This window comes from Mesoplodon bidens (assembly GCF_964165515.1).
Source record: "Mesoplodon bidens genome assembly, chromosome: 13".
Taxonomy (NCBI): domain Eukaryota; kingdom Metazoa; phylum Chordata; class Mammalia; order Artiodactyla; family Ziphiidae; genus Mesoplodon; species Mesoplodon bidens.
Window position 1 is genome coordinate 64,212,430 of NC_138169.1, and position 121,896 is coordinate 64,334,325.

The following is a 121,896-nucleotide window of genomic DNA, read 5'->3' on the forward strand; positions in this document are numbered from 1 at the left end:
CTGCAGTAGATACACTGCAGTATCTACAGCTTCAACTGAGACCAGTCTAACTCATAGCCCCCAGCCCCTAATGGAGGGTAAGGACTAAGTCAAGTCCACTTGGCTTCCAGGGACAGGATGAGAACCACAAGGCTCATGGCCTCCAGTGTTTTGAAAAAAGCTACCCCTGAAACTCAGAGAAGTGCTTTAGCACCTCCAGTTACCATTTACTTCTATGAGTTGGATTGGGTTGGTCCCCAATCCCAACTCTCCCCCTGCTCCCACCCCAAGCTCACACTCATTTCAGGGCTTGCCAAAACCTGTGATCACAAAAGAGAAAATGAGAGCAGCTGATCAAGATGGGACCCCGTGGAAGGCAAAAAAAAAAAAAAAAAGGCGGAGGGAGGAAAGAAGCATACCAAGCATTTCAAGGAAAACAACTTAAAAATTAATGAGCTGTCAGAAAAGGAAGACATCACAAGAGGATCAATCAGGGAAGTTCTTCTGAGCACCTGTCAGTTGATCAAGAAACATTTACTGCATGCCCACTATGCATAAGGCACTGCTGGAAATGTCGAAGTGGATACAAAGATGTAGCATATATAAAAAAGAAATGTTTGGGAAAAACTGATTTTAGCCTCTGACGTCAAGGAGCTTATAATCTAAGTGGCGTTCATTAAATCTAAACCACTCTTCCTGAAGGCCCCGATACTTACAAACTGGCTGTCGAGGTTTCTTTCATGAGTGCCCGTGTCACTCTCTCCCGGGGCTTCCATATGAGATTCTGTGTATATACCTCTCACGAGCTTCCAAGTGCTGCTGCCAGTTATTGCTATGGGGGGAGGGAATTTTCAATAGTGGTGGTTAGGGAAGACTTTGCAGAGGAGATCAAATTTAAACTGGGTCAAGAAGAATGGATAAATTTGGAAGTGCAGGGTGAAAGCTGGAGAGCTTTCCAAGGCAGAAAGGAGCTCAGGATTTAGCAAGGAAGTTAAGTGTACATAGGCCTAATTATAACATGATAAATGCCCTCCCACCAGTATAAACAAAGGACAAAGGAAATGCTCAGAAGGGACAAAGAAGTTTGGAGAGAATAAAGAGAGGTCCTCGGTGGGGGTGATATCTGAACTGGGCTTTGAGGGATGACTAATGTTATATCAGGCTGAAGAGACAAGGACATTCAAGGTACTAGGACCAAAACAGGCAAACACTGAAGCCAGAAAGAGCAAGTCTGGGGTAAGAATGTCTATGTAGAGCCAATACTTTGATAATATTAAAGATTCCATCTTCCTCATCAGTTTTCCTCCTGCAGTCTTTCCAATAAAGCAAGGCCATGATGCTTAATAATGGCAGGACAGAAAAGGCTATGTACTAGAGTAGTAGCATTGTAACTACTCAGCTGTGACATTTAGAGTCTTTATTTTATTATTTTATTATTCTTTGACATCTCTAGGATGAAGATAAGGAGTCTTGAAAGTCGGGTTTTATTGAGAATGAAAAGGGAGTTCTAAATTCTAAGAACTCCATTCACATACCAAAAGCGAACTTGGACAACTGAACGTGGAGATTTACTCTAAGCCATAGATACAGGGAACTTGGGGCATGAGGTAAGGAGAGTCGTTTCATTAGGGAGAAAGTAGAAAGACTCCTAGCGTAGGGAGAAGGATTCAGAAAGGAAGAGTAGGTTGTAAAGAAGTAGGAACATCTGTGACTTCACTTTCCTTCCTCTCAGGGTCAATACCCGGGTCTGTGTGTGTGTGTGTGTGTGTGTGTGTGTGTGTGTGTGTGTGTGTAGGGGGAAGGATGGGGATGGAGGGTGAGACAGAAATTGCATGATGGGTAAATGGACCACTTTCCTAGGCATAGCCTGGGGAAGATTGCGAGCCACTCAGGGAAGTCCTTCTTGTGACTCAGAGGCATATGCAATACGGCTTAGGGGCACTAGCTCATGATTGGTAGAGGGAGCTGACCAGCTAGTCTGAGAAGACTCTGTTGGCTTCCCAAAGCTTGAGCAAGATGCTCAGGACATCCCAACGTTCCAACCTCCTCCTTTTCCAAGAGTCAGCAGATAAAGAGTCCTAAAGCTGGAAAATGAAGGCTGTTGAAAGGGGAGACCTTGAAACCACGGGCAATGGCAGAGTTGTGGTCAGCAGCGGGACATGCCAACATGTGAACAAAAGCCAAGGAGTCACTCACATGCACCAGCAGATTCAGTAAAGACAGCAGCCACTGAACAGAGACAGCAGGATGGAACAGCAGAAGCAAGACTGCCCAAGGACCTGAGCACAGTCACTGGAGAACCGCTTCCCCCGTCACCCAGAGGTGACTTCTACTCCGCCATCCACTAGAGCCATCTCGGGGAGGAAGATTGGAAGACAGTTTGAAAAGCTGAGCATTTATTCCAAAGAGGCGATTTGAAGCCCAAGATAAACTGTTGGAATAAGAGAATGAGTTATCTCTGACTGGCAAATTTAAGGTCACCTACCTCTTCCCACACCCTCCTAAATAACGCCAGATGGGGCTGCCGAGGAATTTTAAATTAATCAGATGAAATAAAGAAAGTGCAACTTTCTTTTGCATGGTCTAAGTTGCAATGTGTGGGAGGTGGGAAAATGGAATAGCATTGACAGGGCAAGGTCTGAAAGCTCACAGGGAAATGCGGTCTAAAGCAGGGGTTTGCTGGCTGACAGTCACTTTGGGCTTTCTAAAAATGCAGCTCTCACTGCTCCTTTCCAGACCTGCTAAATCAGAATCCCCCAGGGGAGGCCAGGGAAGCTGCATTTTAAAAGCTCTCCCTGTGACTCCATTTTGGAAAACAGTTATCTAAGCACTGGTACAAGAATTAGCCTTGGACGGGACGTCACTTCCTCCCAGTCTGAGGGAAAAGACAAGTGCAGCACCCAACGGCAAGTGCAGTAATTGGAGAAGTGACTTCAGCCAGTAACGTGATAGGATAGAAAATCGAGATGGCTGGTACAAACTGGTCTCAACATGCTTGGCTGTGAACAGCAGGACAGCAAATTGTTACGGGGTTGCAAGGAAGTTTGTCTTCATTTTCCTGTTGTCTTTTTACTGAGGATGTATAGGCTGTAGGAAGGGGCAAGTGGCCACTGAGAACTGAAAATCTGAGAAGGAATAACTGATTGGAAACCTTCTAGAGGAGCCACGCAGAACCAGCTGGGCTCAGAGTCCATGGCTTAGTCCTGACACAACTTTTTCTCTGCCACTGGGCTGAGGAGGGGAGAAAGAGGCACTGGTGGTGAGGAGAATGAAAGTTCTGGAGAGTCACCCTGGGACTAGCGGGGGGGGGGGTCACCTAAGGGTCGATAAAGATACATCTCACTGTGGGGCCTCTTAGAACCTGGAGATAAGATCAACTTTCCTTGCAAATTTTAGCTCCCGGTCCACATTTAGCAAAGACAAAAATACCCAAAGGCTTTCTTCAGGGAGAGCTGTGGAAGTGGATTGGAATGGAAGGAAATTCTTTTTTTTTTTTTTTTTTTTTTTTAACTATATCTATGTATTGTTCAGAAGTTTTGGTTTTCATGCAAAAATGTTCTTATATAACCATGTAGCTTTTAAAAAAAATACCAAAGCGCACTATGACATTTTTGGATTGTATGTAAAATGCATAATACTTTTGGATAATATATTTATAATTTGGAAAATAAGAAAAGATAGAACTTCATCTAATAACTGCCTAAACAATTTACCAAAACATGAACAAGGAAGTAATCACGAATAGTTTAATGTAATATTACTAATTGATTAACTTGGCATGTTTAATACTATGTATGTCCCATACAGTTTCTATGCTCATTATATCCAAACACAATGCTAGCTGATCAATAAAACTCTTTGGTTCCACTGCACACTTTTATTTTAGGACACTTGCAACAGACATGACAAAGAAACGTTTAGTTTCAAATACACTAATGAAAGTATATAGTCAATTTAAGGCACATAAAAAAATCATGCATGAAAAGAATGTCTAAAATGTTTATATTTAATTTCAAACACCAAATTTGTGTGTTGCTCAAAGCAAGTTAAAAAAAATTGTCCATTATGGCTTGCTGAATGGCTTAATTTTAGAGATTTTTCTTATGATTTGTAATAGCTTTCTCTAACTTAATGTGCTGCTGGAGATGCTTCAAACATTTCCCGTTAAAAATACATATACCTCCAAAGCAAGGAGGAGAAGAAAAAAATTACACCACCTAACAGTGGTTTTCTCTGGTTGTTGTAATCTGGATAATTTTTTTGCTGGTGCTTTAGTATTTTAGAAAAATAATGGGTATATTATAAAGTTAAATATAAAGAGTTTCATCCACTGTGCCGCCCGTAAAAGACCACAGAATATTTTTGTGTATTTACATGAATGTGATAAATAAAAGGAGTTGTGTGACCATTAAAGAGGAACATGGGGAAGGGGAGCTCATTTAAACATATATTCGAGGAGAAATATACTCAGTTCTCTGAAAAATGTGGTAAGGAAACATTGGGCACCTAAAAGTTGAAGGTTGAAGTCAATTCCACTTTCCAGGGCTACCAAGCCTAGCCATATCACCAAAGAAACACTCGCTTCCCAACTTCAACAGCAGAGACTCAGACCCTCCAGACAATTTTTTTTTTTTCTTCTTCTTCGGTACGCGGGCCTCTCACTGTTGTGGCCTCTCCCGTTGCGGAGCACAGGCTCCGGACGCGCAAGCTCAGTGGCCATGGCTCACGGACGGGCCCAGCCGCTCCGCGGCACGTGGGATCTTCCCGGACCGGGGCACGAACCCGTGTCCCCTGCATCGGCAGGCGGACTCTCAACCACTGTGCCACCAGGGAAGCCCGCTCCAGACAATTTTGATACTTGTAATAAACAGGACACAGATAATTGTGGTGTTTCCTTTTTTAAAATGTGTGTCAGAGTTACTACATACCGTGATCCATCATTATTATTGGTGAATCTTTCCTAAAGCACTTCAGTCCTCCAGAAAGGTCCAGCGTAAGGTACAGCAGGCATACAGCTTCCTTGCACGTAAGAAGTCCCAGAAAGGTTTTGGAAGTGGCATTAATGAATGTAAAGTTCATCATTAAGAGAAAAGGTTTCTCTGAATCAAAGGCTTCTTTTTACCTCATTTGTGAGGTGGACTCTCCTAGTTCTGTACAAGCCAGGCTCAAAGTTTAGAGGGTGCTAATTCCGGTCATATGATAACGGCCAGGGGCAACCGCAAGAAAGAACCTAGAGTAGACAGAAAATACACTGCTTTGGTCTTAACTCACTTTCATGGCGTATGTTAGAAGAGGCTTCTACTTAATGCTCCATGGAATGAAAACACTTGAACCAAATATATCCCACCCTGGGATGTCCTCAGCTTCCCCACATTCCCCACTCTTCACTGGCAAACAAGTACAACGGTAAGACAGCACGAAGCGTGGGCACGGTGGATTGGTTGCTGTTAGGGCCCCAATTCTTCACCCTCTTGGTACCCTCCTCCTCTGCCATTTCACTGTGTGGTGCCTTTCCACTCTGAGCTTTGCTTGGGGCTTGCTTCTGGGGAATGCCGATCGGTCAGCAGGGAGGGTGCAGACTTGAAAGGGGCTTCTGGGACTGGGCTCGGTTGCTGTTCCCTCCTGCCACCTCATGGAAACATGCCTGGGGTAGCTGCAGGAGGATGAGACACAGAAAAGGGCCGAGTCAAGGCCACCTCCCCAGCGGGCCAGGCAAAACTAGAACTACCCAGAGACGCCCCATCTAAATCACTGACCTAACTCGTAAACTAAATGGATGTTTACAATTGCATGCCACTGGGCTTTTATGGTGGTTATGCATGACTTCTGTGGCAACGGATGACTGCTCCCGTAGGTTTTCATTTACTTGACATCTCTCAGTGTGGCGTCTCTTGCCGCTTTTCTGAGGCAGGTTTGGTAGCAAAGACCTTCTTTGCTGCCACCACCTCCTGACACTCCCTCGACTGTGGATTCAGTCCTCCAGCGCTGAGCTTCTGCTCTGTAAAGTGTTCTCATATAATCCTCATAACCGCCCTGAAAAGCAACTTCCTCATTTTGGGGAATTGGAGGAAATGAGGAACTTGAAGCAGCAGACTGTTGAAATTATCTATCTAAAGTCACCATAAATTGGCAGAATCAGGGCCCAAACGGAAGACCTCTGAGTTCAGCTGTATTTTCCATTACATCAGAAAGGATAACCAAGGCTTAAAACTAGCAGAATGTGATTCTGTCCAAAGTCATTAAAGACAGAAAAAGTTTGTTTTAAAAAGGCAACTGAGTTTTATTCCATTATCCAAGATCACTGAAGTAGTTGACCATTACAGGGCTCTTTTCTTCAAGCATTCCACTCTTAGCATTTTTGTTGCTTCAATGTCCTTTAAGACATGGCTATTCCCAGTTGAGAAACAGCCAGACAACCAACAGACTAAATTATATGAATCTTCCCCCATTTCTCAGTTTTATCTAAGATTTTATGTTCAATACCCCTTTTCAGCCAATCACTAATTATGTAAATTGTAAATGTGAAGATTAGTTGTTCCTTGGTGGCAATACTCAATAGAATAAAAGTACACCCACAAAACTAGAAATTAAGAGAGGATACACAAAATATGCACCCATTTTAAAGGTGATTTTCTGAAGGATGTAATAACAAGCCAGATTCTTATCCCTTTTGTGATTTTGGCTCTTAAAAAACATAGAAACAAATCAATTAAATATTCTAAGATAAGGCAGTTTTCTAAGGGTTAATTTAATTGCAGGAGGTTATAGGGGTAGGATGGAAATAGGGGGAAGCAGAACACAGAGAATTAAGTAACATTTTGCTGAATGAAAATCACACCATATGAGACGTCATATAGACACTGCTAGAAACTTTACTCCAAATTTAGTTTACCAAGTCTAGCTTGATTTTATTAACATATTTGATTTTATACTTATGTTAATTTAAGCACCTAGATACTGGAATGATAAAAGACAGGAAAACAACTGTTTAGTTAAAAAGTAGTTAAACTTTTAGAGGATAACATTTTGTCAGTGGTTGTTGCTTTAGAATTTAAAAACTGAGTTTTACTTTGCATCTTCCTTTATGCATGTAACTTGGAGCAGAAAATTCCCCCTTTAACAACTTCAGAGCAAAGCAAGAAACCACAGTGGTTTGCAGGCCACTAATTCTGTTACAGATGAAAGCATTCAATTATCTCTATAAAATTCAGTTCTTTAGAAAATGTGTTTATGATTGACTAAGTACATTTTTAAAATGTGGTGATACCACATGCTATTATTCAAGATTTTGATTTAAAAGTTGGAACGAAGTAACTTGTGGTTCTTGAGTAAAACAAAGACACTAATCTGTTTTTTCAATATAAAAATATTTTCATTATAAAAAGGCAACCTAGAATACTTTTATTCCAGATGTTAGGCTAGGCTTGTGTAAATCTTCATTTTTTCCCACTACAGCCCAAACATACTTAAAAACTGCAACCATTTAAAAGTGGGTCATCAGTTATATTAAAATCTTATTTATATGGCATTTATATTTAAAAGTGTGACCAAATACTGCCAATAACAAGTTAAAATAGCTTAGAGATAAGATCTCTCATGGAAAAAACCTTAACAATATCTAAAATCAGAGTTAATTCTAGCTTAAGTTCAAGATGGGTGGTCTTAATGGAATCACTGTTGGGCAGTGGCTAAGGCCTCTCTGATGATTGCTACTTCTCACCACAAAAGTCTACAAATACACAAAATTCTGCATAAAATTTCAGAGGGTTCTCTCCTCATCTCCAGCTGTGAGCAGAAAGTTAAATTTCACTTAACACACACACACACATATGTACATGTTTAAACTCCCCCCGCCCCAACAAGCAGTCCATCCTCGGCTGGGGTTATGGCTGGTGTCCTCATGTCCTCTGCCCCAGCCAGCCAGCTCAGTAGCACAATCTCTGTGTAGATTACAAGACCCAAGGTGCAGAGTTATGTATAGCTTTTACCTCCTGGCTATCTAGGTGCTATTATTAGATGTGGGCTTGAGTAGCACCTACCTAGCTTGTGGTTGTCAGTTTTCTGCTCACCATACATAGCAGCTCAGTAAAGTTGTCCAGCTTTCATGCACGTTCAGATCCACAAGTTCTGTTCCAAGACCTCATTTTGACTGGCCCCAAAAGTCCTCTCCATCTATCCAAATTCAGTGCATCCTTGAACACTGTGCTTAAATCGTATCTTGTCCTTCCTCGTCCTGCACCACTGTTCAGAAGCAACTTCTCCTTCCTCTGGGATCTTATCTTTCCTGAACTACTTTCTGAACTTTTTAAACAAACTTATTGCTGCACAGCATTAAAGTAGGTACAAAAAATTGAAGATTATAAAAACTATGGCAAATCCCTCTCTCAAATAAGGTCATGTAGCTTGGACTGGAGCACAGTAACACACTCTATTCTCTCATAGCTTCCTGAAGATCGTGTTGGCTCATCACAGAACTTGCTACCCATGAGTCTGATTCAATGTTCTTGCCCTCAGTTAACGTGGTCCGCTTTAAGAATGTAATTAAGTCTATGTGCAAACTAGCATCAGATCAATTCTACAAGTATTTTCGTATCTATTCATTGCAGCAGCAAACAGCTTTTATGTATGCCTTTCGCTTTTTCTTTTGGATTCCTACATGTGCAAACTTTTTTTAGGTTGGGCTCGTCTTGTATTATTTTGATGAAAAGGATGAGTCTGTTAAAAAGAAGCTGGATAACTGCATGGTGCAAATATATTCTTGAGCAGCAGATGAAGATGATCTTCACCCTAGTTCTTGGGCACACCTCATGCTGAGAATGAGGGCACTGGAGTACATCTGTTTGATATTAATAGTCATGCTTCCCACACTAGGACTTTCTATTTATTTTGAAGCAAGTGGGGAAAAAAGGATTTGCCAACTGGAGAGAAAGCCCAAACATACAAATAATACTTCTCTCCTACCCTTCAGCCCCTTGAATATGCACAATTATGCACACTGGGGTTGCTATAAAAATCTTCCGGCGCAGATAACCAGTGTCACTAACAGCAGGGTAACAAGCAGGAAAGTTCCCAGGGTGAAGTGACGATGGAAAAGGATCTCTTCTAGTCGTCTGTCAACTCAAGTGATGTTGCAGTTCAATGCTGGAAGGCTCCTTTTAGATTGTTAATAGAGTTGTATGGTGTAGCAATTTAAGTAGGATTTGTTTAAGTAGGTTTCCTACCAACACAAAATTGTTAACGAAATCAAGCTAGTCCCTGGGCTGTTCAATGCCAAGTAGCATAGTGTATTTTAGATTTTGAGGTCCCTTTTGTTGCACCCTAACGTAGGTGTTTTAAATAGTCTAATGAAAGCAGTCTGCTAACGAGAGAAGTACTGATTCATCCTAGGAACTGAGTTCCTGCAAGGCACAAAGAAAGTCTGGTTGATCTAAAAAGTTTGTTTTTCAATTATTTCATGATGATATTAATTACGAGTACACCTTATGTATTATTTTTCAATGAAATCTTTAAAAGAATACCATTTGCTGTTTTTGCTAAGAGTACATTTTGAGGGTAAATGTGAATTTCACTTTCTAGTCCGTTTACAGCACATATCATGTGTATTAGATCATTATTTGGTACAGGCAAGCTCTGAAGTAAACTAAAATGCCTAACCTACTAGCACTATGAGGTGTGTTTTGTGAGTGTATACTAAGCAGTGCATTATCTGTCTGCCAGGGGAGTGGGATAATCTTTTTATATAACACCAAACTTAATAAAAAGATGCGCTCAATAGCATAATTCCATTATGTGAAAATACACACAACAAATTTTTTTTGTTTCTGTACAATTTAGAGTGTGGTCAGCAAAATATAATCCCTTCTAAAAAAGGATCAGTTTAAATCAAAATCAATGAAAACGATTAAAAATTAGTCCCATAATAACATGGTAAACTCAAATCGCTTTTTTTTTTTAATGCTAGGAAAAATGTTCACCTTTCAATGGTGACAGTACTATTAACACAGGTAGAGAGCCAACAAGGTAAAAAGTGAAAGCACATACACAGACACACACAAATATATATAAAATTTGACCAGAAATCACAGGACACTTAAGCAACGTTTTCTTAACTTTTTTTTCCTTTTGTACTTTAAATAGACTAAAATATTTGGTGTGGGTGGTGGGAAGGAAATCAGTATTTCACAATTTTAACTTGAAAACCAGCTGAAATAAAGCCTCAGCTCACTGTTTAATTTTAAAAAAAAGGAAACACATCATATTTTGACAATCATAGGATTAAAGCTTACAAAGAACACATCTACCATCTACATCACAGTGCACAGAGGATGCAGTCTGAGGACTACCACAGGGAAACAACAACAGACTCTGCATCCATCATATTGCATTACAAAATTAATGCCGTCTTAGAAAAATCTCACCTCCCGTGGTCGGTGTTGTAGCTGGTAAGCACCTGAGGGGTAGGAGGCTATCAGAACTTAGGGCGCTGCCCAGTCTGGACCAGGACACCCAATTCCTTCACCTGCCATTGGCTGATGCATTTAATAATCTCGATACAACATTCACTGAGAAAAAACATAATAATGCCACATTCTGGCTTCTTGAGCAGGATAGTCTGGGGAATGTAGTAGAGGACAGAGCATCAAAGGCCATATTTTCCCTCAAGAGAGAAGAAATCCACAGCATTACTCAGTTTTCTTTTACTGTGAAAATTTAAATTTCAGATTAAATTGAACCCCATAAAGACATGATCTGTACTTACATAGACACACAGGTTCTGAAGAACTTTGCTATCTAGTTGCCTCTTCTGTTTCATTAAACCACCAGTTATCTTCCCTGGATTACTGTGTTAGTCTCACTACCACGTTGGTGCCATTAGCTATTATTGGTATAAATCTCACATTCCATACACAATAGTAAGTGATTGGAGGACACCTATGCTGTAGGGCAGCTGAATTTAATCGCAGCTATTACAATGTTTAAGGTGAGGGTAGGTCCCAAGAACACTTAAGGCTAACAGCTCCTCCTTGGTGCGCCTGGGGCTTTCCCGGGTTTAGCACTCAGAGTCCTGCATCCAGGGGGCTGCCTCAGTCCCAGGCGCACCAGGGCGGTTGGTCACCCTAAGAACACTCCTCACTCCTCCCTTAGTATCGCTAGAGAAAGGGTAAGAATTTCCAAGAGTAAATAGGGCTACTTACAAGGGAATTGGCTCAAAAATATTTTTAGGACATTTGCTAATCATTAGTTCCTAGAATTATCTTATTTAACAGTGTCACTTTTAAGAAGAGTTGGTAGAACGTAAGCAAATTGGTGAGCAGTGGATAGAAGTTCATCCTTGAAACCTGTTTTCCCACAAATCCTCTATAGGTTCTTCTGGTTTTGTCCAGTTATATAGCATTTTACCGTATCTTTTTGAGATTTTGAGAGCTAAATGAATAATAGTTTTATATCTTTTCATATTCTTTTCTTTTTAGGTGAAAACACGCTTTGCCAACTATTCCCTACATTCTTGTTTCATATATTAACATGAAGACTGCCAACTGGGGTTATTTCCCTCAGATTACAAAGGCCCAGAATTATGTTACTTTTAACTGTGCTCTACCAGAAGGTCTGGCCTTGGGAAAAGATGGCCCCCCCAAAAAAATTCTCAGATATGAATGTTTTTATTTTGCCTACAAATGCTGTGATCTAGCTCAACAACCACACAACTGCTTTCATCTTAATCTTTATAGTTTTTCTTGTTTTGCTGTCTTGTATAGAAATGGTTAGTGTCACAGTTTCACTATCACTAATAAAAAGATATAAATATTTATGCCTTAAAGGCCAGGGTCAAAACAGCAAAAATGAAGCCTGAGGTAAAGTTGGTCTAAGAAATGACCATTTTGGGTTCTACATTTTGCCAAAAAATAGGGTGTTTTTTAAAAATGTAAAAGCCATGCATGTTACCTACTTGCTATGTATGTGATAATTCTTTCTCCTGATTAAAATTAATCTGTGTGTATATTAGTTACATAAAACCAACAAATGACTACATTCTTAATGCAGGTACATACATTCATCAGAAAAGGACCCTAATAGTTTTCACCAACATTTTTTTTTGCTGTTTGAACAATCCAAGAACGTGAATAAAGAGAGTGACAAACAAGTATTTTCTTAGGAACTTACTGAGAAAGGAAAATCTCTTTGGAAGAAAAAGACTTGAGTAAGACTTCTATTCCTACAGACAAATGCTGAGAACTAACTTTATGCCACAGCATTGTAATCGGTAGGACTAACAGAACCAGAAACATGGCAAGTTACCTAGTGACTAACGCTGTAAAACAGCCAAAAGCTTTAAAGCCACAGGGAGAAAGAACAGTCAAGTGTGAAATGAAAAATATGTAATAGTTAAGTACTTTTACAATTCTAAAACTTCACTTTTGTCCTTAAATCAATATATTATGGATTTCATGGTTCAATAAATTAGCATCTTTAATTAGAAAGAGAAAGTAAATCCCTACCCCCCACCCAAAAGAGCAAACTGGAAATTCCATAGAAAGTAAGAGCTTTTTTTTTTTTTTAAAGAGGGTAGAAGAATATAATTTGGGGGCAAATTCGTTGGAGAAACATCTAAAAGTCCTTTGTGTGGAGTTAATGAATCCTCACTTCACTCCTAACATCAGTGGTACTATTCTTTCAAAGGGCCCTTACATCTCAATCAATGGTGAAATTTTGGGTCTATTATGGATCTCATGGCAGCAAACCAATTGACACTGAAGTTAACTCAGGCTAATATACTCTGGTCAGATCCTCTGTGAATCAGAAATGGCCCAAAGAACTTTGGAAAATCCATTTCTGTTGAGCACAGCTAAGAAAGTCATCTTGAGGCTACCCTTCAATACAGGAAAACTTGACTTGGTAGTGGTGCTTCCCAGGGTATCTTAAGCAGCAGTCTTATGCCGGGGGAAAGAGCAGGTGTGGCGGACACACAATCTAACATTATTTTTTTTAAAAAAGGTAACCTTAAGCAAGTACCTTCCAGAGACCACTCAGAGCTTTTTTTTTTTTGATGTTCCAGTTATGATTCTTAATTGTCAAGCTGCCTAAAAATGGCATTCTAACTGAACCACAAAATTAGGACCCTGGCAGAATAAAAAATTTACCCTGATGGTCTGTCCATGAAAGGAAAATGTCTGCAAGAAACTTAAGAATTTTTTACTGATATGAGATTTAAACAATAGATCATTGAACACTGTTAAAATGTATGCAAATGACCCCTACTGTTAAGATTTTTCTGTGAGTGTATATGTATATATAAATCCATACATACACATAATTTATTTCCTACTAAAAAGGTTTAAGGCAGTTATGCTATATATAAAGTTAGCTATAATATCCAAGATAAAACAGCTCCTACTCAAGAAATTATATGAACACATTAGACAAGTTCTCATCATAAAAGCTATCATGAGGCTATCTATATCTAGTATAGCTCACATTTCCTGGTTGAGGCTTCAAACATAGGAATTCCACTCCAAGAGATAATTTGTCCCTCAATCCCCACATACAAAAGGTAGTCTGAACAGACAAAATATTTATGAAAACTTGAAAAGATATAAAAGGAATTCAATAGGACTCTGACAACCTCTAGACACCACACACTATCATTATTACTCTTGACTGTACTAAATACATCAACCCAATATGCCCCAAGGTGGAAACAGGGCTAGTACTATGAGGAAATCATTGGCTGCAACTACCGGAAAAGTTCATAATCCTGAACACAATTTACAACAGAATCTGACAATGTACACTATCGTCACAAAAACATTTAACCAGATAGAATTTCTGAGCCATTTGTAAGATTTAAGTGACTGACCAATCTGAACAATGTCAACCTTCGTGGTGAAGAAATTAGGACCCTGGGATTGAACAGCACCGTCCTTTTTGGTCTTTAGTAAAGTTCAAAGGAGAGAAACATTCCGATGTATGCAGATACAACACGGTTGGCAAGGAAGAGGGCAACTAGCAAAACCACTAGGGATACATGTTGTCAAGAGAAGGGAAGGAAGAATAAAATTCAGTTGATGAATATAAAGGACTTAGCAAAATAAAGTTCACGAAGGAAAGAAAATGGGCAATAATGTGTTATGTCTAAATCTCAATGTGTTGCACCAGAGTAAGAGACAAGATCACGGGTTGCTTATGTCCAGTCTACTTAGTTATCTAAAGAGATACTGGGGAATGGTGGAGGGGTGGCACACTGTGAAGCTGGAATGTTTAGCTATGAAAGTAAAGACGGTACATAAAGACAGACGCTAAGTACAGTGAGGATTGTCTTGCGTTACATCACATCCCACCATCAACCGGACCAGGAGGGCACTGATTATTGAGTAAATGCTCAAAAGTATTTAGTTATTTAAAAAAAAGAAAGATGTTAAAGGTATATTTGGACAATTTTTGGAAGAGGTAGAGAAACCAGCTGGGTATATATACTCTTTTGATTTCAACTAGCAAGAGACTAGACTGATTGTTTTTCAAGTTCAAAATCTTAGTCTTGATGAAACTGACAATAAAGGCACAAATAAAGTGAAATTATCAATAAAATAATTTTAACAAAGGAGAATATCTGGCAATGTTTAAAGGACAGATGAACCAAGCAAAACTAGATATGATGTGAGGTTTAAAAAAACCCCAGATATTAAAAATTTGCAAATATATACTTAGAATACAGAATAAGAATAAGAATACAGAGTAAGAATATATAGCTTTCAAGAAAAATTAGGCAGATTTTCTTCTGGCAAAGTGACAGGTCCTGAGAGAGAAAGTAACCCCACACGACTAAGATGGCTTGAGAGTCAGTACCAAATCCCAGTTATCTTTTTATTACTCAACATCTATCACACTGGGTAGGTAAAGAACAGGCATCAATAAATGTTTATTGAATGAATGTATATCATAATGTACAATTAGCACACTAACTGGTATAGTTCAAACCTAGTCAGGAAAATCAAACTTTTTTTTTAAGCAGTAAAACTTTTTTAAGAAAGAAATCATTCTATTGGAGTTCCTACGTGGAACTCCAACACAGAATAAAAACGAAGCTGCCACTGGCCAGGCCAAAGTCAATGGGAATGTCACCAGCGTCCAATTCCCTAAACCAGCCCTAAGGTGTATGTAATCCACTGTGAAAACCACCATTCATCTTAGAAATGTGATAGAAAGCATGATCATTCAGTTCTCATGTTGTTAAACTGAGGAAATTACCAGCACTGTGTAGAAGAAATTCTAAATGATGTTGCTAATCTAAATAAAGACAAAATTCTACAGAGAGGAGATCTTATCACTTAGAAGAATGAAAACAAACCCTATAAAGGGAAAAAACAATCAGCAAAAATTAGGCCACAGTGGCCAAAACAGAATGCAAACCCAGCATCGCATTAAAAAGCAAGGAAGACCATTGAACATACTCATACAAATGTAACCACCACCACCACAAAGTCAACTGCTTGACAGGTCTAACCGCTGAATACATGGGTGCTTCCAAATGAGTCCCAGTTTCATACTGTACAGAAGAATGCCACCAGAACTGTAGAGATGTGATCCACTACTGAAATGCTACAGATGGCACTGCTTTGCTTAACATATCAATGCAAGAGCAACTGCCAGGATGTTCTACCACTTTCAAAGTTGTTCTTTACCCCCAGACAAAGAACAGTGTTCCCTAACATCACTACAAGTCCTCTAGTAAGTAAACACTTCCAAAGGGCAGAGCCTCCACATTTCCAACATGTCTGACGGTGGTAATACCTGGGACATTTACTCTATCCACAGGATGGACTGTAGAAGTAATAATTATCGGGCAGCAGGACATCTGGAAGCAAGCAGCCAGTCACTACAATGGTGAAAATTTGCCCAAGGCAGAACTGAAAAAAGGGTTGTTCAATTAAATGGTACTGACCTGTTGTAAACTTTTTACAGTAAGGATTTGAGGAAGAGGAAATATTAGTGAGAATGACACATGAAGCAATCTATCACAAAGTAAGGCCACCTTCAACTATTATGAACTGTAGAACCAATCTGATCCTCAAGTTTGGACCTGTGTAGAGGTTTTTGTATAAAGCATGAACACCTAGTAAATTATGAGTTTCCTTTAAAATAAGCCTTTGCATTTGATGCCATTTTCTTTGCCAGGAATGCCTATTTTTCTCTCCACATGGCTTGCCCCTTTCTCACCGAAGTGTTAGCTCAAGCATCACTACCTTTCAGAAGCATTCCCCCTGCTATGCTTTATCACAGTACCCTGTTTTATCTCCTTCATAGACAAATAAGCTAATTAAGGATTATAGAAACTGCTATCTCAGCAAAGGCAAGGGCCTTATCTGTCTTGTTCACCTTTACCCAAAGGCTAAGAAAGTTCCTGGCACACGTAACAGGTGAACAATAAATATTTCTTGAATGAATAAAAAATTACTATACCAAGTATACATAAACACATACATGCATACACAAATATAGAAAAATGGGGAATGTCTAATAGAAAACAACCAATGCTGAAAGTATTGAAAATAACACCTGTAGATAAAGGTGAATATGGTTTCAAAAAACAAGTACCAAAGATACTCTGTCTTTAAAAATATGAAAACTTACTAGAAGGGGACCAGGAGTGGTTACTTTCCATTTCTACTGAGATGCAAACAAGAAATGTTTAAACTGCAATGAGTTAACAATAAACATAAGGATTATCTGCTGCAGGGTGGACTTCCAACAGAGTTTCTGACATCTCCTGTCACTGTAGAGCATAATGCATGGTCGGTTCTAACAGTCACCACATATTCAAGATTAGTTAAGAACAGCTCAGAGTGTAGGTAATTATAAGCTAAAAAACTTGCTAAACTGCTTCTCCCCCAAATTTTAAAATTTAGAATTCATAATTATGTAAAATAACATAGATTGTATAAATTTAATACAACATACCTTAAAAACAGATGGCCTTTACCTGATGATCATACCTCAGCATTACTTTTCTAGGTATTTTGCTGAAGCAATTACATTTACAAAAGGTCCATTTCAGAATACAATCTGGTAACTAAATCAAATGAAACTCAACTCAAAGAGCACTAGGTTTGCTATTGAAATATTTTAAAATACCCTTTTAAAGAGTGTTTATAGATTGAATTTTTAAAAAGGATAAATATATTGAAATAATTGTAGCATATCCCTGAAAATAATTATACTGTCACCTGTGCATTTTTTATGAGGTGTAAAGATAAATCAAAAGACTGCTAGGTTACACAAGTCTATTATCATCTGCTGAAACTGAAATTTGGTGTAAGACAAAGGGACTTACTCCATATGATTTGTTACCGTACCCCAGAATTAACTGGTGCTGGCGGTATCAGTACAACCATTATTGGTGATGGATGTCACGCTACACTGTTTTGGTATCAGGACAAAAGTGGAAACGGAGGAGAGGTTTGGAAAGATTTCCGTAAGGTTTTAGCAGTAAGTAAACAAACACAAAAAGAATGAATATTTAAGACCCACTGAACACATTAAGGTCAAGGATTTCAAAAGTTAATCCACTTTTCTTCCCCCAAGAGTTTATTTTTGGTAAAAGGCAGAAAAATTAGTTTTTCTACAAGGGAAATCTGCTTCTAAATGATAATTTGAAAATCTTGATATATATTATATATTAAAAAAGACACACAAAAATAACAAAGAAGTGGGAATAACAGATTAGGTACTGTAACTTTATAAAGGCTTGCCTAAATCAAGAAGCAGCACACACACACCTAATTTATGCAAACTAAAAATGTATATAAACAGCACAATACTGTGATACTGGATCATGATACATTACCTGTACACATAACTACTACTGTTATTAATAAACCTTTGGGACACTCAGTTTTATGCCCAACAAGACATCAGTAAGTCTTTAAAATCTTCTCTTCCTCCTTTATGGGAGGGTATTTCTAGACACTAATTTTCCCATCTAATATTCAAACATAGGAAACCGATTCCACAAGGTGCTTTAATTGATGAGACCTCAAGTGCTGTTTTCTCTTGAATTTTTGGATAGTAAACAGTCCACGGGGACCACACACAAATACTAGGACAGAAGAGTTGGTACATTAAGTCTTTTGATGGGACTTGACTGGTGACAAAGCTTTATGACATGCTTGAGCAACGCACTGAAGGGGATCCCATCTGAGTTAATACTTTGTCCAACCACTGTAGAGGTCCATTCAGATGAAGTTCAATCCAGCAAGGAGTGCTTGTTACTGTCTGCCTTCTGTTAAAGGAATGCAAGAAAATAATTATGAAATTAAAAGAATAACATGGCTATGGAAGAATTTAGATAAATCAAAAGGTTGTATCAACATATACTAAAACCTAGATTCTTTTCTGACCGAGTATCAAGTTTGCATATCTACTATTTTGAAAACTGTTTAATCCTCAAAGTACTTATGTGACTTTTTTTCTTTTAAAGAGAAAAAAACCACTGTTTTCCCCTCAAATTAAAATTAGTAAACTAATATTTACTGTCCAAAATGGGACACCTTTAAGAGAGAATGTAGTTACTATAAATAATCACTGCCAGGGCAAGAGACATAAACCAGCACTGTCCCAAGCAAACCAGAATATATAAAGTCACCCTACTTATTAATCATCCACAGAATAGAAGATACTCAAATAGCAAATGAAGTCCAAATGGAATAGGATTCAAATTTAAAGTATATCAAAACAAAAGAGAATTCTGACCCAAGCTTATCACAGAATGTTAAGAGTTGGGGTTCAACTTTCCCTGACAAAGCCAACAACCAACAACCCTTTTAGCAAAATCATGCAGGCTTTTTTTTTTTTTTTTTTTTTTTTTGCGGTATGCGGGCCTCTCACCGTTGTGGCATCTCCCGCTGCGGAGCACAGGCTCCGGACGCGCAGGCTCAGTGGCCACGGCTCACGGGCCCAGCCGCTCACGCGGCATGTGGGATGTTCCCGGACCGGGGCGCGGGCACGAACCCGCGCCCCCTGCATCGGCAGGCGGGCTCCCAACCACTGCGCCACCAGGGAAGCCCCATGCAGGCTTTTAATAAGAAACACCTTTAGTACTTCAAATAAAATGAGCTACCCTCTGGGAATCGCAAATTGTTCAATGACATCCTGTCACTTCCACATACTGATTTTAGTTCTTATTTATTATATACAATAAGGCAGTAAGTCTGCTTGCTTCTTCAACATGACAGCCCTTCAAACATGAGAAAAGGCCATTATCAACTCTTCACCTCCATGTGACACATGCTCAATATAATTTAAAACTGTATTTCAAAGGATGTGGTTTTCTGTAGCAGATGGTGTCAGTGCCCCACTATACCCTTCAGATTTTCAGTGTTCTCTAGCCAATTTCCAGTTGCAGGCATCTGCATTTCTGTGCCTGAGAACTTCTCTGCTCTGTCCACATACACAGCAGATCAGAAGTGCCAGGAAATCAACATCCCCAGGAACAGACCTCAAGCAATGACACAGGAATTGGCATTTAAACGTCCAGTTTCCCCTCCCTCTGGGTGGGATAATTCTGTGTGTTCTTTACTGTTTTCCAAAGTTTTCCTAAGGGAATAGCTCTAGTGACCCACCCACTAGAGTAGATGGGTTAAGAATGGTACTGGCTGCCTTTCCTCCCTACCTCTCTTCCCTCCTTCCTCCTTCCTGACCAGTGTTCCCTCCATTTCCTGAATAAACTTCTTGCATGCAAACCCTTGTCTCAGGGTCTGAGACACACATTATGTGTCCACCACCGTTTATTCGTTTCAGTACTAATTCACTTAACTGAGACATATTGAGACGTATTTCTCAATTAACTATGAATTCTTTACACATCTGTATTTCCTGCTTACTTTATTTCCTGATTTTTACGCTAAGCAATCAAGCGGGCACTAAAGAAACTAAAAGATAGTTTTAGAAATCCAACCATTAGATCTATCTCCTCAGCACCAGTGTCATTAAGGATAAAAGGTTCCACAGTTCACAGATATATGAGTATTTGATTTATTTTGATCTGTAAATGTTAAAGGAAACTACTTTATTATCCAAAGTAGATGTACCTGACTCCATTATCCATGAAAACATACTGTATATTACTGCTTCTCATATAGATGTTAAATTAGCTCTGGGTTAAAGAACAGCAGAGTCCACAGTGAATGAAGGGCAGTATCTCTCTCTACCAATCAAAACTGGTCTTAACAGGAGACCCACAGATACACATGGAATTCTCCCCGACCTATGCAATTCGTATTTAATTCCACTGAATTTCTACCATGTTCTTCAACATTATGATCTTTTGAAGAGAAAAAAAAATGTCTGACCTAATAAACTGGTATCAGATGGTACTATCTGAATCTAATTTTAATATCAACTATCAATCTAATTTAATATCAATAAGATCTAATTTTATTATCAATTTGATCATTTTTTATCAAAGGGAAAAAGAAACTCAGCATTCTTTAAAGTTATCACATCTCAAAGGGGAAATGATGAAAACAAAAGAGAGCTACAGCAAAGTCAAAGAGTGACTTCTTCTACTAACATAACTTGGACAAAATAGTGACAAGTCTTCATTCTAGGATATACATATGTAACACATAATATATTTTTATAAAAGTATTCAAACCAGTAGATCTCATATCTCACCATCACAAAAGTCATACACCTCACAAAACTTAAGACAGGGAATCAAGTTCAAATGAAATGAAATAAATTCTGAAGAAGGGCCCAAACTGCTGAATGAAACAGGAGTACTATTACTATTCTATACGAATATCTTCTTAAGAAGACATTCAGACAGTAAGCAATGTGAACTGAAGAAAGACTAAGTATTTTACTTATACTTTCATTCTTTAATATGCTGATGAAGTATTCCCTATCTTTGCTGTGGAATCCAATCAATTGTTTAATTTATCAATAGCATAATCTATCTTACCCCTTGATGACAGATTAGCTTTGGTAAAACTCAATTAGGTAACTGCTACTTACTATCCTTAGAGAAGAGGTTAAGAGCCAAGGAGAGCTCTCCTCAAGTCCCGTCTCTACCACTTAGAATGTGTCCTTGGGCAAACTATTAAATCTTTTCTAAGCCTATTTCCAAATAAATATTAGTTTGGACCATTTTTTACCTTAGAAAGATTGTAACCTTATAAAGAAAGGATAAAAACAGCAACAGTAATTCTTAGCCATGTTGAAAGGCGTGAGATACTGCACCTAAAACACAGCACAGTGCCTGGCACCTAACAAGTACTCCCTTCTATTACTGAATGAAGTTCCACCTTTTAACCTTATACTGAAGTTGTCTCAACTTCTTTGTCCAGCCTTATTCTTCTTTACTTTCTATACTCCAGTCAAACTGAACTGTACTCTACTCTAGGATCATCACTTTCCACCCCACAAACCCGTGACTACTGAAATCCTAGGCATCTCTCAGAACCCAGACCCTGTATCATCACTACCTCCCCCAGCCCCAGCGAAACACCTCTCCTGCCATGAACTGACATAACCCTTCCAATATGCCATTTATGGAATTTAACACTCTGCATTCTATTACAGTACCCATCCATACACGTTTTAATTCTTTGTTCCATAATGCCAGCACAGGAATTTGCAATAGTTTTGAATCCAGAGGCCTCCAACTTTCTTTTGTTATTTTACGTAAAGATCTGCTGACTCTATAAACCTCAAGGAAAATAAATACACATGAACTTCAGAAGATACAAAGAATGAAAGAAAAAAGAATTACGTTGTGGAAATTTAAGAACCGAATATGTATTTCATACCGGTATTCTGCTCCCCACCCTTTCACAAAACTCATTCTTATGGTGCACATTCTAGTTAGCTGATACACGGCTTCAAAACCCTGATTAACGGACTGAGCCAGAAGAGCAGCAAATTCCTGGTTGTTGAAGATCTTCAGGTTACAGCCTACGATTGAGAAAAAGATTAAAAAATTATGTAAAAAGAATATTACTATTAGAAAATCATTTTAAAAGGGCTACAGATATTAGAATATGAGCATGCAAATCATCTCCTGATTCCTAAAAGTAATAGCAAAGAAAAGCTCAGCAAGTTGATACAATAGGTTTATTTACATTGTTGTATCCATACCTGGTGGAATTTTACACACTGTTGCAGGGTGCCAGCCGTATCTCTGATTACAATTGGGGCTCTGCACAAAGATTGCACTATCACTTAGGCACTCAGCAAAAACTTCTCCACCTATGTAATATAAGCGCACTCCTCTTCCTAAAACAAAATATATATGGAATTAGTTTTACAGCATTTACTATTTCAGCATGACTTTCAAAGGGTCTTCTCAGAGGATAGTAAAATGACATAAAGTATTTTGATGACTTTTTCCATAGCTATGCTTTTCTGAAATCTAACTTTGAAACATACCACTGTACATTTTTCCAAGTATTTTTTTAAAATGATTTTATTGATTTGTAAAGATAATACATGCTTATCAAAAATACTTAAGCAACGCAGAAAAGTGAATGGATAGCAAAATAATTTCATACAAATTATAGTTATTTCTAAATAAATAAAAGAATTCATTTGAAGGAATTAACTAATGTCTGGATTAATATGCCTTCATTATAATAAACAGTATTTCTTTAAAGAGCCCCCTATGGTTAAGAAAACAGGTAATAAAAATTATCAAGAGGTTAGTCATGTGCCTCTTTTAAAACTATATATATTATGGGGGCAACCAGGTCCCTATTTATATAAGCAGAATTAGATAAGAAAAAATTATATTGGGAGATTTTAATATACCTTTCAGAATTTGACAGATCAAATATACATAAAATATTGGCAGATCAAATATACATAAAATATTAGCAATACAAGGATTAAAGAAAAAATTGTGAAAAGCAGAATTCTAAGATAGCACTTAAGATTCTCACCCCAGTGTATTTATCTTCTCAATTATTCAACCAAACACTAATCTACATACTGCTTAAAGGGATTTTTCAGATGTAATTAAGTTCTCAAATCAACTGACCATAAGAAACTAAGACTACCTTTGGTGGGCCTGACTTAATCAGGTGACAGCCCTTAAAAGGGACTGGGCTGGTCCTGGTGAAAGTGATTCAAAGTGTGAGCAACAGGAATTCAACACAACAGAGTCTTCACTGCTGACTGTGAAGATGGAGGGGGCCACGCAGGTGGCCTCTAGTTGCTGATAGCAGCCTCTAGCTTACAATCTGCAGGAAATGAGGATCTCAGTGCCACAACTTCAAGGAAGTGAACTCTGCAATAATCACCTGTGAGCTTGAAAAGGACCTCAAGCTTCAGATGAGAACACAGCCCAGCTAACCCTTTGATTTCCCTTTGTGAGACCCCAAGGAGACTCCTAACCCATAAAAACTGTGACACAGTAAATCTGTGTGGTTTTAGGCTGGTAAATGTGTGGTAATATGTTATGCAGCAAAAGAAAATAAAAACCAACAAGCCAGATTTACTACATAAATATGGAACCTGGTGCCCTGTTCTCTTAATGACTACAGAATACTTATATAAAAAATAAAGTTGTTCACTTGACCATTAGGAAAACATTAAGTCCAAAAAGTAGAGATTTTTCAGGCTATAGTTTCTGATCAAAAGCACCCAATAAACTAGAAATCAAAAGTAAAAAAAGATGATCCAATAATTACAGCACTCTAAAATTTTGTACAGAAGTAAATAAGGTAGGGTAAACCTTTTGTTAAATTTTTAAGCAGAGCCCTAATTAGAACATGGAAAAATCAAAACAGTTTTAGTTAAAAGAGGGCAGATATTCAGAGGCCTTCCTCACCTATAAGATACCTGAGTACCTTAGGAAAATTATATAAAATTTATACATCAAGCAAGATTTGAGAAATTCCACATGGAGCCAACTAACAGACCTCTGAAGTCACTAGCACTTTGCAATATCACGCTCACTCTTTAGTGATCAGCATTATTTCTCATAGGAGGTGATGGTTAATTAAATGAACAGAAGCAAATTATTATTAAAAGAAGTTACTTGAAGGTGATGAGAACTATGTTCAGTTATCTTTGTGGTGCTCAAACTATTTTTTACCTCATTGTCAAAAAAATACTGACAACCCAAAGAGTTGTTGTTTATGTGTATTACATCTATGCAAACTTACCATATTATGTGTGAAAACTGAGATTCAAAAAAATTAATTCATTTGAAAATCAAAATAATAAACCCACTACATATTAACATAAACAAGTTTATGAAAAATAACTATTTTGCAAACCAAAGAAAAAATTAGTGAGAAGAGTAGCAATGTTTTATATTTTTGCAAATATCCTTAATGTCTGGCTTAAGAGAAGCCAGTAGAATTCTCATCAGAGTCTACATTTAATTCCTTACAAAATCATAAGCCTTGTAAGCCTCTGGAATACTTCACTGTACAGTCAAGAGAGAACGAGAGTGAAAATGGCAAACAGCATCTTAGTACCACTGTGAAAATTGTTTTTACCTCACCAACTTGCTGAAAGGGTGCCTGGGATTACCACATTTTGAGATTCTATGAATTATTTTTGAACAAATTAAATGGTAGTTTTTGTTTTAGATATTCTGCTTCAGATTAATAGTGTGCAGAGCTGATATATGAATTCACTGAAAGGGGGAGAAAACTAGGAGACGTAAACAAACTGAAAAAAAAATTCATGATTTGTTAAAATTACATCCCTAAAATCTGAACATGACAATTTTATGACTGGTAGAGGCTCAGCAGAGTAAAGTTATTTTTTTAATTTTTTTTATTTTTTGCGGTACGCGGGCCTCTTACTGTTGTGGCCTCTCCCGTTGCGGAGCACAGGTTCCAGACACGCAGGCTCAGCGGCCATGGCTCACGGGCCCAGCCGCTCCGCAGCATGTGGGATCTTCCCAGACCGGGGCACGAACCCGTGTCCCCTGCATTGGCAGGCGGACTCTCAACCACTGCGGCACCAGAGAAGCCCATGAGTAAAGTTATTTTAACACGTATTTATTGAAGGACTTCCCAGTATCGAAGGTGCCAACTTAACAGAAGCTCAAGATAAAAGTTCGCAGATGGAAGGATCACCAGGATCTACTAAAAGCTGTGAAGCTGTGCACTTAAACATGACTGCCCTTAAGGTGAGAGAGAGAAGGCAGGCTTTTTTGCACACAATCTCTTGATGTGGTAAACCACATAATGCTCACATTATGAGTATATGGCATTGGTTTTTCACATAAGGAAAAAAAAATACCTATATGTCTTCTTGTCATTTCTACTGTAGCATTTCTGTTGACGTTAGAGAGTAAACCTAGGCAGAACCTCTCTGAATTTGATGGATCTGTGAAGCCGTCTACGGTGAGTGAGGGCTGTGATGCATGGAAGGTCTCTCCAACCCTCTGGTTTAATTCATAATACGCTATTGAACACCAAAATGCAGGTTCTGAGTAAGTAACAGGCTGCAAATCTGGGGCAGAAAAAACAAACACATAAAAGAAATGTGTGTGAATAATTCAAGCCACCTCAAGCCAAGAATAGACTGCATATCATCACCTTTACATGTTCTATGCCAGCCTACACTGGCAACAGCCCAGGAAACAGACTTAACATCTACATCACGAACTCCAGATTCCAAAGAGCACTCCAGATTTTCAATTTCTCAAATTTCCCCTATCTCATTAAGTCATTCTAATCTTCAAACGGCTTTCTTAGACTTTATGGTGGATCATTTATTCTAACAGTAGTTTTACCCTGCTTGTGCCACAGTCAATTTGCATTATAAAGTTAATTTGGGGTAGGACAGAGTAGGACAAAGCTGAAGCAAAGATTAATGAGTCAAAAGCCACAGGGGAAAAAAATGTCATGATAGGATACAAAATATGACATAGTTTTGACATTTGTCTATTTTAACATGAGATTCTCACTGAGTTACCCTAGTTACAAAAATAGAAAACCCAAATATACACAAGAAACAGAAAGTAATAAAACATACACACACAAAAAAGAAAACATACAGTATGCAAGTGGAAACAGAATATAAATCAAAAGAATCTATATATTTCATGGGAAAACGAGGATCACATGTATTTAAGTGCTGTAATTTTGATTAAAATGCATCATAAGCAATATCATGGGAAAAAAATGACAATTTTGTAGAACAAATTCCAATGTGTAGAAACTAAAAAGAAATTGTGAAATAGTGAGGTAAAATGAAGACCAAGAATAAACTACAGACCGTATACACACATATATACATATGTATTAGCTATCACATATATATATATAATCTCCCATACTACATGTACATATGAGTGATATATGTCTATATATATTTATACACATATCTCATATGAATAACTGCTATTATAAAATACATCAGAAACTAAATATATACATAAAAATCTAGCCATATAAGAAAAATTTTCATGAATAATGAATATGATTTCCATGAATAAAAAGATTATTAACTTCTTATATGTGCCAGGAGAAAAGAGTTTTAGTAATATTGAGGCACATTATCAGTATCATTTTTAGAAAGCACTAAGTTGAACAATCATTTGATTATTCACTGGGATCTCTTTCTCATATATATGGAAAATAATTACCAGAAAGGACATTTAATTAAAAAGGTATAAAAACAGTAGGGGAAAAGTATTTGCAACTTACCCAAACTATGATTAACAGGGGAAAGAGTAGTAGGAGATAGTTCTGCTGGAGATCCTGAAACAAAAGATTCAATTTTAAAACAGCTGTAAAAGTATTTCCATAAGTTCTGACCAAATAATAATAGAATTGATTGTATCTGGTTGTAATGGTCACAGATAATACACAGATAATTTACATACCAAGGATTCAAAATATACAACTGCTTAATGAACTGCTTAATGGAAGTTTAATTTTGGAAGCTTCAATACATAAAAGATACAAAAAGTCCTGGCTTCAAGCTACCCTCTTCCAAAGGCATCCAATGTTGCCAGTTCTTTGTGTACCCTTCCAGAAATATTCTTCAAACCATATAAGCAAATATATTGTGTTCTGTGCCTCCTGCTTTTTATGTACAAATGGTAACACAGTTCTGAACTTTGCTTTTATATTACTTATTCTATCAGAGATGTTGATATGTTTCCCTTTTACATATGTATCTATTTATCCATCCATCCATCCATCCATTCATCTATTAGCTGCATAACATTACATTATGGAATACTGTGATCCCATTTTGATGGATATTCAGGTTATCTTCAATCTTTTGCTTTAAGAACCAAGATTCCAATAACTAATCTCGCACATTATGCATATTCTCAACTGTATCTGAAGGGTAGACTCTAAAAGAGAAACTGCCAAATCAAAGGGTTGTCCATCTGTAATTTGATAAATGTTGCCAAAATTGTCATCTATAGAGGTTGTACCAGTTTACATTCCCAGCAACAACATAAATAGGGGAGGCTCATGTGCTATTGTTGATAAGTAAGAACAAGGTCTTAACAAGTATAGTTTTAATTTGTATTTCTCTTATAAATGACATTGAGCAGTTGCATACTTGTTTATATTTTATTTCCTTCCTGTGAATAGTCTGTTCTTTTCTTTTGCTCAATTTTCTATTGTGGTGTTGATCACTTTTCTCACTGATTTACAGAAGGCTCTTTATGTTTTAGTGATATTAGTCCTTTCACGGTATGGGATGCAAATATTTGGTCATCTGGCTTACGATTCTTCATCCCAATTTTGACTAAGCAGTATTAAAAAAAACTTTTATGTGATATAATTTACCAATCATTTGGGGGTATGTCACATTTTGATAAAACAGTGGTGATACCAGAAATTCTTGGCTTACTCTTAACTTTAAGGAACTGTTTCTAGTATTTGCCCATTAACTATGATGCTGGCTGTGAGGATGAGAGAGAAAAAATTCTTTAGGAATTCTACATCAATAATTGTACGCAATACTGGTCTGTAGATTTATGTTGCAAGCACAAATGTTACGCTGTCTCATACAGACAAGCGAGAAGATGTAAGTCTTTTCTATGCTCTGTAACAGTTTATTTAAACTACTTAGCATTGGAATAACATATTCTTTAATATTTCAGTAGAATTCCCATGTGAAATTCTTTGCAGTTAAAAATTTTCTAGGGTTTATTCTAAGACACTTCTCTATTTCTTCTATGAAGCTCTATTTCCTGGAGTCAGTTTCAGTAAATTATATTTATTAGAAAAGTATTCATTTCTTCCAGTTTTAGGTAAACTGGCTAAATCTAATCAAGAAAATAAGGGAGGAGGGGGCACAAACACATAAAATAAGAAAAAGGAAGAACCACAGACACAAGAAAAAACAGTGACCGAGAGATTACTTCACTCAATTTCATGCAACTAAATTTTAAAACATTTGTTGTAAACTGTTGTTAAATAATCATATTATAATTGTAGGATAAATTTTGTTTTCTTATCATTATTCTCTACATATTTTGAGAATGCTACCCAAAAAAGCATGACTTACAGCACCCAAGCTTTAAAAATATAGCAATGGCATAGATGTAGAATAAGGTCAGATGCCCCCTGTGGACCTCTCCCCTCTCCACACTATAACCATGACCTAAAATACCAGGCAACACAGGTGAAACAGCAATTCCCACATAAACAAATGAATCAAAAATAAAGAACAGGTGATAATGATTTTTGACAAGACAGAACAGCCTTCCATAACAAAGTTCTTATGTTCTTTTTTTATTCCTCAGTTTGAAAAATCTGTTGGCAAGTCACAACAGGTACAGCTATGAAAGGTCAAAATATATTTAGAACAATGAACTAAAACTCACTGCTGCTTCCTGAAGCTGAGATAAAATAAACAAAGCCACTATTAGAAATGAAGGAAACTGACCAATTTTTCATCTTTTAACTGTTTACTCCCTCTATTAAATACTTATAAGAAGTGACCAGTAGAGTCACAGTTCATTAATTTAGACTAAGAGGAGTCCAGTCAGATGTGATAAAAGTTAGAACTATATATTATGAAAAGAAAAGTTGATTAAAATCATGTATAAAATTTTTAGAAGTTAAATTAAGCTAAAAATTTATTAGAAACTTTTTTTCTTAAACAAAGCCAGGTTAAATGATGATTAACCTATTAGTTATTCGTATATACATGCTTCTGCTGAAGTCTGGAACTTCCAGTTATGAGAAGTAATGATCTCACTATTTAAAGCTAGTTTCTATTACTTGCAGCTAAAACATCTAGAGAAATCCTCGTGCACATAACCTTGCATACATGTTCGCAGATATTTGTAGGATACATTTTTTCAACAAGGAAATGTTAGACCAAAAGGAATGTGAGGTTAAACTTTTATAAGTACCAAAGTACCCTCCCAAAATGTTTAGACCCACCAACAATTTATGAGCTAGTGTTTCTTCATGCCATGTCACCACCTTCTGACATATAACAATTTGAAAGGTTTAAATGGGGCAACTCTGATTTTTAAAAATTTTACTCATTCTTATTTTGTTATAAATAGGGCACTCATGTTCTTTATGTCCCTTTTCTATTAACTACTGTCTTTTTCCTCTTTATTTGTAGGTTTTAAATTTAGAAATCAGTTATTAGGCTTGTCATACATTTACAAATATTTCCCCAAGTTTTTTGGTTTGTTTTGGTAGGTCTTTCAAGGTAAAAAAAAATTTTTATAACATTATTTTTTAGAGTTATAGGTTCACAGCAAAATTGAGCATAATGTACAAGAGTTCCCATATACCCATGTACACATACATGTATAACCTCGCCTGCCATCAGAGTCATGTGCCACAACGTACATTTACTGTAACTGAGGAACCTACACAGACATCATTGTCACTCGAAGCCCATAATTTACATTAGAGTTCATCCTTGGTTCTGCACATTCTACAAATTTTGACAAATGTATAATGACATGTATTCACCACTGTAGTATCATACCAAATAGTTACACTTCCCTAAAAATCTTCTGTGCTTACCTGTTCATCCCTCCCTGCCCTCTAGCCCCTAGCAATCACTGATCTTTTTACTGTCTCTATAGTTGTTTGTGCCTTTTCCGGAACATCACATAGCTGGAATCATAAAGTATGTAGCCTTCTCAGATTGGCTTCTTTGACTTGAAATATGCATTTAATGTTCCATGTATTTTCATGCCGTTATTTAGCAGTTTTCGTTTTAGCACTGAATAACATTCCATTGTCTGGATATGCCACAGTTTATTTATTCATTCACTTACCGAAGGATATCTTGGTTGCTTCCAAATTTTGGCAATTATGAATAAAGCCACTAAAAACATCCATGTGCAAGTTTCTGTGTGTACATAAATTTTCAACTATTTTAGGTGAATACGAAGGAGCATGACTGCTGATCGCATGGTAAGAGTATGTTTAGTTTTGTAAGAGTCTGCCAATCTGTCTTCCAAAGTGGCTGTACCATTCATTTTGCATTCCCATCAGCAATGATCTTGTTGCTCCACATCCTTGCCAGAATTCAGATTTTGATCATTCTAACAGGTGTGTAGTGGTAACATTTTAAAGTTTAAATAGTCAAATTTATCAACCTTTTCTTCTATGGTTTATATGTTGCATAGTTCTTGCTCAGATTATTTAAAAAATTCTTCAATGCCATGTCCTAGAAATTAGAGTCTCATTTTTTAATTTAAGCATTTTCTCTAAATGGAATTCATTTTGGTATGAGATAAGTTACATGTTTAGTATCTATTTTATAACTTTTTGAGAAATATTAAAATTACTTTGAATTTCTTGAGCAAAATTAACGGCAAAGAAATGTATATTTTACTTTTATAAGTTTCAGTGTGTTAACTAACCATAAGTTATTATCATTCAAATAAGAAAATAAAAATAGACTTATTCTTTCAAAAGGCATATATGGAAGGACAGGAAAGTTAAAGGCCTTAAAATCATTTAGTTTTATCTTCTTTGCATTCATATTACAGAGATAATCCTGAAGAACTAAAATTATCTACGATTTTGTTTTTATACCAAAAAAGGCTTAAACATATGCTTTAAAAGAATCTCATTTACTGAATACACAGATCAATCACATTCACAAACCCTTCAAAAAACTGAGAATCGTGATGGATTATTCCTTCAACCATATCCCTACCTAATCACCAAACAAGTCTTACCTCAGCAATATATTGCAAAAGCAGGCATTTCTCCCCATGTCATCTCAAATGAGCCAGAGGAAGTCTACTGCAGTAGTTAAGAACAGAATTTCTAGAATCTGAGGTCCTAGGTGCAAATTCCTCTGTAACTTTCTACCTATCTTTCTATGATGTTCATTGCAGTACTGTTTTTTATGAATTACATATGTTTAAATTTTCTTGTTTTACCTGTTTATTAATTTTTTATAATGAACATTCACTTGTTGCATAATTCAAAATGTTGTATTATAATTTTAACCTGTAAAATACTGTTTAACTTTTATTTGACATAGAATGGTAAAAATATGAGATTAAGCAAAAATAAGAGAAATAGGTACTATGTCAAGTCCAGTTTAAAAATACATACTTCCTTCATGTTTATTATGTTCTATGTATTTCCAAATTTTCTACAAGCATGAATTATGTTCATAATGAGAGTACAGTTGCTCTTCTTTTGTTTTTATTAGTACTTTCTATAGGGTTCCCCTTATGGTTAGAATGTAGAAGACTGTTGGAAAAAACCTTGCTCCTACAATAAGAAAATATCAGAAACACTAAAAAAAATATTTTTTTAACCAAAAAGTGACCCCAAAACTGTAGATCCATTTAAGTCTAAGTAAAGTAGTTTAGAGAAGGATGAGCTCTTCCTATTTAAGTAGAGAGTGGTAACCATTTTCATTGCTTGGAGTATCTGCCAAGTTAGGACATAGACACATGTAGGACTGTACTTGCTAAAGGAGAAACCAGCTGAAATTTTAATGGCCACACACTGGCAACTGGAATCTGAGAAGCCCAACCACAGATACAGTCTTCTTCATTAGCCAATTCTAACCCTCATGTCTTTAGCTGAGTAGTACATGGTAGCACAGGAAGTTTCAGGCAAAGGCTGCAAAGCAGTGAGAGATCCTACAGTCTCACCATACTCACATCTGAAAGACCTGCTGAGGTAGGGGACTGCCCCTCCTTCAAACCTGAGGTGATTTGATGTTAAGGATTAAATCATCACCTATTCAACTCAACTCCTAATATATGGAAGACATTAGATCCCCAACTTAGCATCCAGAGAAAGAAAAGGGTGAGTCTTTCATAAGACTCTTTCATAAGGAAAATATTATCTGTATTACACTCTAGTATTATTTTATATACAATATCCAGCATCCAACTAAAAAAACATGAGACATGCAAAGAAGTAGGAATAACTGACCCATAATCAAGACTTTAAAGTTAACACAAGCAAAACTACATATAAACCAGATACTGGACTTATCAGATAAAGAGTTTAAAATGGAAGTTATGAAACTGAAAAACAGATTATCTGAAATGAAGTCACTGAACTGGCTTAGAGAAGACCAAAAGTTAGACACACATATACCTTATCACTTGATTTTCAACAAAGAAACCAAGGTAAATCAATGAAGAAAGAAAAGTATCTTCAACTAATGGTGCTAAAACAACTGGACAAATTTCTACATGAAAAGAAGAGCAGAAATGGAAAAAAAGGTAGGTAAATACAAAACATTACTTTTCAATTCTTTAAAATAATTTTTTTAAAACCTCAAAGTCTAAAGCAAAAAATAACATTTGGGGGTTTATACATATTTATAAATAAAATATATGAAAACAGTAGCACAAACGACAGAGGTAGGTGAATGGGATTATAGTGTTGTAAAGTTCCTATATTTCACATGAAGTTGTAAAATATTACAATTTAAGTAACGCTCTAAGTAGAAGGTGATGATAGGGGATATACACTGTAATCATGAGAACACTCACTGAGAAAATAATACTAAGTGATACTGCTACAAATTCAAGACAGTAAACAGAGTGGATTCAAACATAAATATATTTGATTAATCTAAAGAAGTCAGGAAATCAGGAACAGAGAAACAAAAACCAGATAGCACATACGAAAAAGAAATAGCAAAATGGTAACCCAAACCCAATGATTATTAAGAACTACATTAATTATAAAGGAACTAAATACTCCAATTAAAAGACAATGATTGTTAGATTAAGTAAGACATAAAAAGGTATCCACAAGAGACACATTTTAAATATAAAGATGCAGGTAGACCAACAGTAAAAGGATGGTAAAAGTAAATATACCATGCCACCTGTGAAATAAGAATATATGGTGATGTTTACATGAGACACATTTTATAACAAGGGTCACTTCATCATAAGGACAATTTAAATGTGCACCACTTAATAACAGAGATTCAAAATACATGAAGCAAAAACTGACAGGACTAAAAGGAAAAACAGACAAATCCAAAGTCACAGTTAAGAGACTTCAACACTCCTCTCTATGAGTGGTAAAACAAGTAGAAAGAAATCAGAGAGAGTCAAGATTTAAACAATACCATCAATGATCCTAAGTGACACTTAGAGTAACACTACAATTGAACATTTTTTAAACTATAAATGGAACTCTCATCAAGATAAATAAGCCATGTTGTGGCATAAAATAATTTTTAGTAAATTTCAAAGGACCGAAATCATACATAGTGTATTTGAATCATAATGGAATTAAGTGAGAAGTCAATGAACTATCTAGAAACCCCCCATACTTCTAAAAGAGCAAACTTCTAAATAATCATGGATCAAAGAAGGAATTGCAAGAGGAATTCGAAAATATTTAAATGATAATAATAATTAAAAAACAATGAAAGGGGGACACCTTCAAGATGGGGGAGGAGTAAAACATGGAGATCACCTTCCTCCCAACAAATACATCAAAACTACATCTACATGTGGAACAGCTCCTACAGAACACCTACTGCATGCTGGCAGAAGACCTCAGACTTCCCAAAAGGCAAGAAACTCCCCACATACCTGGGTAGGGCAAAAGAAAAAAGAAAAAACAGACAAAAGAATAGGGATGGGACCTGCACCTCTGGAAGGGAGCTGTGGAGGAGGAAAAGTTTCCACACACTAGGAAGCCCCTTCACTGGCAGAGACGGAGGGTAGCGGTGGTGGGGGAAGCTTCGGCACCACAGAGGAGAGCACAGCAACAGGGGTGCAGAGGGCCAAGCGCAGAGATTCCCGCACAGAGGATGGGTGCCGGCCAGCACTCACCAGCCTGACAGGCTTCTCTGTTCAGCTGCCGGGGCGGGTGAGGGCTGGGAGCTGAGGCTCGGGCTTCGGAGGTCAGGGCCCAGGGAGAGAGGACTGGGGTGGGCTGCGTGAACACAGCCTGAAGGGGGCTAGTGCACCAGAGCTAGCTGGGAGTGAGTCGGGGAAAAAGTCTGGAACTGCCTAAGAGGCAAGAGACCATTGTTTCAGGGTGCGTGAGGAGAGGGGATTCAGAGAAATGCCTAAACGAGCTCCAGAGATGGGCCCGAGCCGCGGCTATCAATGAGGACCCCAGAGACAGGGATGAGACACTAAGGCTGCTGCTGCAGCTATCAAGGAGCCTGTGTGCAAGCACAGGTCACTATCCACACCTCCCCACCCAGGAGCCTGTGCGGCCCACCACACCCAGGGTTCCATGATCCAGGGACAATGTCCCCGGGAGAACACATGGTGCGCCTCAAGTTGGTGCAAGGTCACACCAGCCTCTGCCACCACAGGCTTGCCCCTCATTCTGTACCCCTCCCTCCCCCGAGCCTGAGTGAGAAAGAGCTCCCTAATCGGCCCCTCCTTTAACCCTCTCCTGTCTGGGCGGGGAACAGACGCCCTCAGGCAACCTACATGCAGAGGCGGAGCCAAACCCAAAGCTGAACCCCAGGAGCTGTGCGAACAAAGAAGAGAAAGGGAAATCTCTCCCAGCAGCCTCGGGAGCAGCGGATTAAATCTCCACAATCAACTTGATGTATCCTTCATCTCTGGATTACCTGAATAGACAACAAACAATCCCAAACTTGAGGCGATGGACTTTGGGAGCAACTACAGAGTTGGGGTTTGCTTTCTGCATCTAATTTGTTTCTGGTTTTACGTTATTCTTAGTTTACTATTTAGAGTTTATTATCATTGGTAGATCTGTTCATTGATTTGGTTGCTCTCTTCCTTTTTAAAATTTTTATATATATATATATTTTTCCATTTTTTCCTTTTTCTCATTTTGTGAGTATATGTAAGCTTCTTTGTGTGGTTTTGTCTGTATAGCTTTGCTTATGCCATTTGTCCTAAGGTTCTGACTGTCCTTTTCTTTTTCTTTTTTAATATAGTTTTTAGCACTTGGTTATCATTGGAGAATTTGTTTTTTGGTTTGGTTGCTCTCTGCTTTCTTTCTCTCTTTTTGTCTTTACTTCCTAATTTTTTTTTATTTTTAATAATTTTTTTCTATTTTAATAACTTTATTTTATTTATTTATTTTCCTTCTTTCTAATTTTTTCTTCTCTCCCTTTTCTTCGGAGCCGTGTGGCTGACAGGGTCTTGGTGCGCTGGCCGGGTGTCAGGCCTGAGCCTGTGAGGTGGGAGAGCCAAGTTCAGGACACTGGTCCACCAGAGACCTCCTGGCCCCACGCAATATCAAACAGGGAAAGCTTTCCCAGGATCTCCACCTCAAAGCTAAGACCCAGCTGCACTCAACAACCAGCAGCCTACAGTGCTGGACACCCTATGCCAAACAACTAGCGAGACAGGAACACAAAACCACCAATAAGCAGAGAGGCTGCCTAAAATCATAAGTTCACAAACACCCCAAAACACACCACTGGATGTGGTCCTGCCCACCAGAAAGACAACATCCAGCCTCATCCACCAGAACATGGGCACCAGTCCCCTCTACCAGGAAGCCTACACAACCCACTGAACCAACCTTACCCACTGGAGCAGACGCCAAAAACAACGGGAACTACGAACCTGCAGCCTGCGAAACGTAGACCCCAAACACAGTTAAGTTAAGCAAAATGAGAAGACAGAGAAATACACAGATGAAGGAGCAAGGGGAAAACCCACCAGACCAAACAAATGAAGAGGAAACAGGCAGTCTACCTGAAAAACACTTCAGAGTAATGATAGTAAAGATGCTCCAAAATCTTGGAAACAGAATGGAGAATGTACAAGAAATATTTAACAAGGACCTAGAAGGACTAAAGAACACACAAACAATGATGAACAACACAATAAATGAAATTAAAAACTCTCTAGAAGGAATCAATAGCAGAATAACTGAGGAAGAAGAACGGGTAAGTGACCTGGAAGAAAAAATAGTGGAAATAACTACCGCAGAGCAGAATAAAGGAAAAAGAATGAAAAGAACTGAGGACAATCTCAGAGACCTCTGGGACAACATTAAACACACCAACATTCGAATTACTGGGGTCCCAGAAAAAGAGATTAAAAAAAGGGACTGAGAAAACATTTGAAGAGATTATAGTTGGAAACTTCCCTAATATGGGAAAGAAAATAGTCAATCAAGTTCAGGAAGCACAGAGAGTCCCATACAGGATAAATCCAAGGAGGACCACGCCAAGACACATATTAATCAAACTATCAAAAATTAAATACAAAGAAAAAATCTTAAAAGCAGCAAGGGAAAAGCAACAATTAACATACAAGGGAATCCCCATAAGGTTACCAGTTGAACTTTCAGCAGAAACTCTGCAAGCCAGAAGGCAGTGGCAGGACATATTTAAAGTGATGAAAGAGAAAAACCTACAACCAAGATTACTCTACCCAGCAAGGATCTCACGCAGATTCGATGGAGAAATTAAAACCCTTAGAGATAAGCAAAAGCTAAAAGAATTCAGCACCAGCAAACCAGCTGTACAACAAATGCTAAAGGAAATTCTCTAGGCAGGAAACACAAGAGAAGGAAAATTCCTACAATAACAAACCTAAAACAATTAAGAAAATGGTAACAGGAACATACATATAGATAGCTACCTTAAACGTAAATGGATTAAATGCTGCATCCAAAAGATATAGACTGGCTGAATGGATAAAAAAAGAAGACCCGTATATACGCTGTCTACAAGAGACCCACTTCAGACCTAGGGACACATACACACTGAAAGTGACAGGATTGAAAAAGATATTCCACGTAAATGGAAATCAGAAGAAAACTGGAGTAGTAAATCTCATATCAGACAAAACAGACTTTGAAATAAAGACTATTACAAGAGACAAGGAAGGACACTACATAATGATCAAGGGATCAATCCAAGAAGAAGATATAACAATTGTAAATATATATGCACCCAACATAGGAGCACCTCAATACATAAGGCAAATGCTAACAGCCATAAACGGGGAAATCGAAGGTAACAAAATCACAGTAGGGGACTTTAAGACCCCACTTTCACCAATGGACTGATCATGCAAAATGAAAATAAATAAGGAAACACAAGCTTTAAATGATACATTAAACAAGATGGACTTAATTGATATTTATAGGACATTCCATTCAAAAACAGCAGATTACGCTTTCTTCTCAAGTGCTCATGGAACATTCTCCAGGATAGACCATAGCGTGGGCCACAAATAAACCCTTGGTAAACTTAAGAAAACTGAAATCATATCAAGTATCTTATCTGACCACAACACTATGAGACTAGATATCATTAACAGGAAAAAATGTGTAAGAAATACAAACACATGGAGGCTAAACAATACACTACTAAATAACCAAGAGATCACTGAAGAAATCAAAGAGGAAATAAAAAAATACCTAGAGACAAATGACAATGAAAACACAATGATCCAAAACCTATGGGATGAAACAAAAGCAGTTCTAAGAGGGAAGTTTATAGATATACAAGCCTACCTCAAGAAACAAGAAAAACCTCAAATAAACAATCTAAACTTACACATAAAGGCACTAGAGAAAGAAGAACTAACAAAATGCAAAGTTAGCAAAAGGAAAGAAATCATACAGATCAGATCAGAAATAAATGAAAAAGAAATGAAGGAAATGATAGCAAAGATCAATAAAACTAAAAGCTGGTTCTTTGAGAAGATAAACAGAATTGATAAACCATTAGCCAGACTCATCAAGAAAAAAAGGGAGAAGACTCGAATAGAATTAAAAATGAAAAAGGAGAAGTAACAACTGACACTACAGAAATACAAAGGATCAGGAGAGATTACTACAAGCAACTCTATGCCAATAAAATGGACAACCTGGAAGAAATGGACAAACTCTTAGAAATGCACAACCTTCCCAGACTGAACCAGGAAGAAAGAGAAAATATAAACAGACTAATCACAAGCACTGAAATTGAGACTGTGATTAAAAATTTTCAAACAAACAAAAGCCCAGGACCAGAAAGCTTCACAGGCAAATTCTATCAAACATTTAGAGAAGAGCTAACACCCATCCTTCTCAAACTCTTCCAAAAATTTGCAGAGGAAGGAACACTCCCAAACTCATTCTATGAGGCCACCATCATCCTGATACCAAAACCAGACAAACATGCCACCAAAAAAGAAAACTACAGGCCAACATCACTGATGAACACAGATGCAAAAATCCTCAATAAAATACTAGCAAACATAATCCAACAGCACATTAAAAGGATCACACACCATGATCAAGTGGTGTTTATCCCAAGAATGCAAAGATTCTTCAATATACACAAACCAATCAACGTGATAAGCCAAATTAACAAACTGAGGGAGAAAAACCTTATAATCATCTCAATAGATGCAGAAAAAGCTTTTGACAATACTCAACACTCATTTATCATAAAAACCCTCCAGAAAGTAGGCACAGAGGGAACTTACCTCAACATAATAAAGGGCATATATGACAAACCCACAGACATCATTCTCAATGGTGAAAAACTGAAACCATTTCCTCTAAGATCGGGAACAAGACAAGGAGGTCCACTCTCGCCACTATTATTCAACATAGTTTTGGAAGTTTTAGCCACAGCAACCAGAGAAGAAAGAGAAATAAAATGAATCCAAATCGGAAAAGAAGAATTAAAGCTGTCACTGTTTGCTGATGGCATGATACTACACATAAGAGAATCCTAAAGATGCCACCAGAAAGATACTAGAGCTAATCAATGAATTTGGTAAAGTAGCAGGATACAAAATTAATGCACAGAAATCTCTTGCATTCCTATACAGTAATGATGAGAAACCTGAAAGAGAAATTAAGGAAACACTCTCATTTATCACTGCAACAAAAAGAATAAAATACCTAGGAATAAACCTACCTAAGGAGACAAAAGACCTGTATGCAGAAAACTGTAAGACACTGATGAAAGAAATGAAAGATGATACAAACAGATGGAGAGATATACCACATTCTTGGATTGGAAGAATCAATATTGTGAAAATGACTATACTACCCAAAGCAATCTACAGATTCAATGCAATCCCTATCAAACTACCAACAGCATTTTTCACAGAACTACAACAAAAAAATTTCACAATTTGTATGGAAACACCAAAGACCCAGATTAGCCAAAGCAATCTTGAGAAAGAAAAACAGAGCTGGAGGAATCAGGATCCCTAACTTCAGATTATACTAAAAAGGTACAGTAATCAAGACAGTATGGTACTGGCAAAAAACGAGAAATACAGATCAATAGAACAGGATAGAAAGCCCAGAGATAAACCCATGCTCACATGGTCACCTTATCTTTGATAAAGGAGGTAAGAATATAAGATAAACCCATGCACATATGGTCACCTTATCTTTGATAAAGGAGGTTAAGAATATACAATGGAGAAAAGCCATCCTCTTCAATAAGTGGTGCTGGGAAAACTGGACAGCTACATGGAAAAGAATGAAATTAGAACACTCCCTAACACCATACACAAAAATAAACTCAAAGTGGATTAAAGACCTAGCTGTAAGGGCAGACACTATAAAACTCTCAGAGGACAACATAGGCAGGACACTCTATGACATAAATCAAAGCAAGGTCCTTTTTGACACACCTCCTAGAGAAATGGAAATAAAAACAAAAATAAACAAATGGGACGTAATGAAATTTAAAAGCTTCTGCACAGCAAAGGAAACCATAAACAAGATGAAAAGACAACCCTCAGAATGGGAGAAAATATTTGCAAATTGAGCAATTGACAAAGGATTAATCTCCAAAATATATACACAGCACATGCAGCTCAATATCAATAAAACAAACAACCCAATACAAAAATGGGCAGAAAACCTAAACAGAAATTTCTCCAAAGAAAATATACAGATTGCCAACAAACACATGAAAGGATTCTCAACATCACTAATTATTAGAGAAATGCAAATCAAAACTACAATGAGTTATCACCTCACACTGGTCAGAATGGCCATCATCAAAAAAATCTACAAACAATAAATGCTGGAGAGGGTGTGGAGAAAAGGGAACCCTCTTGCACTGTTGGTGGGAATGTAAACTGATACAGCCACTACGGAAAACAGTATGGAGGTTCCTCAAAAAACTCAAAATAGGACTACCATACGACAGAGCAATCCCCTACTGGGCATATACCCTGAGAAAACCATAACTCAAAAAGAGTCATGTACCACAACGTTCAGTGCAGCTTTATTTACAATAGCCAGGACATGGAACCAACCAAAGTGTCCAATTTAGTGTCAACCTAAGACGAATGGATAAAGAAGATGTGGCACATATATGTAACGGAATATTACTCAGCCATAAAAAGAAACGAAATTGAGTTATTTGTACCGAGGTGGATAGACTCAAACAGAGTGAAGTAAGTCAGGAAGAGAAAAACAAATACCGTATGCTAACACATATATATTGAATCTTAGAGGAAAAAAAAAGGTTCTGAGGAACCTTTGGGCTAGACAGGAATAAAGATGTAGCCATAGAGAATGGACTTCAGGACATGGGGAGGGGGAAGGGTAGGCTGGGAGGAAGTGAGAGAGTGGCATGGACATATATACACTACCAAATGTAAAACAGATAGCTATTGGGAAGCAGCCACATAGCACAGGGAGATCAGCTCGTTGCTCTTTGCCCACCAAGAGGGGTGGGATAGGGAGGGTAAGAGGGAGACGCGAGAGAGGCCATATGAGGATATATGTATATGTATAGCTGATTCACTTTGTTATACAGCAGAAACTAACACACCACTATGAAGCAATTATACTCCAATAAAGATGTTGAATAATAATAATAATGAAAAATAACTTATTAAAACCTTTGGTATGAAGCTAAAGTAAGGCTTAGAGGGAAATTTAGTTTTAAATGCTTACATTAGAAAAGAATTAATGACCAGTCACTCCCATCAGGAAACTTGCACAAGCCTCTTAGATAGCCTCATCCACCAGAGGGCAGACAGCAAAGCAAGAAGAACTGCAATCCTGCAGCCTGTGGAACAAAAACCACATTCACAGAAAGGTAGACAAGATGAAAAGGCAGAGGGCTATATACCAGATGAAGGAACAAGATAAAACCCCAGAAAAACAACTAAATGAACTGGAGATAAGCCAGTTTCAAGAAAAAGAATTTAGAATAATGATAGTGAAGATGATACAGGACCTCGGAAAAAGAATGGAGGCAAAGATCGAGAAGATGCAAGAAATGTTTAATAAAGACCTAGAATTAAAGAACAAATAAACAGAGATGAACAATACAATAACTGAAATGACAAACACACTATGAGGAATCAATCAACAGCAGAATAACTGAGGCAGAAGAACGGATAAGTGACCAGGAAGACAGAATGGTGGAATTCACTGCTGCAGAACAGAATAAAGAAAAAAGAATGAAAAGAAATGAAGACAGCCTAAGAGATCTCTGGGACAACATTAAATGCAACAACATTCGCATTATAGGGGTCTCAGAAGGAGAACAGAGAGAGAAAGGACCCAAGAAAATATATGAAGAGATTATAGTCTAAAACTTCCCTAACACGGTAGAGGAAATAGCCACCCAAGTCCAGGAAGCGCAGACAGTCCCATACAGGATAAGCCCAAGGAGAAACACACCGAGACACACAGTAATCAAACTAGCAAAAATTAAATACAAAGGAAAATTATTGAAAGCAGCAAGGGAAAAACAACAAATAACATATAAGGGAGCTCCCATAAGGTTAACAGATGATTTCTCAGCAGAAACTCTACAAGCCAGAAGGGAGTGGCATAACATATTTAAAGTGATGAAAGGGAAGAACCCACAACCAAGATTACTCTATCCGGCAAGGATGTCATTCAGATTTGATGGAGAAATCAAAAGCTTTACAGACAAGCAAGTTAAAAGAATTCAGCACCAACAAACCAGCTCTACAACAAATGTTTAGGAACATCTCTAAGTGGGAAACAAAAGAGAAGAAAAGGACCTACAAAAACAAACCCCAAACAATTAAGAAAATGGTCATAGGAACATACATACAGATAATTACCTTAAACGTGAATGGATTAAATGCTCCAACCAAAAGGCACAGGCTCGCTGAATGAATACAAAAACAAGACCCACATATATGCTGTCTACAAGAGACCCACTTCAGACCTAGGGACACATACAGACTAAAGTGAGGGGATGGAAAAAGATATTCCATGCAAATGGAAATCAAATGAAAGCTGGAGTAGCAATAATCACATCAGATAAAACAGACCTTAAAATAAAGAATGTTACAAGAGACAAGGAAGGACATGACATAATGATCAAGGGATCAATCCAAGAAGGAGATATAACAATTATAAATATATATATGCACCCAACATTGGAGCACATCAATACATAAAGCAAGTGCTAAAAACTATAAAAGAGGAAATCAACAGTAACACAATAATAGTGGGGGACTTTAACACTTCACACCAATGGACAGATCATCCAGACAATTAATAAGGAAACACAAGCTTTAAATGACACAATAGACCAGACAGATTTAATTGATACTTATAGGACACTGCATCCAAAAACTGCAGATTACACTTTCTTCTCAAGTGCAAATGGAACATTCTCCATGATGGATCACATTTTAGGTCACAAATGAAGCCTCAGTAAGTTTAAGAAATTGAAATCATATCAAGCATCTTTTCTGACCACAACACTATGAGATTAGAAATCAATTACAGGGAAAAAAAAACGTAAAAAAACACAAGCACATAGAGGCTAAACAATACGTTACTAATTAACCAAGAGATCACTGAAGAAATCAAAGAGGAAATCAAAAAATACCTAGAGACAAATGACAATGAAAACATGATGATCCAAAAGCTACGGGATGCAGCAAAAGCAGTTCTAAGAGGGAAGTTTATAGCAATACAATCCTACCTAAAGAAACAACAAACATCTCAAATAAACAATCTAACCTAACACCTAAAGGAACTAGAGAAAGAAGAACAACCAAAACCCATAGTTAGTAGAAGGAAAGAAATCATAAAGATCAGAGTAGAAATAAATGAAATAGAGACAAAGAAAACAATGGCAAAGATCAATAAAACTAAAAGCTGGTTCTTTGAGAAGATAAACAAAATTGATAAAACATTAGCCAGACTCACCAAGAAAAAGAGGGAGAGGGCTCAAATCAATAAAATTCTAAATGAAAAAGAAGAAGTTAAAACAGACATCGCAGAAATACAAAGCAGCCTAAGAGAATACTACAAGCAACTCTATGCCAATAAAATGGACAACCTGGAAGAAGTGGACAAATTCTGAAAAAGGTATAACCTTCCAAGACTGAACAAGGAAGAAACAGAAAATATGAACAGACCAATCACAAGTAATGAAATTAAAACTGTGATTAAAAATCTTCCAACAAACAAAAGTTCAGGACCAGATGGCTTCACAGGTAAATTTTATCAAACATTTAGAGAAGAGCTAACACCCATCCTTCTCAAGCTCTTCCAAAAATTTGCAGAGGAAGGAACACTCCCAAACTCATTCTACGAGCCCACCATCACCCTGATACCAAAACCAAACATACTACAAAAAAAGAAAACTACAGACCAGTATCACTGATGAATATAGATGCAGAAATCTGCAACCAAATACTAGCAAACAGCATCCAACAACACATTAAAAGGATCATACACCATGATCAAGTGGGATTTATCCCAGGAATGCAAGGATTCTTCAATATATGCAAATCAATCAATGTGATACACCATATTAACAAACTGAAGAATTAAAACCATATGATCATCTCAATAGATGCAGAAAAAGCTTTTGACAAAATTCAACACCCATTTATGATAAAAACTATCCAGAAAGTGGGCATAGAAGGAACCTACCTCAACATAATAAAGGCCATATATGACAAACCCACAGGAAATATCATTCTTAATGGTGAAAAACTGAAAGCATTTCCTCTAAGATCAGGACCACAACATGGATGTGCACTCTCGCCACTATTATTCAACATAGTTTCGGAAGTCCTAGCCACAGCAATCAGAGAAGAAAAAGAAATGAAAGGAATACAAATTGGAAAAGAAGTAAAACTGTCACTGTTTGCAGACGACATGATACTACACATAGAGAATCCTAAAGATGCCACCAGAAAGATACTAGAGCTAATCAATGAATTTGGTAAAGTTGCAGGATACAAAATTAATGCACAGAAATCTCTTGCATTCCTATACACTAATGATGAAAAATCTGAAAGAGAAATTAAGGAAACACTCCCATTTACCACTGCAACAAAAAGAATAAAATACCTAGGAATAAACCTACCTAGGGAGACAAAAGACCTGTATGTAGAAAACTATAAGACACTGATGAAAGAAATGAAGGATGATACAAACAGATGGAGAGCATGTTCTTGGACTGGAAGAATCAATATTGTGAAAATGACTATACTACCCAAAGTAATCTGCAGATTCAACGCAATCCCTATCAAATTATCAATGGAATTTTTCCAGAACTAGAACAAAAAATCTTAAAATTTGTATGGAGACTCAAAAGACCCCGAATAACCAAAGCAGTCTTGAGGGAAAAAAAAACAGAGCTGGAGGAATCAGACTCCCTGACTTCAGACTATACTACAAAACTACAATAATCAAGACAATATGGTACTGGCACAAAAACAGAAATATAGATCAATGGAACAGGATAGAAAGCCCAGAGATAAACCCATGCACCTATGGTCAACTAATCTATGACAAAGGAGGCAAGGATATACAATGGAGAAAAAACAGTGTCTTCAATAGTGGTGCTGGGGAAACTGGACAGCTACATGTAAAAGAACAAAATTCGAACACTCTGTAACACCATACACAAAAATAAACTCAAAATGGATTCGAGACCTAGATATAAGACCGGACACTATAAAACTCTTAGAGGAAAACACAGGAAGAACACTCTTTGACATAAATCACAGCAAGATCTTTCTAGATCCATCTCCTAGAGTAATGGAAATAAAAACAAAAATAAATAAATGGGACCTAATGAAACTTAAATGCTTTTGCAAAGCAAAGGAAACTACAAACAAGACGAAAGAAAACCCCCAGAATGGGAGAACATATTTGCAAATGAATCAACAAAGATTAATCTCCAAAATATGTAAACAGATCATGCAGCTCAATATTAAAGAAACAAACAACCCATCCAAAAATGGGCAGAAGACCTAAATAGACATTTCTCCGAAGAAGACATATAGATGGTGAAGAAGCACATGAAAAGCTGCTCAACATCACTAATTATTAGAGAAATGCAAATCAAAACTACAATGAGGTTTCACCTCACACCAGTTAGAATGGGCATCACCAGAAAATCTCCAAACAAGAAATGCCAGAGAGGGTGTGGAGAAAAGGGAACCCTCTTGCACTGTTGCTGGGAATGTAAATGGATACAGCCACTATGGAGAACAGTATGGAGCTTCTTTAAAAAATCTAAAAATAGAATTACCATTTGACCCAGCAATCCCACTACTGGGCATATACCCAGAGAAAACCATAATTCAAAAAGACACATGCACCCCAATGTTCACTGCATTATTTACAATAGCCAAGACATGGAAGCAACCTAAATGCCCATCGACAGACAAATGGATAAAGAAGATGTGATACATATATACAATGGAATATTACTCAGCCATAAAAAGGAACGAAATTGAGTCATTTGTAGAGATGTGGATGGATCTAGAGACCGTCATATACAGTGAAGTCAGTCAGAAAGAGAAAAACAAATATCGTATATTAACGCATATATGTGGAACCTAGAAAAATGGTACAGATGAACTGGTTTGCAGGGCAGAAACGGAGACACAGATGTAGAAAAGAAACGTATGGACACCAAGGGGTGAAAGTGGCGGGGGGGGCGGGAGGGGGTGATGAATTGGGAGATTGGGATTGACATATATACACTAATATGTATAAAATGGATAACTCATAAGACACTGCTGTGTAAAAAAAATAAATAAAATTAAATAAATAATGTATAGAGGCTCAGACAAGAAAAAAAGAATCAATGGAAAAAAATACAAAAGAATCAATGACCTAAATTTAAGCTACAAGGGTCTAAAATGACAAAATTAAATGGGAAGTAAGTAGAAGAAAATAATGTAGAATAGAAAGAAATCAAGCAGTAAAAAGGCAAACACAAGAGAAAAGTTTAGGAAGCAAAAAACTGGTTCTTTAAAAATATTAACTGATAAAGCCCCTGCAAGACTTATCAAGAATAAAAGAGAAAAGTCAAACTATCAACATTTTAAGTAAAAAATGGGTCATCAAGATTTACTTGATATTGCAGACAAGAGGATAACAGAATATTAGAAATAACTTTATAGCAATAAAATCTACCATTCAGATGAAATGAACAAAATATCTTGTAAGACACCAGTTAGCACACCAACACAAAAAATTGAAAATCTAAATCACTCTCAATTTAAAAAACCCTTCGCTATAAAAGATGGCTTCTCTGGTAGAAGCTATCAAGTGTTTAAGGAAGAATTAATTCCAATCCTATGCAAATTCTTTCAGAAAATACTAGAAAACCTCATCCAATATATTTTGATCCCAGCATAATTATGATATTGAAACTACAGAAAAACATTAGAAGAAAACTAAAGACCAAAATCTCTCATAAACATAGATGTGAAAATCCTCTTAAGAACATTAGCAAATCAAATCCATAAATATTTTAAAAGTATAATTTATCATAACCAAATAAGGTCAAAATTCATTTGTTATTAGAAAAATCATTTAGTGGAATTCACTCAACAAGACTAAAACTGTATTATCCTCTCAACAGATGCAGAAAAAGTATGGGCAAAATTCCACAGCCACTCATTACAAACACAGAACACTAGGAACAGAATGGAAAATCCTCAATCTGATAAAGATAATCTATTAAAAATCTATAATTAACATCTTAAGTAAGATGGGGGGAATTATTAAATGTATTCCCCCTATGATCAAGAACAATGCAAAAATATCCATTCTTAGTATTTCTATTCAATAGCTTACTGTAGGTCTTAGCCAGAACAGAAAAAGAAGAAAGCATAAAGATTAGAAAGCAAGAAGTAAAACTGTCTTTATTTAAGAGATGGCAAGGTAGTATATATAGAAAATCTTAGGAATCTATAGAACACTAGATACAAAAAGTGATTTTAGCAAAGTTCAGGAAAAAAGACCAACATACAAAAATCAAATTTTATTCTATATCCTAGGAAAAACAATTAAAAATAAAATTGAAAAATAAACGTTTACAATAGCACGAAAAGGTTAAAACAGTGAAGAGTGCATCTAATGACAGAAATGCTATATACCTATGCTAAAAACTGTAAAACACTGCACAGATGGCATAGCCAATAAGACCACTACCTTAAAGTTCTCAAACCTGACCCTCCGTTCTTGACAAATAACCTTATTTTCCTATTTAGAAGATCGTAATCATGAAGATGAAACTACTTCTGCTTCTGGATCTCAGTCCCTCAATTTACTTCTAATTTTCATGCAATCAAGTTTCTTCCTTTTTCTTAATGGTTAATTCATCCTTTTATATTGTCTTTAAATATACTCACAAGTATTTACTGTAAGTTAGGAACATTTAACTTCTTTACAAAAATTAACTATTAACAACCCTATGGGTTTGGTACTATAATTATTCCTAATTTACAGATAAGGAAACTGTGTGCCTCGGTCATCTAGCTAGTATATAGTAGAGGGACAATTCAAACTCAGGTAGTCTAGTTCAGAGTCCAACCATACTATCCTGCCGCCATGCATTTGGTTAGAGAAGCTGTCTCCTAAGTGGGGTATGTGAACCTTGTCTAGGGGTATACAAAATGACTGGTTTGCAAGAAAAAAAAATTAGAACTAAATCAAACTTATATCTCTTGTGATGTTCAGCCTGATCCTTAATGTCCACAAACTTTAAAGAATGAAGGCTTGACCAGAGAAATTTTAAAAAAAAGAAAAAGCAAAGCGAAAAATAACAGGTACTTGTTCATACAGTTCTGTATTCTGCATTATTTGTCCTATGGTTACTTTTTTGTTTGTTTGTTTATATTTATTTATTTATTTTTTTTGGGGGGGGGGTCACACAGCTGGATCTTAGTTCCCCGACCAGGGATTGAACCCATGCTTCCTGCAGTAGAAGCGGAGTCCTAACTACTGGACTGCCAGAGAATTCTCCTCTGGTTACCCTTTTAAAAAATATTAACTCCTTCTATTCCAGAAGAGCTTGAAAGATCAATTTAATTATGTCCTTCCCTCAGGGAAGGTATGGACCAGAGTTTAAAAACAGGTTAATTTTGTTCCAAATTGGAACCCTGCATCAGTCAGAAAATTCTTCCCATGGCACTGAGAGAACAATAGATAGCAGGTAGAAGACTGGTATTTAAACCAACTTTTAGCATCTCATGAATCAAATATCCACACTGTCACTCATTACAGTAAATAATTTTAAATGTGTCATTTTGCAAAAGACAGTAACATTTCCCCCACTGAAACAGAATTAGAAATATTAGGTTACGTTCAAAGCTAGCCCCAAAACATTGCATTCATTTTAGTTGGTTCAGCTTATTATCCACTTTTAGATTTTGACCATTATCACAACCAATGATTATATTCATCTTATTGTTCTTCCCATGTTTCAGCTATATTATAGAATAGGCATTTGTGCGCTCGTTGGAATCCTTATGGCCTTTTGTGCCTGGCTTCTTTCACCTAATATAATGCTTTCAAGGTCCATCAATGTTGTAGCATGCATCAGTACTTCATTCCTTTATATGGTTGAATAATATTCCAATGTATGGATATAACTCATTTAATTTATCCATTAACCATTTGATAGACAGTTTGGGTTGTTTCCAATTTTGGGCTACTATGAATAATGCTTACATGAACATTTGTTTACAAGTTTAATGTGGACATGTGTTCAGTTTTCTTGGGTGAAATTGCTGGGTCATATTGTTATACTATATTTAACTTTGAGGAATAGCAAATCTTTCCAAGGTAAGTGAACCATTTTACATTCGCATTAGCAACATATGAAGACTCCAACTTCTCCGATCTTCATTGAGACTTCCTCCTTTTTTGATTATAGCCGTTCTAGAGGGTGTGAAGTGATATGTCATTATGGTTTTGATTTGCATTTCCCTGATGATTAATGATGTCATTAGGGCATATTTTTATTGGCATTCACTTCTAAGTATCACAGTAGCAACTGTCCATCGTGGGGCAAAAAGTAACATGATTTAGGAATACAGTTCTTTGACACACATGCATTTCTTAGGAAGATATATTCAGAAATCCAAATGTCATTTGCAGTAAGGTATTTGCATTAAGATGTATAATATGGGGAATTCCCTGGAGGTCCAGTGGTTAGGACTCTGCGCTTTCACTGCTGAGGGCAGGGAACTAAGATCCCACAAGCTGCACGGCCAAAAAAAAATTTTTTTTAAAAACATATGATATGTTATTTCCAATGATCATCATTTACTTTTCTTGGTTATCTACTATTTTGAAAAGCTATAAGTATGATTAGCTATAGCAGAAACTTCTTCACTTGGGAGTCTAAATAATGGAAGAATTTAAACAACATTACTGTAAAAGCCAACCACCCCAGCCCCCCACCATGTAAAAAATAACTTAGATTATCATAACTGCAGAATGCTTTAGTATAAACTGTGTAGAAAAGCGGATGCTATAATTTGGGAGGTTGTGATATTAAGGTGTCCAATCCTTAAGATATAACCAGGGTGGAATAGATCAAAACATACAATGACATCACAGCTATTTCACTGGTAACCTATTAGTTCTGATGGGTTATATACATTTTATTATATAACAACTGTTTTAAAGCTTTGATGTGTGTAATATCTATTACATGTCAATTTTTTCTTCAATGTGTTTGAAGTTGATAGCTAAATATTAGAAATTAATTGCATTAGGTCAGGTACAATATACAAGGTATTTTGTGTAAACAATCTACTATAATTCAGAACTCACTAGTAAATTAAAAGAGCACTGAAAAGCTGATCCATCTCTTCCAAGTTCCTCTGAAAGCCTGTTATTGGGCTAATTAATTAGAATCTTTCATCACAAAGACATTTATTCATAGAGTACCTAAAACTTTAAACAGAAGCACAGAATATCAATATTTTAAAAAGAAAAGTGAGTGTTCTCCAATTTTTATTTGTTTATTCTAATAAGAGAAAATTCTAACAATTATTCTGCAGAGTAGCATATGTTAATCTTTCACTGACTCCTCTCTCTGATGATTCAAATATGCTTAAATCAAGATGATTCTTTTTTTTGATATGTCCCAACTTCTCTAAATGTAAGGGTTATGAATAACTCTAGTGAGTTTCCAACAAGGCAAAAACGTGTACCTAATTACTGAGGAATTTTGAAAAATATTTTTACCTGTATCCATACTTTGGTTCAACTGTTGATCACTTGTTTCTCCATCTTCACTGATATATCCAGGAGGTGGCGTTTCTGAAAAAGTTTAGAACAAATCACATACAGGTTCAATTTAATCTCATCGCCTTTTCTCCCAGCTACCAAAGATAACCAACAAATCGCTCCAAATAACATATGAATGTTATATAACATCTCTATAAAAAGCAATATTGGATACTGAGGGCTTATGATTCAGGTTCTGATCTAAACCTTATAGGTGAATCCTTAAAACTTACTTGTAATATAATTGAGCTCTCTGTGCATATTTTCTTAGCTACTATTTACATATCTGGCTCATTGTCATATGTGTATTTTCTGGGGCAAGAGCCAAAAATATAACTTCAAAGACGCCTCAGTTCTGATCGGTATGTTTCAAAGAAACTAGTACCCATAATTGTTATTTTTTTTAACCTAATGGCCATCATGGATGGGTACTTAGAGATGATTAAAGGACACACAACACAGGCACACAAGATTTTGGATTACAAAATAATACAGGCTTACATCTTACATTAGGTTCTATGGGGCAAAATATGGTAATATAGTTCAGGAATGGTCTAACTTGAATTCTACCTAAAAAGTGTATTGCTCCATGATTGCTAACCAGTAAATCCTGAATGCCTGAGGCAGAAAATTAAATTCAAATACAGACTACTACACAAAACTGAGGCAAATTACTTCCTGAAAATACTTAAGATTCTAATGTGTCATTTCCAATATGGTTTATGAACAAAATGTTTATATTCAGGAAGCATCTGAATATCTGAATAAACTTCATGTAAAATAAAAACATTTATACAATTTTACCAATTATAATTTCAAGGAGGAAAAAGTAAGTTTAAATGATGTGGGTTAAAGGCTTCCTTCATAAACTTTTTACAATCTCTCTTCAATAAGCTAACTATAAATTTTAACTTAAGTATCAAACTTTTCATTTTAAGTGTCAGTGCCCCCAAATTTTTAACGTAAGAATAAAATAAATTCCTCCATACACTCGAACAACAAAGAATAGAAAAATAAGAATAATACATACCATTACGTGCTATTTTAAAAGTTAAAGCAAATTTTTAAAAAGAGCTAAGCTTTGCCAGTTTAACCACTCATGTCTCAAAGGTCTAAAGAGGAAGAAATACTGAACTGATAAATATGTTATATTTTTTCATTTTTCTCCATTATTAGCTATCTATAAAATAATAAACAACAAAGGTACTAGTGTTTTGGAGGAAATGTTAAAATTTCTTTCACAATGGAATAAAAAGTGAATCCCAAGGTTTTGCTGTCAGTCGGAGCTGGGTAAAGCCCCACTGTCCAGAAAAGCAGATAGGTGTAATCCACTTGTGATTTTCTACTTTGTAAAATGCCCAAATCTAAACAATTAAAGATGACAGGGAAAATAAGCCCAAACATCTCCACAAGTGAAAGTCACTAAACATTCTAACACCCTCCAAATAATTATTGGGTAGGTGTCTTACAAGAGTGTATGCTTACACCTCAGTTTCCTAAGTATTGTTGAATTATACTAATTCCCACATCAGAGACTTAAGTACTCCCTCACCCAAAACACTACCCACAGGTAACCACTTCTAGTCAAATTCTTCTCCCTACAAAATGCCCTTTGTTCATCCTCCTTCCCCTCACCCTGGCCTCCACTCTCCACAATGTCTTTGCCCTGTCCTCCTAACTTCTCAAAATGTTTGTTTCCCAGCTACCCAAAAAACAGCTTTAAATCCTCTTTTGGAACAAATCAGTAATGAAAGAAAAAAGCATTAAAATAATCAGAAAACACTTTCTAACCTTAAAATTAGCTATTTTAAAAAATCCTTCCTTTTCCTTATGTTTTCAAAATTATCTCCAATGAACAAGCATTATTTCCATGATGAGACAAAGCAATTTTTTAAATGTAGTTGAAACTCCAAGTTCCTTACATATTTTCAGTTGTATAAAATAAACATGAGTGGAATAGATAAATATTACACAAGGAGAAAAAAGACACTAAAAAAATCCTATGTATAGCTAAATGCTCAGTCTTATACCTTTAGTTTGTGCTAGGAAAAAAAAAACCAAAAAAACAACAAAAAAGGAAACAGACAAAAAAGGAAGAAATTATTAGCTGTTCTCCCAACAAACAGTGAAAACTAAAAGAGTAGTTTCCATATCATGGAATATTACTGGACATATAATATAACAGAGCAGAATTTGAGAATCATGCAGTTCATTTATTTATCAGCATTACTGAGTCCCAGATGAAAAAGAACTAAAATAGAGGTTTTCTGATTTTCAGCACAACATACGTGTTGCTATGTCTGTAGAACTAAAAATTTTAAAAAGCCAAACCATAATTTATTAATACTTGAACGTTTATGAACAAAATTTGTATCTATCCCAAATTTTAGGAGATTCTGAGGCAAAAATACCTGGGATATAATTACTCTGTGGCTCAATTCCCGCTGGGAAATTAGTGTTTTCTGGAATGGAGTGGGTATAATCATCCAGAGGTGGTAGTTCTGTTAAGATCTCAGTATGCCGTGGCACTAACACTGGAGGCAAAACTAAAAGAGTAAAAGAAATCCAAGTCAATGGCAGAGCAAAGGGGAAGGTGACACCTGTATTAAAAGTTTTCATTAATTTTTGAAGTTTAGGATCCACCTACTTGGTATTATTTGGCTATTGAGAAATTGACAAACCTGATTATGATTTTAACTTGTCATGTAGTCCACAATCTAAATCTCCAAGTCCCAATTTATCTTGTACTTTTGGGGACAAAGTGATCCTGGTAATATTATATTACCATAGAAGTTCATAAATCCTCATCGGAAAGGTTGCAGAAAGATTTGTTAAATCAGATTTGGGGTATTTTTTGAAAATATAGCTGTATTCTTTTAGAAAGTTTCAAGTATACAGCTAAGTAAATTGAAAGTCCTGCTATGAGTTTTACCCAACTGCTTAGATGCAAATGATGTCATTAGAGTACATCAAAAAAACAAAGAGCAAAATTACTGAAAACAGGTAGTGCAGCAGACAAGTAATAAGACATATCATTCAGTTCTAAGCAGACTGTGTATCTGTGGGATTAGAATTTCCTAGATATGTACTTTGATGTGAAATGCTTGCTATTCCAAGAAACTAAGGTATCTTTCCCTCTAAGATATATTTTCCCATAACATGTGTTAAAAAAACTTTGAAGTATTTTTAATTACTGTCAAAAAATATACTGAATTTAAGGTAACTTATTAGAGTTTTATACCAAAATTTCCCTGGGTCAATTAAGTATAAGAGTACCTAATACACTTAAGTTCCAGCATTTAATTAAAACAAGGGGAAAAAATCTACTTTTCCTACCTGGTGTCTCAACTCTCTGGTAGTGGTAAGGGTTTACACATACTTCATCCTTTTTAAGATTAAAAGCATATTCGCAGTTTTCAATTGCCTTGAGTTCATGATGACTGTGAAGATCAGGCCAACGCCATAATCGGCAATATATTACATGCGGCAGTCCTTTCCGATGAGATACCTGAAGACGACCATCAAGAGACCTATTGGGAAGCAAGGGAAAAGAAAGGTGGGAACTTTAAAAAAAAATAAATGTTCTCAATTGAGATAAATTAGTACAATAAGAGCATAAGGAAAGGAATGACAGACGTTTAGTTAGTTTTAGTGAGTACAAGGAAGAAAAATGTGTTATCTAATGGATCTCATATAAAAGTAAGCAGCAACAGTAGGGTATGTTTCTTATAAATATGCTACATAAATGACTCAAATGTCAATGAACGGGTAACCAACCGCTTGGGGAAAAAGTGATTTTTTAAAAAAAGTATCATATAGCTATACTTGAAAAACTTTTGTCAACAACTTTCATCTTCAGTGAATCAAACTCTTATTTAGGGAGGCTTTTAAGGGCATTATTTCTGTAGGTGACAGAATTATCAAAAAAAGGAACTAGTGTGAAGAATGATAAATACCAACAATGATGTAAAAGTAACTTACTAAAACTAATGTAACTCATTACCCAGTTGTGATTGTTTTGAGTACTGAGGTATATTTCTATATAGCTCACACATAAATGCAGATGGTGATGAATATGATGAGATGAAATGGACCAATACCAATATGCTCAAAAAAGAGAATAAGGTGATAAAAAAAAAAGGTAACATAAAAACGAGTTAGCCTGGCATTAATTGTGATATAAGGGGTTCAGTAAATAAGTATGTACTTATTAGTATACAGATGAGATTTAGATGACAGCAAGAAATTTAGCAAAAACTGGTTATGTATCTACTTAAAAATTAGGCCAACAACAGACTATAATCTAACCTCACACTAAAATGAGAATATAGTTATCAAAGTTTCTATTCTTTAGGGGATGCAATAATTTAAAAAAGATTCAAAACTAGAATTTCATTGATAAAACATCAGCTGAAACATTTAATATATTTTTAATACTGGCAAGCAGTTATTTTAAATGCCATGCCTTATTTTACATTAAGGAAACATCCAAGGCAAAATTATACTAAGCAACCCACTATAGGTCTTCCAAAACACCCTCCCTCCCACAAGATCTCTAGGATTCGATAGAGGGCAGAATATTCACCTGGTTTGTTCAGAGAAGCTGTAAAGGCCTGTTGTATCCCACTGATCTATCGTATTTGGTGTACTCAGTCCCCAAATTTCAGAGCAAGTGCTGTGCATAAATTGAAAAACAAAAAATTGATGTGAACATGGAAGCATGGTTATTCAAATTACCATGATGTAAAACATGGAAAATGTACAGAATACTTCCTTCACCCAGAAAATATACATTGCTTCATTTTTTCACAGGCATTTAGTGCTGGTTTCTATATTTTCTATATGAAGGAAGCCAATAAAATGGAACATGTGACTCCAGATAAGTTATGATTATGTTTTTAAAATGTGAACACCAATGCTCTCTAGCTTAATGAAATCATACCTATGCCTTTTCCAATTTCTTCTACTCACAACAAAGGATCCTATGCCATTAGCCTTACTAACAGTGCTTCATTTTATAACCCAGTTTTTTAAAAAAAACTTATCTAAAAATGGATGTCAACTAGTATTTTTAATATAGGTAAAATTCCAATTGAAATAGACATATACCCACAGTTAAGATTTCCAGGTTATTTGCTTGAGATACATATATATTCAGTTTTACTGAAAATTATTATTGCTCTCTTATTACTGTAAAGGACAAGGAAATGGATTTTGAAGTCATTCTAGCGCAGCATACTACCTTAAAAGTTTTAAGAAATTGGTATGAGGACTAAAGACAATTGGTATGAGGACTAAAGAAATTGGTATGAGGACTAAAGGACAAAATTCATAAAAGATAGTATGAATGTGACAAAGTTGCTATATCCAGTTTTTCTCATTAATACACCTGAAAGGCATACACCTGAAAGACCTCAAAATTTTTCTTCCACATTTCTTTCCAGAACAAGGGCAGCCCAGAGATAAGTCTGCCTATTTTCCCTGCCACCACTTCATCTGTGGGAGAAGAGAAGAAAAGGAGAAAAGAACAGGAGCTTAAAAACAGTCTGGAATGGAACTAATGACAGCCAAAGGGGTCTCAGTTATAATTCACACTTCTAAAATTAGAGTCAAAAGATAATTTCGGAAACTCTATTCCATTTCTTACATATTACAAAATCATCAAAATTTAAAGGAAGAGAAAGATATTTCAAAACAACTTTTGAAAATCACATTAAACAACTGGTTAAATTCCAGGTGTATACTTTGCTAATGAGCTAACTCAATCAGCATTTCAAAGGGCACTGGTGAAAAGTGCTGTCTTCCTGTGGCTGGACAACACATCAAGTGGGCTGCCGGGCTTCAGGGCTTCAGGGCTTCAGGGCTTCAGGGCTTCAGAGCTTCAGGGCTTCAGGGCTTCAGCGCTACAGGGCCTTTTGCACAGTCACTGGGCTGCAGAAACATTTCACGCCATGCTTTGGAGGCTACAGTAAGTATAATACTGGATGGTTTTTAAAAATACATTTTCAGACACTTTCCAGCAGCTTTCTGAGACATTTTACAGATTCCCTTGGTTTTTAGGCTTCTAACTTCCACTTCTCAGACTACAAAAGTCAGAAAAAACCAAACTGGAGGATAATTCAGACCTTTCCTTTTTTCCCAAAGATGTACTGGCTAAACAACCATCACATAAATGGTCCTTTAATTCGGATATTTATCAAATATCTACTAGAAACATACAGCACCATGTAGTTTAAAACACAATAAAATCAACTAAATTCTAGAGTCACATGAATCGGAATTTAAACCTCAGAAGGAACAGTATGCATCTTACTCTTCTCTCTTTGAAAATAATTTGAGGAAAATGATTGATAAAAGAGTAAATAATGAAGCTATTCTACTCTTATGAGACTAAAATGAACATTTCACTCAAGTAACTCTGGAACTGACATGAGAACCAGAATGTAATAGGGTATGAAGAGCTTAAGTTGTGCTTTATTCAAGCCTTGAAATATATCGGAGAACAATAAGCAGTAGTTGTTAAAAACAGGCAACCGATTTAGAGGCAGAAAGACCTAAATCCCAACTCAAACTCGGCCACTTTCCCACTGCCATCACAGGGTGTATTTAAGCCTCAGTTCTATTGATCATTATAATCTCTCTCACACAAATTGGAAGGTTTATTTGAAAATAATAAATTTGCTTCTATAAAGTAAAATTTTTCCTTGTTTATATATGAATTTTTTTTAAAGAATCAATTTATAACAAAATATACAAAGCACCTAGAATAAATGTAATTATAAATGTGTCAAAACTACACCAAGAAACATTTTAATTATTACTAAAGAACACAAAAATCAACTGAGCAAAGAGAAAAACATACATCTTCCTAGACAGGAAGATAACATCATAGCGATATCAGTTCTGCCAAATTTATATATTTGATGCAGTCAATAAAAATTTTAAAAAATTGTTGAAGACCCTGATAGAATTACCTGAAATATAATGTATCAAAATAAACAAGAATGACCAGGAAAACTCTGACAAAGAAGAAACTGGCCGTTACCAGATCCTGAAACACATTATAAATCCTAAGTAATGGAAATAGTATGCAATTAACAAAAGAATACACAAACAAAACAGAATAGAGGTTCTGCCAGTAGAGTAGCCTCAATTAGGCAAATCTTCCTTTGGATAAAAATGAGAGCCTCTGAACAAAATATAATAAAATTAACTATTTGAAAATATAATAAAATCAACTATTTGATAACAGTGGAGAGAGACCAAAAACAGATACAAATTGAAGGGAAGTCAGCCTTTGTAAGGGGGGAACTGTACTGGATGAGAGCTGCATTTGTGTGGCTCTATATCCAAAGGCACCCCACAGTGTAAGCTACACAGGGCAACTAGACCTTAATCAGAAAACAGCAGTTTTAAGGACCGGCAGAATCAGAGGGTGGATTTGGGGCTGCCGGAAAGGCTGGAAAGAGGAGAGGGGAAATCCCATAATGAAGGAAGCCACGAAGGGAAAAAAAAATCTGAATAGGAGTACGAACTCTGCCCAGACCCTTAAACTATGCATGTGGGAGAGACTGCAGAGGCCTGCTGAAAACCAGTGCTTGAAAGCCTGAAAGAACTAAGCTGAGATTTCAGCTGTTCTTTTTCTCAGAGGCAGTTTGCACTCTGAGGTCACCCAAAACTATCTGTTAGAACAAAAATCAACATTCTTCAGAGAAAGATAAGAGAATTTAGTCTCTAAAATATTTTGTCCCAAATATCCAGTATAAAAATCACAAAATACTAAACATGTGAAGAAATAAGAAAATGTTACCCCCAGTAAAAACAGACCCCCAAGATGAATTAACAGACAAGAATTTTGAAGTAACTATTATGAATATGTTCGTGGACTTAATGAACAGATGGGAATCTCAGCTGAGTAATGGAAACTATAAAAACAAATTAAATGAAAACTCTAGAACTGAAAATTACAAAATCAGAAAATAAAAATTAACCTGATGGTTGGAGAAGACAGAAGAATTGGTGAATTTGAAGATGGATCAATAGAAATTATCTAATCAGAACTGAAATAAAAGACTGAATAACAAAATAAACAGTCTCAGTAACATGTGCAGTCCCAGAAAGAGGGGAAGCAAGAACAAACAAGAAAAAAATTTTGAAATAATAATGGCTGAAAAATCTTCAACTTCAGTGAAAAACTAACCTTAAATTTCCAAGAAACTCAGTGAATACCAAGCAGTTTAAATACAAAACAACCAACCAAAAACATATTGGGAATATCACTGTCAAACTCCTAAAAACAAAAGATGAAAAGAAAATCTTTAAGCTGGTGAGAAGCATAAAAACTTGGCACAAAGAAAGGACTCCATCCAAACCCCTGCAGTTAGAGACTTGACCAAACTCTAACATGGCTTCTAGCAACGTTAAGGCCTCATCCCTGGTGTGACCCAGACCCTACTGAGTTCCTGCCTGGAAAAGCGCAAGGCTGCCAAAAGAATTTACCATTTGTTCCAGCCAATACTGGTCCATAGGCCCCTGACCTCCTTTTCCTAGCGCATCTATTTAAAAAGCTTACAACTTGTAAATCCTTCCTGTCTCTTTGAAATGTATACATGACTCCTACAACTCAGGAGTGGAGGACCTGAAAACCATTCCTTTGAAATGTAACCAATCACCAGGAAAAATGGGGTCTCCATCTTCCAGTCTGTCCTCTGAGGGAAGGCAGAAGTCTAACTTCCGATAAAAATGCCATTTAGCAGACGCAGGTAGCCTAAATCACATGGACACTGACCAAACCTCGTACCCACTTTTGGGGTAATTTTTCACTTCCCTGACTCTGTTCCAGACCCCACTCATTAACCCCTTGCTGCTCCCTCATTCTCCCAGTCACCTCTGTGCAAAGTGGAATTGGGCTCAAATCTTACCCCTGCTGGAATGGTTACTGAATAAAATCTGTTTTTACCACTTTTAACCAACAACGTGCAGTTTTGTTTAACTTTGACAGCAGCCAAAGCAGAGCAATTTATACATGTAAAGGCATAAAGACGTGAATAACAATCTCTCATCAGAAACAATGGAAGCCAGAAGATAATGGAACAGCAGCTTTAAGGAGCTGCAAGGAAAAAACAAACAAACAAAAAACCCTCAACCTAAAATCTATAATCAACAAAAATATCCTTCATAAAAGAAGTCAAAACAAAAAGGTGTTCAGATAAACAAAAACTGAGAGACTTCTATCGGACTTTGCACAAAGAAATGCTTAAAGGGAAATTCTTCAGGATAAAGAGAAATGACAACAGATGGAAACTCTAAATCAGGGGGAAATTTTTTTAAAAAACTAGAAAGTATAGGTATGTAAGTAAATATAAAAGACAATATTCTGTTCATCTCTTAATTTCTACAAAAAGGAGATGACCAACTACAGAAAAAAACTGTAACTCTAAAAGCATGTAGTGTAATTTATGAGAATGGCAGCAGAAGCAACAGGAGGTGTTTAAAAAACCACTACATTATTGCAAAGCTAAAGATGCATATTGTCGCTGTGAAAGCAACTCCCCCCGCCCCACACACAAAGGGCGAAAGAGAGTAACTAAAGAGCATATAGAAAACTAAAATGAAATACTAAAAAATAAGCCCAAAGGAAAGAAAGGAGAAAATAACAAAAAATAGATAACCGAAAACAGAGTAAAGAGTAAAACAAAGAGTAAGTCCAACCCATCAACGATAACGTTATACATAAATACACCACACACTCCAATAAGCCGGAGACTTGTCAGAATGAATACAGGATGCAAAATGTCTACAAAAAAAGATGTACTTTAAATATAATATATGGATGGGCTGAAAATACAAGAGTGGAAATACATAGTTCATACAAGCAATAAGTTTAATAAAGCATAGTACCAGAAATAATAAGACTTCAAGTCTAAGAATATTACCAAAGTAGAAAGAGACATTAAGAGGGACAATTCATCAGAAGACATTAACAATCCTGTAAGCATTTAAAAATACAGTTTCAAAATACATGAAGCAAAAACTGACAGATCTAAAGGAAGAAATGAACAAATAAGCCATCAGAGTAATCTCAGTAACTCTTTGGACAGTCACACTACCAAAAAAAAAAAAAAAAAACCCTATGTATCATAGAAGAGCTGCACAATACTATCAACCACCTTCTAACTGACATTTATAGAATCCTCTTCAAGTGCACATGGAATATTTAAAAGAGAGCAAAAGAGTGCCTGACAATCAGCTGGTGGGTGGGTGGGTGGGTGCCTGGTTCTTTAGAAGAGGCTAGAAAACTGCCTAAATTTTTCTAGAAATGCTAATTTCTTCCCAGAAATGGCTTTCAAATTACATCACTCAAAAAACCAGACCAAACTTAGGACAATTTTCTCTTCCCTTCTAGTCTCTGTGTATGGGGACATGTAGTTCAAGACCTCCCAAGGGAATTCTATCAGTTTTCATCATTATGTATTTAAAAAAGAATGGCACGTAATGAGAAGTCATCCATGGATCCTATGGTATAGTCAGTGTTTTTTGAACAAAGTCAAAGGACAAGATAGGATCTAGCACAATAACAGTGACTCAAAAAATACTTGATAAATGAGTGAACTTTATGGGGAATTCCTTTATATAAAACAGATAAAAGTAGAAAGGTTCCATGCTTACTGTAGGCATTAAACAGAAGCACAGAATAAGAGTGAGACAAGAGTACTACTGCCTTTGCCTTCCCTTTAGGCCTGAGGCACCTCTATTTAACACTGGGATCCAAGAGAAACTGATCAATAATTATCTGGAGTCAAAGGCAATGATCTAAGACCAATGAACTATTTCAGAGAAATGGTTTGCATTATTAGGTATCAACTGAACGTTAAATGAATGAATAATTTACAGAGATCTAAACTGAGTTTACTTCTGAGTTACATGTTGTGACGTCCTTGGTTAAAAAAAATACAAGAGAGACCACATGCTGAGGACAGTTAATTCTAAAACTTTGAAATCCTATAGATTATGTTCTTTGGCCATAAGTGAATTAAATTAAAAATCAATGATTGAAAGATACTTAGGAAAGTCCCAAATATTTGGAAATTAACAACATACATCTAAGTAACCCATGGGTTAAAGAAGAAATGACAAAATAAAGTAGAAAATACTTTATATGATAAGGACTCCACAATATAAAAAATTGGGGAAAGGGGGCTAAAGGAGAATTTATTGCTTAAATGTTTATATTAGAAAGAAGAAATATTTTAAATTAATGACTTAATTTTAGTCAACAATGATATAGTTCTAATTAACACTGTACTGGAGGTCGTAGCCAGTGGCGAGAAAAAGAAAGAATATTAGAAAGGGAAGAAATAAAACTGCTTTTTTACAGCCAAACTCAAAGAAATACAGAGTAGAATGGTGGTTGCCAAGGGTATGGGGGAAACGGGGAGATGTAGGTCAAAAGATGAACTAAAAGTTCTGGGGATCTAACGTACAACATGGTGACTATAATTAACGATACAGGCATACCTCATTTTATTGTGCTTCACAGATATTGTGTATTTGTTTTTGTTTTTGTTTTTTTTTACAAATTGAAGATTTGCCCTGAGCCGAGCAAAATCTACTGGTGCCATTTTCCCAACAGAATCTGATCACTTCGTGCCTCTATGTCACATTTTGGTAATTCTCACAATATTTCAAACTTTTTCATTATTATTATATTTTTTATGGTGATCTGTGATCTTTGATGTTACTATTGCAATTGTTTGGGGGAACCATGAATCACACCCATCTAAGATGCTGTATGTGTTCTGACTGCTCCACCTTCCAGCCATCTCTGCCCCCACCACCTCCCTATCCCCTGAGACAAAACAATATTGAAATTAGGCTAATTAATAAACCAATAATGGCCTCTGAGTGTTCTAGTGAAAGGAAGATTCGTACATTTCTCACTTTAAATCAAAAGTTAGAAATGATTAAGCTTAATCAAGAATGTTATGTTGAAATCCCAGATAGGCCGAAAGCTAGGCCACTTGCACCAAACAGTAAGCCAAATTGTGGATGCAAAAGAAAAGTTCTTGAAGGAAACTAAAAGTGCTACTCCTGTGAACACAAAAATGATTAAAAAAAAAAAAAAAAGCACAAACAGCCTTACTGCTGATACGAATCACCAGCCACAACACTCCCTTAAGCCAAAGCCTAATCCAAAACAAGGCTCTTTCTTCAACTCTGTGAAGGCTAAAGGAGGTGATAAAATAGCAGAAGAAAAGTTTGAAGCTAGCAGAGGTTCGTTCATGAGGTTTAAGGAAAGAGATGAGTCATCTCTGTAACATCAAAGGGCAAGGTGAAGGTGCTGCTGTAGAAGTGACACCAAGGTATCTAGAAGATCTAGCTAAGGTAACTAATGAATGTGGCTACACTAAACAACAGACTTTCAATGTAGACAAAACAGCCTTATATGGGAAAAAGATGCCATCTAGGACTTCACAGCTAGAGAGAAGTCAATGCCTGGCTTCAAAGCTTTAAAGGATAGGCTGACTCTCCTAATGACTCTCTCATTAGGGACTAATGCAGTTGGTGACTTTAAAGCCAATGCTCATTTACCATTCTAGGGTCCTAGGGTCCTTAAGAATTATGCTAAATCAACTCTGCCTGTGCTCTATAAATGGAACAACAATGCCTGGATGACAAAGCCTGGAGTACAACATAGTTTACTGAATAACTTAAGACCACTGTTGAGACTTACTGCTCAGAAAAAAGATTCCTTTCAAATTTTTACTGCTCACTGACAGTGCACCTGGTCACCCAAGAGCAATGATGGAGAGGTACAAGGATATTAATGTTGTTTTCATGCCGGCTAACACAACATCCATTCTGCAGCCCATGGATCAAGGGGTAATTCTGACTTTGAAGTCTCATCATTTGCGAAATACATTTCGTAAGGCTGTAGCTGCCATAGAGAGTGATTCCTCTGATGATGTGGGCAAAGTCCATCGAAAACCTTCTGGAAAGAATTCACCATTCTAGCTGCCATTAAGAACATTCACAGGAGTTTGGAAGAATTTGATTCCAACCCTCGTGGATGACTTTGAGGGGTTCAAGACTCCAGTGGAGGAAGTAACTGCAGATGTGGTGGAAACAGCCAGAAGTGAAGCCTGAAGACATGACTGAATTGTTGCCATCTCATAAGACTTTCAAGGATTTGCTTCTGATGGATGAGAAAAAAAGTGGTTTCCTGAGATGGAATCTACTCCCGGTGAAGATATGGTGAAGGTTGTTGAAAGGATTTAGAATATGACATAAACTTAGTTGATAAAGCAGCAGCAGGGCTTGAGAGGACTGACTCCAATTTTGAAAGAAGTTCTACTGTGGGTAAAATGCTATTAAACAGCATTGCATGCTACAGAGAAACTGTTCGTGAAAAGAAGAGTCGATCGATGTGGCAAACTGCAGTGTTGTCCTATTTTAAGAAATTGCCACAGCTGCTCCAAGCTTCAGGACCACCACTCTAATCAGTCAGAAGCCAGGAACATCGAGGTAAGACTCTCCATCAGCAAAAAGACTACCATTCACTAAAGGCTAAGATGATGGCTAGCAATTTTTTTTTAGCGATAAAGTATTTTTAAATTAAGGTATGTACACTGTTTTTATTTTTTAAGATATAATGCTATTGCACACTTAACAGACTACAGCATAGCATAAACATAACTTTTTGTATAGACTGGAAAGCTAGAAAATTCTAGTGATTCACTTTATTGAGATATTTGTCCTATTGTGAGGTCTGGAACAAGCCCACAGTATCTCCAAGGTATGGCTGTACTGTATCATATATATGAAAGTTAAGAAAGTAGATCTTAAAAGTTAACACCACACACACACAAAAAGGTAATTATGTGAGGGGATGGACGTGTTAACTAACCTAATTGTGGTAATCATTCTGCTATATGTGTATCAAACCATCACATTGTATACCTTAAACTTATATTTTTCAGATGCAATAATCTCAATAAAGCAGGAATAAAAACCCTTTTTCTGAACAATGACATAATGGTTTACAGAGAAAGTCTCTGAAGCAACATCTAGAACTCATTAGTGAATTTAGCAATGTTGTAGGATTTAATGGCAACTTATAAAAATCCATTATATTTCTATTACAGCAATAAACTATTTGAAAATTAAAATTCCATTTACAATGGTGTCAAAAACATAAAATACTTAGACAAAAGATTTAATGCAAGATGTGTAAGACCTGTTTACTAACAACTAAAAATCTTGCTGAAAGATATTAAATAGACCTAAGTATATAAAGGAATACAATATATTAGATTAAATGACTCAAGATGTCCATTTTCCCTAATTCCCTAATAATATTTGCTCTATTTTTTCAAATCCATTGCAATCATGATTTCAGCAAGGTATTTTTATAGCAACTGACAAGCTGATCTAACACGTATATGGAAATGCAAAAGATCTTGAAAAGCAAAACATCTGGAAAAAAAAGAACACACAACATGGATGAATCTCAGAAATATTTAGCTGACCAAGAGAAGCTGAACATGAAAGACTAGATACTGAATGATTCCATTTACATAAAGTTCTAGAAGGGGCAAAACAAACTGGAAGTCAAGAAAATTGCAACAGTGGTTGCCTCTAGGGGGAAAGAGGATGAAAGAACTTTCTGGGTGATTGAAATGTTCTGTATCTTGATACACTGTATATGCATTTGTCAGATCTAATCCTACTAAGCATTGTGATTTGTGTACTTTACTATTTGAAAATTTTACCTAAAAATACAAACAAGGAAAAAGAAGAACTTCAGACAATGAAATAATAATCAAAATGGAAAGTAGCAACAAAAAAATTCGGATGTTTATTTAGTATATGATAAAGTTCCCTAAGAATTGATAAGGAAAGATCTCTAAAATATAAATTAAGTGAAAAAAAAAAAGTACAATATTTTAGTAAGCTATTCTGTGTAAAAAAGGGCAATTAAAACTTTAAGTATTTGCACATGCATATGGGAAAGACACACACACGCACACACACACACACACACACAGCCCGTGAATAGGAGTTACTTGAGGTGGGGAGAGAGGGAGGGAAGGGTAAATTTTTCGATGGTTGTTTGCTCTGTTTTTATGTATGCATGTACACATAAAACATACACAGATTTTTAAACCATGTGAATGTACTGCCTTTTATCAAATTAAACAAATCAAACAAAAGAATACTGCCACAGAATAAAATGTAAGTCAAGTCGTCTTGACATTTCTATTAAAAGATATGCTTCTAACCTTAGATAACTAAGAAGCACAGACTGTTATTTCCTATTCTGCGTCATTTCAGCTCACTCTGGGCATTACTAAAGGAGATAATAAAATGTCAGCCTGAGCCCTGTTTATTCTCTTCTAGCAAAATGTCCTCTCTATGTAACATGGGCCTTTGGTACCCATTTTCTTCCACATGCATTTATGTCAACAGCCCCTTCCTAGCCACCTTTTGACTTAACTACTAATTCTTTTATAGGTATACCTAGCAAACCAGGTCAATTTTTAAGACTTAGTAGTCTAGGGGATTTTTTTTTTTTTTGCGGTACGCGGGCCTCTTACTGTTGTGGCCTCTCCCGTTGCGGAGCACAAGCTCCGGACGTGCAGGCTCAGCGGCCATGGCTCACGGGCCCAGCCGCTCCGCGGCATGTGGGATCTTCCCGGACCAGGGCTCGAACCCGTGTCCCCTGCATCGGCAGGCGGACTCTCAACCACTGTGCTACCAGGGAAGCCCAGTCTAGGGGATTTAAATCAGGTGGTTTTAATCATTCCCTCTTCCTTAAAGATTCTTACTAACCAAAGTTTTTATTTATGGGGAAAATAATCCCCATAAGACCTTGAGCTCCCAAAGGTCTTTGTATACCTACCACCTAGCAAGCAAGGTATCTGGTGACTAAATTAATATTTTTATAGCACAAAAACTGGACCACAACGTTCCTAGGCACACTAAATCATAATACTTTAAATAACAGTGGGGAAAATGGATCTCTCAGGTTTTCAGTTTGTTCACAAGGAGTGGCAAATTACAACTGCAAGTATGTACAGTTCCTAAAAGATATTAAAAGAAACAAACACAGGAAAAATGTTAGAGAAATAGCACTGATTGTAACAACTATTTTATAAAAGTCTTTTGCACATTCCTTATTTCAATAAATCTAAAATGCAACATTATCTTGTGTTAAACTTAAAAGGAAAAACTTCCAAATTTATTTATATGATGCATCCCAAAGTGAAAAAATGTGCATCTTAAAACCAATGAAATATGTAATAGCAATTACCTTCATAAGTTAGCTGCTACATGTCAGGTACTATGTAAGACTTTAAATATATTATGGACCTTATAATCACCTGCAGGCTGTGCATTATTATCTCACTTTAAATTTGAGGAAACTGAGCCTCTGAGGGATAGTAAAACAATCTCACCAAGGTCAGATTCCTAACAAGTGGCAGGGCCAGGATTCCAGCCCACTCTTGTCCAACAATGCTTTCCACTCCACCAAGAGCTTTCTGAGCTTCTACTTTCTCACCACCTACATCAGCATTTCTGTGACTAAAACCTGGGGATCCCTGGGCACCTCAAATATAGTACTGGCAAGGGTCTGTTTGGTTCCTACAATAATTTTTTAAGTTACATTTTTATTCTGAGTAAATAGTAACTTCACATAAATCTTCTAAACACATATTCTGGATAACCTGGTAAGCACTAGTCTTGTTCAGCTGCATCATCTGGGTGTCTGGGTTTGGATCTGGGTTTGACAATCACCTCAGCACCAAAGGTAAGTAGAGAGATTGACTTAACATGTAAATGATGAGATCACTCCAAAAAGGCCAAATGATATCAGGATGTGCTAAATAAATTATGTTTCATAGTAGGCTTAGAGAAAAGAGGTAGAGAATTTAGCAACACAGGGCACATGGTAGTATGCTGGCCTCAAAAGGACCTTAGTCATTCAGCAGCACAATCACAATGGAAACAGGAAATCAATATTAACAAATTATTAACTTGATGTTAGAATTTTCTTGGTTATAGAACTCAGTATAAATCAACCTTTTGATAAGCATAAGTTTACACTAAATTATGTTTCTAAACATTTAAACAGGGCTTCCCTGGTGGCGCAGTGGTTAAGAATCCGCCTGCCAATGCAGGGGACACGGGTTCAAGCCCTGGTCCAGGAAGATCCCACATGCCGTAGAGCAACTAAGCCCGTGAGCCCCAACTAATGAGCCTGCACTTTAGAGCCCGCGTGCCACAACTACTGAAGCCCGTGCGCCTACCGCAACAAGAGAAGCCACCGCAATAAGAAGCCCACGCAACGCAACTAAGAGTAGCCCCCGCTCGCCACAACTAGAGAAGGCCCGTGCGCAGCAACGAAGACCCAACACAGCCAAAAATACATAAATAAATGTATAAGCATTTAAACAACATTAAGAGAAGTCCACAAAAATGTCTATACATTACTTGAACGTGAAACGTATCAACCTGCACAACACCAAGCTATTGACCAAGTAGTAACACCAAGTAGTAAGGAAGAGAAGGATGGGTCTGAAAACATTAAACTCATAAAAATACCTGCTAGGTGAAATCCACATATCCTAAAGAAAGTATTACATTTTATTAATTACAAAATTAACTACAGTGATAGCACTATCCCATACACATTAGCTCAACATCTCCTAAATTTGACTATCTGACTTCAGGACAGTCTAAAAACTCTTTAGTTTTAAAAAATACCATGCTAATTGGTTAAAAACAAAAACTGGTCTCAGATAAATTCTACCTGCCTGATAAACATTTGATATTGTTCACCAATGCAATTAACATAGATTATAAATTTATGCTGAAATAAAATGTAATAGACCGTAAGTCATCTATGATGCTGTCCCTGCATCAATTCACAGATAAGCAAGCATGTCCATGTTAGAATCTCAGCAAAGTCCTGCAATCCTTTGTATGAAACACGATTTCTTTTTTTTTAATTTTTTAAAATTTCATTTTATTATTTTATGTATTTATTTTTGGCTGCATTGGGTCTTCGTTGCTGCCCGTGGGCTTTCTCTAGTTGCGGCGAGCAAAACACAATTTCTTGAAGGCAGATTATCAACTGTGAAACTTTCTTGCTTACATAGACTGAATTTTAAAAATCTGGGAAAAAGAGGCTGGAACAGCTATTAAAATCATCAGGACACTAAACTGCCAAAAAAAAAAAAAAAAAAACTCTATGGCATATAGTATATTAGTTGACCACTGGACTAACCAGATGACTTTGTAGTAAACCAGGAAGAAATCCTTATAGAATTGCCCTATAATCACTTTTACAATAATTATCAGTAAAACCAATACATTAAAGCTTTTTTTATCTAAGAATAAACCTTTGAAAACTGAAGATAAAATTTAAAATCTAGTGTACAATTTACCAACTATATATGTGTATAGGCATTTTATACACAAATCTACATTAACATTTTGAACTTTGGTTCAAACAAACGTTGTTTGTTAATTAATATACTTTTTGAATTAAGGACGTATATTTATTTGTATACTTGTTATCAGGAGATAGAAGTAATGTGAACTAAGCTCAAGAAAATAACTCTGACTTTGAAGGCTCATACCACAGAAGCATATAAACCATTAAACAAGTTGTACTGTCCCTACAGTATCTGCACAATTTACTGCAGCAGTTAAACTACCGGTGTCAAAAGTAATAAGCCTCATTATGTTTTACTAATTCATTATTCTTCACGAACTTCTTGTCTAAAGAGTGTATTTCTTCTACAAATCAAAAGGATTAGGATCTAGACTGTCACTGGGGAAACCCATATAAGCAATGCTGAACACTGAGTAAAATGAAAGGGTTCAACAAAAGAAACTTCACTTGAGGCTCCAGCTCGATTACTGATGTACTCATGAAATACGGACTGCTACGGAATAATCTGTAACCACCCATTGAAAATATTTTTTTTTCTAAAGCATTCCTGTTTTTACTTATCTTTTTAAAATGTATTTATTTATTTATTTTTGGCTGCTTTGGGTCTTCGTTGCTGTGTGCGGGCTTCCTCTAGTTGCAGCAAGCAGGGGCTACTCTGCGTTGCGGTGCGCGGGCTTCTCACTGCGGTGGCTTCTCATGTTGCCGAGCACAGGCTCCAGGTACGTGGGCCTCAGCAGTTGTGGCCCACAGGCCCAGCTGCTCCATGGCATGTGGGATCCTCCCGGGCCAGGGATCGAACCTGTATCCCCTGCATTGGCAGGTAGATTCTTAACCACGGTGCCACAAGGAAAGCCCCACCCATGCAAAATTATTTCTACTTATAACAGATCAGTCCTTCCATTTTGTATATGATTAGCAAGACTAAAAGTTTATATCACCTCAGGAATCAAGAGCTGATAGCTGTAATAAAAAAATAAAGTCTCTGTAAGTATATGTACTACATGTGTCTGTATACTTCCCTTCATCACCATTATACAGCTGAGGGATGGGCAATGGAAAAAAAGAAAATGCCTACCTCCAGATAGTTTTTAACCTTCACTCCATCACCAAGAAAGGAGCTTTAGGTACAACCTTGTTCTTAACAAATTAGCAAAGGATACAAGGGAACAATTAAGAAATTTCCATTGGCTACAGAAAACTTAAGCAAATTGCCAACATTTATTTTAAGCATCTGCTATGTAGCTGGCACTATTCAAAGTGCTTCATATGTGTTATCTAATTTATACTCATATCAACCCTATAAAGTGAATTAACATGACCATTATTTTCATATAAAGAAATAAATGTGAGCAGTTAAATAACTCAAAAAGTCACAAAGCTATTGAGGTAACAGCCAGGATTTACATCCACTTCTGGCTGGCTTAAAAGCCTAAATTTTTCAAGGTATACTTCTGCAGAATGATGGTTTAAAATCTGTAGTTTCAAACTTTTATAGGAACATGTATTAACTATGTTTTCTTATTTTCTGTATCCTTGATACTCTGGCATTTGGAGCCTTGATCCTGGAGAGACTACCCCTCCCAGGTCTAGAGGTGTCGAGAGACTCCCTTGAGAGCTCACCTTTGAAACACAAACCAACCGATCCAGAGCTCACACCCCTACCTATTTAATCAAACTCTGACACACACCAAGCCAATATTCTTCCTGCCCTAAATCACCCTAGGGCTAGGTACTGGACAACTAGAAACCACCCCTACAGTCCAGAGACTGGCCAAAATTACTAAAACTATCTAATCCTAAACTTAACTCAGCGTATCTACCCAGCACTGTCATTCCTTCCCTGGAAAACTCCAATAAAGGCTCTGAGCCATGCTGTCCTTGCCCCAATATCTATTTATCAATCCATCTTATTATTATTTTTTTTTTTTGGTACGCCGGCCTCTCACTGTTGTGGCCTCTCCCGTTGTGGAGCACAGGCTCCGGACGCGCAGGCTCAGCGGCCATGGCTCATCGGCCCAGCCGCTCCGCGGCATGTGGGATCCTCCCGGACCGGGGCACGAACCCGTGTCCCCTGCATCGGCAGGCGGACTCTCAACCACTGCGCCACCAGGGAAGGCCCCCATCTTATTTTTTGATGCGTTCAAAATTAAGTCGTAGATACTTCAAATCTAGACCTTAAAGAATGCGTATATTGTTAACTAGAGCTCACTGCTCACTCTTTTTTTGAGGTAACATTTACATAGTGTCAAACAAATCTTAATGGTACCATTTTGTTAGTTTTAGCAAATACATAAATTGGGTAACCCTCCGTCCTACCAAGAATTCCCTCCTACCCCTGTCTCAGTTAATCCCTGTAATCCCCTCCCCCACCCCCAAAGGCAATCACTGATGTGTTTCTTTTTTTCCCACTATAGGCCATTCTGGTGGTTGTGCAGTGGTATTTCACTGTTTCACAATTTGCGTTTTCCTGATGACTAACAATACTGCACACTTTCCATTTGCTCAGCGGCCCTTTCTATATCTTCTTTTGTGATGGAAATTGGCAATCTTTTGCCCATTTTTAAAATCAGGCTATTCCTCTTCTCACTACTGAGTTACAGAAATTCTTTATAAAGTGTGGATACAATCCTCTTGTCAGAAATATATTTTGCAAATATTTTCTTCCACTCCATGACTTGTTTATTCATTTCTTAATGGTTTTTGATGAAATACTTTTTAATATTGATGAAGTCTAGCTTAACAACTTCCTCTTATTGCTTTCCATATGCTTTAAAGAAAAAAACCCTTTGCCTACCTCCAAGTCACAAACGTCTTCTCCTATACAAGCTTGATAGTTTTAACTTTTAGATGAGAACTATGATCCATTTGGAATTAATTCTTTGGAATGGTTTAAGGTGGGGCCAAGGTTCATTCTTCCAGATGGAGAATCCAGTTCTCCCAGTATTATTTATTGCCCACTTTCCTGTCCCTACTGGATTGCTTTGGCAAATCTGTCAAAAATCAAACAACCATACAAGTATCTCTTTTAAGGTTCCCTATTTTATCCCATTTATCTGTTTGTTTTTATGCCAGAAACACAATGTATGATTACTGTGGCTTCACAGAAAGTCTTGAAGTCAGATAATTTAAGTCTTCTAACTTCGTTGATCTTTTTTAAGATTGCTTTGGACATTCTAGGTCCTAAATTTTAGGATAAGTTTATATATTCTATGAAAAACATTTATATTTTTAGGGTTTGATGGAGATTAATTTGATTCAGATTAAACTGGGAGAGAACTAACTTAATTGAGTGCTCCAATTCACAAACATGGTATGTCTGTCAATTTACTGTATGGTAGTTCCAACATGAAGGCTGTCTCAGGGTTGGTCTCCATTGGTCTCCTCCTGAGAAAGAATCACATTTTCTTTGCTCTTCATACGTTGAGTAACTTAAAGTCTGTATGCTGGACACTGTGAACATTACATGATGGAGATGCTAGATTCTGTTATATTCCTCTAAGTGTTAACTGTTCTTGTTTTGGCAGGCAATTAACTTGTTCGCACTCAAACTCTGTCTAATTGAACAATTCCAATTAGTTTTTCACCAGCCTAGTGATCTCAGCAAAGTTTTTAAGGAAAATCTGGGGCTCCCCTTCTGTGGCTCTCTCCATGCCAGAATTCTCCTCTCACTCTTCAGCAACTGTGGTTGTCCTAAACTCTGATCTCTAATTCTTCAGGACAGAAAAGGCAGGTTTCATATTGAAATTGTAGCTACCCTGCACATTCTGCATGGATAAAAGCTATAAGAACAGAAAATTCACCTCATGTCACTTGCTTCTTCCATGGGTCAAATCTCCTTCAAAATGTCTATTTTGTTTGTTCATTCTCTAGTGCCTTTTTTTTTTTAATTTTGTGCAGAGTTTATAATTGTTATCTAAGGGAGTCTAAGTCTGATAAAAGCATATCTGGCTATATGAGAAGAATTCTCCCCCCATTTGTTTAGTCTTCTTTAATTTTTCTCATTAAGGTTTTGAAATTTCAGTGTACAGATCTTGTCTTTAAAAAAATGTATTCCTGGGGCTTCCCTGGTGGCGCAGTGGTTGAGAGTCTGCCTGCCGATGCAGGGGACATGGGTTCGTGCCCCGGTCCAGGAAGATCCCACGTGCCGCGGAGCGGCTGGGCCCATGAGCCATGGCCGCTAAGCCTGCGCGTCCAGAGCCTGTGCTCCGCAACGGGAGAGGCCACAACAGTGAGAGGTCCGCATACCGCAAAAAAAAAAAAAAAAAAAAGTATTCCTAGGTATTTTAATTTTATTGGTGCTACTATTCATAGAATTGTTTTCTTAATATTACTTCCATTTGTCTGCTGTTAATATTTATGAAAATATTATGTATTATGAAAATACAACTGATCTTGTAAAATGAAGCCTTGCTAAATTTACTTGTTTGCTTTAGTGACTGTTTTTGTAGATCCCTTAAGGTTTCTTACATAATCATATCATCTACAAAAAGCAAGAGTTTTGACCCATTCTTTCAGATCTTTATGCCTCTTATATTACATTTTCCTGCCTCACTGCACTGGCTAGGTCCTCTACTAAAATAATGAATTGAAGAAGACACAAGAATGGACATCCCTGTCCTACTTCTGATCTTAGGGAAAACATATTATTTTGTGAGTAAGTATATTCTTAAGCCGTCAGTTTTTCTTAAATGTCCTTTATCAGACTGAGGAAACGTCTTTACATTTCTCATTAGCTGGGAGTGTTTGTCATGAATGGATGAATTTTTGTTAAATGCTTCTGACCAAGTAAAGTGATCAACACTGTTTTTCTCCTTTGTTAGTGCTGTGCATTACACTGATTAATTTTTGAATATTATAAACTAACCTTGCATTGTTGAGCTAAATCTCACTCAGTCATGATGTGCTCTTTGTATACTGCTGGAGTATATGTTTTGTTAACAATTTTTTAAACCTATGTTCATGACAAGTATTAATCTCTAAATTTTCTCCTTTTGGTGCCATCTTTGTCAGGTTTTGCTATCAGGGTTATACTGACCTCATAAAATAACTCTGTTTTTCTGAGTTTCTATGAGACTGATGTTGTTTCTTGTTCAAATGCTTGAATTTACCAGTAAAACCAACTGGACCTGGAGTTTTTTTTTTGTGGGAAAGATTTTGATTATGAATTTAATTTCTTTAATTGATTATAGGGCTATCCAAATCCTCCACTTCCTCTTGCACCAGCCAGGGTAACATGTTTTTAAAGAAATTTGACTATTACAAATTATTGACATAAAGTTGCTTAAAATATATCCATAGTATGCTTCTAATGTCTGTAGGATCTAGCATGATAATATCTCTTTCATTTCATACATAGCTAATTTATGGTTATGGGTGCTCTCTTTTTTTTCTCCATCAGCATTATAGGAGTTTATTCAATTTTATTGATCTTTCTAAATAATCAGCTTTTGGAATTATCATCTCTGTTGTCTCTTTTCTAATCATTGATTTTCTGCTCTTATTTTTATTATTTCTTCCTTCTACTTACTTTCCATTTCCTTCGACCTTTTTTCCTAGTTCCCTAGGTGACGTCTTAGATAACTTTTCTTTTCTAGTATAATTATTTAAAGCTATAAATTTCCCTTTAAGCACTGTTTTAGCTGCATCCCACTTATTTGATATGGTATAACTTGATTATCATTTAGTTTGATATATATTCTAATTTTGCTCATGACCCATGTGTCAAAGAATTATGATAATTTCCATTTTTAATATGCCTTGCTGGTATTAATTTCTAATTTTGTTCTACTGTTGGCAGAGAACATACTCTGTTGATTTCAATCTTTTAAAATTTATTGAGACTTGTGCCCTGCAAATAGTCTTTCCTGGTGATGTTACCAAGAGCACCTGAAAAGACTGTTACTATACTGATTTTAGATTTAGATCTTCTATGCCTTTACTTACTTTTTTGGTCTAACTGAACCCTCCAACTATTACCACAAATTTGTCATTTTGACCCATTAATTCTATCCAGTTTCACTCATGTATTCTGAAGCTTTTTTTATTAAGTAGATACACATTTATGGTTACGGTTCCTCAGAGATATCATTTTATAATCTTCTGACCCTCTCGCTTCTGCATAAGGTCACCTGTCCTTCACATCATCGTTCCCCGGTATATAACATGTCATTGCTCATGGCTGCTTTCAAGACTTTCTCTTTCATGGGTTTGACTATGATGCACCTAGGTGTGGTTTACTTTTCATTTATCCTTATTGAGTTTAATGAGGAATCTGACTCCATTCTTGATATATGACTGTTAAGAGTTTCGAGTCCCATCATGTCCTCATCCCCTCTGCCTCAAATCTGAGCAAGCTGATAAGGAAGCCCTTGGGGCTGGTGAGAATTTTAAACCAGGCAAGTCTGGGCCCACACAGGAGTGCAGGAATTATCACCCCAGCCCCATGTCTCCTGTCACTCCTTTCTCAAGTAATTTTTGGACCAGTTTGGGAGCCTGCCCTGCTTTCCCCAGAAAGCCTCATCATATGAGCAATAATCTTTTTCATGCCCTTTCAGTACATGTTTGGCTTCATCAGTCTCACATCAAAATCAAACTTGGGGAGGGATCCACCCCACATATAGTTTACACTGATTAAGCACTTACTATATTTCAAGCATAGCACTAAGTCCTTACACATACTGAATTACTTAATCTTCCAACAACCCACAATTTAGGCAGTTACCCCATTTGACAAATGAGATAATGGAAGCACAGAGATAAAGTGACATGTCTAAGGTCATACAGCTAGCAAGTGGCGGGGAGAGAGGCTGCATTCCTTTTTTTTTTTTTTTTAATTTATTTATTTATTTATTTATGGCTGTGTTGGGTCTTTGTTTCTGTGCGAGGGCTTTCTCTAGTTGTGGCAAGCGGGGGCCACTCTTCATCGCGGTGCGCGGGCCTCCCACTATCGCGCCCTTTCTTGTTGGGGAGCACAGGCTCCAGACGCGCAGGCTCAGTAATTGTGGCTCACGGGCCCAGTTGCCCCGCGGCATGTGGGATCTTCCCAGACCAGGGCTCGAACCCGTGTCCCCTGCATTGGCAGGCAGATTCTCAACCACTGCGCCACCAGGGAAGCCCGAGGCTGCATTCTTAATTACCAACACTATTCTGTCTTTTATATAGTTTACTAAAAATAAAAACATAGCAAGACAAAATTAAAACAATAACTTTGGTATAGAATCTCTGATAAGTAAAGCATTATAGAATGTGCTTAATTATAAAAACTAGAGATTTCACTGTAAGAGTTATAATTTCTCAGGAAAAAAAAAACTCTTTGGACAAGGAAATTAGTAGAGCTACTCCCAAATTAAAATAGGGGGAGACAATAAAATTTCCAGAGAGTCCAATCAGATAAAACTGATACTCTTCTTCTTTGGTTTGGAACAGCTCTTTTTAGAAGCAGAAGAAAGGACCAAGTGATGATTGAAAAAAATTTTTACCTTTCCCTTTAAAGTTATGTTGAAAACACTACTTTGAGATCTTGCTAGATGTTTCTACTGCCTTTGAAAAATAACAAAATATCTCCCACACAAGTAAAATAGTCCCTATCATTGAAAAGATTTAAATATCAATTCTAAAAATAATAGTTGCTCAAAATATTTCAAGCCCTTCCAAAACAACAAACTTTTACTTAAGAAGAAGAAGAAAAAAAGCTAACACCAAAATAGGCTCAGGAGCATTTATTTTAATAACATAGCTGATGGATTTTCTAAATTTATTTTAATATATATTCTCTGTTTTTAACAATTAAATAGTATCCTAAAAGACAAAAGAAATCCTAAGAGAAAATCTAAGTACATGGTCATTCCAATTTCTTAAATTAAGTGCATAAAACATAAAACAAGGATCGCACTACAGAACAGAGTTCTGTAAAAACTCAACTTATTAATCACACATTTTTATGATGTTGTAGTTGGTTGTAAAGAAAGGTGTTTGGGTTTTTTTTAACATCTTTATTGGATGTTAAATTGCTTTATTGGATGTAAAACATCTAATTGCTTTACAATGGTGTGTTAGTTTCTGCTTTATAAAGGAAAGGTTTTTTAATCTGACAATTTTAATATTAGCACCCTACAAAATAAAAATTAACTCACATTTGTATAGCACTTTGAAGTTGACAGTGTGCTTTCCCATGAAGAAGTTAAAATGTTTTATACAGTTAATGCAAATTATATAAGCCATCACATAATAACTATGGGGAAAAATTATTTTAAGTTACTTAAATTACTTTTCACTATAAATTTTTGTTCAGTATCTGACTCTGAACTTTTACAGCATCCTTAACACAAATATAGCCTCCCTTTAACCTCCTCTTCCCCACTGGCTTAGCAAACATGGAGTAAACCAAGTTAGGGAAAAACTATAACCTCTTCTTACATAAGTTAAAAAGCCATAAAGATAAGCAAAGTTCATAAAAGAAAAAGGTCTGGGATGCGGGAGTGAATCAAAAGTCTTATATACTTCAGTTCTAATTTAAGCACTATTCATGATCATAGTTTCATAAGAGTCTCAAGACAACCATTTCACAGTGCTTCCCATAATAACCCAAAAGCAAAGCTACAGTAATGTTGGATTTTGAGAACAGAGATTAAACTAACAGTTCAAGGGAAAAAAATGTGATGGTAATAGAAGAAAACTCTAGTTGTAATAAAATTGTCTCTTTGGAAATAAAGCATCATTGGATAATTTAACAGGTATATGGTCAGATAGTTTCTGTTTAGAAAAAAAGTTCTGTTAAAATGCTACATACTTCATGCAGATGTATGTAACATTCCTCCATTCTCCCCATATAGTCTACCTGTCCCCAGCACCATTAAATTTGGATTCCCAAGTTTTCAAAAGGAGAATACAGACAGCTTATTTTAAAAGCTGGATTTGTTGAGTCTTCCCATATCATTACCCTCAAGCAAGCTCCTGTCAAACTGTTTTCCTCCTTTCTGTGTAAAATTTCAAAAAGATCCCATGGCTGTTCTAGTCACACCCAAATAGATTATATATATAAAACACAATAAACCTCTTTGCAGAAATTAAAATTTTACTACCCTGATCCAAATCAAAACTTTATTCTCTCATTCAATTTTGCTAATTTCACCTCTTCCAGAACTCTCTAGCTGTTACTTTTAAGGACCCTGTAGGTTCTGGAACATCAAGAAGAGGGGGTTTTAGGGGAAGAGGGAAAGAGGGAACAGCCTTATAAGGTCAGAAGCCAAAATGCAGCCTCTTCCCTGTAGTTAGTTCCTGTTGCAGGAATTTCTCTGGCTGTTTGGCTTGGGTCACTCTGACTTTCCAAGTTGAGCCTCTTGATCTGTTCAAGACAAGTCAACTTCAACTACCTTAGTAAAAGTCCACCTGGCCCATGGGAAAATGCTTGCACCTTTGTTGCACTGCACGCTGAACGTGCAGACCATTCCAACAGTGCCCTTCCTTCATTCTACTGATACCGGAGCAGCTCCAGCTGCTCTCTCACTTTTTAGCCTTTTTCAGGTGACAGTCAGGTACCAGTCTATTTATCTCCCAAACCTCATGTCAAACTGAGAAGTTCCCTGAAGCCCCTCAATTTGGATGAAGAAAGGGGAAATGCCACAGCATACCCTACTCTCTCTCAAGTTTTCACATGGGATCCCTTCCACAAACTCTTGTATTTTATTTACATGGCTCAGAGGTCAGTGATGGGTTAACTGTAGCAATACTTATCTCAGCTAATCCTTTCTGCAAGTCCTGCATGAATGGTATAGCACCTCAATTCTCAGTGTAGGTTACTTGCAATCAGTTCTCAGATTTCAGGTCTCTGAATAAATATCAGAAGAGTCCCACTTTCAAAAGCTGTTACAATTTTGCTTCCAGGTAAGATATAAGCAGGTCATAGCAGGCTAATGTTCCCTATTGCAACAACTAGGGGGGAAAAAATAACAAAAAATACTTATTCAAAGACAATGGAGAGCTATTAAAGTAATGAGATCCAAATGAACAAAGACTGCGAGAAGAGAGAACACTTTCTGGTGAACTGACAACTGTCTGTCATTTCCTTCCCTGGGGTCACCTGCAGATTCTAGGTACAGGCTGAGCATCAGGCTCCGTCTGGGAAGAAAAACTCTACTGAAGAAAATAACACAGTCAAACTTTTGACAATCACAAGATTCTCCTTCCTCAAAGACATCTGCCTGATTTTAAAAATGCAAACATCAGGACACTCAAGAGCCAAACTCAAACTATGGAAGACGAGTAGAAGTGAATCTCCCACAGTGTTTGAGGGAGTGGATGACAGGGACCTGCCAGGCTTTTAAGCAAAATCCCAGGAGAATCTTATTTGCAGAAAAGGTACGTGCCAGTGTAGACTAAATCAAATTAAAATGGCAACCAAGCCTCAACCCAGCTCAACCCCTGAGAAGATTAAGGTGGTCAGCCTATCTACCTGACAGGGGAAAGCATCATTTGCAGCATCTATAATTCTCTTGTATGCAATATATGGCGTACAATCAAAATTACACAGCACGTGAAGAGGCAGGAAAATGTGATGATAATCAAAAGAATGAACAGACAATAACAGAAGCAGACCTAAAGACGATCCAGATATTAGAGATGACAGGGACTATAAAATAACTACTATAAATATATTAAAGAAAATTCAGGAAAATAGAAAAAACAGGTGAAGAATTTCAATAGAGATTCAGAATCTATAATATCAAAGGAACATACTAAAAATGAAAAATATAGTATTTTAAATTAAGAACTTATCGGATATGTTTAACAGAAGACTGAACATAGCAGAAAATAGGAGCAGTAAACTCAAACTTAGGTCAATAGAAAATATCCGAACTGAAAGAGGAAAAACAAAAAGAATGTAAAGAACAGAGTATAAGAGACATGTGGAACCCAGTCATTTCAGTCCAATTACCAGGTAAGATTTAACACAAGATTGAAGAATATCCTAAACTGGTGTTTTACTACTATTTTCCATCTTCACAGTCTATGTGTGGTACTGTCAATTTCAGGTCCCTTAGATCAGTGGTCCCCAACCTTTTTGGCACCAGGGACCACCGTGTGGAAGACAATTTTCCTACAGACCGGGGTGGGGGGGTGGGGGAGTTATTTTCAGGATGATTCAAGCACATTAGGTTTATCGTGCACTTTATTTCTATTACTGTTACACTGTAATATAAAATGAAATAATTATACAACTCACCATAATGCAGAATCAGTGGGAGACCTGAGCTTGTTTTCACTTGACACTCACTGACAGGGTTTTAATATGAGTCTGCAAGCAGTTGATTTATTACGGTCTCTGTGCAGTCAAACCTCTCTGCTAATGATAATCTGTATTTGCAGCCGCTCCCCAGCACCGCCTCAGCCCCACCTCAGATCATCAGGCATTAGATTCTCGTAGGGAGCGCACAACCTAGATACCTTATAGGCGCAGTTCACAGTAGGGTTCACGCTCCTAAAAGAATCTAATGCCACCGCTGATCTGACAGGAGGCGGAGCTCAGGCGGTAACACGAGCGACGGGGAGCAGCCGTAAATACAGATGAAGCTTCGCTCACTCGACCGCCGCTCACCTCCTGCTGTGTGGCCGCGTTCCTAACAGGCCATGGACCAGTACCAGTCCGTGGCCTGGGGGTTGGGGACCCCTGCCTTAGATGGTAGTGGTACATTTACTTGTATCACCAGCAGGGACGACATAGGCCTGGAAACACTTTACTACAAGACAGGCAGGAGAAGGAGCAAACAATATAGTTAAATGTTGTCCCCAATAATAATGGTCTTCCTAGAATGTGGTTAGTCACATAGTCTGGGCAAACTGGAATGGTTCCAGATAAGACTGGAAAGAGACCAAAGATGCTGAGAAAATAAAAGATGGTTATAATTTTTTAAATGCTTATTATTTTAGCTCGGTTGATTCTAAGTTGAGAAATGAATTCTTTAAAGCCAATACATTACGTGAATGGGACAAGAAAAGTGGGGATGACGCTTGTTGCATCGAGAGTTAAATTTAAAATTATAGATGTTAATTAATCTGGGTAATAATCCTATAATTTTATAAAGGAACCTAGGTCCTAGGGCAGTTGGATGTTTTCCCTGATAAGGTAAATGATAAAAATGCCCTATGGAAGAATATATCATATTACACAAAAGGGCTCTGAATACCAGGGTCCTAGAGCATGAGCTCCCTCAAAAAAAAAGAACTGTAAATGTAGGCACCAGATAAAGGTTAAGGGTCTTAGCAAAGTGTCTTTCAAACTGTGTTTCACAGGACCATAGTGAAGCGCTCATTACAAGCGCCTTCACAACTTGTACACAGAACGTATAGAAAGAAAATGACAAGTTGGATGCTGAGGCTGATTATCTCAAAGTTCTAGTTTGCATTTATAAAACGTTTCATTGTTTTGATGAATTGATTTTATAAATAAATGTTATACTAAATTATGATAGCTGTCTGGCAGAAATGTTTACTAAGGAAAGATAGACAATACAATTTAATGTGAGTTCTTTTAGAAAACCTGGAAGGAAAATGAAGACATGGAATATCTGTGAATATTTCAAACAAATCATATTCATGGCTGTAGTGCTTTATAGCTTACAAACTAAACTTAACATTATTTCAAAGGACCCAAAAATAGTACTGTGAAAGAACCCAGATAGGACCACCCGTTTCACAGATGAAGAAACAGTCAAAAGTATAATCACATGCCTCAGGATTCACATTCATCAGTACTGACGAAGCTGACTCAAAAACAAGTCATCAAACTTCAGAGTTCTTTCTGTCATAGTATTCCATATTATTATCTCATACACACACACACCCCCCACACACACAGTCTATATCTATGTGTGAACAAGGGAGAGAGAATTATTCTCTTCTGAAATAACAAAAAAGCACTAATTTAAGAAGAACTGAAGGATACTACAGTTTGGTTTTAAAAGACTTCTCTTTAATTCTTCCTGGGTTATCCAGAGAAGTAAAAGGGTAGTAATACAAAATCAAAAGTAAAAGTTGACAATCTGCATAAAGTTTATTTCAATTACTCTGATACTTAAAAATTTAGAAGATGGAAAACAAAATCCAAATGTTAGCAACAGCATTAACAAGAAACATATCCTGTAAGGATATATAAGACACTAGTAATACAACTGGGTGAGGAGATGGGTGACAACAGGAGTGGGAGGGACACATTTTTCCACTGTATAATCTGTGTTTGAATTTGGAATCATGTACACATACTACTTGTTTTAAGGAACATACTTTTTGAAGGAAAAAATATAAATACATTTATTAGAACGTTAAGAAAATGAAAATATAATTGCCCTTTAACAGAAAAATTGACTTAATTTAAAGGGGAAAAAAGCGAAGCCAAGAATAGTCTAAGTATTGCCCAAAAGTTCTTTTTAAACATTTAATTGGCTTCCCTGCTGGTGCAGTGGTTAAGAATCTGCCTGCCAATGCAAGGGACACAGGTTCGAGCCCTGGTCCGGGAAGATCCCACATGCCGCGGAGCAACTAAGCCTGTGAACCACAACTACTGAAGCCCGCACGCCTAGAGCCCGTGCTCCGCAACAAGAGAAGCCACCGCAACGAGAAGCCCACACACCGCGACAAAGAGTAGCCCCGGCTCGCCACAACTAGAGAAAGCTCGCGCGCAGCAACAAAGACCCAACGTAGCCCAAGAATAAATAAAAATAAAATTTTAAAAATTATTACAAAAATAATAAAGTAAAACAAACCATAAAAAACATTTAATTATGCTGACTGCAAAAGTAGAACATACTTTCATAGATAAATATTAGGGAAAAATTACAAGACACTTCTTTTTTTAGGTAATCCATAAATAATCACTATTAACAATTTGACGTATTTCTAAAGTTTCAAGATTAAGTGTTAACATTTTTGGAAGTATTGCTTTATCAAGTTAAGAAAATTCCTATTTCTAATTTGTTAACATGAATACTGAATTTTACAGAAAGCTCTTTCTAGATCCACCAAGATCAGAGTGTTCATAAATATGAATACAGAGTATCTTATATTAATGGATTTCCTGTAGGTGAATCATACTAGCATTCCTCCAATAAACCTTACCTAGTCGTGATTTTGTGGTTTTGTTTTTATAATTCAAGCTTTTTCATTTATAATTTTTGCATTTGCTTTTATGAGTAAGATTGATATAAACTTTACTTTTACCATTCATTTTCAATTCTGGTATAAAATGAGTTGGGTAAGTTTCCTTTATTATTAGAGTTAAGGAAACTGTGGGTTAGGATTGGGTTTCTCTAATTCTTTGCTATTATAAACAATGCTGAAATGAACACCAGAAATCTTGGACCATATTCCTGATTATTTCCTTAAGATGAAAGATCAAAATGTAATTATATGGTCAAAGTGCCACCTTAGGAAAGCCCTTATAATTTATGTTTATGAAAATAAATTCTTCATTCCTACACATTTATGTACAATGGATATTATCAAATTGGCATTTCAGACCTCACAGCCACTTGTTTTAAACTTTACAAGCTCTCCATCCCCACTGCTGTTTGGATTTTGCTTTACTGTAGATTAAATGCACTGAAAGTCACTTTTTTTTCTTCTGACTGATTCATTACCTAAATATCAATTGCCATTCTGATTTTATGACTGAGTTGTCCTCCATTTGTCAGTCTCAAAAAATTGAGATGGAAAAGCTTCGTGAAACTTTATACTATTCAGCTCGTTGTAGCTTAGTAGGTTAAGATCTACCCATGAATCACTTTGGGTCACCACATAAAACAGTAGGAAAGAAGCAGTGACACACATGGGTAATAGCTTCTATCCCTTCAGAGACAAAGCAATGAAGGCAGAGTTAATTATGTGAGGGGGATGGGAGGGACATAAAGTCAGGACTACGTTTCTATCCGCAATTTAGTCCCACTCTAACATTAGAAGACGGGGGTTGGAGGAAAGGAAACTGTTAAGAAGAGTCAATGAAACAGGGTTTTTTTTTTTTTTTTTAACAGAAAACATTTGTCATTTTAAAAAATTAAGTAATTTATGTTTCATGTTCATTAATACATGATGAATACATCAATACCTTAAGGTATTTTATTGACAACTTATTTGCAATTTTAAGTTAATAAGCTTACAGTAAATCCACCATGAATTACATTTTAAATAATTCTGCTTAAGCTAGGGTTTGGATTCCTCCATAATGGACCCTTTCCACACCCATTCCCCACCTTTTACAGTCTATATAATTAAGAGTTGATTGAATGTTTAAATACATTTAGTAGTTAAGAGATGACTAATGATCTGACACAATATAACTGTTCTATTACTAAAAACAAACTTTATAAAATATATGGCTCCAGAATATAGTGCAAGAAACTTAAGTTTTTTGATAAACAGCCAATATTAACAAATCTACATTTCTTGAAATATTTAGAAAAAAAAGACCACCAAATTAGACAAGCAAGTTTCTAAGCTTCAAAGGAACTTTTAAAGAGTGAAAAACAAGACACTGGACAAGCGCCGCTTCACTTTCATTACTCAGGTAAAAGTGCGGGGAAAAAAATCTTTAAATGATGAAAAAGCCCTAGAATATGAAAAAAAAAATCTCTAAAAACTAGACTGTAAAACAAAGACTGGAAAATAAGAAAAAGAAATTCGACTAAAGGGACTTCCACAGTTTAAACAGAAGGTCTGTACATTTCAATCACGAGGCTGCTTCCTACTGTACCTCTTTAAGAGACAGGACTGCATGACTCTCCTCTCAGTTCTGTTCTGCCAACAACCTCACCGCACTGGCACCGGAGCCTTAGATGAAGCTGTGCAAAAGCATGGCCCCCTATCTTCCTGGATCACACAGCTCCCTTGGATAAGGAGACGACATACTAACTGGTCTCCCTGCCTCCACTCTTGACAGTCTCACAACCATTTTCCTCACTTCTTTACCTAAGACTCTTTGACAACTCCCCCATCACCCAATCACACTCATGTTCAGTGTGAACCCCCCAGCGCGTAGGATGTGGTGCTTCCTCACTACCACACAGCCTCTGAGTCCTGCCATATCCCACCTCCCACCTGACACTCCCAGGACCCCCATCACCAGTCCTCTCAACACCCCAGGGCCACTCTGGATGAACGGAGCTTCTCCTGACTGAATTCCTCCTTAACCTCCACCCAACTCAGGCACCGATCTTTTTCCAGGAGGAAACTTTCCACAAGCCGCAGAGGAGGGAAGGGTCCCCACTTTGGACACAGCTCCCTAAGCATACATCTTTCAGAACACCTCCTGCACATTATGAAATTATCTTTCTTATTTTTTAAAGTTTACCTCCCTTACTAGGAAGTAAGCAACTCAAGGGCAAAGACTGTATGCTTATAAATGTTTACTGAACTGAAATACCACGCACTATACAATGAAAAATGAACACAAAAAACTTGACTTATTCTCAACCAAGTCCTGTCAGTTCAATTTCCAACCAAATCCATCCACGTCCAGCGGCCGTGCAGCCTCCATGCCAGCCCAACCTCTGGCATCTCTATTTTGGACTGCTTCAATAGCCTCCTGATTTCCCCGCTTGCAGATCACCATACGACACCAGTCTACTACACACACACGTGCACACACACACCACTACACCACTACCCACCCCCAGCCCCAACCACCTGTGTCCGGCAGCCAGAATGATCCTTGTAAAAATATAAATGTAAAAAATTCTTTAAAAATGGATTAAAATCTGAAAATCCACTTAAAAATCTTTATTTGCTTTCTATTACATTGACACTAAAATTCAAACTGCCCTACGATGCCCTCTATGATCTGACCCTTTCCAAGTTTTGTACTCATTTTGTATCACTCCATCTCTACTGCGATACAGTAAGTCCTCCAACACAGTAAGCTATGTCCTGACTTGGCATCTTTACACTCACTCCTTCCTCTGCCTAGAAGACCTCCCTCAGCTAGCTGCTACTTCTCAAAGCTCAGCTTAAGTGTCACAATCCAATCAAAAGCAGTTTTAGCCCTCAGTCGTTGTTTTCTCTGTACTCATTACCATCTCAAATTAGATTAATTTGTCCACTTGTTTACTGTGTACATCTATCCCTGAGGAGGGCAGGAACTTTGAGTTTTGTTCATACTGTATCTGTCCCACGTGCCTAAAACCAGTGCCTTGTACACAGCAGGCATTCATAAACACTTCTGAAATGAAAGAATAAACCAGGAAAAGTTTTGACTCTTATTTAAGAAATACATGAAACAAGTGAGGTAAAAGAAATGGATAATTAACCTACCAAACAAGGGAGGAAACATTCTACTGTTAGTATTTGCAAGCAGACAGGCTGGTGTTATTAGGATCTGTTATCAACAAGCATCCGGAGTGTATGTCCCAAAACTCATTAGAAACGTGTCAAGTAGAATGGTTTTACGTGCCATATGCTAGCCTATGTGTATGACACTGAAAACAATCATTTTTAGAAAATGCTATAAACTGACACTCCCGCAAACCCTGTAATGTGCACAACTATAGTAGTACACATTAAAACACTTAAAAACCACTTGCTACTTTATGTTAAAAAACAGTATTTCTGACAGTGGTACTGATCTGTAAATGATTAAATTTACACTAATAAAACTTCAACCTCTTAAATAATAGGTCCTTCTAATACAAGAGGTAGGTCTTCAAGACAGGTTCTGACCACCTATGACACCTAGGAAGCTGTCTCACATACTGTTCTCTGTTAGAAGTAATGCTGCAGCTCAAGCAAAAACTATATAAAATTCACCACGATGTTAGCAGCCTCTGTTCACTCCTTATGGAAGTTTTGACCAAGGGAGGAGAAAACTGTCAGTCATTACCGCACTAGTGAAGAAAAATCTTTGAATCTTTATTCAAATGTCATTCAATCACAGAAATTAGGATAACATACAATGAAGCATTTAGGCAATGAAGGTAAATGAAGACAGAAGATAAAAATACAATCTAAGTATTTTATTTTGCTTGATTAAACCTCACTGTTCAAGAAAATGCTTTGTAAAATAAACAAGTCTTAACGAGTCAAACAAAATTAATACGACAGGTTAAAAATAGCTGTCATATTTTAATAATCACTATTGACAGGTCACTTGAAAGTAACAAAATTTCAATAACTTCCCTTCAGATTCCTTTAAGCAATTTTCAACAGTATGGCCATCAAATTTCTAATCTAACAACACTTACCTTGGTATGGTAACACATTTAGTATTACAATTTTGAGTGGTGATGGCTTTCTCAAGCTCATCTAATCGTCCTGTTTTCTTTAGCTTCTTCACCAAACTTTTAACTGCTTTCTCACACCACTTTTCTTCCTGTCCATTCTGCTCTCCACCACCTGCTCCTCCAGATCCACCCGCTGATTTCTTCCATCCCAGCAGTCTCTTCACAACTGGTGGAGTGAATGGCAAGATGGACGACATGTTCTTACCAAAGGCAGCGATCCACTCTAAGAAAATATCCTCCTTAATCTAACCTAGAAAAGATATGGAAAGGATAATTTAGAGGCTAACTTTACAATCAACTACTAGTTTCAACACAGTATCAAAAGCAAATTACAGAATGCAATAGAAATTCAAATTATTGCTTTCGCCACAGACGTTCAGAAGTTATCTTTTTCACCCCTGAAAATGACTTTACTAATTTAAATGAACTGTGGAAACAAATCCTTCTAAAAACAAGACAGTGTTATAAGTGGACAAATACAATAACTTTGCAAGTAAAATCTTTTATCTTTATCAACACTGGACAAGTTTATCACTACCCATATTACTTTATTTTTAACTTAGTATCAATAAAATATCTTCACCAAAAGAAAGTTTTCCTCACGTTTTAGAATTTCAATGTATTCTCAAAACACGTAACAAAAACATGTTTAAAAATTTACAAGCTCAATATCCCCAAAGTTTTAAACTTTCATAACCAAGTATCATAAAGTAAAATGTAAAGTTATAACAAGGGAAAAGGCATGAAGTGTGAAGTAAACAAGAAGAATAAAGACATAGGGACTTCCCCGGTGGTGCAGTTGTTAAGAATCCGCCTGCAAATGCAGGGGACACGGGTTCGAGCCCTGGTCCGGGAAGATCCCACATGCCGCGGAGCAACTAAACCCGTGCGCCACGACTACTGAAGCTTGCGCACCTAGAGCCCGTGCTCCGCAACAAGAGAAGCCACCATACTGAGAAGCCCGTACACCGCAACGAAGAGTAGTCCCCGCTCACCACAACTAGAGAAAGCCCGTGCGCAGCAACGAAGACCCAAAGCAGCCAAAGGAAAAAAAAAAAGTTAAAAAATAAAGAAATAAAGGCAAAGAGAGTCTGTGAAAAAAAGATTTGGTTCACTTTTACCACCCCTTGAGAAGACTTTTAATTAAGCCTCTTTTAAAAAATATTTTCATTTATATCTAAGTAACAACACGCATAGTGAGTAAAGTCAAATATAGCTCCTCTTCTCACACCAAGAGAATCTTTTAACTTTTATTCTTGCTATTTATACCTCAGTAATGGTATCCCTTGAAATAGCAAGTTTAGATATAGCTATCAATTTTTCTACAGAAAATGAGGATTTACACCACGACCACTTGCTTTCCTCCAAGCTTAAAAATAATTATCTCCCAGGTAGTTTCGTACCTGATGAGATTAGTAGTTAACTACTGTATAATCATGTTTCCCTTTTTGTACAACTCTTTCCTTTCCCCAGAGCTAATTATGTTAGTTTTTCATTTGCCTAGTTTTCTAAGCACCTACTACAAATTCTTCCCACACTTTCCACCAGCCCAATTAAAATTTAATGTCAATGGCTTTAATCTCAAAGTAAGACATAAGATAATTTACCACTTGAGGACAGAACTGGAGAGTTCAGATTTGAGAAGAATGGAAAACATTTCGAAACCTAGCTCTGAGAAATACGGTAGAAAATCAACTAGGGTGAAGTGAAATAACAAACTTTATCAGGTATTTGCCAGATTATATATCAAAGTACTCCATGAAGGAGTTCCTCTTCTAATCAGGAGGTACAGAGTCACAACAGACCATCACTTTCACCCTAACAATCAAAACAAGACAGAAAAGCTATAAAATCATGTTTTTTCTGAACCCATCAGAAAGTTTAAGATGCAAAGTAACCTAAGTGAAACTAAATTCCAGAAAGTGTTGAGTCTTGATAGAAGAGGGGCCCACAGATGGTCTCTTTCCTGGTGGAGTGGCTAAGGAGGAATAATCCCACCACAGTGAAGGTAAGGAGAAATCAGCCTAAATTTTAGTATATTTTAACAGTAACATGTAGGCTGACAAGACATATTAGAATTCCAAGGATTCTACAGAGCAAGTCTGCGCCACTCAACTACTCAGTCCCACAGGTCTGCACCAAGAGTTGGCCAAAATATGGCAAAGGTTGGAAGACAGGGCAGGAAAGCTAAGAGATACCCTAAGAAGCTTAGGGTCTTCCTCAAATGCCCTGGGGAGGTGGCGGGGGGCGGGGAGCGGGGAGGTGGTGAGATGTGAGAGAAATCAATCCAAGAGACTCCAGACATTCAGCTGCCAAGGGCTAAGATGGGACAAGAGAGCTGAGACAGAAACTTCCATGCAGATACTCTGGAAATTGAACTACCAAGGCTGGGGTAGGAAAGGATTGCTGAGAGAAAGCACTGGAAGGTATTACTCTTATAGAGAGATCTCACTAGGCACAAAAGCCTGCAGTAAGACTAGAGAGCAAAAAGAACTCCAGAATGACCAGGAAACCAGCAGCTAGGCTGCAAAGCAGAGAAGTCACCCACAGCTCAGAAAGCTGATGGCTCAGATACAAAGTATAAAGAGATAACCGAAATTACACTAAGACAACAAATCTTACAGAAAGTAACGTCTTAATCCTACTCTCAAAACACTTGAACTAATCAAAATAAAGTTGCAAATAAGCCCAGAACTAGCTGACTATGCACACATCTTGTTGACTTAGCCCCACAAGAAATTTTGGGGAAGTAGATAATATATACTTCAACCTGTACTGATTTTACACAAACATTCAGCATTCAATCAAAAATTACAAGACAGAGAGAGTAGCAAACCAAAGTCAAAAGATGAAAGTATTAATATAATCAGATCAGAGAGGGCCTAGATTTTGGGATTATCAGACATACTTTAAAATAACTATGATGAAAACTGATGGAAGAGATAGACAACATGAATAATGAAATGGAGAATTTAAACACAGACACTGAAGCTATACAAAAAAGATCACAGGGAAGCATTAAAAATGAAAAATACAATATCAGAAATTAAAGATTTCTTTAGATGGATTCAAAAACAGACAGAAATAAGCTGTGAATTTGAAGACAGGCCAAATTAAAATGCCCAGATTGAAACATGAAGAGTAAAAAAAAAGTGTGGAAAAAATCCCAGATCATCCAAGACCAAATGTCAATTGGGGTTTAAGTGGAGTGTAATTGGGGTCCCAGAAGGAGATGAAAAGAGAGAATGGGGCAGAAAAAGCTTAAGAAGAGATAATGGCCAAAAACATTTCAAAAATGATGGCAGATATCAACCCACAGATGGAAAGGAAACATACAGTAGTCAATCTGCTGAATATTAAAGATAAAAATAAAGATAATGGCTGAGTGTCAGCTAGGATGGCAGTGAAAACCCAGACGAAAGGGGAATCTGCACTCATTCACAAGCTCTTTTCAAAGGCTCTCAACAGAGTTCTCTTGAAAACGAATGTCATGGGGCAAGAGAAGGGAGAGAGCTCCTCCCCTTTAAGTGGCACCTAACATGAAGCAAAAGCCTTCAACCAGGAGGGGAGATGCAGGAAAGCCTCCCACACCCAGGGCCCAAGGGAAGTTCCCCTGCCTGAAAGGGAAGAGTAAAGCAAAAGCTGTGCACTATTTGGGAGGGTGGGGGGAGCAGAACCTATTTGCCCACCTCCCACATACAAACAAGCCTTTCACCATGTAACATAACCACAGTATACCCCTAGAGGAAGACAGGAAACACTGCCACCACCAGTGGCAGACAAACATACCCTGATGCTAAGGAATGAATAGAAAGCAAAGCTATCGATATGACAATGGGCCAGGAGCAAGAAACTGTCTTTGGCCCAAGATCCTGCACTAATACAAAGCAAAGGTCTGCTACTACTAGAAGGAAAAATCCTTAACAAAATATTAGCAAATCACACCCAGTAACATATATAGAAAAAGTAATCATCATCACCAAGTGGGGTTTATCCCAAGGAGCAAAACTGGTTTAACAGTTAAAAAAAAAAAAAAAAAAAATCAAGCACCTCATTTACAGTATACAGGAGAAAAATCCTTATGATTCTCTTAACTGATGCAGGAAAAAAAAAAGGCATTTGACAATGTTAATTTAATATCTATCCATGATTAAAAACCCTCAGAGAACTAGAAATAGAAAAGGGGAAGAAGTTCTTCATTCTGGAAAACGACATCTATGAAAAACCTAAAGCTAGCAACATATCTAATGATGAAACATTAAGTCCCTTTCCCTTATAACTGAGGATAAGACAAGGATGTCCACTGTCACCACTTCTGTTCAATAATGCACTGAATGTTCCAGCCAGCACAATAAGGCAAGAAAGAAATAAAAGGCATAAAGATTGGAAAGAAAGAAGTATATTCTCTGGTGATATGACTGTCTTCATTGGAAACTGCACAGAACCTACAAAAACACTAGTAAAATTAGGAAGTGAATTTAGCAAGGTTTCATGATAGAAGATCAACATACAAAATTAAGTGTATCTCTACATAGAAACAAAGAACAAATGGAAAATGAAATTTAAAGAAATACCAGTTATAACTGCAACAACAACAACAAAAACCTAGAGGTCAATCTAAAGAAAGATACTCAAGACCTCTATACTAAGAACTGCAAAATATTGCTAAGGTAAATGAAAGAAGACTGAAATTAAGAGAGACCATGTTCATAGACTGGAAGACTCAATATTATTTAAATGTCCATTCTTCCCAGCTTGATATATAAATGTAATCCCTGTTGAAATTCCGGCAGGATTTTTTAAAAAGAAACTGATACGCTGATGCTAAAATTCCTATGGAAACAAAAGAGATCTAGAATAATAAAACAAATCTTGAAAAACGAAAAAGGATTTTTGAGGACTTATACCACCTTACTTCAAGACTCACTGAAAAAGCCTTAGTAATCAAGAGTATAGAGTGGGCATAAGAAAAATAAAGATAGTGAAATAGAAGAGCGTCCAGAAATAGACCCATACATATACAGTCAACTCATTTTCTACCAAGGCGCCAAGTCAATCTATTTTCAACATTTTTTCAACAGCTTTTCAAAAATATGGAAAATAGTAAGCCTCAAGCACTATCTTATACCATCCTCAATAGGAAAGCAAAATCTTAACTCTTAGAGGAAAACACAAAATACTTTTATGTCCTTAAGACATAAAAAGCACTAACCACAAAAGAAATATAAATAACACAAACCTCATCAAAACTTAAAATGCCTGCTTACCAAAAGACACCATTAAAGAATGAGTAAGTCACAGACTAGAGAAAAAATATTTGCTATAAATATTGGAGATAAAGGGCTACCATATAGAATATATAAAGAACTGCAAGTCAAAGAAAAAAGTGCACTCCATTTTTTAAAAAATAGGCAAAGGACAAATTACAGATATTGCATGAAAGAGGATACAAGAATGGCCAATGAGCACATTAGGAGGTGTTTAATATCAACAATCTTCAGGAAAATGCAAATTAAAACCACAATGCATTTCACACCATCTAGAATGGTTTAAAAATATTCTGATACTGTCAAATGTTGGTGAAGATGTAGAATATATCAGTTTCCTATTCCTGCTGTAACAAATTATCACAAACTCAGTGCTTTAAACCACCACAGATTTACCAAAATGAGTTTTAATGAATTAAAGAAAGTCACAGTATACTCAGGACTGTTTCCTTCCAGAGGGTCTGACCGGAGAATTTGCTTCCTTGCCTTTTTCAGCTTTTAGTGGCCTCCCGTATTCCTTGGCTTATGCCCCATTCCTCCATCTTCAAAGCACATCACTCCAATCTCTGCTGCATTGTCATACTGCCTTCTCCATCTCAGGTCAAACCTCCCTCTATCTGCCCACTTATAAGGACACTTGTGATTACATTTAGGGCTCACCCAGATATTACACAATAATCTCCCCATCTCAAGATCCTTAACCACATCTGGAAAGTCCCTTTTGCCATATAAATAATATTCACTGGTTCTGGGGACTAGGACCTGGATGTCTTTGGGGACCATTATTCAGCCTGACATATGTAGCAACTGGAAATGCTCAGACCCTGTTGATGTGAGTGTAAAATGAATGGTACAGTGCCTTTGGCAAACTGGCAAGTTCCTAAAAAGTTAAACATACATCTACCCTATATCACAACAATTCCACTCCTAGACATATTCAAGAAAAATGAAAACTTAAGTTCACAAAAAAAGACTTATACAAGAATATTCATAGTAGCCATACTCATGATGGCCCCAAACTGGAAAGAGCCCAAATCTCAAGAAAACTGACAAAAATAAAACAAACAACTGTAGTATATTCATACAATGGAATACTGCTCAGGAACAAAAATGAGTGGGCTACTTATACACTTCACAACATGGATGAATCTCAAAAGTATCATGCTGGTCGGTGCTTTGTGACCACCTAGAGTGGTGGGATAGGGAGGGTGGGAAGGAGGGAGACACAAGAGGGAGGAGATAATGGGGATATATGTATACGTATGGCTGATTCACTTTGTTATACAGCAGAAACTAACACACCATTCATTGTAAAGCAATTATACTCCAATAAAGATGTTTAGAAAAATCATGCTGGGAAAAAGACACAAAAGATATACTGATTCCACTTATGACTTGCAACAACTGGGGAAACTAATACAGTGACAGAAGTCAAATGACTGTCTCAGGAAAGGGGAGGGACACACAGAGAAATGCTTGGTCCAATGCACAAATACCTTTCTGAGGTGATAAGACTGTTTTCTATTTTATTTTGAGAAGTAATTACATGTGAGTACACAATTATCAAAACTCACAGAACTGAAAATTTAAAGTTTGCGCATTTATCAATGTAAATTACAATTCAAAAAGCTTAAAAAAGCATCTAAACAAACACATTAAGAAGTTTCAAACAAGCAAAGTTAAATGGACTGCTTTATTTAAGAACTTATCAGACCTTCAATATGCCAACGCATACTGTAAATTTCAGAAGGGAGGAGGTGGCAATTGACCAAGGATGTTAAGTAAGCCAGCAAGTGTCTGCCCACAACTTGGAGGTGAGTCTCTGCAAGCACATCTAGGTATATGTTGGGGAACAGGGCCGGGGATGTGGGAGGGATTTTTTTTTTATTATTTGAGAACAAACAGTGAGAGCCCAAATGACGTCCAATCACAAACTTATCTGGGGCAGCGGTGGCAAGGCTGCTGCAACAGAGGTATACATTTACTTAAAAAAAAAAAAAAGTTAGTGTAATTCTCAAAAAAGGACTTTGAATTCTCAAAAGACCATTCTCAAAAATGGTCTTCCAAACTGAAGATACCTTGGTACAGGTACAGTTGCTAGAAAATAATGGTCACAACCTAATTAATAATCATATCCATTCCCCTCAAAAGGGAAAAACAATTAACAGGTCCCAACCTCAATTCAGGAGACTGTCCCAAGGGTCTCGCACAAGAGGTAATATAGCATGCCAAATTTCACAAATTTATTTGGCCATGGTAACCCTTTTATAGGGACATCTCTGGAATTCCACATAACAATGCTGCCCTGGCACCCCTGATAGCCCAACTGTGGTTTAGATGCTAAAAATCTGAAAGGAGCCAAAAAGCAGGATTATGTGACTTTCTTTATCAATACAGCAGAAATGGTGGGAAAGTGAGGTTTGCCCAGTTAGGGAACTGTAAGGTAAGTAAAGAACAGCAACGAGAACTTGACAGTAGGTAGCACCACTAAGCTGTCTAGAGTGGGAGATGTTGTAATAACACACATAAATAAGTATATATAAGAATGCCATATATTATAGTATACTAAATACTATAATTTAAAAATACTATAGTATATGAAACTACAACTTGAAAAAATAAAGCAAACACAAAAAACTACATCAAACACATGTAATAATCCACCAAAGTAGACATTTGCAACTACCAGGCAGCAAAAGGTGTATTTGGCTACCTTTGGACCTCTGCTGAATTCCTACTGTGTCACAAAGCACACTCTAGTGGAGCCAGCTATATAAACCTCAATACCATGTGACAGTCTTATCCAAGCACAGGGAACATGCTTATTAATTCAACCTTTGGAAGGGAGAGGTATCACAAAAGCAACACACAGCAGAAGTGCGAATAGAGAAAGAGAAAGAGAGAGAGAGAATACCAGGCAGAAAGTTCAGCAGGTTTTCAAGAGACAGGAAACGTTTTAGGAGTTACCCCAAAAAATGTAGGTATTACTAGAACTCAGAGTACAAGGAAGCAACGTGGTAGGACAGAGGGGAGAGTGAGGCAGCCCAGTTTAAAAAACTGAAGACAAGTTAGTGCTAATGTTAGTATTACTTCAGTGATTTCAGAAACAATTCACATATGTTATTGGCCAAGTGGATGTGGACAGTTTAGGGAAAAGGAGGATTTGAGGATAACGGCCACTAACCAATGTAACTGAGCAGTGTGGAATGATGCACTAATCCCTATTCAGAACACAGAAACAGAAGCAAATCTGAAGGCTAAGGTTACAGGGTCAGTATTAATACATGGCTTTACGTAAGTAATTGTGTTCATCACATAACTAGGGTGCAGCAGAAAATACAGCAGAGGCTCAGGAGAGAGGGTAGTCAGGGCAAGAGAGCACACCCAAGCAAGGCAGAGCTAGTCCTGCAGAGAAGGCTTGGATTCTGAGAGCTCCGCGGGCACTGTGTCAGCCCCACACCGATTTTATCCTTGGAACAAAACTCTTCCTGCGTTACACGAGGGATCCCTGTTCCTTGAGAAAAACTGACAGAACATGCAAATATAACAAGACTCTATCTAAAAGTGCCTATAACTTTAGTTTAATTAATCCATCCATGAGAATTCAGCCTAGGAAAATGAATAAAAATTAAACTTTTATATATGCAGCAAAAATGAAAGGGATTCCCAGTGTTAGGAAGAATCTGAGGAAACAGGTTCTCTGTTACACTTCTGTTAGAAATGTTTCTTGTGAGTTAAGATGTATTCTTGGGGATCTGAAAACTTTCTGTAAAATCTTAAAAATTTCTTTTCTTCATGGAAATGAAAACATGAAAAGTTTACGCCTATTCTGGGTCATCTGAATAACCTCATGACCTAGTACTGCCACATGATTTCAACGTCCCATGTCTTAGAAGAGCAGTTATGACCACTTTGGAACTATGTGTTCACTTAAAGTTACCAGCCTTAACTTGTCACGTTTTAGTAATCATGGCTGGCTGACTCCTGGCTAATTATCTCTGGAGAATTTTTCAATTATGCAATAAAATAATATTTTTCAGTAATGCTGATAATACACTTTAATTAGTTGAGCATTTTAAATAGCTAAGGTATCATATTTAGCCACTAGTTTTGAAATGTAAACAGACTGAGTTTAGGTTTTTTACAAGGTATAGATTTCTCCATGTTCCAAGTTGAAGACAAAATGGGAGTAAGAAAATAAGAAAATGAGATTTATGATCAAGTTATCAAGATGTGAGTCATTTACATAATATACAGATTTCCTTCAATAGTGTGGCAGCAAGCTCTCTACTAAAGTTAGAAATGTTTTCCCAACATCTGCAAGAATTGAAAAATAAGTTCAGATACTAACTCTGTTCCTAATTCCAGCTATAACTGATACTTATACAATGCAAGTTTCAACAGAATAGGAAGACTATCTTTACAGCTAAGTAAGAAAGCTTATCAAGTGATACCTTAGTAAAATTGGGATTCCAAGATTACTCACTGGAAAGTTTCAGTTAAGTAAGAGGTCTGATTATCCTGAACTAGCAAATAAAACCTTCAAATTATTAATAACTGTAAAACAGTTTTGCAAATAGCATTCTCTACATGTCTTATTAAAGTACGGTTCATTTTCTTTGCAGAGTCTTTGTGTTCTTTGCTGTTCTTTGTGTACTGTTTTTATTCTGATATAAACCCTATCACTGAATATGTATTACAAAAAAAATCTCCAAATCCTTAGAATGCTTTTTCATTTTCTTACATTGTCTTTTAGTATATACAAATCTATATTTTAATCTAAAATCTTTTATAACACAACTTTGTTTCTTTTTAAAGAAATCCCTTTCTGCACCCAAATACAGTAGGAAATATTTATTGAGTGCTTACTCAATGACACGTTAGTGTAACAGTCTGGTAAGCATTAACTCATTAAATTCTCATAAGAATCCAGTGGGGTGGGTGCTATTATTTACCAATGAGGAATCTGAGACACAAAGAGATACCCTGGTTTTATAAAGATACTGCCCCCTCCAGATATTCCTGTAGATACTTTAGATTTGCCTTTCACATTTAGGTGCCTAACTTATCAGGAATTTCTTTTTAAGGGTTGAGATGATCTAAATATCTCTTGTAAGGACAGCTTATTTTATCAGCACCATTTATTAAATAGTTTATCTTTCCTTCACTAACTCAAAATGCCACTCCTGTCACATACCAAATCCCTATAAATAAATGTCTGATTGTGGACTTCATATTCTGTTCATTGGTATGCTTGTTCGTATCTATACTACTACTACTACTACTACTACTACTACTACTACTACTACTTTCAAGCAAGTTTTGATACCAACAAGTTGAGCCCTCCCTCATTTTTCAAATTTATGTTAGTTATTTTAATTTGAGCTTGTCAAATTCCACCAAAACCCTATAGCACTTTGGAAGTGTGATGAATTTAGCTTCATTTATGATATTGAGTATTCCTATTTATGAAAATGAGATATTTCCATTTATTTTGGACTTAATACCCATCAATAAGTTGTCTAATGTTCTGCCCATCTCATTAAATTTGCTTATTCCTCCATCTTGGGTTTTATTGTGGCTGGAACATTTACAAAAAGTATTTCAGTCACACAAAAAAATCAATATATTGAAACACCCCTGGATCTCCCACCCAGGTCTGTCAACTCTCGGCACTTTGCAATATTTGATCAGATGTAAGAAATAAGACATGACAGATGGATATAGCTGAAGTCCCCTATGAACACCTTTATGATCCCACTCTCCTCCCTCTTGTTTCTCAGGGAGAGTCACTATCTTGACTCTCCCCCATGGTCATTAAAGGGTTTTGATACATATGGTATCCATACAATAAAGCTTTGCACATTTTATAAATTTGTGTCAAACTTTTAAACACTGCTCATGTAACTTTGCTTTTTTCACTCAGTATTATAACTATCCATGCTGATAGTTATATAATACAGCATATATTATACATATATAATCCTCAACTCTAATGCATTCATTTCGCGGTCATATACCACTCCATTATATGACTCTATCACAGTTCACTGTCTAGTCTCCTTTTGGTTTCCAATTTTCCACTCTTACAAGCTGCCATGAGTAGTCTGGCATATATCTTCTCATTCGTATGAGAGCTCTTTAAGGACAGAAATTTCTGAACTTCTTGATCAAAAAAGAAGCTCCACAGCGAGAATTACAATTTTACACTGCAACCTCACACTCACACACACACACACACACACTCTTAAAAGAGACACTCTACCATATGTTATCCTCTGCCATTTCTCTAAATTGAGGGTTGTGAACCATTAATGAATATGAAATCAACTTAGTTGATCCTGAGAAGTATCTTTTTTAAAAGAACAGAAAAAAAAAAAAAGAAAACAGAATACAGGAGAAAACAGAGCATACTCAATTATTTCAAAAATTTTAATTCAGTCTGTGTCTCATGTAAAATATATTTCCCACCATAGGTCTGTAAAACAACATATGAAAACCACTGCCTTGGGACAGATACCAAGGAGTTGAAATGCTGCACAGTAGGACATGCACATATACAACTTTACCAAATACTATCAACATGGTTACACTAACTGTCATTCCCACCAGGGAAATATGAGTTCCTATTTTACCCAGTATCACTAACACATTATCTGGTCCCTCAAACTTTTGTCAAAAGGATGGGGTGCAACACAGAGGGCTGTCGATGTTTAGCACTTCCCCAACTACGAAGAAGTTTGAGAACATTTTCACGTTTACTGACTTTTCAGGATCCTATTCCTTTGAATCATTTGTTCACACTCACCATCTTTTTCTTAATTCACAGGAATTATTTATATATTCTGGATAATAATCTTTTGTTAATGACACGTCTCTTCACCTGGCAAGTGGCGTTTGATGGCCTTTTTTGTACTTAAGTAGCTCACTTTCACGTGCTCGAATTTATCAGTATTTTCACGCATACGTCTACACCTGTACCTCCTTAAAGACCCTTCCACATGCCGTCACCTCTTAAAAGTCAAAGTGTGAAGGTTTGCTTTTCACACTTGTAATTGTTTTGTGTGTATGGTGTGAGGTAGGTGTCTTCCCCTCCTCAACAGAAATAATCAAGTACACCAGCACCATATACTGAATCTTTTCCCTAGTGATTACAAATGCTATTTGTGTTTCTAGGCTTTTTTTCTTTCCTTCCATTAGTCTATGTCTGAGACAAATACCATCATGTCTTAACCATTAAAGCTATACAATATGTCTTGAAATCTGATCAAGTGAATTCTTTCACCTGCGATTTTAATTGGAATGACACAATTTATAAATTAGTGGAGGAAAACTGACACATGATACTGGCTTCTATTCATAAACACAAGTATATCTTCTTATAATTGAATATTATATGGGTCTTATAATTTTTTCCATTAAGGTCTCACGTGTTTTTATTTTTTCCTAGGTATTTTGTAGTTTGTGTTGCCATTTTTTTTTTTTTTTGCGGTACGCGGGCCTCTCACTGCTGTGGCCTCTCCTGTTGCGGAGCACAGGCTCCGGACGCGCAGGCTCAGCGGCCATGGCTCACGGGCCCAGCCGCTCCGCGGCATGTGGCATCTTCCCAGACCAGTGCACGAACCCGTGTCCCCTGCATCGGCAGGCGGACTCTCAACCACTGTGCCACCAGAGAAGGCCCCTGTGTTGCCATTTTAAAGGGTGGCTTTTTAAAATTTAGATTTTGTTTGTTGCTGGCATACACTGGTTTTTATATACAGTTGACCCTTGAACAGTGAGGAGGTTAGAGGTGCTAACCCCCCATGCAGTCAAAAATTCGCATATAACTTTACAGTTAGCCCTCTGTATCACAGTTCTGCATGTGAGGATCCAACCAACCATGAATAGTGTAGTACATAGTTATTGAAAAAAAAAATCCACATAGAAGTGGACTGGCACAGACAGTTCAAACCCATGCAGTTCAAGAGTCAACTGTATTCTTTTTATTTTTTTTTATTTTTATTTTTTTTTGCGGTACGCGGGCTTCTCACTGCCGTGGCCTCTCCCGTTGCAGAGCACAGGCTCCGGACGCGCAGGCTCAGTGGCCATGGCTCACGGGCCCAGCCGCTCCGCGGCATGTGGGATCTTCCCAGACCGGGGCACGAACCCATGTCCCCTGCATCAGCAGGCGGACTCTCAACCACTGCGCCACCAGGGAAGCCCCCTGTATTCTTTTTAAAGCCAACTTTATTGAGGCACAGCTTACATACAATAAAATGCACAGATGTTAAACATATAATTCAATGAGTCCTGGTAAATATATACCTCCATATAACCACCATCCCAGTCAAGATACAGAATATTTTCATCATCTCAAAAAGATTCCTTGGGTCCCTTTTAAGTCAATCTACCCTTCACACCCATGATTTCTATCAAAGTAATTTTACCTGTTCTGGAAATTCATATAGTTGGAATCATGCCATAGGTACACTTCTATTTTTTAAACCAACACCATTTACTCAAATTAGGCAAGTTCCCTAATTCCTAATTTTCTAAGAATTTTTGTCAAGAATAAGTACTAAATTTTATCATATGCTTTCCTTCACCCACTGAGGTCATCATACGGTTTTTCTCTTTTGATGTGTTAATGTGATGAATTTCATTTACAGGTTTTCTAATGTTTAATCATTTTTACATTCCTGAGACAAACCCTAAATAGTCACAGTGTTTTTTTTGTTTTGAGCAAATACTAACATTTTTACCTAAAGTTTTATTGCCATGTTCATTAGTGAGAATGTAGCCTACATGTTTCCCTTCTGGTACTACACTTGTCTCGATGGCTGGGAGGGTATCAAGATTACAGTTGCCTAGCAAAATGATTTTTTCTATGACATTTTGTATAACACTAGAATTACTGGTTCTTCCTAAGTTTTATAGAACTTGCCCATCTGGAATTTTCACTTGGGGTTTGGGTTTTTTGTTTGGGGATTTTTATTTAATTTCATCTTGGTGTAATATCTAACTATGAATTTAAATTTCAACATTATAATCTAATCAAGTTTAATCAAGTTTCTTATTCTTAAGCCAATTTTGGTAATTTATTTTGCTAGAAATTTCCATTCTACCTGTTTTCCAATCTGAAAGCAAAAAACGGCTCAGTGTTCTTAGTTTTGAAATCTCAATTTGGCCGCAGTCCTATCCCTTTTTCATTTCTAACACATTTGTGCCTTCTCTTCCTCCTCTATCAAACTTAAGTCTTTTCAACTTAGCGCCTTAGGTTTAGTTGTTCCAGTTATATCTATTTTCCCCTATTAATATTTCTCAACTTTATTTCCTTCCTTTTTCTAACTCATTACATTGTATAGTTAACTTATTTTTCTTTACTAAGTAAACATTCTTAATTCTTTAATACACATTTAAGGTTGTAAGTTTCCCAGATAGGCAAATGAACTTTTGTTGTATCCCAGTTTTGATAGTATTTTCATCATCCTAAACATTTTCTAATTTTTATGAGTTGCCCTTAAATTTAGAAGTATGTTTTTTTCAGCATACAACTATGGATTTGGGAGCTGTTGCTGCTATCCTCCTGTTATGTTTCTAACTTAACTGCACTAGGGTCCAGGGACATGAATTTTAAGGTACAAATTCTTAGGAATTTGTCAACATTTGCTCTGAGGTCCAGTACATAACCAAGTTTTGTAAAATTCCATGTGTACCGGAAAAGAATATAATTGTAATTGTTGCATGCTTGCTAACTGCACATTTCCAGTGCTGTATAACCTTATTTTTTACCTATCTCTTCTTAAATTACTGTGAGGTATGTTAAAATCTCCTACAATGATTATTACACATTTGTTGACTTATCCTTGTAATTCTGCTAATGTTACCATATAGACTGCTATAGACAGTCCCTACCACACCTGCCCTGCCCTGCACCCAAATTCACATGTTGAAACCTAATTTCCAATGTGATCGTATCTGGGGGTGGGGCCTTTGGGAAGTGATTAGGTCATCAGAGTGGAGCCCCCATGAATGGGATTAATGCCCTTATAAAAGAGACCCCAGGGAATTCCCTTGCCCCCTTCTGCCATATGAGGTTACAGCAAAAAGATAGCTGTCTATGAAGTAGGAAGTGAGTCCTCACCAGACACCAAATCTGCTGGCACCTAGAACTTGGAATTCCCAGCCTCCAGAATTGTGAGAAATAGATTTCTGTTGTTTATAAGGCACCCGGTCTATGGAATTCTGTTACAGCAGCCCAAATGGAGTTTATGCCTAGTATATCTTTTTGCATCTTTTTCCTTTACTTTAGAACTGTGTCATCATAGTTTCAAGTGTATCTACTAATAAAAAGCATTTAGTTAATTTTTAATTTTTCATTCTCCATTAACCAGCAAGCTTAATCTGAAATTATGTATTGGTTTATGGAGATATTTAAGCTTATTTTCTATCATCTTATTTTGTTTTCTAATTCCTAAGCAATTTCTTTGCTTCTTTTTTCTCCTTTCCTGCCTTCTAGTTGAATGATCACATATTCTTTATTTCCACTGCCTCATCCCCACTGATTTGGAGTTATACATTCTATTCCAGTTCTTTCAGAGGGTTATCCTTAAAAATTTTTAATGGAAAACTTTAATCAGTGGGTTGCAGGTGAAGACAGCAAACTAAAAACAAACTCAACAACACACAATAAAGGAATTTAAAAAGAAAAAAGAAAAGACAATTTCATGAGGATAGGGAGAAGAGTAAGAAGAAAACAAGCAAAAGTTTGATAACTGGAAAATGGATGGATGAGTAATAACTGTGAACAGATCAGAGACTACTTACTAACTCTAGGCTACCTGTGGAGAAACATCCTGATTTACACAGCAGAATTCTCAAAAGGCTAAGTAGCAGACACCACCAGTCATAGCAGGAACTGAGGGCCAGAAAGAGGAAGGAGATAAAATAGGCAGGATTGGGTGAGGGATATTTGAGAAGCAATCAGATACTTAGATCCACTTCCCCACTCTATGCCACTGGGTACAGAAGACTAAATGTTTATTCTTGGCAGAGAGTAAAACAGTCTACCTGTACTAGGAGATGGCCTGGGTCCTGTTAGGAGAAGAGAGGGAGTAAATGAACATAAGCATGCTAAAAGCAGACACTCCCAACCTCTTCCTCCACTGAGTTCTGGCTCCCAAGATACCAGCAGTCAGACCTTTACCCATTTAGTCAGATCAAGACTCCTCTCCAGGTTACCTGACCAACCCAGGAGGAAAAACATACAGATACTAATATTGAGAGTTTACCAACAAATGGTCCACTCAGATCACTCTACAGTGAAACTGAAAGAAGACCCACATGCTTAGTTTCCAATCGGCTTTTTAGACCCCACTTTCTTAATCAAGGATTACTTGGTTTATCTGAGGAAAAAGGCAAGCAAAAACAGAAAAATGCAACTTTCAAGAAGTTTGAGACTATACAGAGAAAGAAAACATCGTCAAAATCATCACTATACCCAGAGAAACAAGAGAGAATATAGCAACCCTGAAGCAAGAGCAGCATGTTCTACAAAGGAAACATACTTTACAAAGGGAACATTCAAAGTGTAAAAGAAGAGCTCTTAGATGACTTAATAGCAGAAACGGAGGGGGGTGCGGAGGGGGTACAATAGAAGTGTGGGAAGATACAGTACAGGGAATCTCCCAGAAAGCAGAACAAGAAGGAAGATGGAAAATAGTGGAGAAAAATGAAGAAAATTAGAGGACCAGTTCAGGAGGTCGAATGTCCAAACAGAACTTCCAGAAAGACATCAGAGATGATTGGGGGGGCGGGGGAGGGGATTATCAAAGAAGTCAAGAAATATCCCCTGAACTGAAAGATGGGAGTTTCCAGATTGACAAGGCCCATCAAGACCCCAGGACAATGGATGAAACACATCCCCATCAAGGTTGGTGGCTATGAAACTTCTGAATGCTAAAAAGAGCCAAAAGTCTCCAGGGATAAATTTTTTGAAAGGTCATACAGAAAAGAATCAGAATGGATTTGATTTTCACAACAGTAACACTAAGTGAAGTCAACAGAGCAATGCCCTCATGATTCTGAAAAACAATTATTTTTAACCTAGAATTCTATTACCCACCCAGGATCGAATAAAGGTATTTTCAGACATGTAACATCTCCAAATATTTTCCACACACACTCTCTCAAAGGAAGTCCTGAAGGATATGTTTCATCAAAAGAAAGGAGAGCAAAAGAACAGGAGATCTAACAAAGGAGAAAGGCTAAGGAACCCCATAAAATGACAGTGAACCCCATAAAACGACAGTGAAGAGGGATCCGAGGACAACTGCTGTGTACTAGGTGTAGGCAACCAGTGTAGATTGGGGCAGGTTCAAAAACATGTAGCAAAAGTAATATCAGGGGACTTCCCTGGTGGCACAGTGATTAAGAATCTGCCTGCCAATGCAGGGAACATGGGTTCATTCCCTGGTCTGGGAAGATCCCACACGCCACGGAGCAACTAAGCCCGTGCTCCACAACTATTGAGCCTGCACTCTAGAGCCCGCGAGCCACAACTAATGAGCCCACATGCTGCAACTACTGAAGCCCGTGCGCCTAGAGCCCGTGTTCGGTAACAAGAGAAGTCCGTGCACCACAACGAAGAGTAGCCCCCGCTCGCCGCAACTAGAGAAAGACCACGCACGGCAATGAAGACTCAACGCAGCCAAAGATAAATAAGTTAATTTTTTTTAAAAAAAGAGTAATATCAGGCTTCTCTCTAAAGTGGACAAACATTGTAAAAGTCAATGGAAGCATGACTTTCACTGTTGAGACCCACTATGATCATGGTAAATGTTGAGAGTAAATGTGACAGTAAAGAACCGCCTGGTATGTTTTAACCAACGTCGAGATTTCTGATGCTACAGATTATAACGCAAAGGGAAAAAAAAAATGGCCTGATAAGAGGAATTCTCATGCATTCAGACTTGTCTTTATATATATATATATATATATATATATATGGAATTTCTTTAAGCCAGAGCCATTCAACAAAAATAGAATACAAACCACACATGTGATTGTAAATTTTCTATTAGCTACATTAAAAAATTAAAAATAGTTAAAAGTAATCATTTTAATAATTTAATTTTATTAATATAACCTACTATATCTCTAAAATATTCTTTCAATGTGTAATCAGTATTAAAAATGGAGATATTTTACACTCTATTTTTTAATTAATTATTAAAAATCTAGTGTGTATTTTACAAATGCAGCCCATCTCAATTTGGACTAGCTACAGTTCAAGTGTTCAAGAGCCACATGTGGCTAGTGGCTATCTACTGAACAGAGCAGCTCTAGAAGGATATGGAACTGGGGAGCAGGAGTTAAGAGATCTAAGGGAGAGTTACTTTCATTATTTACTATTTTGTCCCTTTTGAATTTTGCACCATGTGCTCTTACTACCTATTCAAAAAATGAATAAAGTACATTCCCTAAAATAAAAAATACAAATGTAGATATCTTCTGACCTACTTCTAGAAATCTATCCTATGTATGTGTATAATGATGTATAAACAAAGTTATTTATTATAGCACTATTTTTAATACCACAAGACTGGAAATAAATGTCCATCAACAGAGGACTGATGAAATATATTATAGACACCCATACAGAATACTGTGCAACCAAAAGAAAAAGTTAAAAAGTACTCATTATGTACTGACATGGAATAATCTACAAGATGCATTATTAAGCAAAATACAGGACCAGTTTTTGTACTAAAAGGTAATATATGCACAAAGTTGCTCACATATGCATAAAATCTTTGGAGCAATACAAGAAAACCTAGCAATGCTACTTGACTTTGGAAAGGCAACTGGGTGGCAGGGACAGGCTGGCAAAGAGACCTTTCACTGTATATCTTTAGTATCTTTTGAATTTCGAATTTTGAATTTGAATACAATAATGTATTACCTATTTAAAAACCCCACTATTCTACATCTAGCTAGTGTCTGCTTTTTATTTACCGTGCTTGGCCTTCATGTGATATTTAAGTCCCTCTACAAAAACACTACAAACTAGTATTTTTCTAGTTTTTCCATAGAGAAGCTTGAGGCTTGTTTTTCTCAGAGGCCACAGAAGTTTCAATGATATCAGAACAGAGATATAGATATATATATTTTAGTATACAGTTCCCAGAATTTTATCTCCTTTCCCCAAATGGCATTACAACCCCAGCCCCAGCTACTGAATTATTTATCTAACAAATGCCCCAAGGCCAGCTTTTCCTTGACACTAACTGATTTTCTAAGTTTCTGGTACCCGGGGACTTTTCTCTTCCTCTCACCCCTCCCTCTCTAGATCAGCTGTATAGATATATATAGATATATATAGATATAGATATATATCTATATATATATATATATATGACCAAAAATGTTTTACATTTTATCCAACATTTGTAGCAGGAGGAATGGGCCTAATCTATGTCTCTTTGTGTGATTCTTTAGAAATCTAGATAAAGAGAGTATAGTCAATGATGCAAACACTGAAGAAAGTAGTATGACAATGGAGAAAAGACTGCTAAACTTGGCCGTTCAGAATTCAGTGATGACTTCTAAAAGGGCAGCAGGTAGGCGAATATGAAAAAGAGTGGCAAAAAACACTTCACAAGGTTCAAGTTTAGAACAAAGGAAGTCATTAAGTATAGAAAGTAAATGCAGATTTCAAATATCTTCAGATGGCAAATACAAAACATTCTCCAAATACCTATAGAAATATTTATTTCAAAAGAAAATCAAGTTTGATATTTCAGCATAAAATACTTGAAATGTGATGGTGCTGCCTCATAAAGAACACCTAAGTTCCTGCTGAAATGGTATAAAATCACTATTAGATTTTTGGCAATCCACATTCAAACATGTATCACACGTTTACTAATGACCTGGATTTTTACAATTGTTTTAGTCAAAGAAACCAGGACAATAGAAAGCATTAAAAAAAAAAAAGTAAAAACTAGTTTTAAGAACAACCAAAAAAAAACCGAGATTTCTCAATTCTCACAGTAACTATGCTTTTTTTCCAAAGTTGTACACTAGTAACGAAAGACACTGCCAATTGGAAACCTAAGATTTTTAGGTTTCGCCCCATGGAGAGCGATGGGTAATGTGCCTTTTAAAAGCAAAGAGAAAACATTCATGTGTTCAGTTTTATGGACTGTTAAAACGTAATGTTAGAGCTTGAATTTAACCCTAAAAGCAGGTCATTACTTCAGTGAAAGTCCCCATTATATGGGGACTGCTGTGTAAAGAGACTCTATCTGTTCTTTACTTGAGTTACATTCCTTTCACCTTTAATGAGTTGTGTGGAATCCATAGGTCTATATTCAGCTTGTAAACATAAAAGTACATACTAGTTTATCATCCCTGGACTGTGAAAAAGGATCCAACTATTAAGAGACTACACAAGTCCAGACTCAAATCAGCACAAATATTCAGTACTCCAATCTCCCTTCAAACTCCCAGAGTCTGTATTAACCTTCTGCTGAAGCAACAACTTACACCCACATCAACTGGGTGCAAGTCCTCAGGGTGTAAAAGTGCAATTAAAGCAAAGCCTAGAGTAGCACTGCCCAACACAACTTTCAATTAAATTAAAATTAATTAAAATTAAATTCAACATTCATTTCCTCAGTCACAGAAGCCGTATTTCAAGTGCTAAATAGCCACATGTGGCTGGTGTCTACTATATTGAATGGTGTGGGTCTACAGAAAGTTTCTTCTCTACGATCTTTTACTCCTCTAGAGCTTCAAAGGCTTCCTGGGGGCCAAAGAATGAGAGGAAAACTGAGCAGGCAGGGCTTCAGCAACTGTCCCTTTCCTTACATTTTGAGATTCTGCATAATGCTGTTGCTGTTGCTGGTAGGAGCCTTCTCTCTGGTTGCTGTTGTGTGCATACAGGTATGTGTGTGCATTAGGTTTGAAAACTAGTTTAGAGCAAATATGGCCAATGCACAAACCTCAGGCCAAAGTTGAACCCTCCTGATACTTAAAACATTTTATAAAGAAAAGTTTAATTAGCCGGCTTACATGAACTACAGCCTAACCACCTGTCTACAAAGTAAAAGGTTGGTCTAAACATGAAAAATTTGCATTCACTGCCATAGATAGAGCGCCTCTAGTCAACAAAAAAGTTTCCATAGTTCATTCAAATCAAGGAAGAAAGCCCATGGGCCCAGCTTCCGTTGCACCATTTATCAGGAGTTTATTCTGTGAACTCTGAAAACCAGATTCACCTCCCCACATTTTATAATGAAGGATGATTAAGACGGAGCATTTCCTTAATATTTACAAGTCCATAACCATTATCATGTTACAGGATTTTTGGAAAAGCTGAAGCAGCATATGCAAATGTACTTTATCTTCAACGGGCAAACTACAAGATCACGGATTTACTATGATACTTCCTCAGATCGAGTTTTCGAACTGAAAGACTCAAGGTAATAAATCTGATGAACTTCCAGTGGCTCCTCCCAGTTATTCTTCCTCACAAGCTGAATACATTAAACCTGAAGCTATGCCCTCCCGCTAAAAGAGAAGGGAGGTCACAGTAGGGCACTACAGGTTTTCAGATGCAAACTGGACATGTGTACTGAACAGATCAAAACTAAAGTCTGCACTCACTTTCCACTGTTCTAGTCTTGAGGCCAAAGTAATTCTGAGATTTTGAAAATTACAGAACTATCTGGAAGAATTCGTGACAAGTTGACAGTAAACTCACAAATTTTAATGAGAATGAATCACTTCAGGATTTGGTTTGGTTTTTTTTTTTGCGGTACACGGGCCTCTCTCTCACTGTTGTGGCCTCTCCCATTGCGGAGCACAGGCTCCGGACGCGCAGGCTCAGCAGCCATGGCTCACGGGCCCAGCCGCTCCGCGGCATGTGGGATCTTCCCGGACCGGGGCACCACGTCCCCTGCATCGGCAGGCGGACTCTCAACCACTGCGCCACCAGGGAAGCCCAGGATTTGTTTTCTTAAAACCACAAACTTAAAGATCTAAATTACCAGGCATCTGTCCTGTCAGTGTGGCTCACTTATATCTAAGAAGAACGCGTACACACTCTAGAATGTAAGGCACATATGTGAGCCACAATTACCTTAACTACCTTAATATTTCTGGCTAACTAGCCAAACCAGAGGCAGGGTCTAAATCCATCTGGCTTGGCAAAATTACATTCTCCCTACTTGAAATTACTGAAATTGAAGCTCAGAGCTATCCTTGAGATGTCTACCTATAATCAGCACTGAAATATGTCTTAATTGAACACATCACAATTATATCAACCTGGAGTAATGATCAAAATTGATCAGAGAGGGCCTCCCTGGTGGGGCAATGGTTAAGAATCCACCTGCCAATGCAGGGGACACAGGTTCAAGCCCTGGTCTGGGAAGATCCCACATGCTGCAGAGCAACTAAGCCAATGTGCCACAACTACTGAGCCTGTGCTCTAGAGCCTGCGAGTCACAACTACTGATCCCACATGCTGCCAACTACTGAAGCCCGCGCGCCTAGAGCCCGTGCTCCGCAACAAGAGAAGCCACCACAACGGGAAGCCCGCACACCGCAACGAAGAGTAGCCCCTGCTCGCTGCAACTAGAGAAAGCCCGTGCGCAGCAAAGAAGACCCAACACAGCCAAAAATAAATAAAATGAAATAAATTTAAAAAATTGATCAGAGATAAGCAATAAGCCTCAAACTGTGCATTTTTAAACAAAAAAGGCTGGATAACTTTTGTACTACTGGTTTAAAAACAAAAGGCCCTTTTTTTTCCCCAAATAGCTAAGGCTATAAATTACAAGGTCACCAATTAATATTTGATGGAGTAGATGGTTTAGAAAGTAACCCTGAGATAGGAAAGAGGAGGATCCAAAAAAATTACCAAGGCTAATATTGGACAGAAGTCACATAAAAGAAGCATGAAGCCCTCAACAGACAGACCAGCCAACTGTCCACACATGTTCAGTCCTAGAAATCTCTAGCATACTTTATCCTAAAACCTGAGTGAAAAGTTGTACACGACACCCCTGCAGACTGACAAAAAAATGACTTACTCCGAAGAAAAGGTGTGACCTGGGGTGCAACACCATTTAGATCACCTTTCTTTACTACTGGCCTAGCATGAAAGATTTTTCAGTCTGGAATCACATTACTCTGAATGGCAAAACAAATGAAAAGCACCTTGGTCAGAGCAGGTACTTTGGATCTGTCATAAAGTAAGTCATTAGAACCATGTTCTACCCCTTTAAGAACAATTGTTAATCATCCCAAATGACAATCTAAAGTATATTATGTAGATTACCGCTCTCTTTAAATAGATTTTCCCAAATATGATTTAATCTAATTGATGAACTTTCATTACTATGTTTTCAGGTCTGGTCCTGCACTGAATGGTTCCAGACATGCTAGTTAGGCTCTGAGCATTCGTTTTTGTGTCTTGTAGATTATCTCCATTATCCTCACCAGACTGTTATGTTTTTTCTTAAAATAGACAGTAGGCTAACAGTTCCCCATCCTCCTACCCCACCCCTCACTAGACTCCCCTCAACCTCCCACATGACCCACAATCTACTTGTCTCTAATCTACTGTGGGTTTAGAAGCAAGATAACTTTGCTTGTTAGAAACATTTGAAATAAATGCCAACAGGTTCTAATTAAGGGTCACAATGGCTCTCCTATGACTAGAATTGAAAGGTATGGACTTGGACAATTTGCCTACCTTAGGCCTTTTCACTAAGTGTCTGTTTCTCAAATGTGTTTTATAATAGATCAAGGAGAAGAGTGTAGGAAAATCATCTGAATTAGAAAACAAGTGAAAGCTACAACCAGAAGAGAACAAAGATCTTCTGAGAAGACCCTTAGTCTGAGGCACTGTTCTTAGGTACCTTCATCACCATCATTTACTCTTTGAATGTAATAACCTTAAGAGGTAGGTGTTATTACCTCCATTTTCAATCAGAAAACGCAAGGCTCAGGAGTTAAGTAATTTGCCCAATACAGTGACTGAGAAACTGACTATACGCCTAGGTCTCTCTCGACGCCAAAACCCAGGGCCTTTCCACTACACAAGGTTGCAGCCCAATCCTTTTTCTTGGTTTAGCTAATTGTTTTTATACTTTATTTCTGATACTTCCGTTAGAACCTGACCGATTCAGGTTTGCTTTCTTTCCCTAACCAGTTTCTATAAAAGGCAATGGATAATCAAACTAAGGCCAAATTAGGCTTAGCTCTACAAGTGTTCACCTGCTCAGCAACAAATATATTTCTGAAAGACTAGTCATATCTTTAATTTGTAGAGATGGTGCAAAAATGGTGACAAGTTCCCCCACCCCCAAAAAATACACTATCTGTTCCCGGTGACAATATGAGTTAACATGTGACACCTTCCCTAGTGCTGTCCACTACACTCAAAAGAAAGCCATGCAAGCATACTTTAGGAATTGGCTCAGTCCTGAATTTGTACATTAAGATGATCTTCCTACTCTAAACACTGGAGGACAGGACAAGGAGATATGAAGATTTTCCACTTTTCTAATCCCATTAAGGAACAGGGATACACTTGTTCCCTGTTACTTCACTGCCTAGTTCAGGGCCTGACACACAGCAAAAGGCTGTTTTATTGTTTAATAAATGAATAAATGTTACCTGTTCAATAAATGCAAGTTAGTTGTTGAATAAACGCATAACCTCTCCTGAACTGGTTTTGACACCTTTTGATTTCACATTTCCTGCCGTACCTTTACCATACTTAGTGGGAAACATCTTTCCTCTTACAGATAAAAATGGCCCCTCTACTCCCATCAGAAGACATGTCCCTCGCCATCCTCTAAAAATGACTCTTGTCCCAAGAATAAGAATGAGACTCCATCTGCCAGACTGCACTAAATACGACGACTTTTATATGCATTACAAAAACACCTGTATAAAAAAGCTGCTACAAAACGAGAAGTCCTAAAGTACAAAACCAACAAAATCAAAACCAAACAAGAATAAGGAGGGCTTTCACACCTTTAGAAAAGCCAAAGCTGAAAATATTTGCAAAATGTAAAAATTCAATAGGTCTTTGATCAGCAGGTTACGTAACTAAACTATTTTTCACTCACGGATTTTCCCCCAATGTGAAGTAACAAAATTTTAGCAACATGTTTGTAATATTTACAATATGAAAATGAAAAGGGGACCTTTTGCCATCTTGAAGTAGAAACAACCTTTGTTCTTACTAAAGAGAATTTCTGCTGAAATATACAAAACTATCCCCAAATTCCTACTTAAGAGTTAAAGCACACACCAAGCCTGACAAGCCACAAACAACAGGAAATTACTCTGCACAGTTTCTTACAAGATTCTTATTTCATGAACCTTACAGATTCTGTGTGTAGAGATCTGACCATTTATGACTAGGCACAGGTTAACTTACAACCTTGAAAAACCAAACTCTGTTGAACTCCTATAATGTGAAATCACTGTACAAGGTATAGCTACAAAGTATAAAAACCAAGTTCTAACAGCAATTTCTTACTAAAACAAGTCAGGAAATGGATGTTACCAATCACATTACATTAATTAAAACAGACCAATGAACTACTTTAAACTCAATTTTAACATTAAGAGTGTAAGTGGGTAATCACCTTAGATATGCCCATAGACTTGAACTATTCTTTCTTACTACCACAGCTAATTTTATGGCAAAAAAAACAAAACAAAAAACTAAGGAACTTTAAAAATAAAATCAGTGTTACTTCCTGAATTTAATATAAATGTTTTCTAAATGACCTTTTGGTGGAGAAAATTCTATCAATACCCTGTATGTTTTTTTTTAAGGCAAATGAAAAAAAATCCTCCAACCATGATACATTTATGAAATCCATTTTACATTATTTCTCCCATCTCTGTGTATATTTGCTTCACTTATTTATTTATTCACATCAAAACTTACCACATTTAACTATTTACCTTACACATGTGAGGAAAACTTTTTTTTAAAGGGGATCAAAACTAGAAAAATAGCTAATGTATTTTCAGAATAATAGAAAATGTATTATCTTATTAGTCTCAAGGAAAGCACCCTTACAATCAGTGGTGAAGGTTCAATTCACATGAAATCAGAAGAAAAGGAACTAATCATTCAGAATTCTGGAAATTAATTCAAATTTCAGGGACCATTTTTGGAAAAATGGAGTTTGCGTGATCACTTGTTTATTTATTGACAATCACTTTACCTGCGTCGTTTTAAAAGTTTAAAACACCAAAATTTAGGATACTCCAAACTGTAACAAACATGCCAGGACTTAGATGGAAAATGCTACTTCATTTTCGTTTTACCTGGAAATTTTTTTCTTTTTAAATAAAGGTTTAGTTGACAACAAACCGGTAGTATTTAGCTTTTAAAGGGTCAGGAGGAAGAAATAACAAAACCAACCTAAGTACTGTCTTTCTTTTGTTTAGGATCAAAAGGAAACCATAACCACAAAACGGTTAAGTAAGTAAAAGACAAAAGTACTCAACCCAAGGGCAGTATCCCCCAGGAGAGAACAAAGTTGCAGATTTGAAAACCAAGTTTGAAATACGTGAAATCAATCAGCGTGCTCTCTAAAGGCGTGTGACAAAAACAAATAGGCTCCGCTCACAGAGCAACTTTCACAAGCGAGTAGAGAAGAATCTGGACAGAGTATCAGCCGTGTGCGTGTTTGTGTGAGAGCACACACAAGCGATTCTGAACCCCGAGACCAGAATGGTTAACAAAGGTTACAGCACCAAAAAAAAAAAAAAAAAGTGGAAGCAAAGTATCGCACGCTCCTAACTCGGCTTCCCAACAACTCCCGAAACCAGAGCTCTGTCCCTCCGGGCTTTGCAAATCACAACCACAAACTACCGAGTGTGTTCGCGGCGCAGGGGACGGGCCACAGCCGGCCCCCGCCCCGGGCCGCGGGCGGGCGGCAGCTCCGAGCGCCAACCCCTTCCCTCCAGCTGCCGACCCCGTCCCTCCGGCTGCCCCGCCCTGCGCTCCCGCACCCCGAGGGCCCGGCGCCCCGCGGCCCCGACCTCGCCACACCCCAGCCCCCGGCCCCCCGAGGCCAGGTGACGCGGCGAGACTCACCGACCCGAGCCCCACATTGACACACCCCAGCCCCGTGGGCCCGCCGGGCGCCGCGGCGTTACCTGGACCGAGGCTCCGGGTCCCGCCCCGTCAGAGCCGGGGGTCCGGGACCTTTTGTTCCTTCCTCTTCCGAATGGGATGAGGGGCTGGGAGGGGAGAGGGGAATGGGCGATTGGAGGCGGGACTGAAACCACTCTCGCGGCCGCCCGGCCACCCGCCCCGCCCCCCAGCCGGAGCCCGGCAGTCGACCCCGGCGCGCGAGGAGGGGGCGCGGGCCCGGCCGCCGCCCGCGGGAAGGACGGGGTGGGGACGCGCGTCCCGCCACCGCCCCTCCTCCCCGCGGGCGCGCGCCCGCCTCGCCCCCACCCCGGGCGGCCGGGGCGGCCGAGTCCTCCCCCGCTGCGCCCGCCGGCCCACCTCCGCTTCCGCCCTGCGCCCTCCGCTGCCGGCCGCAGCGGCGCGGCGCACCCACCTCCGGGCGGCTCGCTCGGCGCTCGCTGGCTGCTGGCTGGGAGCTGCTCCTCCGCCGCCGCGGCCGAGCGGTAGACCCGCCTCCCACCCCGGGCCGCGAGCCCCGCCGATTCGCCGGCGCAGCCCCGGGGCTGGCACCCTGCCGCCCGCTGATTGGCGCCCCCGGCCGCCCGTTAGGGCGCGAGGCACGCCGGCCGAGCGCAGCGCTCGGCGCGTACGGAAGAACGGAGGAGGGAAAGAAGGAGGCCGAGCGCCCGGGAAAGGCCGGGGCGCGAGCGGGGCTCAGAGAGTCGCGGGCCACTACCTCCCCACCTCCTTTCCCTTCGGCCGCCCCGCCCTCCCGGCCGGACCGGCGGCGCGTGCAGCCAATCAGCGCACGGAGTGCTCGGGGTGTGAGCCGCGCGTCGGGGGCCTCGAATCGGAAGGGAGACGTCGCTCGCTGATTGGTCCCGCCTCCCCCGTAGAGCGTGAGGCGAGGCGTGGCCGGCGGGCGGCGGGGCGGTGGAGGAGTAGCCAGGGTGTGATGCCCGCGGTTTCGGTTCGCTTAGTCTCCTGCGCGGTCCCACGAGAGGCTCTGGGAAGGGGAGGGGAAGGCACGTAACCTGCTGCGCTAGCGACCACCCGTCCCTCACTACCTTGGCCCTGATCTCCCTCCCGGTCTCCCGCCAGCGCCACTGGGTGGGGCCTGTCGGGGGCCGCCTGGCCCACCTTCAGTAGTCAAGCCGGGAGTGGATACGCTCATCCCCGGGGAAGCCCAGAGGACGGGACGAGCCACGGGCAGAAGAGGGTTCTGCAGAAGCTCGGGTACCGGACCCACACTGGGCGCGCCCTTCTGCGAATGAGTGGGCGGGGCCCTCGTGGTGGTAAACGGGGGCGGGGTCCGAGATGTAAATAAGCCCAGGGCTGAGATCTTTTCTGGGATGTAGGGCCTGGGAAAGGGGATGCCAGGTATTTTTCTTTAACCGGAACCATCGTTCTGTCTTCGTTAAAAATGGTGCTAATAATGCATGCTCTGAATGGTCTTGTGAAGTCTAGAACATAAGTGCCTGGCACGATGCCCCTCAATTGCTGAGTTATCTTCCCTTCCCCTTCATTTCTGCACTGTTCAGGCGCTGTTCTTAGGCCCCATCCTCGCTCATCTGCACGACAAGCCGCTAAGCCGCTGGCTTCCCAAAGCTAGTGGAGTCATAACCCCAGTCGGGTAACTTTGTCACTTTTACCTTACAGACACCCGAGCCTCTGCCGAAATATTGAACCCAACCAATCACATCAAGCATTTATTAAGCGCCTACTGTGTTAGGCAGAGAGCACCGTAGAACTGAAGGTGAAAAGAAACTTAGATCTCACTTAGGTAGTTGGTGGCAGAGACAAGACTAGAACACGGTTTTCTTGGTTCCCTGAATGGCCCTCACTCTCGTGTACTCTCCTTGCTTCGTGGATTTAACCTGCGACTCAAGTAAAGCGGCACTAGCAATGCAAATCAGTAAGCAGGAAGCACCAAGTGACCACTTCAAACAGTAAGACTTCTTGAAATATATTCTTTTCCGAAATGAAGGCTTCCCTGAGGAGGGTACCTTCAGTTGAATCTGGAGAGATATTTGGTCATCCTCTGAGTCTTACAGGTTTTCCAAATATCCTTTAAAAATCTCCTGCATTTCCTCCCTCTCTCTCCTCAAACATGGAAGTACTTTTCTCATCGAAAGTTTGTGATGAAGAGCATGCTCCAAATATGTGACCTTTGGCAAGTGAAACTCAACCTGCAATGATGGCTACTTAAATATAGTTGTGTGATGATTAAATAAAGTAATAATTATGAAAGTGACTAGCACAGGGCTAAGTTAAAAGAAAACCGATAATCATTATCCTTTCTTCCCTTCCGTTGCCTGTAACACATATGCTAAGATGAACCCATTCAGCAGAAATTCTACCTTCAAAAGTTTACCTCCAGGGTGGTGTCTCCCACTGTCAGTTTAGAGGCAGCTCTACTCACCCCTTTTTAAAAACAGCTTGTGAAGGGGATCTAGGAAGCCAATTGGTGGAGCTGTTCCACCTCCTAATACTTCTCTTTCCGCTTCCCAGAGCCACCAGGGAGGATGTTCTAGGGCAAAGGCTATTCGACTTAGAAGTAGGAGGGCTGTTTATGGTTTTTGGTCCTTCTCCCTACTAACACAAGCCAACAGTTTTTATATGAAATGGCCTATAAAAAGCTACCCTGGGTCACACAAGAATTTTCTCCTATGTGACCAGGGTGTGCATTTGGGTGTCTATGTGGGTGAGTAGAAATAGAAACAGAAGCAGATCTGGCTGGAATTCCAGAAGAATGTGTTCCCAGTACAGGAGTTAGGTACTTTGAGGGGCACATTAATTCAATGGATAATATGCTTGAGGTCTAAGACCATCTCTCCAAAGTGTCAGACTTTGGATCCCTAACTCTTTCATTTAGGAAGCCTTCCAGGATTTGTAGGATTGAGGAAAGGGGAGGAGGGGCAATCTGGCTACCAATGCAGTCCCCAAAAGGCTTAGAAAAGGAGCATCCCTTCTCAGCTAGAAATGCATCTAAGCCAAAGTGGGTCAAGATAGAAACTGAAGGCAGATGGAGCAGGGATTGCCGTGGCAACAATCAACTTGGAAATCCACTAGGGTATCTCAAGACCTACCAGTAGGTCCCTATTGTATAAATTATATTGAGTAAGTCTTAGGTTTATATGGATAGACACCTTGTTTAACCTTTTGTTGTGCATGATACTGAAAAATCAAAATCACTTCAGAATCTATTTAAAAGTAGTAAAATGTACTGGAAAGACATATAAGGAAAATGGTAATGGTGGTTGCTTCTAGAAAGAGAACCTTGAAGTCATGAGTGGAAAACTTAAATTTTATCATTAATTCTTCTGTAGAGTTTTAAAGGAGATATATATGTGTATTTATGTATACATACACATATATGTACACATATATATATCCATGTATTGATTTTTCAAAAGCTAGAACTCATATTCAAAAGCTAGAACTCTCTGCTAAATTTGTAAAGCTTTTCCTGGTTACTCCAGCCCAAAGGATATCACTCACCTATAAATTTTCTCTCATGGTCAGAATGATTTACATACCATGACTTTGCTTTGAGTAATGTCTTGATCTGTTAGTTTAGTCTTGAGCGGGTTTTTAACTTCTCATGTGAGTGTTTTGTCTCACCATTTAGATTGCAGATTCCTGAAGGACAAGGACGGCAAGCATCTTGCTCTCAGTTGTTTCCCCACAACCTAAGATAAAAAATACCACGTAATTGAAGAAGTGTGAAATACAGCATTTGTATGGCAGAAAAAGGCTGTATGTGTGTCAAAGGTCTGCAAGCATTCTACGTAGCTTTGCCCCATCCTTCCAGTTTGTAGTTACACTCAGTACAACTACTGAGTATCTTGTCAACATCCAATCTCTATATATGCTCATCCTCATGGGACTAAGTTGCAGTGAGTATTACTACATCTTACAGAAGGATCCAGTTATTTGCAGCTGATTAAATGAGATAACCTAAGTACAAAATATAAAGAACAAACGTGTGGGGTTACTTTTGTTGTAAATGAAGAAACCAGCTGGATTTTTATCTCAATACAATGAAATTTGATATTTTAAATGAACTTATGTTGAAGATGTGTCCACCTGCCTCTACACACACACACACACACACACACACAGTCCTCATTCACATGGTAATTTTTATTAAGATAAAAAATATTTAATATCTGATGGGAAATGCTGGAGACAAGAATATAGCATATACAAGAAAAAAGAATTAATTTCAGCAAATATTTATCAGGTATCTGTTACGTGCCTATCATAAAAGCATTGGTTTTTCATGGTGGAAAGTCCTCATTCCATGGCCAAAATCACTCAAGAAAATAAAACGTACAAATAGGTTTTTTAGTTTAAAGATAATGACATTGGGAGAGAAGCTGGCTCTGGTTGAGAGAAAAACATTTGGAGAAAACAAATTATATTTCTCATCGTTCTCCAGGCATCTGATAATTAATATTATATTTCTTGTCTGTACATTTAAAAGCATAAAGAATTACTGGATAATTTATCATTGGATAGTTAATCCAATGATTGTTCAAATACTACTTGGAAAATTATGCAGTGCAATGAGCACTCCCATAAAGGCATTTAAGTGGTATCTGAGATCTTCATATTTTGGAAAAAACTAAACAGGGACCAATGTCTAAACCCTGGAAGAACAATGGACAAATTATTTAAAGTTCTATTGTGAGAGGGATAACTTGGTAGTCAGATGTCAACAATAGGGCCTTATGCCTTGATTATAATTGTCTGTGTGTGACAATATTGACTGAGCCAGGCGGCTGCTAGGCAGGATAAGTGTATGAAGGTATAATACTCTTAGAAAATTTCAACCTTATTAGCATAATTGCTCTGATGAAGACTGAAGAGCTTATTTAACATAACTGACTATAGTAGACAATAGATGCATAATCAGTGTCCTAATGATTGAATTAATGAGCCCCAATTGTTTGTCCTTACTGTAAGGAGTCCTCAGCTATGAAAAAGACATTTTGCTGAAAGAGTCTGACAATTGTGTTAGCTGATGAGTGGCCAGAATGTAATTAATGATGGGAGAGAGACAATTACTACTGGGTTCTAAAGACTTCAATGGTGGCTTTCAAGGGGTGAATTACATAGCTATATAGAAGTTTCATATCAGCTCCTCCTTGCCTTCATACAGTAATGGAGCCTGATCAATGCTCTTATTTTGCAGCTAAAGAAACTGAGGCCCAGGCTTTTCCAAAGACCCATGACCACTTTGTGTCAGGGGTTATACACATAGTGTCCTACCTTTCCTGCTCTGATACTGCCCACTGACTCTTTGACCTGTCCCTGATCTACAGCCTCACCTATGCCTTTGCTACTCTCTTCAATCTCTCTTTTACCTTCTATGCATATGTCCTGACCAACTATTTCACAGTTAAAATGGGGCAAATTTCCTCTCTCCACCTAAACCCCAACACTAGGCAAATATGTCTATCTCCACATCTATTCTCCCAGCCACTTCCTGTGGCAGACCAGCTCCTCCTTCTGGAAAAGGCTGTTTCGTCTACCTAGTCTCTGTTCCCTTGACCACCCAGTCTAGATTAGAACCGCCCGCTCCACACACACATTCCAGTCACACTGCCATATCACCTTTTAAAATTTTTCTGTAAAACTCTTCATCATTATCTAGAATTATCATATCCACTATTTCTGTACTGTGACTTATTATTTGTCACTTCTCCCTGCTGAATGTAAGCTCTTTAAGAGCAGGAAACGTCTGTTTTGTTCACCAGAATATTCCTACTGAAGCATGTCTATTTCGTTCCCCATATTATCCCTACTTCAAGCATACCTGGAGGTACTCAATACATATTTTTGAATGGATTGATAATTTTCCCTCAAACTCAAAGCATGTGAAAAATAAACTCATCATCTTCTGTTTTCCTTTCTGGGTGTGTTTTAGCCCAGTTCCCTAGAAAACAGACCCTGATGCAAGGATGCTGATCCTTTCTTTAAGAGATATTATCCCAGGGCAGGAACAGGGAAAAGGCAAGGAAGAATGAAGAGCTATGTACAGGGATGCATTACTGTGCTGAACACTGCTTCATGGAAAGACTTGAGGAGATACAGCCAATCTCTTGACAGGTGCAACCACTTGGCCAGACAGACAATATGGAGGACTCATGCCTTGGAACAATTCAAGGAAGAGAGGAATTTTATCTTTGTCTCCTGTCTCTCTGTCATTGGTCAAAGCTTGTCCCACAGGGAGCTAACTTTCCCATACTTCCCAGTTGTGTTATCCATATTCTTTGATAGTCACTCAGAAAGCAGGTCCCTGCCCTGGAGTTCAGAAGTGGTGGGAAGAAACTGTTGGTATGTGGCTGGTCATCCTTGGGCTGTCAAACCACAAGGGACTTAACTAAGTTGCTCATGGTGGCAGCTGAGACAGGAGCAAGAGGCCCAAAAAGTCTGAGAAGACACATAAACGGAGCCTAATGTAGAATACTTGTTACCACAACAATGGTAGGAACAGGTCTGTTTCATTCGCTGCATTGTATCAGCACCTCCCACAATAAGTGAGGATTAAATGTTTGTTGAAGGAATGCGTGCACAAATGGCATCACCATCTCTTGATTTATTTAAGCCAAAATCTTAGAATCATCCGTGATCTTCCTTCTTAATTCCTATATTGAGGACAAAAATTCCTCTACCTCCTTAATATATCTCAGATCTAATGCCTCTTGTTCAAGCTCACTGCCTTGATTCAGAACTTCAGCATCTTTCATTGTAATGCTTGCTATAGCTCCTTAACTGGTCTTCCCATCTCTGGTCTTCCTCTCCTCCAATTCTTTCTCTTTCCTGCCAGAATTTTCTAAAAATTATAGTGTGTTTTCTGAATGCAAATCTGATG

At 37.6% G+C, this 121,896-nt stretch overlaps 1 protein-coding gene across 4 annotated transcripts; it reads right to left on the reverse strand.

Moving 5' to 3' along the window:
• Nucleotides 1-14,874: 14,874 nt before the first annotated feature.
• On the reverse strand, nucleotides 14,875-115,532 carry SMAD2 (SMAD family member 2). 4 transcript variants are annotated; one of them, XM_081252556.1, is made up of 11 exons: nucleotides 115,447-115,532; nucleotides 87,546-87,834; nucleotides 55,450-55,539; nucleotides 54,201-54,394; nucleotides 53,276-53,410; nucleotides 50,823-50,897; nucleotides 26,643-26,696; nucleotides 25,231-25,443; nucleotides 22,111-22,248; nucleotides 21,783-21,927; nucleotides 14,875-18,253 (listed from the first exon to the last, which is right to left on the reverse strand). In XM_081252556.1, exons 2-11 carry the CDS (start codon nucleotides 87,779-87,781, stop codon nucleotides 18,130-18,132), a joined length of 1,404 nt encoding a protein of 467 aa, XP_081108682.1. In that variant the 5' UTR covers nucleotides 87,782-87,834; nucleotides 115,447-115,532; the 3' UTR covers nucleotides 14,875-18,129. The 4 variants fall into 4 exon arrangements, with proteins under 4 accessions (XP_081108682.1, XP_081108683.1, XP_081108685.1 ...); XM_081252557.1 differs by having other exon boundaries at nucleotides 115,392-115,530; XM_081252559.1 differs by having other exon boundaries at nucleotides 87,546-87,829; nucleotides 115,447-115,525.
• Between the last annotated feature and the right edge of the window lie 6,364 nt (nucleotides 115,533-121,896).

Bases quoted from the DNA above. Each gene is read 5' to 3' on its own strand.
- SMAD2 (XM_081252556.1), bottom strand. From the start codon at position 87,781: ATGTCGTCCATCTTGCCATTCACTCCACCAGTTGTGAAGAGACTGCTG. The intron at 53,411-54,200 runs GTAGGAAAAGTA...TTACTCTTTTAG, and splicing joins CCAGAGAGTTGAGACACCAG to TTTTGCCTCCAGTGTTAGTG. The intron at 26,697-50,822 runs GTAAAAATATTT...CTTTTGTTTCAG, and splicing joins GAACCAAAGTATGGATACAG to GATCTCCAGCAGAACTATCT.